Below are 144,179 nucleotides of genomic sequence, written 5' to 3' on the forward strand. Positions count from 1 at the left end.
TCTAGTATGAGCCCCCACATAGCCTCACTGTATACAGAATGAGCCCCCACATAGCCTCACTATATAGTGAGCCCCACATAGCCTCTTATACACAGCATGTGTCCCAGATAGCCTCTCTGTATCCAATATGAGCCCTGAACATAGCCTCACTATGTACAGTATGAGCCCCCCACATAGCCTCACTGTATTCAGAATGAGCCCCCACATAGCCTCACTGTATTCAGTGTGAGCTCCACATAGCCTCCATATATACAGTTTGACCTCCACATAGCCTACATATATAGTGTGAGCCCCGCAAAGCCTCCTATATACATACAAATATTCTATACACATGAAAAAAAAAACACACCACCACATACTCGCCTCGCTCCCATTCTCCGCTGTCTGCATCCTGAGGGTGCAGATAGCGGTGAGAATGGGTGGCAGCGGGTGGGCAGGGGAGAGCAGGGTGCGGCCTGTGGCCCACTGTTTCAGCTCTTCAGCTGTCTCGGTCCAGGCTGGACTAGAACATCCAGAGGGTTAGATGTGGCTCGCCGGCCACAATTCGCCCAGGTCTGAAATACAGCAATACTTTTGTATTGCAGTAACATATATACACTACAGTACAACAGTACTGCTGTATTTAGTGTAAACCATTGTACCGTGTATACCCGTGTATTCCTTGAAAAATTATTCATACTTCGTGAATGTTTCCACATTTTTTCACGTTACACCCACAAACGTGAATGTATTTTATTGGGACTTTATGTAATATATCAACACAAAATAGCAAATATTTGTAAAGTATAAGGGAATTGATACATGGTTTTCCAATTATTTTAAAAATATAGATTTAACCGTAGCCTACCTGGCTTTGCCACAATATAAATATATATAAAGTCCAATTTTCCTTTTTTTCCCCTCTTTTTTTGTGTTGATCCAATACACGCAGAGGAAATAAACATGTATATAACAAAACGTGTAATTTTCTGAGAGAAATACTCGATTTTCATTATACAGCAATGCGGACCGGGAAAAAAAAAAAAAAAAGGTTCTTGGATGAAAGAAGAAAAATTTAAAAAAAATATGAAAGCACAAAGATGGAAGAAAAAAAGTCGCCTGGCAGTGAACAAGTTAAACCCTTTGGCACTGCTCAGAAATTTATGATTCTGATACCCCCCAAACAAGCAATTCCTGGGAATCAGTGGTGATCCGGGATCACAGACTTTGCTGATGAAACATAAGTACACACCATTAGGTGCAGTGTACATAAGTGTTGCACAATTCAGTTGTAGAATAAATTATGTAGTTAATAGGTCACTTTGTGCCATGGATATTGTGCAATGAAACAAAGGCTGAGCAAACATGACTCTTTCTAGACGCAAAGGCTCAACAAACCTACTGTCCAGGTGTAGAATTGATTAGGAAAAAAAATTAACTTTGCCAGACAAATGCAGATAAAGACTGGTTCTAACTGCTGTATTTTGTCATAGAAGTCAGCAGAAAAAAAATTCTAATATTAATCTGTATTTTACAATGTATATGTTAGGGATCTCTTTATCTGTAATTTTGGAGCAATACTAAAATGTTCCCTGACAATCTCTGCTGGATCCTTGATACGTATGAAAATATCTGGTGGTCTTGATGAAGTGGTAAACTTAAGAGTAATGTCACTTATTTTGTTTCTAAGGGGTAACGTTTCTCCTTACGGAGAGTGACATGTCAAGCATGCCAAGGTGAGGAGACTTTTAAACCGCAATGCTCCTCTGGGAAATATGCAAATTGCCTCTTCAGAGAGGAAGAGGACTAGAACTTTAGTGCTGGGGGGGGGGGGGGCAGTGCCCTGAAACAGTGTCTGTAAATTGAGATTCTGCCTTTTATCCTAAGTCACGTGACAAGGCTCATTACAGAGTCGATATTGACATTTATGATTGGTACTTCCTATAGGTGGCACTAGAGTTCTAGTCCTCTTCCTCTCTGAAGAGACAATTTGCATATTTCCCAGAAGAGTATTGCGGCTTAAAAGTCTCCTCACCTTGGCATGCTTGACATGTCACTCTCCATAAGGAGAAACTATACCACTTGGATCCTGGTCAGACGCCTCTCACCCAGCCAAACCAGATCTGCACTGACGAGGGGCCGTACCCTTAAACACAGTGGCTGCAAATTGAGATTCTGGTTTTGGCTTTTATCCTAAGTCATGTGACAAGGCTCGTTAGAGAGTCGATATTGACTTTTAGGATTGCTACTTCCTATAAGTGGCACTAGAGTTCTAGTCCTCTTCCTCTCTGAAGAGACAATTTTCTTTTCTTTTGTTTACATTTTTCACTTAGAGATATTCATTTTATCTGTATGGTGGTCAGAGCTCTCTAGAAATCCCTTTTCCCTACAAATAACCAGAGTTAAAGGCTATGTACATCTTTGCAACAAGTTGCATCCAAAGTGAAAAATTGCTGTAACATTCTTACATAAATCCTGAAGTGAAAGACGACTTCTGATCCTCCCACACTGTGACGTAAAATGACAACGGATTAAAAAAAAATGGATGTTCTTCATGCACAGGCTCAGAGCTGTCAGCTGTATCAGCCTTGTTCTTCCATGAGCCATAACTTTATTTTTCCGTCAATATGGCCGCATGAGGGCTTTTTCTTGGCAGAACGAGTTGTAATTTTGAACACCACCATTCATTTTATCATGTGTTGCACTGAAAAGCGGGGAAAAAAATTGCAAATGCGTTGAAATTGCAAAAGTGCAATTTCACAATTATTTGTTTTTTTTTATTTACCATGTTCACTGTATGTTAAAACTGACTTGGTAATATGATTTTCTAGATCAGGATGATTACGCCACCATTATTACGATAAAAAAAAACTATGAATGTTTGGTAAGTGGTGAAAAAAAGATTGGAAATTTGTAAAAAAAAAAAAAAAAAAAAAATTTTGTTTGTGTCGCCATTTTCTGAGATTCGTAAAGCTTTCCTTTTTTGGGATATGGGGCTGGGTGAGGGCTTATTTTTTGTGCATCAAGCTGAGTTTACTGAAACCATTTTGGGGTAGATAAAATGTTTTGATTGCCCGTTATTGCATTTTATTGCAATGTTGCTGCGACCATAAAAAACGGAATTCTGGCATTTTAATTTTTTTCTCGTTACGCCGTTTACCGATTAGATTAATTTATTTAATACTTTGATAGATCGGAATTTTACGAATGTGGCAATACCAAATGTGTATTTTTTTTTTAATGGGGCAAAAGGGGTGATTTTTTAAAATAATTTTTTCTCACTTTTTACTGTATTTAATAGTCTCCTTGGGAGAATTGAAGATGTGATTGTGTGATCACTTGTACTATACATAGCAGTGCATCAGCCCTGTTATGTATAGAGAATAGAACGATCTCCTATGATCGCCAGCCATGGGTCGGGCTTTCACAGAAGGATCGTAATGACAGGCACGGGCGTCATGAGCAGAACCCCGGCTGTCATGGCAACCCATTGGCGCCCTGCGATCATGTTATGGGGCGACGATCGACGGGGGGAAATACCGCTCAGTCTGACGTCACGCGTTAAATGCTGCTGTCAGAGATTGACAGTCTTAAACATGTGAAATGTAATCTGTCTGTAAGCGTGTGTTCACATGCAGTGGATTTTTTGCCACAGAATTGTGCGCAGCAAACCTGCTGTGTCTTACAATACCAGCAAAGTGGATAAGATTTTGAAAATCCCAGCAATGATGTTCACCAGAAGTTTCACCCCCTTTGTGAATCAAACTTGCCAATGGCCCCGTGACAGAAAAAGATAGTACATGGACGTCATCCTTGTGCTGCCTGTATTTTACTGTTTAATGGCAGCACAAGGGTTCTCTTTTCATGAGAAGAATGGATGCAATAAGGATTGTAACATCGGACTCTCAGACTAAAAAAAAAAGTTTTTCATGTAAAAAAACCCCAAAAAACTGATGAGTGAAACAGACCTAGGGCTATGTTCACAAATCCGTTGTACACATCCATGTGCTGATTGGCGCCAGTGCCAATCAGCGCTGGGGTCACTGGCCCTGCCTCCTGTCGAATTGAACATGAAGAGGAAGTCCGGGCTGCAGCTGATCTCTGACTTCCTCTTCATGTTCAATTTGTACGAATGTGGAGACAGTGATGCCAGCGCTGATTGGGCACCGGGGTCATGTGTCACAACATCGCACGAGAGCCCTGGGACCGCAAGTGCAGACACTGCGCGAACAGCGCCGGCACAGGAGGGGAGTAGAAACCTTATTTTATTGGGGCCAAGTGTGGGGGATGAGAAATGGTTGTCCTAGTAGTGGACAACCCCTTTAAAAGAGGCAATTTTATGTTACATCTCAAAGTCTGCAGGCTAAAATCTAGAATCTTATCTCCAAATCCCGCTTCAAAGAATATATTTACAAACTCTAATTTTATTTAACTGCATAATTATAGCAGTATTTTTCTTATAACCAACATGGGCAGTTCTGTGCCACTCAGATGTGCCCTGAGATCTGCTGGTCTGTGAATATCTGCAGCAGCATCCCCCTCCTCCCCCTCACCGCCTTTATTCACGGTTACATACTAAATATATTTATCCATTTCAAAGCTAAATATTACATTTATTACATAAACCTTTTATCCTCTCCTTTTAACTTTGCACATACTATAAAGAACACCGCTCGTAATGGCAGCTAGCATTTACAATATGATAAAAAAAAAAAGAATGTATATGTAAAAGCATTTTATTGTAATAAATATTTCTATTTGGAACACAGAATTTTCATAAATTATTCACAACCTCAGGTCAGCAAAAAATACATTTTCTTTCACGTGAAAAAAACCCAAAACAATCCTCCATACAACTTGCAAAATTTGCACTTTTTTTGAGTAGTGCAAAGCTTTTTTCATTTCTCTCCATCTACTATAAGCATAGTATGTCCAAGTCAATTAATAGCCCTCAATACATTTCTTAGGAGACTTCTGTAACAGTTTTAATGCATCACATATACGCCTGGACTTCAGTAAATCTTTATAAATCATAGAAAACGATATTCCTGAGCTATACAGCAGCAAAGCTTATATTCTCCACTGATCAATAGCTGCAGTGTCCTCAAAGGAAAGTGATTTTAATGGATAAAGGATTTTGCTGTGATCAAGATTTTCTATCACATATAAATATTATGAATAATAGTGAAATTGACCAAAAAACAAACTGGAACATTAGCCCATAGGAAGCAGTCGCAATAACATTTTCATAGCTATAATCTGGTTACTGGGGACAGCGGTCTAAGTTTTCCATTGCAAAAGTCAGTATTTACTGTAAAAAAAGGTCTCAAGTCTGGATAGAACTAGAAATGGGAATGTCAAGGATTTAGGCTGCGTGCCCACTATGCGTTTTTCAAGCGTTTTTGCCGTGGAATTTCCGCAGCGAAAACGCTTAAAAAACGCTCGGTAATACGTGCCCCATGCTCCCCAATGATAATCCGCATGTGCTGTGCACATGCTGCAGAAATTTCCTCTGCGGATCATCATTGCGGAAAAATACGCAGCATGTTCATTTATTTTGCGGACACGCAGCGTAATCGCCGCCAATGACTTGCATTGAAACGCTTCATATCCGCATCACTACATGTGCACACGCGGATATGAAGCGTTTCAATGTGCGGATGGTACCCAGGCCTGGAGAAGAGGAGACTCTCATCCAGACCCGGGTACCATAGAAACTGTAAAAAAAAAGAATTTAAAATAAAAAATAAAGATTATACTTACCTTCCGATGGCCCCCGGCCTCCTCAGCGATGCGTGCGGTGTGTTGGGCGGCTCGCGGTGGTGAGGACCTGACATGACGTCATTGAGTCATGTGACCGGTCACGCGACCGCTGACGTCGGAGGTCGCGTGACCTGTCACATGACTCAATGACGTCATCGCAGGTCCTTCACACCACCGCGAGACACCGGGGAGACCGGACGGAGCAGAGAAGGAGACCGCGGGCCATCAGAAGGTAAGTATAATCTTTATTTTTTATTTTTCACCATTCTTATTCTTTTTTTTAACTATTACTTGGTCACACTATATAAATCCATGCCGGTTGCATGGATTTATATAGTGTGACCAAGTTGTCAAGCACTTTCCAAGTGATGCTAAAATCGCTTGGAAAAGCGCTTGATAACCCGCATGCAGAAATGCATGCAAAAACGCTTGACAAACGCTTCTACCTGGCGGGAAAAACGCATGTACAATCCGCATGAGTTTTTCCTGCCAGGGAGAAGCGGAAAAAATATGCAGCATTTCTGCATCGTGGGCACATAGCCTTAGAGAAAAAAATCAATTAAACTTAAAGGCTCTCTATTTGTTAGTGTCTGAATACAAATCAGTTTCCATTCACTGATGGCAATCTGTACAGAGCCATCGCTGCTTACCAATAAATCTAGAATCTAGGCAATGACTGAGATGCATGCATCATATGTACCAATCTCCCGCTTATGCTCATGTTATGCTGCATTATTTCTTAGAATATACTGCTTCTCATTGTGAAGAATCCAGCAAGTAATGATAAAATTTAGGGAAAATGCTTAACTGGCACTAAACTAGACTATAATGTATATTCTGAAAGGGAGCAATATTGCATAATTAGCATAGCTAAATTGTATCCAGCTGGTGTGCTAGAGCTAGAGCAGTGGTTCCCAACCTTTCTTACCCCGAGAGCCACATTCAACCCAGAGACGGTAGTGAGCCACATCCAGCAACCCTCCCCCATCCCATCCTACTCTCCACAGTAGTACCACATCCAGCGACCCTCCCCCATCCCCTCCTACTCTCCACAGTAGTACCACATCCAGCGACCCTCCCACATCCCCTCCTACTCTCCACAGTAGTACCACATCCAGCGACCCTCCCACATCCCCTCCTACTCTCCACAGTAGTACCACATCCAATGACCATCCCCTCCTACTCTCCATAGTGGTACCACTTCCAGCGACCATCTCCCATCCCCTTCTACTCTCCACAGTAGTACCACATCCAGCCCCCCCCCCCCCCATCAACTCCCTCCCTACTCTCCACAGTAGTACCACTCAGAGCCCGCTATTACCGGTATCTTGCCAGTAAAAGGCTCCCCACAGAATGCACAATGAGACCCTTTAGCCACCTCCTATACAGGCAATATACTTACATCCAGGGGTTCCCACTTTACCCCAATTAGGTATAACCGTATCAAGCATTCGCACTTATTGTGTAGAGCTTCAAGCACCCCTCTAACAGTATCATCCGCTCTCTAGCTCACAGTATTTATACTCTCCTCCCTTCCCAGCCAAATATATGCACACCCATATCTGCTCTTCTGTGCGTGGTTCAGTCACCATCTGGAGACCTCTTCATAGCGGTTTCTAGATGCATCAAGCTTGTAGAGAGCTGCAAGCCACATAACTTGGGCCCATGAGTGACATGTGGCTCCTGAGCCACAGATTGGGACCCCTGAGCTAGAGTATAAAAATACAGCACTCTGGAAAGAAGGCCCTGGTGCTCCAGTAGGGACACAATAACGGGGTACCCTATACAGTAGAAAGATCTGCAATCAATATAGCATCGAGTTCCTGCAATCTATTTAGCTCACAGTTGACTTTCCAAACCAAACCCAATCATAATTGTAGCAATGAGCACCATTTTTTTCCTTTTAAGATGCAGACTTATTAAAATTCCTTTAAAACACTCATGTTTTTTTAAGCATTTACAAAAGCTGAAATAATTGATGAAGACCTTAACAGCATATCTCACTTGGTGGTTGAGGATCAGTAGTCACAGTATCTGTCAAATTTATATTGCTCATCTTCAGCAAAGCTAAAGGAAAGACTGAAATATATAAATACACATTTTTTTTTATTCTCCTAGTTGGACTTTGCACACATCCAGCGAGTCATCTAACACTGCTTTAAACTATTGCAGGCGAAGCCGAGTCCTCTGCTGATCCTTCTAGGCTTGCAAACCCCAATTTTCATGAAGTAGCTCATCCAAAAAGACTTGTTACAAAAGCTCGAATCCATAGGGCAAGATCACAGGTCTGGTTTGTATGTCAGTTCTTATTAAAAATCCACATCATCTGAGTCTGTGGACGCGCTGGAGCTTTTAGAATCATCATTATTCTGGTTCCAGACGAAACGGTAATTGTCCTCAAGCTGCTGTTGTCGCTTCTCTTCTTTGTGCGCATCTTCTGACCCCTGTATCTAGAACAACCAAACAAACACAGAGTAGATTTTATTGATAGAAAAGAAAACACATCAACTTGGAAATAATTAATGAAGGAATGTACTGAAAATTATTACCGCAGAGGCCACATTTACATATGTTGCGTCATTGTGGAAATTGCGTGTTTCACCAGTCCACGACCGGGCCATTGACCCAATACTGACCAACCACATTTTCGTGTATTTTCATACATCAGATTTAAAAAAAGAGTTATACATTTTTTTCTCGTTCGGATAGTCAAATGGTTCTTGCGTCTTTCATGATACATGGGGCTGAATTTTTTATGTCGCTATCATATTCGCTTTTTTTTTTTATTACTCATATCAGCAATATTGGTGGAAAAATAAGAGAAGTGTCTGTTTTTCCCATTTTATTAATTTATATTTTATGACTACACGGGCCCACTAAAATACATTTAAAAATGTGTTCTCCATTTTGTAACAATTATTCTTATATGTTGGACACTTTTTATGGGAGCGAGGGTACCAACTGCGATTAGATTGACAGTGGCTTTTTTTTTTTTATTTATTTTACACATTGTGCCCCCAATAAGGTCATAAAAGATATTTTGGGGCATTTAAATATGGAAATATTTTTTATTTTTATCTCATTTCCCCTGTAACTGGGGCCGATATATTAGCCCCAGTTACAGGGGAAATGCAGCCCCCTGACTGCATTGCAGAGCTGTCCTTGTCTATGATCTACCAGCTCCTGCTCCCTTCTTATAACCTTATATCATTATACCCATAAACAGTCCGTGCCTTTTCTGTGGTGACCGCACTTCCGCAGCTTCATGATCGCTTTTTAGAACAGCACTAGAGAGTAAGAGCGAGACCGCCTGGAAATTTAAAGTCTAAATCAGTCAGAATCAGTTAAAAATCACTTTATCATGTTTCAATCACATATTTGTGAATCCATCACGGGTTCCATACAAATTCCCAAAAACCCAAGTCAGATGCGCCACTGACTTGATTTCAAACGAAGTATAAAAAAAAGTAACCTCGAATTCCGTTGAAGTTTTTTCATTTGGTATCAATATCTGAAGTCAAAAACAATAGCGAACTCTGCAGTGCTATTGCTCACGGCTTCAAAGAAGAATGCAAAAAGCGTGTACCCTTGGTAGACTGACAGTTTGTCAGCCCACGGTAAAACGCGCGTCGAGGTGTTTTTCTGGGGTCCGGTTTCACCATGACAAAAGGTGATTATCGAGTAGTCCTGTTCATGTCCACTGTATAGCTGTTATTTTTTATATGTAATTATAGTTAAACTCAGAATGTCACGTGGCCTTTTGGGAGTTTACCAGTTATAACCCCAAGTGTATACAAACCATATAACTGTAATCGCAGGTTCTAATTGGGCCATGTGATCTGCCACATTTATTCATACACAGCAAGCAGTGGCAGTCAGTGCAGTACATCAGAAATAATCTCATGTACTACATTCGTGTACTATATACTTAAGATTATACGAGTCCCTGTGTGCAGACTTTATATATAGTTCATTTATACCTCAAAGTCCATAATATCTGGGGCACGAATTTTGCATAGATGCACAGGACCTTAATTATTTTGCATCAACTGCCAGTGTTTTGAGCAGATCCCCATAGATCTATTGCTGAGCGTGTACCCTGTGAAGACTGTCACATTTTAATGATTTTCTCTCCATGCATAATCTCTATGTTATATTCATTTTTTTGCATTATGGATTGTATGTTTTGAATTGAATAAACGTTGATACATTTGCACTTTTTGTCTATGCCTCGTATGGTTGCTGTAGGTTGTATTCTATTAATGAGGGATGTTTATAATCTCTGAGGAAGTATTTTTTTCATATTGTAAGGTTTGTCTGGGTTTACACAATAAGCAATGTTCACACGTTGCATTTTTGCTGTGTTTTTTTCTGCAGGCAAAACCTGCTCTCTTGGCAGTAAAGGAGCTGCTTACAAAAAGCAGTTTTTGCTGCTCTTTTCAGGTACAGTTGTCTCTTGTGCATGCCGATACAGCTTACTGCTTGTTGTTCCTGAGTTTTCTGCAACAAAAAAAGCAGCAAAGCCAGATACCTGCATTTTTGCACTTACTCATTTCTTTTTATGGGTGAAAAAACACTGCAAGAAGTGACATGCTGCAATTTTCAAAAAAACAGCAGTTTTCCAATTCAGTCAGAAAAAAACCCCAAAAGGTGTGTGCTTGAAATTTCTGAAATCACATAGCTTTTGCTGGTACTGTAAAACACAGCTTTTAATTTGCTTTAAAAAATGCAGCAAAAAAAAAATGCAATGTGTGAACGTAGCCCAACAGAAATTAACATGCAAGTGACATTAGAACAGAAGATCATAGGCTGCTACTTAGCATGATGAAGGGGTTAAAACACAGATTTCAATGATGTGTCACTTATTAGCCTGTGTGCTGTTTATTTATACTGAAGATTTTATCTCTAGGGCATCACTGCTGTGACTAGCTGGTGCCTGAACACAGGTCCTTCCCGTCCCCTGTGATGAGCAGCTCACTATCAATAGACTATCTACATACAGAGCCTGGTGTGGGCAGGAATAGCTTTCTCAGCTCTGCTTCATGTTACATCTAAGAACTCTGATAGTTTACTGGGTGCAGCAGTTGTGACACAAAATGATACATCACTGGAATCAGGGTCTCTTTTCCAACATCATGGTGCTCTCAGATGAGTTAGCAAAAACCTGCTGAAATACTCCCTTTAAGAGGGCTTGTGAGGAGTCATTTTATTCGTATTAAATAGTGTGAATGTGAGTAGTTGTATATCTAATCATGCGCTGCAAAAAACTTAAAACATTTGTCCAATTAGTGACAGATTCTAGCAATTTGTTAATGGAGAATTTCCTGCTATTCATTTATGGTGAATAATTGATAGACAATATTTCCTAAGAATAAAATTGTCCAATCTCAAGCTCGGCTTGGGTTAGCCTTTTAACCATAAACAATTAAAATTTTTTAATTTTTTTAAAGTATTTTTACAAAAGGTTATGCTTTGATACTAAATTGCAGTTTAATGGAGTCGATTACTGTAAAATGCAGGGTGGCATTTTCACAATGTGCCAAGTGCCTACATTCAGCTTAAATGGGTATGGAAGGGGTTAATAGGATATGATTTTAGAATTCGGGTGCTCATGTTTATCAAAATTGTAAACATTACCCTGACAGTGAATTAGTAAAATAAGTGAAAGGAAAACCACATTGCACTCAAGTCCAGAGGCAAAGACTTTTCACATGTAGGAACCCCTTTAACAATAAGTCGGAAGAAATTCTTTAGTAAAAGACTATCACCAAAAATTACCTTTTTTTAATTTGAATCTATTACTAGTAAAAATATAAACTAATTTCTAAATATAAGTGAGGGCGAGCAGCTCCTGGGAACAAACTGCTGCTTTATTAAAACATTTTGGGTGCAGCTTCACTATCATTGTCACACTAGTCTGTGCTGTGAGTGGAGTTAAAACGCTCCAATAAGAGCAAAGACCAGTGTAATAGTGATGGACAGAGAAGCTGCAGACAGCCAGGGACCACTGTAATAAACTTATCACTGCAGCAATGACCCCGGGAGCTGCGCGTATAAAACTTCTTGGTCTCTTTTCTCACTAAGCAATGAGATCTCACCATAACTTGAGATCTCAGTCTTTAGTGGGAAGAGAGATCAGAAAGTGTAATCATACAAGCGGCTCCTGGAGACATCGCTGCTCTTCTGAAAAAGACCGAACACCGTCGCTCCAGCAGCGATAAGTATATTATAACAGTGGTCCCTGCCTGTCAGCAGCTTCTCTGTCTGTCTATCACTATCACACTGGTGTTTGCTCTTATTGGAGCGTTTTCACTCTGATCACAGCACAGACCAGTGTGACAATGGTAGATCGTGAAGCTGCAGACAGGCAGGGAAAAGTCTTCTAATAAAGCAGAACTATGCCCCGGGAGCAGCGTTCTTCCGGTCTCTCTGCCTGAGTGGGGCAGAGAGATTATTGAAATGCAGTGCTTTTAGGTAGATAGATACGGACGACTTTTAAAGTCAATATCTATCTAAAATAAGTAAACACACATGTAATTAGATTTTTAAATACATCAAGAATTTTGGCGATAAATCCTCTTTAAAGTATCTCTTATGCTTTAAAAATATATCAATGAATCTATTTAGAGTGACATACATACCAATATATTGAAAAAAATATCTTTCAAGTTCCTAGTATCCTCTTCTGAAAGCCAATGTCCATCATCATCGTCACCAAACCCCCCGGTAAGTATCTTTATCTCTATTTTACCTGTTTGAGAAGAAAAATAGACACAATTATAGCTTTTATTTAGACACTGGGGAGGGTTGCAGGGAGAAATAATACTATTTCTGGTCTGTCTTTCTGCTTGTATTCATAGTCTGCCACTCCCAAGACAGTCAAGCTATAAAGGCAGATGCAAGAGTTTGTGCCCCCTGAAGTGTAGTGCCCAATCACATGAGCACTGTGCAAGTGTATGGTGCCCTACATTGTCCTTCAGACGTTGGCAACAAGTACAGGACAGGATACAGCAGCCAATCTCTACCACAAATTATGTTGCTAGGTGCTATCCACCTGAAGTAATGATTTTGTGCAGATGTACAGCAAAAAAAAATTGAGGTAAAAAAAAAAAAAAAAAAGTTACATTTTTTAAACAATCCAGGTTGCATTTAATGAAACTGAAAACTAAAAAGCACAGTTCTCAGGCAGTGAAACTTCAGGGTAGTTTCACAAGGTGTGGATACCCTGCAAATAATGATGAAAAAAAAAATATATATAAAATTTAAAAATGAAAAGCACAAATTAAATTTTACCACCCAAATCTCATCCACCCACTTTCTGAATAGGAAAAAAAAAAAAAAAAAAGACGACGAAGAAAGGAATCCGTGCAGAATACTGGCGGACATTTACATTCCTGGCTTGTCAATATACGCTACATATTTTGACAGATTTCCCAATTTTCCCTTGAATGGAGCCTGTGATCCACAGAATAATAAGGGATTCCATTAACGGATTTATTAGCAGGGCTGTGGAGTCAGTAAGCCAAACCTCCGACTCAGACTCCTCAATTTCCATGACACCGACTCAACGACTGCGACTCCCTCATACATGGCTCATGTTTAAGTGATAAATTTACTGTAGCCCAGATTCAGCTCAGCTAAGTCTAGACACTTCGATCAGGAATAGGACAGACATTTATAGGACATTTCATAAGTTTACCAAATTATTATGAAAAAATATTCCCCACAAACTGCATTGAACTACTGTACCCAATTTATTATATATTTTAGGTGTCGGAGTTGGTCCATTTTATACCGACTCCACCAAAACGGGCTCCGACTCAGACTCAGACTCCACAGCCCTGTTTATTAGTAGCTTTTTCATGATGGAAACCTTTAACAGATGCCATTATACTCCATGGCAATTCTGAGGCAGCCTTTTAATAAATTCAATACCCATGGGCACGACAACAGGCAGTAACAGATGCTGTACAGTGGAAGCCTTCACAATATTATATAATTTTTTTTCTCTTTTTAAACACGGATGTCTAAGTTTACCAATCTTTCTTCCTGGACCAGAAAGAGACAACTTTGTTGCTACGCCACTTTTTTTTTTTTTCCGCCATTTGAATGTACACCAGTCCTTCGTATTTCGCATATACATCAGGAGCTTTCCTGGTGTACATACTAAAAATAAAAGGGCAAAAAAAGTGGTACAAATATTGCCCAACTTGTGGATTTTGCCAGGGTTATCTCGATTTGGTCGCAGATTTACAATGGATTCTGGATTTACGTTTTGTGTATCCTAATTGTATTTTTTTTCTTCTGTCCAATACTTTGGATTTTCAATGTTTCCAATTTTTCCTAAAATGGAATAAAAGGAGATTAAAACATCAGTTTAATAGTGGAAATGAATCTCAGCAGCTGTAGAAAATTCTAATTTGAAGTTTACATAAACCGGTATTCTTCTTAATCAGTGAGAAGAGATCACAGCGTCCACCTGATAATCACAGGATGCACAATTGTAAAATGTCACTCCTGCATTCTACGTCTCTCCACTCTCCTTACACGCTTCTCTGGTACACATCCACTTATTTGAAGGTGGATGGAGATGTTGTGTAAGAATTATTTGTGCCATATAGGCCATCATGATCATCAAGGCCAGCAATTATCTCCAGGGCATGTAACAAGCAATGCATTGAAACTAGAGTGACAGGGCATTACAGGGTTATTCTACATTTGTCTTTTGACAAGCTTAATTCTGCATTTGCTACTTCCTGGCTGGGCGGGCACTCCTTTCTGAGTGACAGTTCTGGTGAGTAGCAGAGCTGTAGTATTCGTGTAACCAGGGCTGTGGAGTTGGAGTCGGTATAAAATAGACAGACTCCTAAAATATATAATAAATTAAGTACAGTAGTACAATGCAGGATGTGCTGTAAATGTTTTTATAAGAATTTGGGAAACTTATGAAATGTCCTATGAATGTGTTCTATTCCTCATCTAAGGATGAAGGGAGATGAATCTGTGCTGCACTTTATGTATATGCTCAGTATTGAGGCAGTGCTGGGGAGCCAGAGGTTTGGCTTACTGACTCCACAGCCCTGCGTATAAATATAAGGCTGTGTGCCCACGATGCAGAAATGCTGCATAATTTTTCCACTTCTCCCTGGCAGGAAAAACGCATGCGGATTTTACATGCGTTTTTCCCGCCAGGTAGAAGCGTTTGTCAAGCATTTCTGCATGTGGGTTATCAAGCGCTTTTCCAAGCGATTTTAGCATCACTTGGAAAAGTGCTTGACAACTGGGTCACACTATATAAATCCATGCAACCGGCATGGATTTATATAGTGTGACCAAGAAATAGTTAAAGGTAAAAAACTAAAGATTATACTTGCCTTCCGATGGCCCACGGTATTTTCTCCGCTCCGTCCAGTCTCCCCGGTGTCTCGCGGTGGTGTGAAAGGACCTGCGATGACATCATTGAGTCATGTGACCGGTCACGCGACCGCCGACGTCAGCAGTCGCGTGACCTGTCACGTCACGGCAGATCCTCACACCACCGCAAGCCGAACCAGAGACCAGATGCATCGCTAAGGAGGCCAGTAGACATCAGAAGGTAAGTATAATCTTTATTTTTTATTTTAAATTCTTTTTTTTTTTTTTTTTTTTTACAGGTTCTATGGTACCCGTACCATCCGCACATTGAAACACTTAATATCCGCGTGTGCAAATGTGCTGACACGGATATTAAGCGTTTCAATGCAAGTCAATGGCGGCAATTACGCTGCGTGTCCGCAAAATTAATGGACATGCTGCGTATTTTTCCGCAATGATAATCCGCAGCATTGGGTCAGCCACAAATGCTCACTTGTGGAGTTGGCCCTCTTCTTGTAGTGGCCGCGGCAGGGCACTGTACATTGATTTGAAAAGGAGGCGGATGTGTAGTACCCCGCTGAGGCCATTATCAGAAGACGGCTAGCACCACAAGTGAGCATTTTCGGCAGGTGGTCGCTGCCGCCACCAACATCGATAACTGCTACGTCATCAATGCTAAAGTAGTGGACAACCTCTTGAAGTTCACAATCTGCAAGACACTAGTGGTCCCTGCAGACTCAGACTAAACCGTGTTAAGATAATCTTTCCAAGGTGAGAGAAAGTTTAGTTTATAACAATCAGTAATTTAGAAGGAGAATATATCCACAGGAAAAGATTACATAGAACAAGGTGAGATGCTGTCATAGCCAAGATAAGCAGTAATATCACTATACGAAACATTCACACCAAATGCTACCTGGAAGCATAAAAAGCCACTACACCAGGATATTCTACTAAATGCCGGCTCAGCACTCAGAGGAGCCTACCTTCTGCCTTCAGGCCTTCCTTTTCAAGCAGGTCTTTTACAACATTCTCAATGTGTCTCAGCTGGGGGTTTTCGCTGCTCATTTCCTTGCTCTCGGGATGCTCAGAGCTGCCCCGTCGTATCTTTGTGACCCTGACTTTTACACGGCCATCCAAACGGTCATCTGATGTGAAGAAGGCAATAGGAAAATGTAACCCACCATCAACGTGCTAGCATAAATAACAGCTAAATAAAGTGGGTCACGGCCGCTCAGGTGAGTCAAGGCGACGTTTAGCTGCACAATGTAAAAGACAGAAGAAACACTGCCAAGGAAACAGATGCAGCAGAAAAAAGCAGGAAAGGAAGACCTGAAAGCGTAAAGGGTCCAATATTCTAGGTACCAAGTCAAACTCCTGAACAACATAGAAGTCATCTATAGCCAATAATCTCAATTACACCACTGCTCACCAGCCTACAGCAGCGCCATAATACAGGAACCCAAATACCAGAATGTTAATCACCAGATCAACAACGCAAAAAAAAGAGACAAATCCTAGAAGGAGCAGATTTTATCTAAAATCAGAATATAAAACATGCTACACAATGAGTGACCAGTGTCCATTATTCAGACATTCATTGGGTATCCACAAAAACTAATCCAGGAGTGACGAGTACTAGACTACAATATCTTCCCCCATCTAGGAACAGGACTTTATGGGAAAACCCTCCGAGCAGATATCCCAATGGTTTTATCAAATCTAAATTGGGCACAAGAAGTGGGGCCCCTTCCCTCAGTAACTGGGGCAGAGGAGAGGGAGTGGATGCAGAGATTGCAGAATTGTGAATGCAGCTCCAGGGTAAAATACAGACTACAGCTCAGGACTGGTAGAAGAGAAATAATACAAGTTACAGCTCCTCAACATGTTTCTGCAGATTATATAAACATGAAACCCGTTTCCAGACAGAGATACACTTTACCGAAAAAACAATCTTATGAATTTTACCTAAATTTAAAGGGGACGACACAACTTTTCCATCAAACTTTCAATACTTCTATTCCCATAAATATTAGACCTGCAGCAGTTATTAATGCTCGCTGCTGTGCTGTTCCACTGGAAATGTAGGACTACATCCACAACTGGTCAATTAAAAAAAATGATGGTATATTCCCCAGGTCAATGGAGAGGGTCCCTACAGTGTGATGACATGCGGTCAGTGCCGACGGAGTAAATACCGGGCAACAGTTTATATTAAAGTATTTTAACCAAATCTGGTGGCCCACATACTGTACATTCACGTGCTGTACCACATACCGGTTGGGGCTTTGGCGGCCGGATCGCTGTAGTCATTAGTGGGGACCTCATCGCTCTCCGTGGCCGGGGTCTCTTCTTCCGTCTCCACCGCAGCACTGTCCAGTTTATCAATCAGCTTATTCAATGTTGTGGCCAGTGATTTGGACGCTTGTTTCCTGTCAAACTCGCCCTTCAGACCTTCCGTCTCCAACTCTTCCTGAGCCTGCAACAGATTCCAATAGCTTCTTCATCAGTATAGCATAATGAAAGACACATGACATGTTCCTACTCTACCAGTGTCAAGTCTAAGTGTGGGCTCCCAGTGAAAAACTCTCTGATAAACATCCACTTGGACTTAAAAAAATAAATAAATAAACAAACTCAGTAGGTGCCAAATACTTTAAATTGGTAATATCTTTGCACAACCCTCTCCCATCGGTGTCACAGGGCCCTGTGACGGGTAGTGGTGGCTCCAGAATCCCGGGCCAGCGCCCTGCAAAAGAGCGATTATACTTGAAGTTTCTGCCCTACTATGGGCATTGGCTTCTTCTTTCTTCTGCGCAGGTGAGTCGCTGTAAGTAGGGAGAGCACCTCATCACCGCACACGCCAGTGGACACTGGAGCGGAAGTAGCAGTGACTCACTGGTGCAGACGAAAGAAAAAGCCAATGCCCATAGTAGGGCAGAAACGTCAAGTGTAACTGCACTATTGCAGGCGCGGGATTCCAGGGTCATCACTACACGTCACTGTGACGCTGATGGGAGAGGGCTGGTGCGCTAATGAAGACCAGAGGCAGCGTTTTCTTCCAGACACCCCATGCCCCAGAGGATGAAAAAACCTCATTAACAAAGGAATAAAAGAGGATTTCTCCACATCCAGACTGCAGATATGGGCATACAGGTAGAACTATTTTAACCCATCACCTGTATGACCATATTAATAGGTTACATACGTCCAAAGGGGTGACAGATTCTCTTTATAAAGTTCAGCAGGATAGCAGTCACTACAACCTTCCCACCTGGTTTTATCTGGGGCAAAAAGGTCACTTTCTCGCCAGTTTTGTCACATGTGACAAAGTCCTGCTCCAAAATAATGAGAAACAGCGCCACCTAGTGTATATCTGGCACTACAAAGTTTTTAAAGTAAGCCTCCAAGTATATAGCTAACGCCTCGAAGACCAATTCTAAAACTCTGAAATGGGAATATTCTTTCCCGAAATATTCTAATTACTGATCTTTCCATACAGACCTTTATGGCATATCAGATATTTTTAAAATGGGAGTCCACAGCCCTCTTATTGGGGCAGCATCCAGCTAAATATATGGCACTTTCTATTCTGTAACATGGGAGCACAGACACATCCAGATAAGCACTAGCTGCCCGCTTATTCTCCGCCTACAAGTGGCTGGCAGCGCTCAATTTACAGTGTAGGGGTGGGACCCTCAGTCAAAAACATCGGAGACGGAAATTCTCCTTTAACAATTGAAAAGTGAAGTGAAAAAAAGAAACAGCTCACAACAATATAAAGGGGATGAGAGCTGGAGGGGAACACACAATGAAGAATGATAATATAAGTAGGAAACTACAGAAATCTTATATTCCCATTAATATAAGTTGCCGTTAAAAAGATTGGGGGGTGCACAAAAGTTTCTTCAGCGGGGCCAATGTCAGATCTTACTATTAAAAGTACCAGCTACAAAAAGTTGACATTACAGTTTGGTCAAATCGATTTGCATGACTTAGTAACAGCAGCCACGTCAGTAATCTATGGGTCGGACGGGAGCCCCTAGAAAGGCTGACAGCAGCTCCAGCATTTGTGAATTCATGCCACGCCGGATGTCAGAGGCGGTTCTCAGGACTTTCAACCAGTGGTCACACATTACCGACGTGGCCGAGGGACCAGGTCCAGCACCAACTCTAAGTGACAATATACATTACATGCTGTGTGCACCATTTTTTGATCAGCTTTGCAACAACTTTTGATACTGGAGCTCTGAGCAAGTCTGGAGGAGTCAGACAAGTGATATGAGCTCATCATGTCCCAACCTCACTGCCGGTTATAGCATCGTGTGGCATCTGAGTGGGATGCAATCATTTTTTCTGTGCAGGGATCTGCATCTGGCAATGTTCACATGAATGAGGCCATGCGGAAAAAGAAAAAGTGAAGAACATGCAGAACCACTGTTCGCTTCATGCTCAGGCTCGGTGGGGGGGAGCATTTCCTAGCAATATGCCATCACTTTAGGCATACCCCTTACAGGTCACTTGTGGCACTTGGCAATGTATTCCTGCTGTAATGGTATATGCACACGTCTTTAAGATGCCGGTGGACAATATGCTGCACATAATGTCTTTTTTAGTGCCGGTTTTCGACACATTTTACAGACTGATTCGGCCTGAAAAAGACGTTGTGTGCACATAGCCCAAGGATTCTAGTTGGAAGAAGCATAGTACGGGGCTCACCTCATCAATAATGTTATCAAATTCTTTTTTCATTTCCGCTCTCACGTTTTCCTTTATCTGGGAGGCCTCAGACTTGGGAAGCAGAATATTTTCCAACTCCTTCTCAAATTCTTGCATAAGGGCCTGCTCATCTTCATCCTTGGGGTCCCGTGTATCAGACGCAGGGCTCGAGTCTTCTTCGCTGTGCAATTCTTTATCCTCAGCATCATTTTTATCATCCTGTAAAAATAAGAAATCTGCTAGTAGAACCCATATACTACTAACCGCCAAATCCAAGCGCCACTACTCTGTCCTCCTCCTTCTGGACTTGTCACCTGCCTTCGACACAGTAGACTATTCCCTCTTACTACAGATTCTCTCATCTCTCGGCATCACAGACTTGGCCCCATCTTGGATCTCCTCATGCTTAACAGACAGGACCTACTGTGTTTCCCACTTACACACCACCTCCTCATCTCGCCCCCTATCTGTCGGTGTCCCCCAAGGCTCAGTTCTAGGACCCCTGCTCTTCACCATCTACAGCTTCGGCATCAGACAGCTCAGTTTCATGGCTTTGATTATCACCTCTATGCTGATGACACACAGATCTACCTCTCTGGACCTGATATCTCCTCCCTACTAACCAAAATCCCGAAATGTCTGTCCGCTATTTCATCTTTCTTCTCTGCTAGATTTTTAAAGCTTAATATGGATAAAACTGAATTCATCATCTTTCCCCATCTTACTCAACCCCCCCCATCTGACCTATCTATCAACGTCAATGGCTGTTCACTCTCCCCAGTCCCACATGCTCACAGCCTCGGGGTAACTCTTGACTCTGAGGTCTCCTTCAAACCACATATCCAAGCCCTTTCCACTTACTGCCAACTCCAAAATATCTCCCGTATCTGCACATCCCACAGCAAAGACTCTGCAAAAACACTAGTGCATGCCCTCATCATATCCCGCCTCGACTACTGCAACCTCCTGCTCTGTGGCCTCCCTTCTAACACTCTCACACCCCTCCAATCTATACTAAACTCTGCTGCCCGACTAATCCACCGTCCACCTGCTATTCCCCGGCCTCTCCTCTCTGTCAATCCCTTCACTGGCTCCCCATTGCCCAGAGACTCAAGTTCAAGACCCTAACCATGGCATACAAAGCCATCCACAACCTGTCTCCTCCATACATCTGTGACCTAGTCTCCCGGTACTTACCTACACGCAACCTCCAATCCTCACAAGATCTCCTTCTCTACTCCCCTCAAACGTATACAAGATTTCTCCCGTGCAGCCCCCCTACTCTGGAACTCTCTACCCCAACACATCAGACTCTCGCCTACCGTGGAAACCTTCAAAAGGAACCTGAAGACCGACCTCTTCTGACAAGCCTACAACCTGCAGTAACCATCGCTCCACCATTTGCTGCACAACCAGCTCTACCCCCACCTGTATCCTCGCCCATCCCTTGTAGATTGTGAGCCCTCGCAGACAGAGTCCACTCTCCTGTACCAGTCGCTGACTCGTTTTGGTCAAGATTATTCTAAGAGTTTCTGCTATGTATACCCCTTTTTCACATGTAAAGCGCCATGGAATTAATGTAAATAATAATAATAATAATTATTATACAATGCCCATAATGATGAGTACCGTATAGTGTGAAACCAGCGCAAGACCATTTAGCTGAAGAAAAAAAAAATGTATGTTTAAATCAAGACCTATAAAGGTAGGATCTACAACAATTCTCTCATCTACCATCATGTTTTACACAGCCCTATCTAGCCCTCAGTGCCGCTGCTTGTCTAGGGAAAATCTTACGGAGAGGTTCCTTTTAAAGAGTCTGTCTCAGGGTCTTATCTTCAGGAGCATACTGCTCCCTGCATCCCAGCGTCTGGCGGCGGTGAGCCCCAAAGATTGTCATTTTTAGCCGGCTGCATTGCACAACAGCTGACCCAAACTAAGCACTTTCTGCAGCATTGGAGGAACACACAGCCTCAGAGCGGCGTGCTAGCATACTGCCTGGAAAACAGCTTGAAAGCATGAGCTACTTGCCTCAAAAACTGCCCACTTCTGACAGGATTTCAGAAGTGGCTGGTAACCTTGGCAACAATTGGTATACAAAATAAAAACACTGTTGTGGGAGCTTTTTATTAAAGAGGTAAACTGCAAAGTTGCTTGCTTTTACAAATGTAATAAAATGAGACAGGCCCTTTAAAAATTAAGCAGACGTGACCCACGAGCTCTGCCCTGTGTCTTTATCTAGTAAAGGGATGTCAAACTCAAACACACAGAGCCAAAATTAAAAACTTGGATAAAGCCGCTGGCAAACCAGTATACAGTATAATGGGGCCCCCCCACAGTATAATGGGGGCCCCCCCACAGTATAATGGGGGCCCCCCCACACAGTATAATGGGGGCCCCCAGCACAGTATAATGGGGGCCCCCCGCACAGTATAATGGGGGCCCCCCGCACAGTATAATGGGGGCCCCCCCGCACAGTATAATGGGGGCCCCCCCGCACAGTATAATGGGGGCCCCCCACACAGTATAATGGGGGCCCCCCACACAGTATAATGGGGGCCCCCCACACAGTATAATGGGGGCCCCCACACAGTATAATGGGGGCCCCCACACAGTATAATGGGGGCCCCCACACAGTATAATGGGGGCCCCCACACAGTATAATGGGGGCCCCCACACAGTATTATGGGGGCCCCACACAGTATAATGGGGGCCCACACAGGGGTGGTGGTTCTGGTGTCGAGGGCCACATAAACCACCCTGAGGGCCAGAGTTTGACATGTATGAGCTAGTATATTGCCAGTCTCATCATGCTAACCATGCCAGACTGGTGGAACAGTCCTGCATCTTCTTGTACCCAATCGGTCCCTCTTGCCCAGCTGCCATACTGCTATAGTTGGCCACTGGGACACCGAAATCTAACTTAGCGGACCATCGCTGCTCTCTGCCCACACCCTTCTATCATGGGACACGTGGGCTTCTTTACAGCATGAGAGGAAAAGCAGAATGTAGAATAAAGAGCTAACACACAACACTTAAAACCTTTACAAGCACCTGTGACCCCCTTGACACTATAAACTTTACTAAAAAGATGTTGGTGTGCCTACATGTAAGGATACCTCACACGCTGCATATTTTTCTGCAGTAGATAAGCTGCAAAATTTGCCCGTTTGTGCAGATTGTTGCCGACTTGGTGCAGAAGTCAATGTCTGTGCAGAATTTTTTAGCAAAGTGTAGATTTGTTGAAATCTCATCTTCTTAGTCGGTGCTGTAACTTGCACGCAAATCTACACCAGATATGCAAGGAGTGGACCAACCCTAAAGCTCTGTCTCCAGATAGCATATTCACTGCGGACCTCCACCGGAGGAATCCACAGATGAGTTTAGCATTGAAAATATTCTAGAGAAGGAGAGGTGGGAGCCGCACATTTCGCCATTTGCAATGCAAAGGTGAAATTTGTAGCTACATGTAAAGCATAAATGGACATGCTGCCGATCTCAGCCCACCACTCGTCAATTTATGCTGCAGATATATTTCACAGCATGTGCACAAGATTACTTAAAGGGAATCTGTCAGCAGGTGTAAGCTACCTCATCTGTGAGCAGCATAAGGTAGGAAAAGAGACCCTGATTACAACGATGTATCACTTAGATTACTGGGTGCAGCCATTCTGACACAATCAGTTTTTAGATTTAGCAATGCAGCAAAGCTGAGAAAGCTAACCCCGCCCCCACACGCTATGTATATACATAGTCTATAGACAGTGAGCTGATTATCACAGGAGGGGCGGAGCCAGACTACCAGACACTTGCTGAAGTCCCAGCAATGATAAGCTCCAGGTCCCAAAACATTTATTGCAAATGAAAAGCATGGAGAGGCATCGCTGAAATCTGTGTTTTAACCCCTACAGCATGCTGTCTGCAGATTACACAGCAAAAACCAGCTGACAGATTTGATTTAAAATGTGCTGTACTGGCACTGTAAAATGCAAAGGATTTTCCGCTGTGTAGGAACATACAATAAAAGTTAACACTGGAAGATAATTAAGGATCATCATAAAAACACACGGCCTTCTGCATCACCAGGGCTCAAGGATGTATGCTTGCTAGATATGCTTGGCCATTGGTACAGGTTCCTCTACAATAGAAGATTTGTTCTGTGCAACCTAAACCTATGAAGGGATTTCTAGAAAGTGATATGTAGGTATACAACAAGCAGTTCGCCCCAAATTTAAAAAAAAAAAAAAAAAAAAAAAAAAAGGTTAATTTTGCATAGAACGAAAAAAAAAAAAAAAAAAAGGTTAATTTTGCATAGAACGAAAAAAAAAAAAAAAAACGTGGTCTTGGTGAACGCTGCCAGTGAAGAGGATATCCGGGATGCCGTAGAGAAGCAGGTATTTATTCAAACAACACATTTCGGACCGGATCCAGCTCTTAACCAGGTACATCATGAGGTACCTGATGAAGGAGCCAGAACCGCTCCGAAACGTTGTTTGAATATACAGTGGGTACGAAAAGTATTCAGACCCCTTTAAATTTTTCACACTTTGTTTCATTGCAGCCATTTGGTAAATTCTAAAATGTTAATTATTTCTCATTAAAGTGCACTCTGCACCCCATCTTGACTGAAAAAAACAGAAATGTAGAAATTTTTGCAAATTTATTAAAAAAGAAAAATGGAAATATCACATGGTCATAAGTATTCAGACCCTTTGCTCAGTATTGAGTAGAAGCCCCTTTTGAGCTAGTACAGCCATAAGTCTTCTTGGGAATGATGCAACAAGTTTTTCACACCTGGATTTGGGGATCCTCTGCCATTCTTCCTTGCAGATCCTCTCCAGTTCCGTCAGGTTGGATGGTGAACGTTGGTGGACAGCCATTTTCAGGTCTCTCCAGAGATGCTCAATTGGGTTTAGGTCAGGGCTCTGGCTGGGCCAGTCAAGAATGGTCACAGAGTTGTTCTGAAGCCACTTCTTTGTTATTTTAGCTGTGTGCTTAGGGTCATTGTCTTGTTGGAAGGTGAACCTTCGGCCAAGTCTGAGGTCCAGAGCACTCTGGAAGAGGTTTTCATCCAGGATATCTCTGTACTTGGCCGCATTCATGTTTCCTTCAATTGCAACCAGTCGTCCTGTCCCTGCAGCTGAAAGGCAGCGTGCCCACTACGCGTTTTTCAAGCGTTTTTGCCGCGGAATTTCCTCAGCGAAAACGCTTAAAAAAACGCTTGGTTATACGTGCCCCATGGTCCCCAATGATAATCCGCATGTGCTGTGCACATGCTGCAGAAATTTCCGCTGCGGATTATCATTGCGGAAAAATACACAGCATGTCCATTAATTTTGCGGACACGCAGCGTAATTGCAGTCATCGACTTGCATGGAATCGCATAATATCCGCAAGAGCACATGTGGATATTATGCAATTCTACAACCCCTGGCAAAAATTATGGAATCACTGGGCTCGGAGGATGTTCATTCAGTTTAATGTTGTTGAAAGAAAGCAGATCACAGACATGGCACAAAACTAAAGTCAGATTTTAGACACAGCTGACTGAACAACCAACATCTTTAGCAACATTGCGTGATGATTTACCTTCTTTTAAGAGTTTGATAAACCTCTCCTTTGTTTCAATTGACATCTCTCGTGTTGGAGCCATGTCAGTCCACTTGGTACAACAGCTCTCCAAGGTGTGATCACTCCTTTTTAGATGCAGATCTAATTTGATGCAGGTGTTAGTTTTGGAAATGAAAATTTACAGGGTGATTCCATAATTTTTTCCCTCTGCTTGGTCTGAGAAAAATTACCCTTACCGAGTACCACATTTTTAATCTTGATTTCTTTTAGTGTTTCTTAAAGCCCTAAAGTTGCCATTTGAAATAACTTTAGTTTTGTGCCATATGTGTGATCTGCTTTTTTTTCAACAACATTAAACAACTTAATGAACATCCTCCGAGCCCGGTGATTCCATAATTTTTGCCAGGGGTTGTATGTGCAGATGGTACCCGGGTCTGGAGAAGAGGAGACTCTCCTCCAGACTCTGGTACCAAAAGAACCTGTTAAAAAAAATAAATTTTAAATAAAAAAATAAAAGATTATACTCCCTTTCCGATGTCCCCCGGTGTTTTCTCCGCTACGTCTGGTCTCTTGTACTGCTCGCGATGGTCTAAAAGGACCTGCGGTGACGTCATTTAGTCATGTGACAGGTCACGTGACCGCTGACGCCGGCGGTCGCGTGACCAGTCACATGACGTCACCGTAGGTCCTTTTAGATCACCGCGAGATGCGGCGGAGAAAACACCGGGGGCCATCGGAAGGTAAGTATAATGTTTATTTTTTTTTACCTTTTTTATTATTTTTTTTACCTATTACTTGGTCACACTATATAAATCCATGCCAGTTGCATGGATTTATATAGTGTGACCAAGTTGTCAAGCACTTTTCCAAGTGATGCTAAAATCGCTTGGAAAAGCGCTTGATAACCCGCATGCAGAAAAGCATGCAAAAATGCTTGACAAATGCTTCTACCTGGCAGGTAAAACGCATTTAAAATCCACATGCGTTTTTCCTGCCAGGGAGAAGCAGAAAAAATATGCAGCATTTCTGCATTGTGGGCACTTAGCCAAAAACACACCCATAGCATGATGCTGCCACCACCATGTTTCACTGTTGGGATTGTATTGGGCAGGTGATGAGCAGTGCCTGGTTTTCTCCACACATCCTGCTTAGAATTATCACCAAAAAGTTCTATCTTCATCTCATCAGACCAGAGAATCTTATTTCTCATAGTCTAGGATGCCTTCATGTGTTTTTGAGCAAACTATGTGGGTTTTCATATGTCTTTCACTGAGAAGAGGCTTCCGTCGGGCCACTTTGGCATAAAGGCCCGAATCGTGGAGGGCTGCAGTGATAGTTGACTTTGTGGAACTTTCTCCGTTCTTCCTACTGCATCTCTGGAGCTGAGCCACAGTGATCTTGGGGTTCTTCTTTACCTCTCTCACCAAGGCTCTTTTCCCACAATTGCTCAGTTTGGCTGGACAGCCAGGTCTAGGAAGACTTCTAGTGGTCCCAAACTTCTTCCATTTAAGGATTATGGAGGCCACCGTGCTCTTAGGAACCTTGAGTAATGCAGAAATTCTTTTGTAACCTTGGCCAGATCTGTGCCTTGCCACGATTCTGTCTCTGAGCTCCTTGGGCAGTTCCTTTGAGCTCATGATTCTCATTTGGTCTGACATGTACTGTGAGCTGTGAGGTCTTATATAGACAGGTGTGTGCCTTTCCAAATCAAGTCCCATCAGTTTAATTAAACACAGCTGGACTCCAATGAAGGAGTAGAACCATCTCAAGGAGGATCACAAGGAAATGGACAGCATGTGACTTAAATATGAGTGTCTGAGCCAGGGCTGTGGAGTCGGTAAGCCAAACCTTCGACTCAGACTCCTCAATTTCCCTGACACCGACTCCCTCATACATGGCTCATGTTTAAGTGATGAATTTACGGTAGGACACATTTTTCTCAGCTAAAAGTCTAAACCCTTACATCAGGAATAGGACATTTCATAACTTTCCCAAATTCTTATGAAAAAATATTACCCACAAACTGCATTGAACTACTACTGTATGTTTTATACCGACTCCAACTCAGACTCCACCAAAATGGGCACCGACTCCGACTCCACAGCCCTGGTGTGCAAAGGGTCTGAATACTTAAGACCATGTGATATTTCAGTTTCTGTGTTAATAAATTTGCAAAAATTTCTACATTTCTGTTTTTTTTCAGTCAAGATGGGGTGTTGAGTGTACATTAATGAGAAAAAAGTGAACTTTTTAGAATTTACAAAATGGCTGCAATGAAACAAAGCGTGAAAAATTTAAAGGGGTCTGAATACTTTCTGTACCCACTGTATACCTGCTTATGACGCGCCCCCTGGGCCAGTGTTGTTGGGGATACCCGGAGCCGGATCAGATGGGGGTTGTAGTCTCCGAGTGGCTGTGACCCGGTCCGTGCCCAGGGTGTCAAGCTCAGTGTGTGGCAGTCCTTATGATGTTTCTAGATGTTCTTTTGTGTCGACTACGCCACCCGTTGAATTGCGGTCACTACGGCCGCCGCTGCAGCAGGGTCCACTGAGGCTGATGGTGTTTGTGCAGCTTAGGTAGTATAACCCCCAACGGGAGGGGTATAGCCTCAGGGGGTCAGGTGCAGAGGATGGTGGTTGTGGAAGTGCAGGGATGATGGTAATGAGAGTCAGAGTCGGGTTGTGCAGTTCAGGGTTCTTTACTTACTGCAGATGTTCCGGTCACTCCGGCCTTGAGTGACCACCCGAACCGTGCTGCGTCCACCAGGTCCTGGACTCGGCCAACCCCCAAGTAGTTCTGGAGCGTGGTTCTGAGCTCCCTTTCTGTCCTGTCCTCGTCTCTGGCCTTCCCCACCAGGGATCCACCTATGTCCGGCTCCCTCGGGCCTTCTGTTGGTAACCCTTGACTCTGGGTTCCCTGACCCTACGCGTGGTCTGCCTTCCGGGTGGATATGGTGGGTGGCCGTGGCAGATGCTGCCCACGGCCTCCGGTCTCTGGCTGAGGTATGCTGTAGCCCCCACCAGTTTGGGATCCGGTACCCTGTTGCCAACTCTTCACCCTGTGATTGTATTTGGGCTCTCAGAGTTCCTTCTTTCTCCCCCTCTGGGTCTTTCTTTCTCCTCTCTCTCTCTGGGCCTTGGAGCTGCTCTTCTCCTCTGCTCTCTTCCACTGCTCTGCAAAAGACCTACTGACTGACCCTGATCTAAGATGGTGCCCACCTTATATACTCCCTCTATGTGTGAGCTCAGGTGACCAGCACCCAATGAGCTCCTAGCTTTACCCAGGCTGCTCCCCCTATCTGCCCCTACACTACTGGGATGTACCACCCCCCTCCCACTCCAGCCAAGGACAGACTCGGTCGTACCTGCACATTATTAAGTGGGAGTACCATTGGTCTGTCCTCCGGAAATGGGATGTGTGTAGTGCATGCAGCCTTCTGAGCTCAGTTCCACACCCCATCCTTACCCGGGAGTGGAATATCACACCTCTGGGTTGAGGTGCAATACCCCTGTAGCAGCCGAATCCTCAGGGTGCTACATTTATCTACGGCATCCCGGATCTCCGCTTCACTGGCAGCACTAATAGAGATAGCGTTTTTTTTCATTTTATGCTAAATTATCCTGAGACCTGATGGTGCCCGCCAGAACTGCGTGGAAGTAGCTACAGCCTTTGGGAGTTTGGGGTATATCACACCTCTTAGTGTTGTACCGGCTGCACGACACCTTCAGGTGGGATAGCTTGTAGGAGAGCTCTGCATCTCTTTCTGCACTAAAAAAAATTGTTCAGGCTGTGAACTTAAACTGATAATGTTAGGAAGAAGAAAATGTGCAATGTGAAACTAAGCTTTAAAGGCTACTGGAGAAATTCGTACACTATACAAAGAGCAAACGTTTGGAGAAGAATAAGGCTCTTGGATACAAAAGGCAATATAGGACGCTGCCATTCTGGCCCATGAGACAGCATATAAAATTGTAAAATGGTAAAAAGTACAGCAAGAAGCTCAGAAAGTGATACACCGCTGGAGTTGGGGTCCTGGTCCCTATTTTAGACTGTGCTGCCCATATACATCAGATTATTGTTGGCAAGTCATGTAAGTAGTGTACGCCGGCCTCCAGATCTAGGACACCAAGAAATCCATCATGTCCGACCCTTTGTTACACATCAACCAAGTCCGGTTTATCTACAGGAATGCGGCAGAAGTATTGCCCCACTACCAACACGTGCACAGGCCCTAAACCACCCAGCATATGCCAAAATATTCAAAGCATATGGACCACATATCCAACTATAGCGGGATACAATGGCAGCTGCCATTGGAGGTGTACAACTGGAGAACTTTCCGACATACAGCTTACCACTAATCTGTTCCCATCTCATTACGTGAACACAGCCTATGGCATTGCTAGATACTCTCAACAGTTTCTGGTTTCCTCTCCCCTACTCCTGCTCAGACATTAGCCATCATGTGCAGCTACAGAAAACATACAGTCTTATCACATTACAATTGCCGATACAACCACAATCTAATGTAAACCAAACCTGTATCCAGTATGGCGTCCAATACCTTTTTATGAGTTTTCTTTAAATCTGCAATAAACTTTACGAGGTCTTCTGGGTTCCTGATTATTCTATAGCGGGGAGTCTTCGATGAACCTAAGGCACAAAACTGATCAGTGAATTATTGTAGATCACACACTAGGTTTTTTGCCTTGAAGACCAGCAATAAGGACTTTAGACATCAGCAGAAAGCAACCTGTAAGAATCATCACTCAAACTGGTAGGGCTAGAATTAATCAATAGGGAACTTAAAAAAAATAATGAGAGTGAATGCATATGGCTGGATTACAGATACTAATTATTATGCCAACGCCAATATACAAACATATACATACATAGTGTGATATGTGTGCACTGCAGAGTGTATATAAGGTGCGTGCTGTAAAGCTATATGTGTACACTACAGAGTGTATATAATGTGTGTGCTGTAAAGCTAACAGGCAATCAGTAGGAAATATGTTTTTCCTATTTTCTACTGTATAAACACCTAGGGTGTGTTCTATAGTCTATACCTACTGGATAATTTCTTTCATGTTTTCCTGTCCCCAGTTCCTCCGTAATGGTCTCTCTGCTCAGTGTGAAGTTGCCACTCCTTTAGTGCTGCCCATGTGACCACTACACTACATTTCCCACAACCCCCTGCTCTATGATCTGCTTGTGGCCACCTGGGCAGAGCTGCGGTGGATACATGGTGCGATGTATAGTTTCTAATATTATAGCAAAGGTAATTCTTGGCTGTCCCCACCACGCTGTGTAAAGGTTTCTAATCTTCCATCCTCCAGCTCTCTTTGTGTTTCGGACATATCCCCCAGCGATGTGTCCTTTCCTAGCACTAAAACCTGGCTTTGTTGCCCATAGCAACCGATCAAAATGCAGCTTTCCTTTTACCTGAGCTGCGGGAAAAATAAAGGCTGAGCTTTTATTAGTTGCCTTTTGGAGCAAAGACCAACTCGATACGAGTGCCCAGTTGTAACCATAGGTAGTAGACGTCCGTTATAACAAATATAGACAAAAGACGTAGTTACTTACCGGTAACGGGATTTCTCAGAGCCCATGACGGCACCACGGAGAGAGGGGATACGCCCTTCAAGGGCAGGAAACCTACAGATAAAAGGGCGGTGCCTCTCTCCCGCATCAGTTGTTTACAGAGCATGAGAGGACCACCAGGTTAGTAACATGAAATTTTACAATTTAAGGACTCGTCAGAGTCACCACGTGGCTACAACAGGTAACTAATAAGTGTGCGCACCCACACGTGAAGGGAGGGAATGTACGGGTGCCGTCATGGGCTCTGAGAAATCTCTTTACCGGTAAGTAACTACGTCTTTCTCCTTCCCCATGACAGCACCACGGAGAGAATTACAGAGAAGTGACTAGTTAAGGGGGGGGGCCACAGCTTCCAGAACCCTTCTCCCGAAAGTAAGGTCCGAAGAAGAGGTTAAGTCTAGCCGGCAGTGATTAAAGAAGGTAGAGGGGGAAGACCAGGTTGCAGCTCTACATATCTGCTCTATCGTAGCACCGGCTTTCTCCGCCCAGGAGGCTGCCACCGCTCTTGTTGAGTGGGCCTTCAGTTTCTCCGGGGCAGCTTCTCCACGTGAGGAGTACGATAGTGTGATGGCCTCCCTTATCCATCTGGCCAGAGTGCCCTTAGAGGCTTTTAACCCTTTACGAGGGCCCTGAAAGCAAACAAAGAACTATCCTGCCTACACTCGTGTCGCCTCTAGATATCGGATTAGGCACCTTCTGACGTCTAGTGTATGCAAGACCTTCTCTTTCGTGTTCCTAGGGTTAGGGCAGAAAGAAGGAAGGGTGATTTGAGGTGTCGGGATAGTCCAAGGTATACCCCGGCCTAGATTGTCTATGTTCCCCCACCACTCTAGGGAGAGTGTGGTTTCTGCAGATAGCGCTAGCTGCCCTTCTAAATGCCCTTTTAGGGATTTTTCTGACTCTAGAATTTCCCACTGTAGGGTCCTGGTATGTATTTGAGCCCACTGGACGGCCGGGAAACAAGCCGTCAGGGAACCTAAAAGGGACATGGCTTTCCGTAGGGACATTGATGGGTGGGACTTTGCCCGTGACATCTGGCCTATGATTTTGCGAATTTTCTCTGCGGGGAGACGACACTCCTGTCTTTTTGAATCCAGCACGATGCCAATATATTCCTGTATCTGGCATGGTACTATTTTGGATTTCTCCAGATTCAAAAGCCATCCTAAGCGAGTCAAAGAATCCATGACATTTCCCAGATGGGATTTGCAGTCTAGGAAGGAGCTGCCTATTACCAGGAAGTAGTCTAGGTATGGGACAACCAGGGGATTCTGTTCCCTTAGATGAGCCATTACCTCTGCAACAACCTTGGTGAAAACCTTTGGGGCTATGGCGATGCCGAATGGGAGGGCCGTATATTGATAGTGTCTGACCACTCCACCCATAGGAACTGCTACTCTGAGGAACTTCCGGTAGTCCTTGTGTAGCGGGACGTGATAATAAGAGTCTTTTAAATCCAGGACAGCCATAAAACAAATCGGGAAACAGCATTTTTACTGATGATTTGTTTCCATTTTGAAGGCTTCCACCTTTAAAAGTCTGTTTAGCTTTTTTAGATTTACAATCGTCCTGTACGTCCCATCTGGCTTTCTCCTCAGGAACAATGGAGAATAGAATCCCTTGCCTTCCTCCTCCCCTGGGACTTCCTGAAGGACTGCCTTCCCTACCAATCTCTGGATTTCCTGCTCCAAGGCCAGCTGCTCCTCGCTGGAGGACCTTTCGGGGGTCACGACAAAGTTTTGTTGAGGGAATGTGAGGAACTGGAGCTTCAGGCCCGATTGTATTAGGCTCAGAATCCATGAGCTGTTGGATATTAACTCCCAGGCCGGGAGAAAGCCTGAAAGCCCCCCTCCCCCACCCGGGGCAAATCTTCAAATAGGAACCCTTTGATCTTCCTTCTCCTGTCTTCCCACCTATCCTGCTCTTTAGGGGGTTTTCTACGGATAAACCTTACTCCGAAAAGGTTTTCTGTAAGCATTGTTAGACAGGATAGGGAAATGCTTCTTATTGTCCCCTGCTTTTTCTAAGATGTCATCAAGAGCAGACCCAAATAGAAACTCTCCTTCACAGGGGATGGAGCACAATCTTGATTTGGTCTGTAGATCCCCGGCCCAACATTTGAGCCAGAGGGCTCATCTGGCCGCGTTAGCAAGTCCTGTCGCCCTAGCACCTAATCTGACGGAATTCGCCGAGGCGTCAGCTAGGAAGGCCGCAGCCCCTTTCATCACCGGGATAGATTCAAAAATTGTGTCTCTAGAAGTTTTCTGCCTTAGTTGCGTTTCAAGCTGATCCAGCCAGACCAATAATGACCTGACCGTGAATATTTCCTGCTACCGCAGGTTTTAGCCCCCCAGCGGCTTCCCAGGAACCCTTTAGAAAGGAGTCAGCTTTCTTATCCATGGGGCTTTTTAAGACGCCCATGTCCTCAAAAGGAAGGGAGTATTTCCTTGAGGCTTTGGAGACGTCCAACTTTGGAGCTTTCTCCCAAAAGGAACATGCAGGGTCCTCGAACGGGTACTTTCGTTTAGGCGAAAGGAAACCCTTCCTCTCGGGTTTACTCCACTCCTTCTTAATTAAAGAGAGGACATGCTCATTTAGTGGAAAGGACCTCCTCTTTTTTTGATCTAGACCGCTGAACATTATATCTTGGATAGATTTTTTGGGCCGGGGATCTGCTAACCCCATGGTAGACCGGACTGCTTTAATGAGGCTGTTTCCTCGATAGGAAAGCAGCTCCATCCTCCTCTATCTGTAGACGAGGAAGAGGAAGATTAAGAGATGGATGTGTCCGAATCTTCGCCATTTTCAGAACTGCTAGATCGGGACTCGGGGGGATATGTTTTGGGCTTTTTTTTAACCTTTTACCCCCCTGGAAGGATTTAATGGTATTTTCGACTTGTGACTTAATTAGGTCTCTGAGATCAGAGGCAAATTTCGGGGTTTCCTGGCATATAGTTTGCTCAATGCAGGAGCTGTAGACTCTTATCCCAATAAAGTGGGTAGGGCTTCTGTGCAAAGTGCACAGGTCCTATTCTTTAATTTCCCTGTACTCTTTCTTCCCGGTTCAGGAGGTGGAGCCATCTTTGTAGGCGGAGTCCTCCTGGAAGACGCTGAGGTGGAGTCTTTGCTGCGCTGCGACGATCGGCCGGAGAGCCCGCTTCCACAGCTACGGCCCTGGTGCCCCGTTTCCTCCGGCTTCTTCTTTCGCTGGGATGGCGGTGGTGGTGGCAACGGAGGATGCAACTCTTGCTCCTCCAGCAATTCCTGGTCACTTTTTTTTTCCCAATACAGCGAAAAGTTTATATTGGACATTTATTTATTTATTTTTTCCCTATTCCTGACAGCGTGCCAGAGCTTTAAGAAGCATCTTCTGGCGTCCTCCGCTGTCTTAAGGCACTGGGAGATCCTCCCATAGTGCCTGTGGTGACCCAGCGCTCCCTCCTCCCCTGCACCTGCGGGAGGACGCCTGCGCAGACTGGCTACCCAGTCATGCATTGCGACACCGTGTCATTCGGAGGCGCCCAGCGCACTCGCGCATGCGCGTCAAAACCCGGAAGTACAAAAGAACACTGCCGGGCCGCGCTCCGACCTGCCACAACCAGGGGGGTCCAGCACAGCACCTCGGCGGGCCCCGACAGGCTCTGTCCTCTTCGTCTGGACCCCCCCACCCCCTAGAGGCCCAGCAGTGGCGCATCAGGGAACCGCACAAACAAGGCAGGGAACCCCCGCTGCCTGGATCGGACTGGCCGGGCCTGGTATCCCACAACGTTCATCTTCTGGCACCCCACAGGTATGCCTCCTCAGGAACCGTAGGATCCCGTCAAGGACAGGAAACCAACTGATGCGGGAGAGAGGTACCGCCCTTTTATCTGTAGGTTTCCTGTCCTTGAAGGGCGAATCCCCTCTCTCCGTGGTGCCGTCATGGGGGAAGGAGAAATTATTCACAATCTTAAATAAGAAAAACCATTGGCGGTTTAGTGGCTCGTAACTTTACGCTTGTGTTGCTTGGTCTATCCAGCAGCAGAGTGGCACAGACAAAAGGGGAACCCTGGTTTCTTCTCTGACAGAAGCGGCACAGTGCACATGCCGGCCTTGTGCAGTGAGGATGGTGCAATCACTGCAAAGAAAGAGGATGCCCACTACAGAAGAATGGCCGGTATCTACTGAGCATACGTGTTCAGTCATCAAAAAACTGCAGGACATATTCATGGGCAGCCACGTAGGAAAAAGCCTTGGAGCATGGGATTTTTAGGGGCCATATATAGAGCAGCGAGCACTTTTGGACACATATTGAAGTTTGCTTTTTTTTTTTTTTTTTTCCATTGAAGAGTTTAAGCACCCAAGCTATGATTGATATGGTGTGAACAACCATTTAAAGGGGTGCTCCAACAATGAGATAAAATGGAGTCCCTGATGTAATTCAAACTGCAGCCCGTCCTAGTCACGTGTCAATACGGGCTGCAGACTGAAGACATACGGCTCCTGAGGTCTGTGTCTCAACTGACAAGTTATAGCACACATACTTCAGCCAGCGTAAGTGAGTACGGCTGTCATATGTTAAGAAATAGGTCTCTTCCTCACTGAGCACAAAAGAGTTTATCTCCAGCTTCATCCTCCTCAATGTTTGTTTTCCAGTTGGGTGCAGGCAGTCTCTGTGCACTGATATAAAGTTGTCTGACTGACAGAGGAGGAGGATGAAGCTGGAGATCTCCTTACCAAGCACAATATGGGTTAAAACATATTTCTTCACATATGACAGCCGTGCTCCTGGCCGCTGACTGAGGCATGTGTGATACACCTTGTCAGTTGACACACAGATCTTGGGAGTTGTATGTCTTCAGTCTGCAGTCTGTACTAACACGTGACTGGTGCTGCAGCTTGATTTATATCAGGGGTGCCATTTTATCTTATTATTGAAGAGCCTCATTAATGATATATATGCTGCATACATTTCCACATGAAGAATCTACAGATCTCCAAGGCTAAGTAGACACTGTCCACTAAGCTGAAAGTATACGCCATAGCTTTTCCCGACATATACTTTGACAATACCATTAGGATTGTATTCAGACAAAGGCCATCAGTCTGCCTCTTTAGCCTCCATCTGGCCAGTATGAATGGGCATATTTTAATTAACTGTACAGGAAAGCTCAGAAGACAGCACCAACCCATATAGAGGGTGACATGTTAAAGAAAAACCTTACACCATGCACCACATTTTTTGTACCAGACTGTGGCCACTGTTGGGTGTATACCTGCTGAGCATAAACCCAACAGCGGCCAAAGACAAGTGCACCAGACAGCCATATGCTGGTGTGCGGGAGCAAGGACCATAGAAAAATCCAGGTTAAACTGAACTCTAATTGTAAGAGCCAGGATCAATGTATCTAAAGAGGAAATGTATCTAAAAGAAGCACAAACCTTCTGTTCTTCCATCTGGAGCACTGAGACTGGGAAATGTTCCTTCCTTTATTATATAAAAAAAAAAAAAAAAAAAAAAAAAGGAATTATATAACTACATAGTAAACCAGAAATTAGAATACAAACCCTAATTTCTCTCCAAAGTAAAGGGAGCAGAAGTTCTGCACAGGTTTTTCATAACCCTTCTTGGTTTGATCTGTAATTATAAGGCCCCCTTCCTGTGTCCGTGTTTGCAGTATGTGTGGCATCTGTTTTTCCACGGATGCCCCACATACCCATTATAGTCTATGGTGCTGCACACATGTCCGTGTTTTACCAGCAGCCTGGATGACAAGGGCCAGTACTAGTATATGGGCCCATGTAAAACACGTACAGCACACAGATGGCATCCATCTATATATATAATCGTCTTATCCCGTCTGTCTGTGTCTGTCTGTCTGTCTAGGAAATCCCGCGTCGCTCATTGGTCCGGCAGCGGCCAATCAGCGCCGCGGGATTTCTGAAAAAAGATGGCGGCCGTTAGCGGCTCATCTGCGGGACGGAGCTCAGCGGCGGTGCAGCCGGGAGGTGACCGGCGCGAGGCGCTCATCTCCCGGCCGGTAGCAGCGGAAAGACCGCCGGCGTCGCTGACCACCATGCGAAAGGGAGGACCAGGGAGCGGAGCTGCGGGTCGGGATACTTCTGCTGCGAGCGCCAGCTCATGTCCCGGGTTCTCGCTGCGGAAGTACCCGCACAGGCAGCGCCGCTCCCCGGTCCTCACCAAGACGATTCGATGATTGGTCGCGCTCTTCGGACCCGACCAATCACTGATCTTGCCGCAAAAGTTAAACACTACTGTGCTGATTGGTCGCGGACGCTGCCCGCGACCAATCACCGATTTGGGCGCCAAATTTAAATATCGGCCGCGACCAATCAGCACAGCGGTGTTTAAATGTGGAGTCAAAATCGGTGATTGGTCGCGGTCGATATTTAAATTTGGCGCCCAAATCGGTGATTGGTCGCGGGCAGCGTCCGCGACCAATCAGCACAGTCACAGTAGAGTTTAACTTTTGCGGCAAGATCAGTGATTGGTCGGGTCCGAAGAGCGCGACCAAAGTTAAACACTACTGTGCTGATTGGTCGCGGACGCTGCCCGCGACCAATCACCGATTTGGGCGCCAAATTTAAATATCGGCCGCGACCAATCAGCACAGCGGTGTTTAAATGTGGAGTCAAAATCGGTGATTGGTCGCGGTCGATATTTAAATTTGGCGCCCAAATCGGTGATTGGTCGCGGGCAGCGTCCGCGACCAATCAGCACAGTCACAGTAGAGTTTAACTTTTGCGGCAAGATCAGTGATTGTTCGCGGGCCAAGACCGCGACCAATCACAGATTTGTGCGGCACATTTAAATAGCGGCCGCGACCCATTGGATGTCAGCGCCGCTCCCCGGTCCTCCCTTCACACCCTAGCCGCTGATGTCCCCACAGTATCCGCATGGTGTTACAAAGGTCCGGACATTTGTGTTAAAAATCGCTGATTGGTCGCCGACGCTGGGCGCGACCAATCACTGATTTTGGCGCCACATTTAAATAGCGTCGGCGACCAATCAGCGATTTTTAACACAAATGTCCGGACCTTTGTAACACCATGCGGATACTGTGGTGACATCAGCGGCTAGGGTGTCAAGGGAGGACCGGGGAGCGGCGCTGCGTGTCCGGATACTTCTGCTGCGAGCGCCCGCTCATGTCCCGGGTTCTCGCAGCGGAAGTATCTGCACAGGCAGCGCCGCTGACATCCATGCGGCTAGGGTGTGAAGGGAGGACCGGGGAGCGGCGCTGACATCCAATTGGTCGCGGCCGCTATTTAAATGTGCCGCACAAATCTGTGATTGGTTGCGGTCTTGGCCCGAGACCAATCACTGATCTTGCCGCAAAAGTTAAACACTACTGTGACTGTGCTGATTGGTTGCGGACGCTGCCCGCGACCAATCACCGATTTGGGCGCCAAATTTAAATATCGGCCGCAACCAATCACCGATCTTGGCTCCACATTTAAACACCGCTGTACTGATTGGTCGCGGACGCTATTTAAATGTGGCACCAAAATCGATGATTGGTCGCCGACGCTGGGCGCGACCAATCAGCACAGCGGTGTTTAAATGTGGAGCCAAGATCGGTGATTGGTCGCGGCCGATATTTAAATTTGGCGCCCAAATCGGTGATTGGTCGCAGGCAGCGCCAGCGACCAATCAGCGATTTTTAACACAAATGTCCGGACCTTAGTAACACCATGCGGATACTGTGGGGAGATCAGCGGCTAGGGTGTCAAGGAAGGACCGGGGAGCGGGAAAGGGGGTCCGGATACTTCTGCAGTCGCTCATCTCCCGGCTTCTCGCAGCGGAAGTATCCGCACAGGCAGCGGCGCTCCCCGGTCCTCACCAATACGATTCGCTGATTGGTCGCGTGCGGAGAGCGCGACCAATCAGTGATCTTGGCGCTAAAGTTAAACACCGCTCTGCTGATTGGTCGCGGCCGCAGCCCACGACCAATCACCGATTTGGGCGCCACATTTAAATAGCGGCCGCGACCAATCACCAATCTTGCCACCACATTTAAACACTACTGTGATGATTGGTCGAGGACGCCAGCCGCGACCAATCAGCGAGCTTGGCGCCAAATTTAAACCTCGCTCTGCTAATTGGTCACGGATGCCGGCCGCGACTAATCAGCATTATTGGCGCCAAATTTAAACCCCGCTCTGCTGATTGGTCGCGGTTGCCGGCTGCAACTAATCAGCATTGTTGGCGCCAAATTGCCGGCCGCGACTAATCAGCATTACTGCCGCCAAATTTAAACACCGCTCTGCTGATTAGTCGCGACCGCCGGCCGTGACCAATCAGCGATATAGTCGCCAAATTTCAACACCGCTCTGCTGCTTGCGCCCGGCCGAATACCTATTCTAGAATACCCGATGCATTAGAATCGGGCCACCATCTAGTGTATAATATGAAGCTTTGGAATTGATTTTTCTTAAGCTGTGGCGTAAAAAAAAAAAAAAATGGATGGCACTGGTACCGTTTTTTTTTACGGCACCAGTATTATACGGACAAAGAAGAGGGCCTAACCCAAATTTGCAGCCAAATGAAACACGCGGATAGTCATAATGGGCTCCGACCTTGTACTTATTTGAAAATTAAAATGTGTGTCTAAGGCTAAATTGAAGTGAGCATTTTCTGTCTGTGTGCAATAGACTAAGTCGACCAACCAGTGTGCTAGTATATATGAGCTGCTTTCACAAGGACCTCAGGGGTGCATGAAGAAAAAAATATATAACCTGAACCAAGTATGTGCCAATTTACTGACAAGACTGGTAAATGTAATTAGCAGGTATAGTGGATGGGTACAAGAGCTACAGACGTGACTGGTCCTCAGCGTTCCTCTGCGCTCAGCCTAATATGCAGATTTTTCCATGGATTACAAGCTTCGTATTGCAATGGAAGAAAGCCGTGGTAAAACCACTGGAACAAATACGCAGAGTATATTGAGGAATTCTCAGCATGCACTAGTATTAATACATATGGTCAGAAAAAAAGCTTTGTAATCCCAATATCTAGACACATAATAAGGTCTTGCATTTTATATATCAGCAGATTTAAATGCAGAATGAGAGGGAGAGAAGGATTACTGGATTTGCACAGACTTATTTGGATTTTCCTTAAAAGCATAAACTTGAATTAATGTCCCAGAAATTTGTATAGTCTTGACCCAACATCCGCAAGACCGAGCTAGGTGATATCATTAGAAGATCAGTATAGGTAATGACTGATTTGCATATTTTTGTCACAGAGCTGAAATCACGAGCTCCTGCAGAGCTGAGTATGGTGAGATTGTGTGACTAATATATTACATTTGTATATGTCAAAAGAATATCCTGAAAGAACACACAGTACAAGACATTGGAGAAGCCATCAGAGACTTACTGTAGTGTCCGCATCCTGGGCGTCTGTGCCTTGTGGGTGGACTATTTTATTCCAGAGATCATTCTCAGCTTCTTCCTGTTCTGAATTTACCGCAGTTTCATCTTCAGTGCTCTCAGTTTCTAGAGGAGATTCAGATTCTGAAAAGAACCAGAAAAAGATTAATCCTCTTTCAAATCTCAAATAACCAGAATAAGTACAGAGCACAATGTACCCTTATGCTTAGCACATTTGTTATTTTTAAAAGTAGTCCATCAACACAAAATGACTGTTAAAACCAAGCTCAGGCGCTCGGTGCACCCTTGGTGTGACCAAACCGTTCAGTGAATCTTCACACCCATTTATTTTCCATCCATCTCTGCCTTTTATGACTCCTGTAAAGTCAGAGCTGTCAAAGATGAAGGCACAGATAGATGTAAAACAAATAGGTGGGAAGATTCACTGAACTGTTTTGTCATGCCAAGGGTGCACTGAGTGCCTGTGCTTGCTTTGGTCAGTCATAGAGTAAAATACAGCATGCATCTTCTGCTGTAAAAATTCAAGGTTGTTTCTCTTACATGATCTCCACAAAGCTAAGGACCACATCAGTCAAAGGGCCTAATGCTTCTATTTTCCATGCATAATTAAAAGGAAAATAAGTAATTGTAGTACCAATGTGAGCATACCATACAGGGAAAGGTCCCAACGTTCAGGCCCCTTTAATAAAAAGATGCTCTGTAACATCTGATTTGGAGGATGCAATAGTTCTGGCAACACTCGTCACTTTAATAAACTTGATGTGTTTAATGATGTAATTTTATACAGAACATTGAGCATGTCAAGTATCAGCTGCTGAATCACCTGATCAAGAGCATCTTATTGGTGTTATGTCAGCATTAGTCACTTCATTGTTCATTGATAAACTTGATCTATGCTCTAAAATGAACGGTTTTGCCAGTTTAACCCTGATACAAAATGTTTTTTTTATACATACATACATACATACATACACAGTCACCTTCCGTCTGTACCAGTCTATCATTGTTACTTCAATTACTGTAAGTGATATCTGTATTTGGTATGTAATCCCCTTACGTACAGCACGATGGAATCAATGGCGATATATAAAATAATTATATAATAAATATTAATAATAATAATATTAGCAACACGCTGGAGCGCAGGGGGCACCCAGTACACCAGGCATGGCTCGGATACTTCCTTACTGTCACATGGGGTTTTGGGTGGCCGTGCCGATGCCTGGCGCTCTGGTGCACAGTAAAAATAAATAATGGGAATTAACGCTGCGTTTACTGTTCCCTCTTTTGTGTGGTGACAATGGTAGTGTTTCCCGTGAAGTTGGTGCGGAGGGTAACAGGAGAGTCAGGAGGCAGATGTGCTTTTAAAAACAGATGAAACTTTTACTGTAAATGTTCAGCCTTAAAAAGGATCACAGCCAGAAAGAGGAATTACAGCCATAAGATAGGACAACATAACATGTGCAGATGACAAAGTTCCTCAGACGGGCGTTTAGCGACAGATGCAGGAAATGGCAAGTGTGAACAGAGCCTATCCTGTTCTCCAAACTGACACGATAAGAGTTTCCTTCTATCCCCAGCAGACCTGTTTCCTCTGACCTTCATTATCTTGTAAGATTCCTGTTACCCATCTTCATTATGGGGACACAGCGTGGTATTCTGGTAAGCTTAAGGCCCCGTCACACAACGAGATCGCTAGCGAGATCGTTGATGCGTCACGGTTTTCGTGACGCAATAGCGATCTCGCTAGTGATCTCGTTATGTCTGACAGGTAGCAACGATCAGGCCCCTGCTGTGAGATCGCTGATCGTTACAAAGCTTCCTGGACCATTCCTGGGTCGTTGCACTCCCACTGGACAGTGTGCATCGCTATATTTGACACCTTATCAACGACCTCGTTAGCGATTCAGAACTGAGACACGTAGGCGTGCATAAATTGGACTTTTCCGCGCCCCTCGTCCCCGCTTGGTGGTCGCTACTGCGCCCTTGTTTTTCGGATCCCACCAGCGTTCTCCGGCTGTGACTCCACTTTGAAGAAATCAGACATCTTTAGTGAGGTAGGTATTGTTTGGGGTCTCAAATGAGTTTCCATTTTTAATTCATTTATAGGACAACTACCAATTATCTGCCATCATTGCTCTTCAGGGAGGGAGGGCTTGGCTTCTATCTGTATATATATATGCTTTTGTATGGGCAGATATTTTAGGGGTCTCGTGCACACACACCCACACAGCACGTTTTCTGACATGCTGTCCTGGCCAACCGCTTCAGAGTTTTTCACACGCCAATTAACATGAAGCTTAAATCAATAGACTCTGTTGTTTTGGCCTGTTGCACGCTTCACAACTTTCTTCGTCGATGTGATGCAATTACGTACTTTCCGCCTGGCTGCGTGGACTCTGTTGACCTAGCCAATGGGGAAATGGAGCTCTGTGAATGGCGTGCAAACGATCCTGCAATTGCAGGCCTTCAACCAGTGGGACATGGCAGAAATACCCATGATGCGAAGACCTGCCGCGACAACTACTGCCAGTATTTTAACGGTCCTGGTGCTGTTCCTTGGTCGCATCAGAACCTATAGTGGGCAACTACTCATGTTTCTACACTACTGACATTTCTGTACTGATGTGTCTAATAAACTATGTTCTACTATGCAAAAGCTTTGTTTCTCATTCTTTCAGTAGTAGCAGTAGTCACCGCAGTTAGCAGTCCATATATATATTATATATATATATATATATATATATATATATATATACACATATACACACATATGTATACACATGCGTATACAGATACATACATACATTCGTGTACTCGTATGTAAACAGATTCATCCATGTACTCATACATATTTTTAAGTACATGAATAAATACACACACTCATATACACATACGTATACAGATAACTATATATACACATACATACTCTCAAACACACAGATATGCATACACATAAATGGCCATTTACATCTCTATATATATATTCATATAAATATATTGACATCCATACATCTGTACAGGAACAATGCACACACCAGTGTTCCAGTCTGACCGGAGACGCAGTAGTGATTCCATCTGACCCGAGACGCAGTAGAGATGTTAAACCAAGGCCGCCCAATCAGAACGCAGTAGGGTCCACCAATCGGAGATGAGGGGGCGCGGAAAAGTGATTTTATGCACGCCTTTGTGACACAGTACAGTCCCTATCAAGGTGTGGATCTTGAAATAGCTGCTGTGTGAAAGCGTCCCAACGACCGCCGAGATCGTTAGTTAGATCGCTGGGGCGGCCAAAATCGTTGGGAAGTTCTGCATGTTTGACAGCTCCCCAGCGATCACGAAACGACTCTCCAGCGATCCCAAAACCGTGACGCACTAGCGATCTCGTTATGTGTGACGGGGCCTTTAGGGTGCTGTGCAGACCAGGGAATTCCATCTGCCTCAAGAGTGCTAGTCCTCAGGCTATCCTACAGGTTTACTCGGGTCAGTCCATCCCTATTCAGCCCACTGGGAAAAAGGGAAAATTAATCCCCTCATGTTTTCTGGCTGCTTCACTGGCTGGTCCCCAACTGTCCTCTGAGGTGCTCACTGGAGCTCTGACTGAAATAACGGTTTCAGCTATTTTTAGTAAACCCAGAGGCTCCACCCACTAAGCCATCCGCCTAGCAACTGCCTCAGTGGGGATCCTGGCTTATCACTACCTGGAATGAGTGTGGATATATAGTGTCACTGAGACCAATTCTTACATGAAATAATACTAAACTCCAATATTATGAGTAACCATACATAAAATTATAGTGATACCCATCTCTGGGGTATTACACATACATATATATTTGCATCATTACGGCAGTTTTCCCTACAATATTTACTATGTAAAATATGAAGTACAAGAGAAATCCTGGCTTTCCTAAGCAGTAAAGAGCAATGTGCCCCTTTAAACCTTTAACGCCTTAGTCAGCAGCCAAATATTTCAAATCTGACAAGTGTCACTTTATGTGGCGATAACTCGGGACCGTTACAACATATGCCAATGGTTTGGGGAAATTATTTGGGACACATTATATGTTATGATAATGGTAATTTAGGTCAAAATGTTTCATGTTTATTTACAAAAAATATCAGAAATTTGTAAAAAATGTGTTAAAAACTAGCAATTTTTAAACTTTGAATGATTATCCCCTTAATCCAGCTAGTAAGACCACACAAAATAGTTAATAACTAACATTTCCCTCATGTCTGCTTTACATCAGCACCATCTGTAAAATATGCTTTTACTTTAAGACTTTGAAAAAATGAAAAACTGCTTCTAAAGAAACTTTTACAAATACTTTTTTTTTTTATTCAGTTTGAAGTCACTTTTAGGGACCTATATTTTGGAAACCCTGGAAATCAGGGCTGTGGAGTCGGAGCCCATTTTGTTGGAGTCGGAATAAAATGGACCGACTCCGAAAATATATAATAAATTGGGTGCAGTAGTTCAATGCAGTTTGTGAATATTTTTTCATAAGAATTTGGGAAAGTTATGAAACTATAAATGTCTGTCCTATTCCTGATCTAAGGGTCTAGACTTTTAGCTGAGATGAATCTGTGTTACAGTAAATTTATCACTTAAACATGAGCCATGTATGTCGGAGTCGGGATTTGGCCCACAGACTCCGCAGCCCTGCAGGATACCCTCGAAAAAGTACTGCCATTTTAAAAACCGCACCCGTCAACATATTCAAAACTGCTGTCAGGTAGTTTATTAACTCTTCAGGCGGTTTTCGTAAATTAACGCAAAGTGTTATTTTTACCACCTAAATGTTGCTAAGGCCGTTATTTGGCAGTGAATTGTCATGGCAACCATCAGGACCACACAATCATAATTTAAGGGTCCCTATGGGGGTTAAACAGGGAGCCCCCACACTGTTAACCATCTAAATGCCATAGTTATTGACAGCAGTATCTAAAGGGTTAAACAGCCAAGGTTGATGCTAACACTGATCGTGACTGAAGCAGTAGGGTGTCAGCTGACAGCTGTTGTATTTTCACCCGTCGGGGGGGGGGGGGGCGACACTATACACATAGTCAGCTTTAAGTGGTATTCGTGGTCACCAGGGGGGTTAAAGGGGTACTCAAGTCCTGTCCACTGCAGGGGTAATAGCTTCCTGATTGCTGGGCGTTTGCCCGCTGGGACCCCGACAATGCTGAGAACCGGAACTCTGAAAAACTCCATGTGAATTTGCACTGCCGCTCCATCCATTATTAATGGGACCTCTGGAGATTGCAGAGCACTGCACTCAGGTCTCCAGAACTCCCATAAGAATGTACAGTGGCAATGCACACCATCAATCTCCTCTCTATTCACATGGGGATCTTCAGTCCAAGTTCTCAGAATTGTGGGGGGGTCTCAAAAGTCGGACTCCTGTGAATAGGGGATAACTTCCCTTTAAAGAAGTCGTCCACTACTGTGATATTGATGCCCTATCCTTTCAATTACACAGTTTATTTTAGCCTATAATGTACTGAAAAACAAGAAAAAGAAATCCAAATGGTGGGGGGAAAAAAAACAAAAACCATATTCCAAGTGAGTTTAAACCTTACAGAGTTTACTGTGCGGCAAAAATAATCCAGCAATGGATTCTTTAGGTCAGTGCAATTTATTTGTTGAGAGACATATAACTTTTAATACATGTGTGGCAAGTTGTAAACCCATTTGGGATACGCAGGGCGTTTTAATCAGTTTGTATTACATTGTTTTTAGTGGGAGAGGGGTGTGGAAAAAAGGAAAATCCCACCCCCCACTTCCCAAAAAAATAAAAATAAATAAATTATAATTGAAATAAAGGCCAAATTGATATTCATTTTTTTTCTTTACACTATGGATTATATAAGTTTATATTTTCATAGATCAGAATTATAGAGATGACAATGTAGAATGTTTGTTTTTTCATTTTTTTTAAAAAATAACTTTTGGATGGAAAAAAATGGCGGTGATTTCAAACTTTATTTTTATTTTTTTATTAATTTTCACTATTAGGTCCCTTACAGAACTGGATGGTCAGGTTGTTTATACTTTATAATGCAATACTTCAGTATGACCGTATGTTGAATGATACAAATCTATTATGAAGCACAGTCTGCCAGGGTTAGGGAAGAGGAAGTGGGGGTGGGAATGTGTAAGGTTGAGGGGTGTCAAAGGACAGCACCACTTAAAATGCCATTTTTAAGTGAATAAACAGCAGCAATCAGATTCTGCTGTTAGAGGCAAATATTGGCCCACCACACACATCCACGCCCTGCCCAGAACTTAATACTTGCTAAAAATTCCCAAACTAGCCCTATATAACTTATACGTCCAGGGGACCCCACCTCTTCTGACCCCACCATTAACATGGACAGACAGCTGAACATCTCCTGACACCTCTCCATCCCTCTCGGTAACCCCATGCAAGAGGCTACATTGTTGGGGAGATCTTCCAACATTTTTCTTATGAATACAGACAGCTGGACCAATACACAGACTATTCCACAAATTAGTGTATGGTATATAGGGGCCCCTCATCAGCAGAATTCAGGAAAAAGTAGGGCCCAGTATGGAGGAATTCAATATGTCCTTGTGCCAGAACAGTGACATGATCTTGGATGATATGAAATGCAGTAGCACACAATGTGGTAAACAAAACTGTTACATTGTGTTTTCTATGAAGTCCAAATAGTGATCTGTATCTCAAGCCCAGAGAGCTACTACCTACCGGCCTTCACTTGCTGATGCTCATCTTCGGTTTTGGTTATCTTCACAAGTTCTCCTTGATCTAAAGAGCCTGCACTTTTGGATGCTAACGTTTTAAGATCAAGGGTCTTCAATTCTTCGGAAAGCTCCTCCACTATCCGCTTTGTGTCATCTGTAAAGAGAATGCAATTTGCTTCCTGTAAGATCAAAGCTGCAACTAAACCTCTGTCTGAAAGAAATATAGGGGCAGACAAGACAATTCCCATTCTGTGTAGACATCGTAACTGTTCATTAAATCAGCAACATACACCTCTACAACCAATTGTTAGTTTACCAACAATCTAAAATAAGTAGCAAAAACACCAAGGTTACTTACCGGTAGCCGGTTTTTCCTGAGCCCATGACCGCACACCTTGAGAGAGGATCCGCCCCACCAAGGACAGGAAACCGTCTGAAATAAAAGGGCGGCACCTCTCCCTCGCTTCAGTTGTTTACAGAGCATTGAGAGGACCTCCCTAAACAGGTTAGGCACATAACCAACACCACAATATACATATACACAACACCCCAAACAGTGCACACCAGGGTGTGAGAAACATAGAAAAAATAAGGGGGGGAAACTACGGGTGCTGTCATGGGCTCAGGAAAAACCGGCTACCGGTAAGTAACCTTGGTGTTTTCCCCTCCCCCATGACAGCACACCTTGAGAGAATTTTGGAGAATTTATGAGCACCTTAGGGAGGGACCACCGCCTAAAGTACCCTTCTCCCAAAGATGAGATCAGAAGAGGACAGATCCAACCGATAGTGCTTAAAGAAGGTGGATGGTGTAGACCAAGTAGCAGCCCTACATATCTGCTCGATCGAGACGTCTGCTCTCTCTGCCCAGGAGGTTGCAACGGCTCTGGTGGAATGAGCCCTCACATTGTCCGGGGCTGGAACCCCTGTGGACGTATAGGCTAAGCAAATGGCCTCCCTGAGCCACCTAGAGATGGTACCCTTGGACACCCCGTGACCTTTCCTACACCCTTGAAAGGCCAGGAACAGAGAACAGTCTTTCCTCCACAGACTAGTCATGTGAATGTACTGTAGCAGGGACCTCCTAACATCTAGGCTATGGAACCTGACTTCCCCTGGGTTCTTGGGATTGCTGCAGAACGAGGGTAGCACAATCTCCTGACTACGGTGAAATCTAGATACCACCTTGGGAAGGTACGCTGGATCTGGCCGCAAGGTGACCCTATCCTCAAAGATTTGTGTGTAAGGAGGATTAACCGAGAGGGCCTGCAGATCACCCACCCTACGGGCTGACGTTAAGGCCACTAGGAGGATGGTCTTAAGGGTGAGAATTTTTGGAGAAACCTTGTGTAGGGGTTCGAATGGTTCACTAGTAAGAGCGTTCAAGACTAAATTTAGGTCCCAAGGAGGAACACCCATGGACCTAACCGGTCCTGCTCTGGCACAGGACTTGATAAACCTCGAGATCCACCTATTCCCAGCCAGATTACAATTGTAGAGTGCTCCCAAAGCTGAAACTTGAACCTTAAGGGTCCCTGTAGCTAGACCCGGGTCCCGCCCCTTTTGCAGAAATTCCAGGATCCCCCTGATCGGAGGTTTGCTCGATAGCGGGATATCTATAAACTCTAGGAATTTACCCCAAACTCTGCTATAAATCTTGGTTGTAATTGGTTTTCTACTCCCCAATAAAGTAGAAACTAAGCCTGGTGAAAACCCCTTGCTACTCAATAGCGACCTCTCAAATTCCATGCCGAAAGATGGAATCCCCTGGCCTGGGCATGGAATACTGGTCCCTGCATGAGAAGGTCCGGCCTCTCTGGTAGAATCCAGGGATCTGACACCGACATTAGTCGAAGCAGAGAGAACCAAGGCCTCTTGGGCCAAAAAGGGGCTATCAAAATCACCCTGGTGCCTTCCTCCCGGATCTTTCTCACCACTACTGGAATCATCACTAATGGCGGAAAGGCATAGGCCTTCCTGAACCCCCAAGGAATCTGGAGGGCATCTGATGGAAGACCTCCGGGTTCAACCCCCACTCCCCCTGTCTTAGGGCATGGCGGCTTAGAAAATCTGCTTTCACGTTTTCTACCCCCTTTATGTGAAGGGCGCTGAGGGATAGGAGGTTTCGCTCTGCTAGACCAAGGATCCTGTCTGCCACCACCATCAGAGGGCGTGACCTTGTCCCTCCCTGGTGATTCACATAGGCTACTGCTGTCCGGTTGTCGGTCCTGACCTGGACATGGTGATTTTGGATATGAGGGAGGAAGCCCCTGAGGGATCTTTCTACTGCCCAAAGCTCCTTTAAGTTTGAGGATGCTCCCCTCTCGTGGTAAGCCCAGTGACCCTGTATTGAGAGTTCTGCCAGATGACCCCCCCCATCCGGAACTGCTTGCGTCGGTCGTAATTACCTGATCTACTGGTCTGGACCATTGAACGCCTGAGGTCAGATTTCCCCTGACTGTCCACCACGAAAGGGAATCTACTACTTCTGGGGAGAGAGAGAGCCTGCCTTCTAAATGCCCGTTGCAGGACCTCTGTGCTGACAGGACCTCCCACTGAAGCCGCCTCATATGCCCCTGGGCCCACATTACTGCTGGGAGACAGGCCGTCATAGAACCCAGGAGGGACATTGCCTCTCTCAGAGACATCTCCGGAGCTTGAATGGCCTTCGAGACTAATGCAATCAACCTGCAGATTTTGTCCTCTGGGAGGAAGCAGGTTTGGCGACGAGAGTCTAGGATTAGACCCAGAAAGGTCTAAGTCCTGGAGGGGGTTAGTCTTGATTTTTGGAAATTTACTAACCACCCCAGCTGATGCAACACTTCCGTGACCACTAGGAGCTGACTGGAGCAGTGGGCTTCTGTTTTCCCTATTATCAAGAAGTCGTCTAAATATGGCACGATCACTACATTCTTGATCCGTAGGAAGGCTGTCACTTCTGCTATTAGTTTCGTAAATATTCTCGGGGCAATGGACAGGCCAAAGGGTAGGGCAGCAAACTGAAAATGACTCAGCTTCCCCTGAATAAACAGGGCTACTCTCAGATACTTCTGATACTCCGGATGGATTGGGACGTGATAATATGCGTCCTTCAAGTCTATTACAGCCATAAAGCAGTTGCGATGTAAGAGCTTCACTGCCGAGCTTACTGACTCCATCTTGAAAGTCTGGTTTTCTACTACTTGGTTCAGACTCCTGAGGTTGATGATGGTCCTTAAGGACCCGTTTGGTTTTTTTATCATGAATAGTGGGGAATAGAACCCCCTCCCTCTCTGTGTTGCTGGTACTTCGAGAAGGACCTGCTCTCCTACTAACTCTAACACTTCTGTTTCCAGGGCCAATTGTTCTTCCTGGACCTTTCGTAGGGGGGTAACCACAAAGGTCCGCCAGGGGGTCTGGCTGAACCGGATCTTCAGGCCCCCACTGATAATTTTCAGAATCCAGGAGTTTGTTGTTATCGCGTCCCAAGCTGGAAAAAAGTGGGAAAGCCTTCCACCCACTTCCAGCCTGGCGTCATTGGGAGGATCTCTTCGAACTCGAGGATGGTCCTCCAAACATGTAGCCCGATTCTTTTTTGGACTTGGCTTCCCATCTCTTTTCGTCTCCCGGAGGATGACCCCGGTTAAATTTTCTCTTCCGAAAACTAAATCTTCTTGGTTCCCCCGAAAATCCCGGGAACCCTTTGCTTTTATCGCCTGCTTTTTCTAACAGGTCTTCTAACTTTTGGCCAAACAGGAGTCTACCGTCACACGAGAGGGAGCACAGTTTCTGTTTCGAAGGTAGGTCGCCTGGGCAACCTTTGAGCCACAAGGCCCGCCTGGCTGCGTTGGATAGTCCCGCTGCCCTAGCTGACAGTCTGACCGAGTCAGCTGAAGAGTCGGCCAGGAAGGCCGATGTTGTTTGTATTAGAGGTAGCTCTGCAAGTATTGCCTGTCTGGAGACCTTTTTATCTTTAAGCTGGTCTTCCAGCTGTTGGAGCCACACCATCAAGGACCTCGCCACACAGGTGCTAGCCACCGCTGGTTTTAGGCCGCCTGCCGCCGCCTCCCATGTGTGGCGCAGGAAGGAGTCAGCTCTTTTATCCAGTGCATCCTTTAGGACGCCAGAGTCCTCCAAGGGCAGGGAAGATCTTTTCGATGACCTTGCCACAGTCCCGTCCACCTTGGGGATCTTATCCCAAGGTTCCGCATCCTTCTCTTCGAAGGGATACCTTCTTTTGGAGAAGGAGGGTAAAGCCCCTGATCTCTCAGGTCTCCTCCACTCCCGGTCAATGAGGCCCTGAATTTTACTGTTAACCGGAAATGAGCGTCGTCTTCTTCTCTCCCAAGCCCGCAAACATGATGTCCTCCTGGGATTTAGATGCTCTCTCTTCCTCCAGACCCATGGTTGATCTTACTGCCCTAACCAGTCTGTCTGTATTCTCAATGGGGAAGCAGGGTCTACCGCCCCCCGATGAGGAAGAGGACGATGAATCCCACTGCTCCTCGGACTGGGAGGAATCAGAGACGGAGGAAACCTCTCTACGGGGTCTTTTCTTCCCTCTAAGGAACCCTTTCAGGGACCCCTGAACTTCTGCATGTACTATGGACTTTAAATTTGCAGCAAAATCCCGGGAATTCTCAGCTATGGTTTTGGTCACACAGCCCTGGCAAAGTGGTTTCTGCCACTCTACTGAGAGAGAAGCTTGGCAAAGGGCACATATTCTATGCTTTTGCTTGGCACTACTCTTCTTAGGCTCCTAAAAAAAGGAAGCACATAAGAGACTTCCCGTTACTAACCAGTGACATTCACGAAGCTCACTCACCCCCGGAGGTCACAAACGGGTACTGGATTCGGAGGTTGTTGCAGAACCAATGATTCCATTCTGGATGGTCCCGAGGCACTCGAAGCCTTACTCCTGCGGCTGCCACTACGATTACTCGAGCGGCTGTCTGTATACGATGCATCCCTCCGCTTTTTCTGTTGCGGAGGTGGGGGGGTAAGCTGCTGCTCCTGGCTACCTGGATCAGCCATGTCTCAGAAGCGCACCACGCTTCCAGGATAGCTCCCCCCCCTTAAATATAGGGCCATCCAGCCTCCTCCGGTCTGTGGACCCTCCCCCTTCCTCAAGCCGGAGCTCCGTTGAAAAAAACCGGCCTGGGACGTTCCGATGGGCGCCGCCATCTTGGATCGGCGCCGCCTCCTGACATCACCCAGTGCGCCGCTCCCAGCGTGCCCTGCGCCGTGACGTCAGGCGCGTCACACCCGGAAGCGTTCCACACTGCAGGGGGAGGACGGCGCCGCGGTCTCTGGGAGGACAGAGCCTGCCTCACCGCGTGCGCCCCGCTCGGCGCAGAGACCCCAGGGGAAGTTGCGGACGGCGCTTCTGGGATACTGAATCTGATGCACAGGCCAGTGCCCGCTCTTCCACACCGGGACAGCCCCAGGTAAGTCTTCTTTCTTCCAGACAGGTTCCCTATCAAGGACAGGAAACCAACTGAAGCGAGGGAGAGGTGCCGCCCTTTTATTTCAGACGGTTTCCTGTCCTTGGTGGGGCGGATCCTCTCTCAAGGTGTGCTGTAATGGGGGAGGGGAAAAAAGCAGGATTACAAGAGGTTTTGTGAAAAAGTATTTTTTCTACAGCTTCTATACAGAATTCAATGTCTCCATAGTAACAGACCACAAACGTACCCAATGTTGTCAGATCCTGCAGCCACTCTTTCATTGTTCCCTTACTTTTTGCTACGCTATCAAATGTACACAGGGGACAATTTTATGAGGCTGACAGTTACTGTGATTACAATCACATATAGCAGCTCTCCTCTCATGACACAGTCAGAGAGGGGGGAGAGGGAATAGAGCAAAACTTACAGAACTTGGAAACGAAAGCGGCAAGAGATGTTTGTAATGGCACACCGCTCTGCTCTACTTCCCTACCAGATGGAGAAACCCATGTGGAAAGTTTTAGGAGGAACTCAAGAGGTTTCACACGTTTGCCAGTTTTGATCAAATCAGGGAGTCGATCGATCGGAAACAAGAGAAACACAACCAATTCTTGTCTGCCCTCAGATGCCTGGTTACAAGTTTTTATTACAAACCACAAAGACAAGGAAAGTGGGAATGGCTTACATTACATTAGGTTACCTAAAAAGGAAGAGAAGTTGGGAAAAACAAAGTCGCAAATTATGTATTCTGCAGCATTCCTTAGACTGGTTATATCTAGTTTTACTATACTTTCAAAAACAAAAGAAAGCTTCATACAGAGACAGCTCTGTATTAGATACAACAAAATAACACTTATAAAGCGAATATTAAAATACAAGATGATCAATTAGATATATGAATTGTCTAAATGATAAAGCATAGTATAAATATTTACCATAACATACCCAACTTGTAATCAAGAGTAGATGCCGGCAATGAGATCAGCGAGTAGAACCTGGTTGTGTGTAATTACATGTCTTAGGGCAGACGACTGTATTATAAGTCCCGGTGCAAACCGACAAAACATTAGATCGCACCTGGACCAATGTTAGACTTGTGCAAAGCCCCATAGACTGAATTTTTCCTTGGACAATACACAAGAGGAAAAAAAAAAATGTAACAAAAAAACAGAATGCCTGAGTTTGATCAGATATTCGGATCGCACTCGGCCATACAAGTCAATGAGAGCATGGAAAACATCAGACTACACTCGAATGACATCAGAGTGCAGTCCAATTTCCACGCACTGATACAATCGAGAAATTATGTTCTCCATCTCCTCCCCACAACGAGCTCAAATTCTCTCATCCGAGAGAATCGGATGACACCATGATAACACACTGATCAGCGTTTGATCAGACTGTCATTTGCATTCGGATGGGAGAATCTACAGCTGCCTGCACGAGCCCTTACACAGAGAGAAAGCCGGGTCTGACATGCTCTACGGGTACGTTCTTTTTTTCCCTTGCATGACACCGCCTGCTTATGATTGGTTAATGTCATGCAGGGGAAAAATACATACTGGTGAAAGGTTGTCTAAGTATTGAATAGAATAATCAAGGCTGTACTTACACACTTGTGCTTTTACATATTCTACATACTGTTCCGGGCTTAGAGCTGGATGGCATTTTATGGGCTGTGGTGTGCCAGTGGAAGGAGGACGAAGGAAGGGATGATTGCAGATCCGAGTGGTGTGAATGGTCAGCACATAATTACAAGACTGAGGCTCATCCACCCGAGCGATATAGTCTCCTGAACCGTCTTCACACAAGAACTGCAATGACAACAGAACAATCAATTATATTTCTGACATTCATATAACTATTCTACCAAGCCCGACAATACAGAATATATACAGTTGAAACCAGAAGTTTACATACACTATATAAAGACACATATGCATATATGTCTCAATATCTGACATGAAATCAGAATAATCCTTTCCCATTTTAGGTCAATTAGGATTACCATAATGTTTACTATTTGCCAAATGCCAGAAAAATGAGCGAGAGAGAGAGAGAATGCAGTAATACAAATGCCTTAAAACAAAGTCAAAAGTTTACATACACTAAGATTACTATGCCTTTAAACAATTCTGGACTGCCCATATGATGATGTCGAGTGTTTGGAAGCTTCTCATTTTGTTTTTTTTTGGTAACATCTGAGTTAGAGACACACCTGTGGATGTATTTTAATGCACACCTGAAATACACTGCTTCTTTGTGAAGCATCATGGAAAAATAAAGAAATCAGCCAAGATATCAAGAAGAGAATTGTGGACTTGCACAAGTCTGGCTCATCCTTGGGTACAATTTCAAGCAGGGCTGTGGAGTCTGTAAGCCAAACACCCGACTCAATTTTTATGACACAGACTCCAACTCCACGACTGCGACTCCCTCATATATGGCTCATGTTTAAGTGATAAATTTACTGTAGCACAGATTCATCTCAGCTAAAAGTCTAGACCCTTAGATCAAGAATAGGACAGACATTTATAGGACATTTCATAACTTTCCCAAATTCTTATGAAAAAAATATTCCCCACAAACTGCATTGAACTACTGTACCCAATTTATTATATATTTTTTGGAGCCTGAGTCGGTCCATTTTATGCCGACTCCGATTCCAACTCAGACTCCACAGCCCTGATTTCAAGATACCTGGAGGTGCCTCGTTCATCTGTACGCAAGTACAAACAAGATGGGAATGTCCAGCCATTACATCGCTCAGGAAGGAGACGGGTTCTGTGTCCCAGAGATGAAAGTGCTTTGACCCGACATGTACATATCAACCCAAGGACAAAAGCAAAAGACCTTGTAAAGATGATGGCGGAAGCTGGTAAGATTGTGTCAATATCCACAGTGAAACGAGTACTGTATCAACATGGGCTGAAAGGCCACTCTGCCAGGAAGAAGGCATTACTCCAAACGAAATATAAAAAGCCAGATTAATGTTTGCAAATGCACACAGTAACAAAGACTTTAATTTTTGGAGACATGTCCTGTGGTCTGAAGAAACTAAAATTGAACTTTTTGGGCATAATGACCATCGTTACGTTTGGAGGAAAAAGGGAGAAGCTTGGAAGCCTAAGAACACCATCCCAACTGTGAAACACAGGGGTGACAGCATCATATTGTGGGGTTGTTTTGCTGCAAGAGGGAAGAAGGACTGGTGCACTTCACAAAATAGATGACATCATGAGAAAAGAAGATTATGTGGCAATACTGAAGCAACAACTCAAGACATCAGTCAGGAAGTTAAAGCTTTGGAGGAAATGGGTCTTCCAAATGGACAATGACCCGAAGCATACTGCCAAAATGGTAACAAAGTGGCTTAACCCTTTTCTGACGTATGACCTAATAGTACGTCTTGGTGACCTGGGCCGATTGGACCAATGACGTACTATTAGGTCATATGGCAATAGCGCCGCACACAAGCAGTGCGGGGCGATCGCTGCCGGGATCGGTCCCGCACCGCTCCCGGCACATTAACCCCCTCAATGCTGCGATCGAAGTCGATCGCAGCATTGCGGTGGCTAAGGGGAGGTGATCGCAATACTCACCTCCTTTTCTGGCCTCCAGCGCTGTCTGCCACGGCTTCCTGGATGTTGCCATGAAGACCCGATGTCGTCATGATAACATCCGGGTCACCAGACAGCAGGAAGATTCTTTGGTCATGCACAGTGCATCTTCAAACTATCTTCTCCCTGTGCAGCACTGACAGCCTGCATAGCACAGGGATGGTGCTGCATTCCTGTGCTATACAGGCGATCAGAATAAAAAAAAGTAAAAGTCCCAGAGTGGGACATAGAATAAAAGTCCAAAAAGTGTTAAAAAATCAAAAACAAAATAATTTTTTAAAAAAATATACATATATATAAAAAAAAAATAATCCACCAAAAATAAAAATATAATGTACCCATCAATAACTATTATGAAAAAAAAACTATAAAAAGTACACATATTTGGTATCGCCGCGTCCGGAACGACCTGACCTATAAAACTGTCCCACTAGTTAGCCCCTTCAGTGAACACTGTAAAAAAATAAATAAAAAAAACTAAGCAAAAAAACAATGCTTTATCATACCGCCAAACAAAAAATGAAATAACACGCGATCAAAAAGACGAATATAAATAAAAATGGTACCGCTGAAAAAGTCATCTTGTCCCGCAAAAAACAAGCTGCCATGCAGCTCCATCAGCCGAAAAATAAAAAAGTTATAGCTCTCAGAATAAAGCGATGCAAAAAAATATTTTTTTCTATAAAATAGCTTTTATTGTGTAAAAGCACCAAAACATAGAAAAACAATATAAATGTGGTACCGCTGTAAACGTACTGACCCGAAGAATAACGCTGCCTTATCAATTTTACCACACGTGGAGCAGCAAAAAAAAAAAAAAAAACCCATAAGAAAAAATTCTGGAATTGCTGATTTTTGTTTCGTTTATTCTGCCTCCCAAAAATCGGAATAGAAAGCGATCAAAAAATGTCACGTGCCTGAAAATAGTACCAATAAAAACGTCAACTCATCCCGCAAAAAACAAGCCGTCACATGACTGTCGGCCAAAATATGGAAAAATTATAGCTCTCAAAATATGGCGATGCAAATACTAGATTTTGCAAAAAAAATGTGTCTTTTAGTGTGTGACAGCTGTCAATCATAAAAAAACGATATGATTCTGGTATCGCACCAACCCAAAGAATAAAGTCGTCTAATCACTTATACAGCACGAGGAACGGCGTAAAAAATAAACTCTAGGGTTAGGGTTGTGATGAGGTTGTGATTTTTTTCAAGAGTAAAAAAAAAAAAAAATGACGACGATATGGCGACTAGTGTTGAGCGCAAGTGCTCGCCACCTGACTTGCATCGGGTGCTCGGGTATGCATTGAGTATCGCGGGTGCTCGAGTCTCCGCCCCATATGCTTCGCGGCCAAAAAAAACTCGCAGGGATTGCCTGCCATGCACGAGCGATCCCCGCATGTTTTTTTTTTGGGTGTCTAATAACCATGAAACATGCGAGCGGGGACTCGAGCATGTCACTCGAGCACACGCGATACATGGTGCATACCCGAGTACCCGATGCAAACTCAAGTAGCGAGCACTTGCGCTCAAGACTAATGACAACTTATTCAATATGATGACCTAATGTTATCAAATTCTGTGTCGTACCTCTGGGTTCAAAATGTTCACTATACCCCTTGATAAAATCCTTGAGGTGTGTAGCTTCCAAAATGGGGTCACTTGTAGGGGGGGGGGGGTTTCCACTGTTTAGGCACATCAGGGGCTCCCCAAACGCGACATGGCGTGCGCTCTCAATTCCAGCCAATTCTGCGTTCAAAAAGTCACACAATGCTTCTTCCCTTCTGAACTCTGCCGTGCGCCCAAACACTGTATTTTCCCCACATATGGGGTATTAGCGTACTCAGGAGAAATTGCACAACAGTTTTTGGGGTCCATTTTCTCCTCTTACCCTTGTGAAAATAAAAAAATTGGGGCCAAAACATTTTTGCGGAAAAAGTTAGATTTTTTTATTTTCACGGCTCAATGTTATAAACTTCTGCAAAGCACTTGGGGGTTCAAGGTGCTCACCACACATCTAGGTAAGTTCCCTGAGGTGTCTAGTTTCCAAAATGGTGTCACTTGTGGTGGGTTTCCACTATTCAGGCACATCAGGGGCTCCCCAAATGCAACATGGCGTCCGCTAATTATTCAAGCAAATTTTACATTCAAAAAGTCAAATTGCGCTCCTTCCCTTCCGAACCCTGCCGTGTGCCCAAACAGTGGTTTGCCTCCACATATGGGGTATCTGCTTACTCAGGAGAAATTGCACAACAAACTGCATGGTGCAATTTCTCCTGTTACCCTTATGAAAATGCAAAATTGGGGGCTGAAAAACATTTTTTGTGGGAAAAATATCAAAATTGTATTTTTACGGCTCAATGTTCTAAACTTCTGTGAAGCACCTGGGGGTTCAAGATGCTCACCACACATTAGATAAGTTCCCTGAGGGGTCTAATTTCCAAAACGGTGTCACTTGTGGGGGGTTTCCACTGTTTAGGCACATCAGGGGCTCTCCAAAAGCAACATGGTGTCCGCTAATTATTCAAGCAAATTTTACATTCAAAAAGTCAAATGGCGCTCCTTCTCTTCCGAGCTCTGCCGTGCGCCCCAACAGTGTTTTTTCCCCAGGTATGGGGTATCTGCGTGTTCAGGGGAAATTGCACAACAAATTTTGGGGTCCATTTTTTCCTGTTACCCCTGCGAAAATAAAAAAAATTGGGTCTAAAGTGACATTTTTGTGAAAAAGGTTAAATGTTAATTTTTTTCTTCCACATTCCAAAAATTCCTGTGAAGCACCTGAAGGGTTAATAAACTTCTTGAATGTGGTTTGGAGCACCTTGAGGGGTGCAGTTTTTAGAATGGTGTCACTTTGAGGGGTCTTTATGACAGAAAATACCAAAAAGTGACTTCAAATGTGATGTGGTCCCTAAAAAAATGGTTTGTAAAGGTTGTTGTAAAAATGAGAAATCACTGGTCATATTTTAACCCTTATAGCTCCCTAATAAAAAAAAAATGTTGGTTCCAAAATAAAATTGTGCTGATATAAAGTAGACATGTGGGAAATGTTATTTATTAACTATTTTGTGTGACATATCTCTCTGAATTCAAATTTTGAAAATTGCAAAATTTTCACCAAATTTTCGTTTTTTTTCACAAATAAACGCAAGTGATATCGAAGAAATTTTACCACTAACATGAAGTACAATATGTCACGAAAAAAACAATCTCAGAATCACCGGGATCCGTTGAAGCGTTTTGGAGTGGCCATCACAAAGCCTGATCTCAATCCTATTGAAAATTTATGGGCAAAGCTGAAAAGGGAGGTGCGAGCAAGGAGACCTACAAACCTGGATCAGTTACACCAGTTTTGTCAGGAGGAATGGGCCCAAATTCCGACCAACTATTGTGAGAAGCTTGTGGAAGGATATCCCAAACGTTTGAACCAAGTCATTCAGTTTAAGGGCAATGGTACCAAATACTAATGAAATGTATGTGAACTTTTGACTTTGCAGCAAGTAATAAAAATACCTTAAAACATTATCTCTCTCTCTCATTATTCTGGCATTTGGCAAATATTAAAAATTATGGTAATCCTAATTGACCTAAACGCATAGTGGGCACACAGCCTTAAGCGTTTCTGCAGCGGCAATTCCGCCGCAGAAACGCTTAAAAAACGCTTGGTAGAAGGTCTGCAATGGAAAAATCCGCAGCATGTCCATTAATTTTGCGGAAAAACGGCGTAATTTCCGCCATTGACTTGCATTTAATCATATAATATCCGCATGAGTACATGTACACATGCGGATATTAAGAGATTCAATGCGCGGATGGTACCCGGGTCTGGAGAAGAGGAGACTCTCCTCCAGACCAGGTACCATAGTACCTGTAGCTAAAAAATAATTTAAAAAAAAAAAAAAAACAACATTATACTTACCTTCTGATGGCCCCCGGTCTTCTGTACGGTGCGTCCGGTGTCTTCGTCGGCTCGAGGTGGTGTAAAAGGACCTTCCATGATGTCATTTAGTCATGTGACAGGTCATATTATAAGTATATGTTCACCTACCAGCAAGAACATGACCTAAACTCCGATGGGATCCTGACTCTACAGAGTCATCTTTTCAAAAATTCCACCACTCTTGGATTTTTTTTTTCCCCCCATTCGCAGTACTTTATATGGTTAAGTGTTATGGCTCATGGAAGGAGGCAAAAAAAAAAAACCTGTCAGTGACCTTATAGGGTTAACAACCACATGAATATGGAGGCTAAACTACTTGTGCACAGACAAAAATCTCCACGACATTGTGTATTAGGGCAGGTGCAGACGACAGTTTTCTCTCCATTCAAGAAAAATTGGTCCGATTATGCTAATCAGACTGATTATAGTGAGATCGATTTTATTGGAGGTGAAGAGAAAAAAAAATTTTCACCACCTTCTCCATTAGGTCAATCCGTGACAATTGGACCCATAGATATGACTGGGCGAATGCCATCTGATTCTCGGAGGCAAATTGTGCACGTTTTTTTTTTTTTTTTCCCCTAGGACCACCTAGTCAGAGTGGGAAAAAAAAAAAAAAAACAGACATCTGCATGGTCCCATAGAATAACATGGGTAATAGTGCGATCTGTCAAAATCACGGAGAGCACTCGTCCCGATTAAAATGGTCGTCTGCGCGAGCGCTTACATCAGGTTACACATTAAGTGGAGCACTGACAAACCCACAAATCATATTCTTACCCGGACTTCGGTTTCGCGCAGCTTGCCGTTCAGATCACACTTGGAGCCGTTCACATACATCTGGCTGTGGTAACGCTTTAGTCTGTGGTGTTTTGATGCCTTAATAGAAGAGAACTGCAAGTCAGCAAAGGGATGAAAGATACTACACATGTACAGTGAAGACTCTACCACATGATGACCCTGAAAAACATTTTCCATTGTTGTGTCTGTAAATAAAGTAGCAGTCACGTTTAGTCACATCATGTGCAGAGCAGCGCTCCTCTGTGTAAAGGAAAAAAACTGGATAAAAGCGAACAAGACCGCACTAGGTGGGAACATTAAGCTCCTACAGAAGATAGGAATGGCGTCTTACAGGAATGACTGCATTATTGTAATAAAATAGAATTAACTCTTCTTCCCTGGTATTCTTATTTTTACATTTTATTTTTTTTCCCCCAAACCCGAGGGTGCTATATCTCACTGTACATGCAGAGATGGGAATTGATATAGGTGTACACTCAGATTGGCCAATCACAAATACTGACTGTTAGCTTAAAGGAATTTTCCACTTTCAACAAATTTGTGCCCAAGCGAGTGCATACTTGTAAAACAAACTCAGATACGGTCCACCGCCGAGGTCTAACATACCGGCTCTCCGCCACTGCTGTGTTTGGGCTGCAGCGTTGACGTCACGTCTACAGGACACAGCTAATCAGTGAAAGTAGCAGCTCTGCAGATGTAGACACAAGCCGCTGAGCTCAGTGATCGGCTGCAGCAGTCGTGTGCTGTAGACGTGATGTCACCACTGCAGCCAAAACAGACTGGAGCAGTGGCTGAGAGCTCACGCTGGACCTGAGAAGGGGAAATACTGTCTCCATTTGTTTTACAAGTATGCAATCAATTGGGCGCAAAGTTTTTTTTACAGTAGAAAACCCCTATAACTTTTCATCCCTGATCTCATCCCTAAATTGTTGATTTTCTCTAATATGAGGGGACGCATGTAAGGAATGAACACACCCTGGCATGTTCACATGTGAAGTTTCTGCTGAAGATTTGCGGAACTAAACAAAGGCTCATATCTCCGGAACCGTATGGCCAATTTAAGGCTACAATCCCACAATGAGTTCTTTTACGGTGAGCATTTTCAAAAAAATTTAAGTAACCTGTTTTACTTAATAGGGGCAGAAATTCTGCAGAAAATCTGGATCATCAAAAACGCAACAAAAGCTCATCATGGAAACGTAGACTAAAACTTTTTTTTTTTTTTTTACACAACTCAGCACTAAAAACTCAGAAAAATCATTAACAAAAGGCTGATTTTTAATGCATACCCTTTTAATTATTTTTTTTTTTTTTTTTGGGGGGGGGGGGGTGGAGGGGGACGCGACAACTGACCTTTGCAGTTTCATTATTCCAGTCAAATTCGGACAGATAGTGTCCCAGATACAGTATATCCCCCTTTACTTCAGACTCTAAAGAAAAAAAAAAAAAAACACCATAAAAGTCCTTGAAGTTAATGGTCCCAGAACTCTGGACTATATATCATAAGTGTCCGTGTTAAGGCAATTATTCTATACCAGACTCACACAGGAACAGCAGCAGATAAATACAAGATACATGAACTGCTTTATATTGGGGCTCTATTCATTAGGTGATTGCAGAAATTTCAGACGCCCATTAGCGGTAGGGATCATTTAAAGGACCACAGATCGCACATATGGGACTTTTGGCAGAGTCTTGTTATATACAGTGGGGAAAATGAGTATTTGATACACTGTTCACCTGTGAGAGACAGAATGTAAAAATAAAAACTAGAAAATCACATTAATTATTTAAAAATCATACAAATTGCATGAAATAAGTATTTGATCACCTACCAACCGGCAACAATTCTGGCTCTCACACTCCTGCTAGTTTTTCTTTAAGAAGCTCTCCTACTCCGCACTCATTACCTGTATTAATTGCACCTGTTTGAACTCGTTACCTGTTTAAAAGACACCTGTCCACACACTCAAATCACACTCCAACCACTCCACCATGGCCAAGACCAAACAGCTGTCTAAGGACACCAGGGACAAAATTGTAGACTTGCACAAGGCTGGGATGGGCTTCAACACAATAGTCAAGCAACTTGGTGAGAAGGCAAGAACTGTTGGAAGAAACACAAAATGACTGTCAATCTTCCTCGGTCTGGGGCTCCATGCCAGATCTTGCCTCATGGGGTAAGGATGATTCTAAGAAAGGTCAGGAATCAGCCCAGAACTACACGGGATGACCTGGTCAATGACCTGAAGAGAGCTGGGACCAGAGTCTCAAACATTACTGTTAGTAACACACTATGCCGTCATGGATTAAAATCCTGCAGGGCACACAAGGTCCCTCTGCTCACGCCAGCACATGTCCAGGCCTGTTTGACGTTCGCCAATGACCATCTCGATGATCCAGTGGAGGCATGGGAGAACGTCGTGCGGCCAGATGATACCCAAAAAAAAAAAAAAAAACGGAATTAGTCTTACCGGTAATAATGTTTCCAGGAGTCCATGCTGACGGCACTATGGAGGTCGTCCTTCCTATTCTTTACAGGGACAGGAAATGTGAGAGGTTAAAAGCCCCTCCCACCACCCTCTCCTCAGTGTTTTTTCAAGTACCACACTGGATGGATGCTAAATCTTGTTTATTTTAATTTTTATACATTTTAGGATGTACATTGCAATATACCAAGAAGGGAAGGGACTAACTGTGCCGTCAGGATGGACTGCTGGAAACATAATTACCGGTAAGACTAATTCCGGTTTTCCATTACGTCCATCCTGACGGCACTATGGAGAATACAAAAGTATGGCAACTCTAGGGAGGGACCACAGCCAGTAAAACTTTTTTGGCCGAACCCTAAATGATGACCTGAGACAACATCTAACTTATAATGTTTACAAAAAGGTGCTTATGTTAGACCATGTGGCTGCACTACAGATTTGCTCCGCCAAAGCCCCTGCTCTATCTGCCCAAGAGGTGGAAACTGCTCTGGTGGAATGGGCCTTCAATTCCATAGGGGGGAGATCTATTTTCTGAACTATAGACCCCCCGAGATAGTAGAAGTAATCCATCTGGCTATAGTCTGTTTTGAGGCTTCCCCCCCTATTCTTACCCCCATATTGGAGAAATAAATTTTGGTCCTGTCTCCAACCCTTAGTCGCCTGAAGGTAATTACTGACTGACTATCTCACATCCAAGGAATGGAGAGACTGTTCCTAGCGTTTTGACAAAATAGGGCAAAATTACTTCCCAATTAAGATTTTTGGTGGAGACAACCTTTGGTCTAAAAGCTGTGTTAAAGCTAAGCACTATACGGTCATCTAAGATACGAAGATAAGGATCCTGAATAGAGAGGTCCTGTATATCCCTATTCTCTTCGCTGAAGTTATCGCCACTAGAAAAGCCGTTTTGAGTGAGAGACTTGCAATAGAAATATCTTCCGCTGGCTCTTACGGGTGTTTACATAGAGCATTAAGGACTAAGTTTAGATCCCAGGGAGCAAGACATTTCCTAATTCTGGGACTTAGCATCTCATCCGTGGGTGGTCAGATTCCTAAAAGCCATCCAGAGGCTAAGGGATAGTCAAAAAATACCGTTAGGGCCGAAACCTGAACCTTCAGCGTACTGGGTCTCAACCCCTTATTAAATCCCGCCTCAGAAAGAAAATGTAACATCAACTGATTTTCACTGTCCTTTTAAAGGAATAGAAGAATCCAAGTTATCTGTAAACAGAAAGATTGTGAGGGAATATTTAGCTAACATAAATGAGTTCAAGTCTCCAGGTCCAGATGAATTACACCCCAGAGTACTGAAGGAGATCGTAGAAGAAATTTTAGAACCACTCTCCATAATCTTTGAAAATTCTTGGAGAACAGGAGAAGTCCCAGAAGACTGGAGAAGAGCAAATGTTGTTCCTATCTTCAAAAAGGGGAAGAAGGTGGACCCAGGGAACTATAGGCCGGTGAGTCTGACTTCTATACCAGGAAAGATCTTTGAACAAATTATTAAACATCATGTATGTAAGTACCTGGATAAGAATGAAGTGATTAACCAGAGTCAGCATGGGTTTGTAACTAACAAGTCATGTCAGACTAACTTAATTTCCTTCTATGACAGAATCACTGACTGGGTGGATCAGGGAAATGCTGTAGATATAGTATATCTTGACTTCAGCAAAGCATTTGACAAAGTATCTCACACCATCCTTATTGAAAAAATGACCAAGTATGCAATGGACCAGGCAACTGTTAGGTGGATTCATAACTGGCTTAGTGATCGGACTCAAAGGGTGGTTGTAAATGGCTTCACATCCAGCTGGATGAATGTCTCAAGTGGGATACCACAGGGCTCTGTCCTGGGACCTGTATTGTTCAACATCTTCATCAATGATTTAGATGAAGGAATTGAGGGTAAACTGATTAAATTTGCTGATGACACAAAGCTAGGAGGGATATCTAATACTAGAGAAGAGAGAGAGAGGATTCAAAAAGACCTAAATAAACTGGAGCAGTGGGCAGCAACCAACAGAATGGTTTTTAATCAGGGAAAAATGCAAAGTACTACATCTGGGCAATAAAAATGAAAAAAGCATATACAGAATGGGAGGAATAGAGCTAAGCAACAGTACATGTGAAAAAGACTTAGGTATACTAATAGATCATAGACTGAACATGAGTCAACAGTGTGATGCAGCAGCAAAAAAGGCAAATACAATTCTGGGATGTATTAACAGAAGCATACAGTCTAGATCACGTGAAGTCATTATCGGTCTTTACTCCTCTTTGGTCAGACCTCATCTGGAATACTGTGTACAGTTTTGGGCACCACATTTTAAAAAAGACATAGACAAACTGGAACAAGTTCAGAGAAGAGCGACCAGAATGGTGACTGGTCTGCAAACCATGTCCTATGAGGAACGGTTGCAGGATTTGGGAATGTTTAGCTTGCAAAAAAGAAGACTGAGAGGAGACTTAATAGCTGTCTACAAATATGTCAAGGGCTGTCACATTGTAGAAGGATCATCTTTATTCTCATTTGCACAGGGAAAGACTAGAAGCAACGGGATGAAACTAAATGGGAGGAGACACAGATTAGATATTAGAAAAAACTTTTTGACAGTTAGGGTGATTAATGAGTGGAACAGGCTGCCACGAGAGGTGGTGAGTTCCCCTTCAATGGACGTCTTCAAACAGAGGCTGGACAGACATCTGTCTGAGATGATTTAGTGAATCCTGCTTTGAGCAGGGGGTTGGACCAGATGACCCAGGAGGTCCCTTCCAACTCTACCATTCTATGAAGGAAATCTAATATTTTAGGAATCTATTTCTGCATTGCCACTCTCAGTACAGAACCTTCTCCAAATCTTCATATAGATTGCAGAGGTGACTGGTTTTCTGCTTGCCTGCATCGTGGATATTACTTGGTCCGAGAGACCACGAGCCTTTAGGATCTCCCTTTCAGGATCCAGGCTGATAGCTGGAGTCTCTTCAGATCGTGATGAAACACCGGGCCCTGGTTGAGGAGGTCCTCTCTCAAAGGCAGAAGAATGGGTTCGTCCTGTGCCATCCTCTTCAGCGGGGAAAACCAACTCCTCTTCGGCCAATAGGGTACTATTAGGAGGACTTCTGCTTGGTCCTCCTGAATCTTCCGAAGAGTCCGTGATATTAATGCTATAGGGGGAAATGCATAGGCTGGACTCAGGCTCCAGCTGTGATTCAAGGCGTCCACACCCTCTGGTCTGTCTGCTGGATTTAGGGAAAAAAACCTTCTGACCTTTGCATTTTTCCTTGTTGCAAAAAGGTCTATTTAGGGAAATCTCCAACGGACAACTGCCGATACACCTCGCTGTTTAGCTCCCATTCCGTTGGTAAGCTCTTCTGTCTGTTTAGATAGTCTGCCATTATGTTTCTGGTTCCTGCTAGATGGACCGCCGAAATGGACCAGATCGTTCTTTCCGCCCAGGAAAAAATCCTTGTGGTTAGGTCCTGGAGTGCTGGGTGCCTTGGGTCCAACTGGTGTCGTAGGAAGGAAACTGCTGTCATGTTGTCTGACAAGATCTTCACGTGCTGATTCCTTAACAGAGCTTTGGTGCGCTTCAGCGTCTCCCAGATCGCACGTAGCTCTCTGTAATTTGATGAGCATTCCTGGATTTCTGTTGGCCAAGAACCCTGAAGAAATTCTCCTTGTAGATGTGCTCCCCATCCTGACCTGCTTGTGTCGGTAGTAATGGTGACACAAGGGGATGTTATCCACGGGATCCCCTTCTTCAGATTTTCTGGTCTTAACCACCAAATTAGAGATCACCTTACTCTTGGGATAAGCAGATCTCTCTGTCTGAGGTTACCTGCCTTCTGTCCCAGGCGGATAAGACTGCTCTCTGGAGATCCCTTGAGTGGAATTGGCTCCAGCAGACACATCGGATGCAAGATGTTAGGATGCCCAGTACCCTCATAGCCATCCTGATGGATTTCCGTCCTTTTAGAAATCCCCATACTCTGTCCCTTACCGCCCTCTGCTTCTCTTCTGGCAAGACAGATATTCTTGCTTCGGAGTCCAGAAGTACCCCCAAAAATATCTTCCTGGTTCCCGGCATCAAATTCGATTTTTTGCAAGTTGATAATCCAGCCTAAGTCCTGAAGAGTCGTGGCGGTTATGTTCAGGTGACTCCGAAGTTCTTCTTCTGAGCTGGCTATCAGAAGAAAGTCGTCCAGATAGGGTACTATGGTGATGTCCTTTTTCCTCAGGAAGGCAACAACCTCCGAAATCAGCTTTGTGAAGACTCTCGGCGCTGACGCTAGGCCAAAAGGAAGGAACTGAAACTGAAAAGTTCTTCCCTGAACCCTTACTGCAAAACGGAGGAATTTTTGACAAAGAGGGTGAATGCGAACATGGTAATACGCATTCTTTAAGTCTATTATACACGAATGCATCTTTGTCTATTAACGCGATAGTTGTCTTTATCGACTCCATTCTGAAACGCTTGTACCTTATCCAGTGGTTCAGGGGTTTTAAATTTATTATCGTGCGTGACTTTCCCGAGAGTTTCCTTATTGTAAACAATGTTGAATAATGCCCTCGACCTATCTCCTGTAGGGGAACCGGCACTATGACTCCCAAATCCAGGAGGTCCTGAACCTCTTCTGTCTGCAAGGGACCATTTAAAGAATGGGAGAGGGGGTCTGTTAAACTGAACCTTTCAGGTGGTGGTTGAATAAATTCTAGGGAATAACCCTGGGAAATTATTTTTAGAACCCATGGGTCCCGAGTTATCCCTGCCCAACTTCTGGCAAAGTAACTGAGACGCCACCCCAGGTTCATGGCGTCATTGCCTTTTGGACTAAGAACTGGAACCAAAGAGAGGGGCTCTACCTCTACCCCCTTTAGAGTAGCTCCATCTACCAGTTTTTCCCTTCCCTCGATACTCCTGTCTCTGGGGCGGGCGGGATTTCTGAAAGGGCTGAAATCTTTTAGGTTTTTCTTCAGGGAATCCCTTTTTCTTATCAGAAGCCTTTTCCAAGATATCATCTAGGATTGGCCCGAATACCATTAAACCTGAAAATGGGATGGCACAATTTATTTAGATTGAACATCCCCCGACCACGCCTTCATCCAGATAGTCCTCCGGGCTGCATTAGACAAAGTTGTTGCACGCCGTGAACCTGACTGACTCGGCGGAAGCATCTGCCATAAACCCCGTGGCCAATTTTAACAATGGTAGAGAATCTATTATGTCCTCTCTAGGAGTCTTATTTCTGATATGATCCTCCAGTTGGTCGATCCACAGATACATGGATCTTGCTACTGAAGTGGCAGATATGTTTGACTTCATTGTTGCCGCCGACGCTTCCCAGGCTCTTTTAAGTAGTCCATTCGCATTCCGATCTATCGGGTCTTTTAGACTTGATGAATCCTCAAAGGGAATGGATGTCTTCTTGGCTACCTTAGCCACAGGAACATTAATGTTTGGAACCTCATCCCAGGTCCTGATGTCCTCTGGTTCAAAGGGGAGTCGGAGCCTGAAATCGCGGGGCACCACCAGCCTTTTTTCTGCTTCTTCCCATTCCTCCAGGATCATCTCTCGGATATGGTGGTTTACAGGAAAGACTGTCTCTGAACCCGCAATCCGAGAAACATCTAATACTGTACAGACTGATTCTTCTGGGTTTCTTCAACCTGCATGGTACTTCTTACAGCCTTCAGGAGTTTATCCGTATATTCTGATAAAAATAAGTATCTTTTCCCTATCTCTGGAGTATCTGACACCACCTCCCCTTCTTCCTCTGGATCCGAGGAAGGGGGGAGAACATCTTCAGAACTTGCTTCCATCTCCCACCTGGGTCGTTTGGCACGGGGACCCGGCTGAGTTGTAGGAGCGGGAATTAGGCTGGAAACTGAAGCCTGCACCTCCTCTCTAATCATGGATCTCATTTTGGTTAGAAGGGTAGATCTTTCTTCCCTAACGATCTTTGAGGTGCAGGTTGTACATAAAGGCTTGCCGGAGCCACCAAGCTTCTTATTACATATGGCACATCTCCTAGGCTTCCCTGATCCTTTCTCCTTGGATGGGGTAAGTGTTGCCATGTCCTAATATCAATATAGGTGTACTAGTCTCTATACTAATACTCCCCCTCCCCCAGCCCCCTCATACGCTGTGTTTTACTCACAGACACCAGGGACTGCTCCTTTGGGGCCTCAGACCTAGCTGTATCCGCCATGGTGTAGCTTAATTCTGGGATTCCCCCCCCCCCCCCACCCCTTAACAGACCCCAGGTAGCTTTTATCCTACCTTGGTCCTTATGTCTCCAAACCGCCTTGCATTCCACCCTGGAACGCACGCCGGGACCGGAAGAGGATGGTCCGCGCACCCAGGTGATGTCACCGGAAGTGCGCCTAACTTCCGCCGGCCGCTATCTGCATATGAGCGGCGTCCCCGGCCGGCGCGAGCCGAGAGCCCCCACTCTGGGGGAAGCGGCTCGAGACCCCAGGAGCTCCTCCGCTTGACTGGGACATGGCAGAGTTACCCCCCTTGGGGGGGGGGGGGGTATCTGCCAACAGGCTTCTTGACAGGGGAAGGAGAGGCAGGAACCCCCGCCGATTCTCCTGGGCCCAAGTAAGTCTTTTCTTCCTGCGCTCTCCTCTCACACACCTGTCCTTTACAGGGACAGGAAAAACACTGAGGAGAGGGTGGTGGGAGGGGCTTTTAACCTCTCACATTTCCTGTCCCTGTAAAAAATAGGAAGGACGACCTCCATAGTGCCGTCCGGATGGACGTAATGGAACGTTCTGCTTTGGTCTCAACTCAACATGTTTGGAGGAAGAAAAGAGGAAGAAGGAGGAGTACAACCCCAAGAACACAGTCCCAACCATGAAGCATGGTGGGGGAAAGATCATACTTTGGGGTTGCTTTTCTGTAAAGGAGACAGGATGACTGCACCATATTGGAGGATGGAAGGGGGCATGTATCGTGCGATTTTGGCCAACAACCTCCTTTCCTCAGTAAGAGCATTGAAGATGGGTAGTGGCTGGGTCTTCCAGCATGACAATGACCCGAAATACACAGCCAGGGCAACTAAGGAGTGGCTCTGTAAGAAGCATTTCAAGGTCCTGGAGTGGCCTAGTCTGTTTTCGATTGTATCAAATACTTATTTCATGCAATAAAATGCAAATTAATTATGTAAAAAAATCATACAATGTGATTTTCTGTTTTTTTATTTTTAGATTCTGTCTGACAGAAAATTACATACCTCTCCATCCTTTGTAGGTGGGAAACGTTGTAAAATCGGCAGTGTATCAAATACTTAATATCCTATCACCCATGACAGCACCTACAATATGAGAGGGGATCCGCCCTTCCAGGACAGGAAACCTACAGAATAAAAGGGCGGCGCCTCTCCACCACCTCAGTTGGTTTCCTGTCCTTGAGGGGGAACCTTGTTAAAACGGCGGCAGAAGAAAGAAGAGAAGATTATTCCCAATGGGAGAACCTTAGACAGGCTTACCTGTTGAAGATCCGGATATGACTGAGCGGAAAAGCTGCTGTGGAACTGCGCCCCTATCTGGGGCGGCAAATCCAGCTCTGCACGTCAGTGAGAGAGCAGCCGTGGACCTGCGCCCCTGTCTGGGGTCGGCAGCTCCAGTTCCGTGCATCAGTGGAGAAGCTGCTGTGGAACTGCGCCCCTGTCTGGGATCAGCAGCTCCAGCTCTGCACATCAATGGGAGCACCTGTTGAGCTGCTCCCCTGCCTGGGGGTAGCAGCTCCAGCTTTGATCGGTGCACTATTGGAGGCGCCCCTGCCTGGGATTGACCACCCCAGTATTGCTCAGGCATGAACGGGTGGAGAGGAACAGGCCTGTGACTCGTTCCAGCCTCCGAATCCGTACAGCTGGTGGTGAGTGATCTTCGTGAATGTTTACCTTGTTTATGGGGCCCTTTCCTTGTTATGGTTACTAGGAAAGGCTGAAGGATGTTAGCGCAAAACTCAAAAATGGGTGTGTGTGCGCTCTGTAGGACCCCATCTGGGCCAAGGGCATCGTGCTTTAAATTTGGCTTCAGGACAGAAGCTGGACCTTAGACCTCTAGGCTAAAGTTAGCCACATGTCTGGGCCGCACAGAGCCTCATGATTGGCCTTCAGAATTTATCACAAAAATGAGCCTCAATCTGCTCAGTAAATGTTAAACTAACACTGAGGTTTTTACTGTTGTCCTCCAGTCTGTTTACTCCATCAATAGGACGGCACATGGTGTTAATACAGCACATGGTCTCTGTGAAGGTCTGCTGTCCAGCTGCGTCTCATCAGTTGGCTCCTTCAGGTGGGGCTAGTCTGACAATTGAGATTTACCACCCAAAGGAAAGGTTTATCCTTCATTCAGAGGGATTGCTCTTTTAAATAAAAATCTGAGCGCAGTGCCTCACAGAGCATCTTTGCGCTTCACAAAAAGCACATCATAGCGCTTTATATCACATCATAGTGCCTCACAGCACCTCTGGGCACATCATAGTGCCTCATGCCACATCTTAATGCCTCATAGCACATCTTAGTGCCTCAGAGCATAGCGCTTCATAGCACATCATAGTGCCTCATGGCACATCATAGCATAGTGCCTCATAGCATAGCGCTTCATAGCACATCATAGTGCCTCATGGCACATCATAGCATAGTGCCTCATAGCACATCATAGTGCCTCATGGCACATCATAGCATAGTGCCTCATAGCATAGCACGTTATAGCACATCATAGTGCCTCACAGCACCTCATGGCACATCATCGCGCGTCATAGCATAGCGCTTCATAGTACATCTTAGTACACCATAGCATGGTGCCTCATGGCACATCATAGCGTGGTGCCTCATGGCACATAGCATAATTACTCATAGCACATCACAGTGCCTCATAGCATAATGCCTCATAGCGCATCACAGTGCCTCATAGCACATTATAGTGTCTCAAAGCACATCGTAGTGCCGTATAGCGTCTCAGTGCTTTATAGTGCCTCATAGCACTTCATAGCGCCTTATGGCTCTTCATAGCATAACATATCATAGGGACTCATAGCATATCATAGTGCCTTATGGTGCATTCATAGTGCCGTATAGCGCCCGTTAGTACCTCATAGCGCTTCACAGTGCCTTTTAGTACCTAATGGGGCCTCATCGTGTCTCTCAGTGCTTCAGGGTGCCCCTGTGCCTTGTAGTGCTTTTATAGGGTGTCTGTGCCTCAGTCCCTCTTTGTAAAGGTACTGGTTCCACAACTAAGTTTATGTCTGACAAAACAAAGTTCAGCGACTGTAAACTGTGCATGGCAAGTTTACCGAATTCAGGGGGAAAAATATCCTAGCCTCTATTTTGAGACAGAGGGTAGCAGTATTCCTGGCTGGTGCTCAGCTGGCTCGGTGGAATGCCGATTGGAGGCAGGTGACAATAAGAGCGCTTCCTTAGTTTTGCAGGTTAATAATAAACCTTGTAGGTTTTCACTCTTAAAAAGGTAGGAAGCATCATGTAGTGCTCATACAGCCATTGTGGGTTTGGTCCAATCGAGTGCAGTTTTCTTGCTTTTTACAGGTTGCACAGAAGTCGTAAACATTAATATTTCTGGTCTTGTCCAAGCTCTGACTAAATAGGACAGACCCTGACTACTCAAACAGCTCAGCTAACACAGCTTGATCAAACAAAACAATATTTATCCAGGGTAACCACTGATACTTGTGGAGTCTGGCCAGTGTCTCTGATTAGCTCCAAGACACATACCATCTGCTCTGCTCTCCAGCAGTCTGACTAAGGTGAATGCCTAGTCTGCTCTGGTGCTTAGCTCTCCAGGGGCCCTAATCAAGACCTGTAAAGCTATTATTTAACCCAGTCCTACCTGGGTTTGCTACAACCCGAAGGGGCTGTTGAGATTCCTGCGAGTTAGATCATTGGAAATGGACTCTAGAAGAACTGCTAGTAAATCTGCAGTTCCAGATTGCAATATAGTAGTATAGGCGTTTAAGGAGGTATACAATCAGGCTCCAATTCACATGAAACATCAAATTTCCTGAGAATAGTTCTTGGCATAAAATGAGGATTTAGGCTTTCAGTTTGTGTCCTTCCATTCAGATGTTAATGAGCCTTAAGGCTTTATGGAGGATTATAGTAGTTAGGACAACTCTCATATCGAAGGAAGAGGCATTGACAATAGTTTACCTCAACCATTTCGGGATTATGGGCAGATCCGTTGAGTGCTGCAGAACTCACTGGGCAGTGAGTAAGAGTTGTTGTCTCCCAAGGTAGAATAAGGAGTCCTGCTATATGTCAAAATTAATAAGCAGTCTGGCCACAACTCTGGACAAGGCAATATTGCTGTTAATAACTAATCTCCTACATTCCAGTAGTAGCATGGTCACAGGTACACACCCGTGGGCTGCCTCTAAAGACCCGGTTCCTCTAACCTAAAGAAGCTTTAGGCAGTATATAAGAAAGCTCCATTCATCTATACATGGTCACCATGCAAAGGTCTTGTCATACAATAGAGTAGCTTTATCTCACATAAACCATTATGGAGGAACTCTGCCAAGATCCCTAATGGCACTTATGTCTAATCAGTTCAAATGGTGAAGTCTTTCCTTTTATCTTTAACAGCACCTCATATAAAGAGGAAGAGAATTGCAAGTGGACCTTTTTAGCCGTAGACTACTGGAACAGTGTCCAACCTTCATTGAATAAGCAAGGAATGTGAAAGTGAGCTTTGGATCTAGGCCCATTTTCAATCCAAAGATGGCACCCTGGGATGTGAATCCAGTGCTTAAGGCTGTAACAAGCCTTCGCTTGAACCCATGGATTCAGAGTCTTCACAATAAAGACTATTATCCTGGTGGCCCTGACTTCAGCATGGTAAGTTAGTGACATTCAAGCTTTTTCGGTTAATCCTTTGTTTATACAGATCCTAGAAGATGGGTCGGTTCCGGAGCTACTTTATCTTCCAAAGATAGCTTCCAATTTCCATAGAAGTCAGGAAATTGTGCACCCTACTTTCTGTGCTAATCCGGGAAATCCATGGCAGAACAATAAGAAAGCGGATGTCCCCATCAAGCATTATGTAAGGTTGCGATTCAGTCTTCACCTTGCACCTTCTATAGACACTATAGTCTTGATCTGGGATCTTCTGCTGTCCTTTCCTTTAGGAAAACTGTTCTACAGGATGTGGTCCCACCCTAACTTTAACGTTTTTTCTCTGTAAATCTCTCGTAGGTGCTGTCATGGGTGATAGGATAAGACTAAATTACTTACCGGTAATGTGTTTTTCCTGAACCCATGACAGCATCCTTATATTCCCTCCCATCACTGGTAGAAGTTGATCACTTCATTTCCTTCATGGTGTTTGATTCACGCGGTGTGTAGAAGGAAAAATCATGGGATATATAACTATTAAGTAGTGTCCTCTCATGCTCTGTAAACAACTGAGGTGGTAGAGAGGCGCCGCCCTTTTATTCTCTAGGTTTCCTGTCCTGGAAGGGCGGATCCCCTCTCTCGTTGTAGGTGCTGTCATGGGTTCAGGAAAAACACATTACCGGTAAGTAATTTTGTGTTTTCCCCACCACTGTAGATGTGTGGGTCCAGTTTCAGACATAGTTCCAGTGAGTCAATACACTGCAATCCAAAGAACGGCAGAGGTCCCAATCCTTTTAGAGCTACATGATGACCGTCATCAAATATAACGATTTTTCTTAAGGTGTCAAAATTGCCACATGTGGATTACTACGACTGCAAAATGGAGTCACAAAGGTTTAAAAATGCATTTGATTTCCTGCTGTTAGTGTCATGTCACAAGTACCTCACTTGCCATAGACTACCATGCAAGTTGCAGGTGAATGACTTGCTAAAACTTTAGGTTGGGGCTTCAAGCCAACTTTGACTTCAACACAGGCCTTGCAGTCGAAGATCGCCCTATGCCTCTGCTAGATCGTAGCGTAATGCAGATCAACAGGATCGCAACGTAACTCGCAGGATACCATGACAAGCAAGTCGTAAAAAGTCAGGATTTTTCAACGCTTTTGGAATTCGCTTTCCAGTACAATATATGAAAGAATTAACGGTGTCATTTAAAAGCATAACTCGTCCCTTACACGGCCATATTGACGGAAAATTAAAAATAAAAAAAAAGCTATGGCTCTTGGAAAAAGGGGGAAAAAAAAACGAAAACACAGAAAATGGCCATGGCGTGAAAGGGTTAAATAGTCACAACATGACAGCAAGTTACAGAAATGGCTTTGGCCACACTATTTGTCAGAGAATTGCTCTCTGTGACACGTGGTCGTCCAGGCATTTCACACACCCGGATTCACTATACACAAGTCCTTGAAGACGAGCTGTTTGTCGAAACGTCGGACGATATCAGTTTTCCTTATCTCTTGATGCCGGATCAGAATAAAATTCTTTAAAGAGATTCACTGTTCTTGTTGTCTTTTTCGATGCTACGGTGCTCACTACTAATACATAAGACTAATGACCTTTCCTCAAGCACAACCTCCTACAAAGCAGAGCTGACAGGTTATCTATACATGTGCTCCTATGGAGGGCCACCGGGCAGGGGGAGGCTTGTGAGCCATACGGTTCCTGAGTCACTGACCACAAAGAATAAAATCATACCATACACTGCATCCACCAACACACCTTCTATATGGTACTGCTGGATGTGCTTTCCATAGCAGAACTCGTACGTCCACCAGTCTTTGGTCTGAAAAACAAAGTGATTTACCAGCAGACCATCAGCGGTTAATGATCATAAAGACTCCTAGCAGGAGTGACTATATAGAAGGATGGTATAACAGCGCTTTCTGTGCAGTCATCTCTACCTTTGTTAGACACGGTGCTGCCTCCATGGGCTTCAAAAGATCCGATATCCCAAGCCCCGAGTACCCAAGAGGGTCGTCGTCCTTCTCCTGCTGGAATTGCACAGCGACCGCGGGAAGCTTACACTCATAATTCTGCTTGTACTTGGAGGCGATGGAGACTATGTTGTCAGCTTTACTCTGCAAGACATAAAATGAGACCACATATATAGATAAATATTAAAAAAAAAAAAAAAAGATTACACAGTGTAAGTGTAGTGACAGCGGGAACGTGTGCCCATCGCTGCACTCACGCTGCTTACGGCAGTTGTGCAGGAGTTGGAACATGGCCCACAGATCTCATTCTAGTCATTACTGGGGTCCACACAGCGCTGTCAGACATTGTCTATGCTGGGTGATATATGCTAATTATGGCACAGCTCTATCATTGAGGACTGCATTTATTAGTTTACAACTGGTTTCAGAGATTCCTTCAGGAAAGCCAGCAGCACTTTATTTAGCAATGTTATAACTGACTGGTGCCCGACTGGATCCGCGCCAGAAGGAGGCTGGCAGCTGCGGTGAGGCTATAAAAAGAAATGATCAGAAAGAATGAAAAAAAATGATAATTAATGAAAAGGTATTATAGGTTTGTTGTCAGATGAGCACTGAACCTTGGAATTTAAGAAAAGTATAGTGGAATGAATACTTATCCCATATAAACAAGTGCTTATTGTATCTCCTGTGCTTCATGAACACATATCCAATAAAATATACACTGGTCAATAAATTATGATTTTTAAACTATTAGTGGATCACAGCACTAATGGTAGGAGAAAATCGACCTTGAATCTGTTTGCACACTGCTTTCCTGACATCAGGTGCTGCAGAACGCTGCTGTATACCAGACAGGACTGCGAGGCAACAGTCTGATGCAATCAATTAATAAGGCACGTGCTGACATCTGTCAGATCAGGGGTGGCTGCTTCACAGTTTCTCTGCACCAGATGTCAGAAAACGTTTACGCTTTACAGGGGTTGTCCAGGTCGGGGTGCATGTATGATTGGCAGGTATTGTACACATGTCCTATAGCAGAACAGGACCCATCCCTGCCCATTAGTCCTTCGATCCACGAATATACAAGAGATCCTAATAACTCTCCAGTGTTAGTATCTGGAAGAAGTGTCATTCCGCTGTCATTTGCACATATCCCCTGTTCTTTCCCCGTCTCAGACTGTAACCTTGTGATTGGGGCCCTCACTGCTCCTGGTAATTATAGAATGTTACTCTAATGTCTGACTTCCCCAGTACACGTTCCCTCTAATGTAAGGTGCTGCAGAATATGTCGGTGCTATAGAAATTAATTATTACGATGCCCAGGAAACCTATTATACCTCACAAGTGTTGCACCACAGCCGGTCTCTGAAAAAGTGCGCTACAAAAACATTTGTGAGACTTGCTGTGATGTAACTATTTTACTGAACCGTCACAACCGCATTGAAGTTTATGCCAAGTGAGTCGTGTGCGACCGGTCAGCCATGGCATTTGTGAGTCTGTGTTGCAAAATGACGCAGGTCGCAGTACAACACCATCGGAAGACATTACATCAACAGTAACAACGTGTCGCTACAATTTCAGAGTCGCACCGCACAGCCCCAGCTTAAATGTTTATGTACATTATTTGTATTATGTTTTGTCGCATAAGGGGAGTCATGAAGGCGCACCGCAGGTGCGCAGAGGGGGAAAGACGCCGGACCAGCTGGCCCACCGCAGGGGGAGAAAGGGAAAGGGGGGGTTAGGGGGAAGCAGGGACACTGGATCAGCTGGCCCACCGCAAGGGGAAAGGGGAGGGGGGCCGGACCAGCTGGCCCACCGCAAGGAGAAAGGGGAGGGGGGCCGGACCAGCTGGCCCACCGCAAGGAGAAAGGGGAGGGGGGAGAAGGGACGCCGGGCCAGCTGGCCCACCGCGCGGGAGGAGGGAAACGGACGCCGGGCCAGCTGGCCCACCGCGCGGGAGGAGGGAAACGGACGCCGGACCAGCTGGCCCACCGCGCGGGAGGAGGGAAACGGACGCCGGACCAGCTGGCCCACCGCGCGGGAGGAGGGAAACGGACGCCGGACCAGCTGGCCCACCGCGCGGGAGGAGGGAAACGGACGCCGGACCAGCTGGCCCACCGCGCGGGAGGAGGGAAACGGACGCCGGACCAGCTGGCCCACCGCGCGGGAGGAGGGAAACGGACGCCGGACCAGCTGGCCCACCGCGCGGGAGGAGGGAAACGGACGCCGGACCAGCTGGCCCACCGCGCGGGAGGAGGGAAACGGACGCCGGACCAGCTGGCCCACCGCGCGGGAGGAGGGAAACGGACGCCGGACCAGCTGGCCCACCGCGCGGGAGGAGGGAAACGGACGCCGGACCAGCTGGCCCACCGCGCGGGAGGAGGGAAACGGACGCCGGACCAGCTGGCCCACCGCGCGGGAGGAGGGAAACGGACGCCGGACCAGCTGGCCCACCGCGCGGGAGGAGGTAAAGGGACGCCGGACCAGCTGGCCCACCGCGCGGGAGGAGGTAAAGGGACGCCGGACCAGCTGGCCCACCGCGCGGGAGGAGGTAAAGGGACGCCGGACCAGCTGGCCCACCGCGCGGGAGGAGGTAAAGGGACGCCGGACCAGCTGGCCCACCGCGCGGGAGGAGGTAAAGGGACGCCGGACCAGCTGGCCCACCGCGCGGGAGGAGGTAAAGGGACGCCGGACCAGCTGGCCCACCGCGCGGGAGGAGGTAAAGGGACGCCGGACCAGCTGGCCCACCGCGCGGGAGGAGGTAAAGGGACGCCGGACCAGCTGGCCCACCGCGCGGGAGGAGGTAAAGGGACGCCGGACCAGCTGGCCCACCGCGCGGGAGGAGGTAAAGGGACGCCGGACCAGCTGGCCCACCGCGCGGGAGGAGGTAAAGGGACGCCGGACCAGCTGGCCCACCGCGCGGGAGGAGGTAAAGGGACGCCGGACCAGCTGGCCCACCGCGCGGGAGGAGGTAAAGGGACGCCGGACCAGCTGGCCCACCGCGCGGGAGGAGGTAAAGGGACGCCGGACCAGCTGGCCCACCGCGCGGGAGGAGGTAAAGGGACGCCGGACCAGCTGGCCCACCGCGCGGGAGGAGGTAAAGGGACGCCGGACCAGCTGGCCCACCGCGCGGGAGGAGGTAAAGGGACGCCGGACCAGCTGGCCCACCGCGCGGGAGGTGGTAAAGGGACGCCGGACCAGCTGGCCCACCGCGCGGGAGGTAAAGGGACGCCGGACCAGCTGGCCCACCGCGCGGGAGGTAAAGGGACGCCGGACCAGCTGGCCCACCGCGCGGGAGGTAAAGGGACGCCGGACCAGCTGGCCCACCGCGGGGGGGTAAAGGATCGCCGGGGGGGTACCGGATACGCGGTCCCCCGGAGCTGCACTCTCCCCTGAACACATAACATCTGCCCGCAGACACCAGTACAAGGGCACAATCCTCCCACACTACGCACGGACACGTGCAGCAGACCCCGCCGCCCGGCTGTGACAGCTGCTCCCTCCGGCATTACCTGGCCTCTGATCACCGGTTCGGATAAGATCTCTATGCCGTATTTCATCTCCGTCAGCTCCTCTAGGTTCAGGAAGCCTATGGAGGCCGACGTCACCGCGACCAACAACCACAGAGCTCCGAGCAGCACAGCACAAGCCCCGGGTACCGCCATCTTCTCAGCCGCTTCAGCACAACAACATGCACCTTCCTCTAAACTCCCATGCCCCGGCCACCGCCATCTGCCCTGTGCTGATTGGTCAGAGCTGTGACAGAGGCGGCACCTATTGGCCCTTACAGGTGTCTTTCACAGTGAGCCTCTCACAGAACATTTCCTTATCTATGTCCCGCCCATAAAGAGAACAAGCGCATGACTCTGTGCGCGCACTGGTCAGACGGCCTGTCAATCACTACACTCTGTCACTCCTGATAGGCTGAAGCAGAGCCGGCGTGGGCTTGTTTTGGCTCACCAAGACTGAGACGTTGATAGGCAAGGACACACGGCGACGTGAACCAATAGGAAGCGGCTGACAGGGGGAAGCGTAACATTCGCGCTAGGAGAATTTCGAATCTTGCAGTGGACAAATCAGTGACCGGAAACGTTTCCTTCTGTTTGTCAGTTACTATAGCGACAGACGCCAGAGGTAGCAGCAGTCAGTCTGTGGCCGGCACCAATCGGTGACACCTTGTACGCGATGATAATGCATCGTCACTAGGGGGCGCTCTGTACACCGAGCTGCAGGGAGCAGTATATATTCCCCAGACAGTAAAGTGAGCTGACATTTCAGCCGGAAGTTGCAGGATGCAGCGCCGCTCCTGGACTGGGGCTGTGATGGCAGAATGTAGCACTGGGGACACAGCAGCTTACATAACTGCCCCTGGGCTTGTTTCTTACGGCAGGATGGGGCAGAGTTGGCAGCATTTTATACTGAAAACCGAAACAATCTTTGTATCATCACAGTGACATCGTGTTTGCTTCGGGGGGCGGACACTGACAGCTTGGGACCCCTGTGCAACAAATGTGTCTGTGCCCCCCCTCCTTTTATTGCGACAAAGCTACAGATAATATATATATACATAGTCACACATAGGTATATCTTACATAGCCTCCTTTATTATGTATATTGCCGTCCCGTGTTACACAGTGTCCTCTCTTGTTATGTACAGCACCATCCCTTACATATCGGATAATATAGCGCTCTGTTCTTTATTACATACCGTCCTTTCTTGTTAGATATATAATGCAATGATGGCTGATGGAGCATGGGAAAGCTTCTTTTCTGATGGAGGAGCTGATGAACTGGTCTTCTGGTCACCGGATGCTCCATCAGCAGTCATTGTATATCTAACAAGAGACGACTATGTAATAAAAGAGGGCGCTGTGACTGACAAAAATAACAAGAATATGCTATGTAAGGGACAGTACTGTACATAACAGCAGAGGAAGCTATATAATAAGAGACAGCATCATATATAACTAGAGAGGATGGTAGGTAATAAGGGAGGGTGTTATACATAATAAAAGAGGAAACAACAAGTATGTAACTAAGGACAGCGTTATACATAATAAGTGAGTACACTATATACTAAGGGACTGTGCTATACATAATACGGCTACATTCCTGCTTTTGTGTGCAGTGTCGGTGTGCTGCCCACTTTTACAGACGCATTGAGCATGTCTTATGCTGATCCTCAAAATCGGATCAGAACAGGACATTCTTTGACCCTCACAGATCTCATTCTCAGATCCGTGATTTTCATGGATGTGTGAATGGATCTATAAAACTCTACGAGTCCGTAGACCATCCTATAAAAAAATCTGGCAGCACACGGACATTTCACACAAATGTGAGAATGCAGCCTAAGAGATTTTACAGATAACATTATCACTCCAAGTCACACAGTGCAGATACAGAATAATATTTACATCCAGGCACTTACCGCTGACGTCTCATCTGATCAGAGCCGGTTTCTGCTGCTTCGTCTCCATCTGGTCAGACGTTCATGTCAACATCTCCCAGCCATGACTCGTCTTGTCACGATGATCTCCAGCCTAGAAAATAACAAGGTCACATATATTGTATATACACGTGTCTCCCCCACACTGCGCCCCTGAATACAGATATGTACCCCACCATTAATATACTATTAGCCTCACATCAATCAAAATATAAAGTGATAAGCAGCACTGTGCCCCCCATTAACTATAATCTCCACCTCCCAATAATATAAATTATTCAGTCTCTGTGACTCTCCTCAATTAACTGTAAGGCTATGTGCGCACGGAAAATATACAAGGTTTTACAGTACAAGCAAAATGAATGAGATTCCTGAAGTCTCATGCACACATTGCTTAATTTTTACTTGCAGATTTGCAGCAGATTAAAATCTGCATAATATTAATTCTTGCAGCGTATTTCACCCGTGCTAATGAGTGGAGGAAAATACTAAACAAAAACGTGACAAAAACTGTATTTTACGAAGCGTTCTTCCTGTCAACACATTAGGGTATGCAGCAGAGTTTTATCCTGCAAATCCTGAATGTGTGCACATAGCCTTAACCCCCCATCCATTATAAGTCCTTGATGGCATCATAATGAATTTGGGGGTGGTAGATGACATTATCAGGTACTGAGCATCCTCAGCTACCTCCCAATTCATTACACGTCCCTGGCAGCATCTTCTCCCACTTTTCAATTCATTATAAAGTGTCCTATGCACCTTACCCCCATCATTGTTCTCCCCCATTTTTGTTCTCCCACACCACACCTCAATGTCCTCTCCCCCACCACCTTCATCATTGTTCTCCCACTCGACACCTCAGTGTCCTCTACCCCACCCTCATCATTGTTCTCCCACTCGACACCTCAGTGTCCTCTACCCCACCCTCATCATTGTTCTCCCCCACCACCCCCATCATTGCTCTCCCCCACCCCCCCATCATTTCTATCCCCCACCACCCCCATCATTTCTCTCCCCCACCACATCCATCACCGTCATCATTGCTCTCCCCCATCACCCTCATCATTGCTCTCTCACACCACCTCTATCACTGTCATCATTGCTCTCCCCCACCAGCCCTATATCACCCTCATCATTGATTTCCCGCACCAGCCCCATCACTCTCATCATTGCTCTCCCCCACCAGCCCCATCACCTTCATCATTGCGCTGTCATACCACCTCCATCACCCTCAGCATTGCTCTCCCCCATCAGCCCCATTACCCTCATCATTGCTCTCCTCCATCACCGTCATCATTGCTCTCCCCCATCACCCTCATCATTGCTCTCTCACACCACCTCTATCACTGTCATCATTGTTCTCCCCCACCAGCCCTATATCACCCTCATCATTGCTCTCCCCCACCAGCCCCATCACCCTCATCATTGCTCTCTCATACCACCTCCATCACCCTCATCATTGCTCTCCCCCACTAGAAAAACCAAGACAAAACAAGCCAAACCAGGTTGGCAAGAAAAAGAGGGTATATATATTATTATGTAAACAGAAGAAAATACCCAGTAAAATGTAACTTTTAATAATTACCATTAAAAGTGTACTAAATAGTCCAAATGGGACAAAACATAACTACACATATCAATAAAAACATATATGGGGAAGGGTAGTTAGGGTAGAAAAAATATGTATACAATCAGACTTACCCTAAATAGCCCTTATGGGACGGAATACCCTACCTAACAGCGGAGTATTTTCACCGTAACGATACGAATTGGTGTCCCCGCTCCACGGAGGCTGTCCCTAACCTGTCATAGTTAAATAGTTACATCGTTTATAAGGCCGAAAAAAGACAAGCGTCCATCCAGTTCAGCCTATTTATTGTGCACTGCAGCTATTCCGCAGCGTTGATCCAGGGGAAGGCAAAAAAAAAACATGCGGTATAGGCCAATTTACATCATTGAGGAAAAATTCACTTCCCAACTCCAATCTGGCAGTCAGATTAAATCCCTGGATTAATTAACTATCACTAAGCATAAGATGTAATTTTATTGTTCTCAAGAAAGGCGTCCAGGCCCCTCTTGAACTCATTAAGTGAGTTGGACATCACCACTTCCTCTCCCAGAGAGTTCCAGAGTCTCACGGCTCTGACCGTAAAGAATCCCCTTCTATGCTGGTGCAGGAACCTCCTTTCCTCCAGACGCATAGTGTGCCCCCTCGTCTTTGTCACCATCCTTGGTATAAACAGGTCATGGGAGAGATCTCTGTACTGCCCCCTGATGTATTTATACATGTTTATGAGGTCTCCCCTAAGCCTTCTCTTTTCCAACGTAAATAGGCCTAATTTTGACAACCTCTGGGTATTCTAGTCCCTCCATTCCCTTTATTACCTTAGTCGCCGTCCTTTGTACCCTCTCTAGCTCCAATATGTCTTTCCTGAGCACCGGAGCCCAGAACTGTGCACAATATTCTAAGTGCGGCCTTACCAGCGCTTTATACAGAGGAAGAACAATGTTCTCATCATATGCCCCTATTCCTCTTCTGATGCATGCCATGACTCTATTTGCCTTCGCAGCTGCTGCCTGACACTGGGCACTCCAATTTAATTTGCTGTTTACCAAGACGCCCAGGTCCTTCTCCATGTCAGATTTCCCCAACGGTTTCCCATTTAATATGTATGGGTGACTGCTGTTTTTCTTTCCCATGTGCATGACCTTACATTTATCGGCATTGAACCCCATTTGCCATTTTTTGGCCCAACTCCCCAATTTATCTAAATCCTCCTGTAGCTGTGCCCTATCCTCATCTGTATTAACTACTTTACAAAGTTTACTATCATCTGCAAATATTGCTATTTTACTATGCAACCCTTCCACTAGATCATTAATAAATATATTAAATAATATAGGGCCCAAGACCGACCCTTGAGGTACCCCGCTAGTAACCCTGACACACCCTGAGCTTACTCCATTGATAACCACCCTCTGCTTTCTATCACTCAGCCAGCTATTTACCCACTTGCACACATTATCCCCCAGACCAAGCATTCTCATTTTATATACCAACCTTTTGTGTGGCACGGTATCAAACGCTTTGGAGAAGTCAAGGTATACAACATCCACTGACTCTCCCCGGTCCAGCTGTGAGCTCACCTCCTCGTAGAAGGCGATCAGGTTTGTTTGGCAGGAGCGATCCCTCATGAATCCATGTTGATATGGAGTTAGACAGTTATTATCATTAAGATATTCTACAATAGCATCTCTAAGAAATCCTTCAAACAATTTACCCACAACAGACGTTAAGCTTACTGGTCTATAGTTCCCAGGGTCACTTTTAGACCCCTTTTTGAATATTGGTACCACATTTGCTTGGCGCCAGTCTAGTGGGACAGTCCCTGTCCATAAAGAGTGCTTGAATATAAGATACAGCGGTCTGTCTATCACATTACTTAATTCTTTTAGTACCCGGGGGTGTATGCCATCTGGGCCTCGTGACTTGTCTATTTTGATATTATTTAGGCGTTTCTGAACTTCCTCCTGGGTTAGGTGGGTGATATTTAGCGGAGGGTTTACTTTATCACTCTGCATTTCCTCCGATAAATAGTTTTCTTTTGTGAAAACAGTGGAAAAGAAGCTATTGAGTAGGTTTGCTTTACCCTCATCGCCCTCTATGATTTTACCCAGGTTATTTTTCAATGGGCCAACTCCATCAGTTTTAATCCTTTTACTGTTTATATAGTTAAAGAACAGTTTGGGATTCGTTTTACTTTCCTTGGCAATTAGTCTCTCGGTCTCCTCTTTTGCTATTCTTATTTGTTTCTTACAGATTTTGTTTTTTTCCCTATAAGATATTAGCGCTTCCTCGCTGCCTTCTTGTTTAAGTTTACCGAAAGCCCTTTTTTTGTTTTTCATTGCCCTCTTGACTTCCTTATTTAGCCACATTGGCTTCCTCCTATTCCTAGCCCTTTTATTCCCATAAGGTATGTACCTTCTACAGTGTCTATGTAGGACTGTTTTGAAAATTTCCCATTTTCTATCCGTGCTCCTATTACTGAAGATACTATCCCAGTCTATAAGGTGAAGGGCATCTCTTAGCTGATCAAACTTTGCCCTCCTGAAGTTCAGTGTTTTTGTGACTCCCTTGCTGGGCACCCTACGGAAGCACATGTGGAATTGTATAATGTTGTGGTCACTATTTCCCAGGTGCCCCCCGACCTGCACCTCAGTTATTCTGTCTGGCCTGTTAGTTAATATTAAGTCTAAAAGGGCCGTCCCTCTATTTGGTTCCTGCACAAGTTGTGACAAATAATTGTCTTTAATAATTGACAGAAACCTGTTTCCTTTCTGAGATCTACAGCTTTCGGTTTCCCAGTCTATATCGGGGTAGTTGAAGTCCCCCATAATAATCACCTCGTTATTTTTTGCTACTTCGTCTATTTGTCTCATTAACCCCTTAACAACATCTGACGTACTAATACGCGTCTGTGCCCTGGGACTTAAGAGCCAGACCCGTATTAGTACGTCATGGCGATCGCGCGCGCACACAGGCTGTGCGGGCGCGATCGCCGCCGGGTGTCAGCTGATTGTCACAGCTGACACCCGATACTATGTGCAGGGAGCGGTCCTACACCGCTCCCAGCACATTAACCCCGCGATGCTGCGATCGAAGTCGATCGAAGTCGATCGCAGCATTGCGGGGGCAAAGGGAGGTGATCGCAGATACTCACCTCCTCTTCCGGCTTCCAGCGCTGTCTGCAAAGGCTTCCCGGGTGTTGCCATGACGACCCGATGTCGTCATGACAACATCCGGGTCACCAGACATCAGGAAGATTGTTTGGACATGCGCAGTGCATCTCCAAACAATCTTCTCCCTGTCCAGCGCTGACACCCTGCATGGCACAGGGATTGTGCTGCATTCCTGTGCCATGCAGGCGATCAGAGAAAAAAAAGTGAAAGTCCCAGAGTGGGACAAAGTAATAAACTATATAAGCTTCCAGAAAGTGAAAAAAAAAAAAAAAAATTGCAAAAATATAAAAAAAAAATAAAAAAAATAATCAACCAAAAATAAAAATATAATGTACCCATCAATAAATTTATTATAAAAAAAAAAAAAAAACAATAAAAGTACACATATTTGGTATCGCCGCATCCGGAACAACCTGACCTATAAAACTGTCCCACTAGTTAACCCCTTCAGTGAACACGGTAAAAAAAAAAAAAAACGAAGCAAAAAACAATGCTTTATCACCATGCCGCCAAACAAAAAATGGAATAACACGCGATCAAAAAGACAAATATAAATAAAAATGGTACAGCTGAAAACGTCATCTCGTCCTGCAAAAAACAAGCCGACATACAGCTCCATCAGCCGAAAAATAAAAAAGTTATAGCTCTCAGAATAAAGCGATGCTAAAAAATATTTTTTCTATAAAATTGCTTTTATTATGTAAAAGCGCCAAAACCATAGAAAAACAATATAAATGTGGTACCGCTGTAAACGTACTGACCCGAAGAATAAAGCTGCCTTATCAATTTTACCACACGTGGAACAGAATAAAAAAAAACAATTCCTGAATTGTTGGTTTTTGTTTATTCTGCCTCCCAAAAATCGGAATAGAAAGCGATCAAAAAATGTCACGTGCCTGAAAATGGCACCAATAACAACGTCAAGTCATCCCGCAAAACACGAGCCGTCACATGACTGTCTGCCAAAATCTGGAAAAATTATAGCTCTCAAAATATGGCGATGCAAAAACTAGATTTTACAAAAAATGCGTCTTTTAGTGTGTGACAGCTGTCAGTCATAAAAATCCCATATGATTCTGGTATTGCTGTAATCACACCGACCCGAAGAATAAAGTCGTCTAATCACTTATACCGCACAAGGAACGGCGTCAAAAATAAACTCTTGGGTTAGGATTGGGCTAGGGTTAGGGCTGCGTTTGGGGTTAGGGTTGTGCTAGGGTTAGGGTTGTGCTAGGGCTAGGGTTGTGCTAGGGTTGTGCTAGGGTTAGGGTTGTGCTACTGTTAGGGTTGTGCTAGGGTTAGGGCTGGGGTTGGGGTTGGGGTTAGGGTTGTGATGGGGTTGGGATTTTTTTCAAAAGTAAGAAAAAAAGATGACGATATGGCGACTAGTGTTGAGCGCAAGTGCTCGCTACTTGAGTTTGCATCGGGTGCTCTGGTATGCATTGAGTATCGTGGGTATTTGAGTGACATGCTCGAGTCTCTGCCCCATATGCTTCGCGGCCAAAAAAACTTTACGGGGATTGCCTGCCATGCACGAGCGATCCCCGCATGGTTTTTTTGGGGCGTCTAATAACCGTGAAACATGCGGAGCAGGGACTCGAGCATGTCACTCGAGCACACGCTGTACATGGTGCATACCTGAGTACCCGATGCAAACTCAAGTAGCGAGCACTTGCGCTCAAGACTAATGACAACTTATTCAATATGATGACCTAATGTAAACAAATTCTGTGTCGTACCTCTGGGTTCAAAATGTTCACTATACACCTTAATAAAATCCTTGAGGGGTATAGTTTCCAAAATGGGGTCACTTGTGGGGGAGCTCCACTGTTTAGGCACATCACGGGCTCTCCAAACGCGACATGGTGTCCGCTAACAAATTGAATGGAAAATCGTCTCAAATTGTTAGCGGACGCCATGTTGCGTTTGGAGAGCCCTTGCGTGCCCAAACATTGGAGCTTCCCCACAAGTGACCCCATTTTGGAAACTAGACCCCCCAAGGCACCTATCTAGATGCATAGTGAGCACTTGGAACCCCCAGGTGCTTCACAAATTGATTCATAAAAATGAAAAAGTGAAAAAAAAAACACTTTTTCATTTTTATGAATCAATTTGTGAAGCACCTGGGGGTTCCAAGTGCTCACTATGCATCTAGATAGGTGCCTTGGGGGGTCTAGTTTCCAAAATGGGGTCACTTGTGGGGGAGCTCCAAAGTTTGGGCACACAAGGGCTCTCCAAACGCAACATGGTGTCCGCTAACAATTTGAGCCGATTTTCCATTCAATTTATTAGCGGATACCATGTTGCATTTGGAGAGTCCCTGTGTGCCCAAACATTGGAGCTCCCCCACAAGTGACCCCATTTTGGAAACTAGACCCCCCAAGGCACCTATCTAGATGCATAGTGAGCACTTGGAACCCCAGGTGCTTCACAAATTGATTCGTAAAAATGAAAAAAAAAACACTTTTTCATTTTTACGAATCAATTTGTGAAGCACCTAGGGGGTTCCAAGTGCTCACTATGCATCTAGATAGGTGCCTTGGGGGGTCTAGTTTAAAAAATGGGGTCACTTGTGGGGGAGCTCCAATGTTTGGGCACACAGGGGCTTTCCAAACGCAACATGGTGTCCGCTAACAATTTGAGCCGACAATTTGTTAGCGGATATCATGTTGCATTTGGAGAGTCCCTGTGTGCCCAAACATTGGAGCTCCCCCACAAGTGACCCCATTTTGGAAACTAGACCCCCCAAGGCACCTATCTAGATGCATAGTGAGCACTTGGAACCCCAGGTGCTTCACAAATTGATTCATAAAAATGAAAAAGTGGGGTTCATTTTGTTATGTATAGCACCATCCCTTACATATCGGATAATATAGCGCTCTGTTCTTTATTACATACCGTCCTTTCTTGTTAGATATATAATGCAATGATGGCTGATGGAGCATGGGAAAGCTTCTTTTCTGATAGATGAGCTGATGAACTGGTCTTCTGGTCACCGGATGCTCCATCAGCAGTCATTGTATATCTAACAAGAGACGACTATGTAATAAAAGAGGGCGCTGTGACTGACAAAAATAACAAGAATACGCTATGTAAGGGACAGCACTTTACATAACAGCAGAGGAAGCTATATAATAAGAGACAGCATCATATATAACTAGAGTGGATGGTAGGTAATAAGGGAGGGTGTTATACATAATAAAAGAGGAAACAACAAGTATGTAACTAAGGACAGCGTTATACATAAGTGAGTACACTATATACTAAGGGACTGTGCTATACATAATACGGCTACATTCCTGCTTTTGTGTGCAGTGTCGGTGTGCTGCCCACTTTTACAGACGCATTGAGCATGTGTTATGCTGATCCTCAAAATCGGATCAGAACAGGACATTCTTTGACCCTCACAGATCTCATTCTCAGATCCGTGATTTTCATGGATGTGTGAATGGATCTATAAAACTCTACGAGTCCGTGCGGCATCCAATAAAAAAATCTGGCAGCACACGGACATTTCACACAAATGTGAGAATGCAGCCTAAGGGATTTTTCAGATAACATTATCACTCCAAGTCACACAGTGCAGATATAGAATAATATTTACATCCAGGCACTTACCGCTGACGTCTCATCTGATCAGAGCCGGTTTCTGCTGCTTCGTCTCCATCTGGTCAGACGTTCATGTCAACATCTCCCAGCCATGACTCGTCTTGTCACGATGATCTCCAGCCTAGAAAATAACAAGGTCACATATATTGTATATACACTGTCTCCCCCACACTGCGCCCCTGAATACAGATATGTACCCCACCATTAATATACTATTAGCCTCACATCAATCAAAATATAAAGTGATAAGCAGCACTGTGCCCCCCATTAACTATAATATCCACCTCCCAATAATATAAATTATTCAGTCTCTGTGACTCTCCTCAATTAACTGTAAGGCTATGCGCGCACGGAAAATATACAAGGTTTTACAGTACAAGCAAAATGAATGAGATTCCTGAAGTCTCATGCACACATTGCTTAATTTTTACTTGCAGATTTGCAGCAGATTAAAATCTGCATAATATTAATTCTTGCAGCGTATTTCACCCGTGCTAATGAGTGGAGGAAAATACGAAACAAAAACGTGACAAAAACTGTATTTTACGAAGCGTTCTTCCTGTCAACACATTAGGGTATGCAGCAGAGTTTTATCCTGCAAATCCTGAATGTGTGCACATAGCCTTAACCCCCCATCCATTATAAGTCCTTGATGGCATCATAATGAATTTGGGGGTGGTAGATGACATTATCAGGTACTGAGCATCCTCAGCTACCTCCCAATTCATTACACGTCCCTGGCAGCATCTTCTCCCACTTTTCAATTCATTATAAAGTGTCCTATGCACCTTACCCCCATCATTGTTCTCCCCCATTTTTGTTCTCCCACACCACACCTCAATGTCCTCTCCCCCACCACCTTCATCATTGTTCTCCCACTCGAGACCTCAGTGTCCTCTACCCCACCCTCATCATTGTTCTCCCCCACCACCCCATCATTGCTCTCCCCCACCCCCCCATCATTTCTATCCCCCACCACCCCCATCATTTCTCTCCCCCACCACATCCATCACCGTCATCATTGCTCTCCCCCATCACCCTCATCATTGCTCTCTCACACCACCTCTATCACTGTCATCATTGCTCTCCCCCACCAGCCCTATATCACCCTCATCATTGCTCTCCCCCACCAGCCCCATCACCCTCATCATTGCTCTCTCATACCACCTCCATCACCCTCATCATTGCTCTCCCCCACTAGAAAAACCAAGACAAAACAAGCCAAACCAGGTTGGCAAGAAAAAGAGGGTATATATATTATTATGTAAACCAGACAGAAGAAAATACCCAGTAAAATGTAACTTTTAATAATTACCATTAAAAGTGTACTAAATAGTCCAAATGGGACAAAACATAACTACACATATCAATAAAAACATATATGGGGAAGGGTAGTTAGGGTAGAAAAAATATGTATACAATCAGACTTACCCTAAATAGCCCTTATGGGACGGAATACCCTACCTAACAGCGGAGTATTTTCACCGTAACGATACGAATTGGTGTCCCCGCTCCACGGAGGCTGTCCCTAACCTGTCATAGTTAAATAGTTACATCGTTTATAAGGCCGAAAAAAGACAAGCGTCCATCCAGTTCAGCCTATTTATTGTGCACTGCAGCTATTCCGCAGCGTTGATCCAGGGGAAGGCAAAAAAAACATGCGGTATAGGCCAATTTACATCATTGAGGAAAAATTCACTTCCCAACTCCAATCTGGCAGTCAGATTAAATCCCTGGATTAATTAACTATCACTAAGCATAAGATGTAATTTTATTGTTCTCAAGAAAGGCGTCCAGGCCCCTCTTGAACTCATTAAGTGAGTTGGACATCACCACTTCCTCTCCCAGAGAGTTCCAGAGTCTCACGGCTCTGACCGTAAAGAATCCCCTTCTATGCTGGTGCAGGAACCTCCTTTCCTCCAGACGCATAGTGTGCCCCCTCGTCTTTGTCACCATCCTTGGTATAAACAGGTCATGGGAGAGATCTCTGTACTGCCCCCTGATGTATTTATACATGTTTATGAGGTCTCCCCTAAGCCTTCTCTTTTCCAACGTAAATAGGCCTAATTTTGACAACCTCTCTGGGTATTCTAGTCCCTCCATTCCCTTTATTACCTTAGTCGCCGTCCTTTGTACCCTCTCTAGCTCCAATATGTCTTTCCTGAGCACCGGAGCCCAGAACTGTGCACAATATTCTAAGTGCGGCCTTACCAGCGCTTTATACAGAGGAAGAACAATGTTCTCATCATATGCCCCTATTCCTCTTCTGATGCATGCCATGACTCTATTTGCCTTCGCAGCTGCTGCCTGACACTGGGCACTCCAATTTAATTTGCTGTTAACCAAGACGCCCAGGTCCTTCTCCATGTCAGATTTCCCCAACGGTTTCCCATTTAATATGTATGGGTGACTACTGTTTTTCTTTCCCATGTGCATGACCTTACATTTATCGGCATTGAACCCCATTTGCCATTTTTTGGCCCAACTCCCCAATTTATCTAAATCCTCCTGTAGCTGTGCCCTATCCTCATCTGTATTAACTACTTTACAAAGTTTACTATCATCTGCAAATATTGCTATTTTACTATGCAACCCTTCCACTAGATCATTAATAAATATATTAAATAATATAGGGCCCAAGACCGACCCTTGAGGTACCCCGCTAGTAACCCTGACACACCCTGAGCTTACTCCATTGATAACCACCCTCTGCTTTCTATCACTCAGCCAGCTATTTACCCACTTGCACACATTATCCCCCAGACCAAGCATTCTCATTTTATATACCAACCTTTTGTGTGGCACGGTATCAAACGCTTTGGAGAAGTCAAGGTATACAACATCCACTGACTCTCCCCGGTCCAGCTGTGAGCTCACCTCCTCGTAGAAGGCGATCAGGTTTGTTTGGCAGGAGCGATCCCTCATGAATCCATGTTGATATGGAGTTAGACAGTTATTATCATTAAGATATTCTACAATAGCATCTCTAAGAAATCCTTCAAACAATTTACCCACAACAGACGTTAAGCTTACTGGTCTATAGTTCCCAGGGTCACTTTTAGACCCCTTTTTGAATATTGGTACCACATTTGCTTGGCGCCAGTCTAGTGGGACAGTCCCTGTCCATAAAGAGTGCTTGAATATAAGATACAGCGGTCTGTCTATCACATTACTTAATTCTTTTAGTACCCGGGGGTGTATGCCATCTGGGCCTCGTGACTTGTCTATTTTGATATTATTTAGGCGTTTCTGAACTTCCTCCTGGGTTAGGTGGGTGATATTTAGCGGAGGGTTTACTTTATCACTCTGCATTTCCTCCGATAAATAGTTTTCTTTTGTGAAAACAGTGGAAAAGAAGCTATTGAGTAGGTTTGCTTTACCCTCATCGCCCTCTATGATTTTACCCAGGTTATTTTTCAATGGGCCAACTCCATCAGTTTTAATCCTTTTACTGTTTATATAGTTAAAGAACAGTTTGGGATTCGTTTTACTTTCCTTGGCAATTAGTCTCTCGGTCTCCTCTTTTGCTATTCTTATTTGTTTCTTACAGATTTTGTTTTTTTCCCTATAAGATATTAGCGCTTCCTCGCTGCCTTCTTGTTTAAGTTTACCGAAAGCCCTTTTTTTGTTTTTCATTGCCCTCTTGACTTCCTTATTTAGCCACATTGGCTTCCTCCTATTCCTAGCCCTTTTATTCCCATAAGGTATGTACCTTCTACAGTGTCTATGTAGGACTGTTTTGAAAATTTCCCATTTTCTATCCGTGCTCCTATTACTGAAGATACTATCCCAGTCTATAAGGTGAAGGGCATCTCTTAGCTGATCAAACTTTGCCCTCCTGAAGTTCAGTGTTTTTGTGACTCCCTTGCTGGGCACCCTACGGAAGCACATGTGGAATTGTATAATGTTGTGGTCACTATTTCCCAGGTGCCCCCCGACCTGCACCTCAGTTATTCTGTCTGGCCTGATAGTTAATATTAAGTCTAAAAGGGCCGTCCCTCTATTTGGTTCCTGCACAAGTTGTGACAAATAATTGTCTTTAATAATTGACAGAAACCTGTTTCCTTTCTGAGATCTACAGCTTTCGGTTTCCCAGTCTATATCGGGGTAGTTGAAGTCCCCCATAATAATCACCTCGTTATTTTTTGCTACTTCGTCTATTTGTCTCATTAACCCCTTAACAACATCTGACGTACTAATACGCGTCTGTGCCCTGGGACTTAAGAGCCAGACCCGTATTAGTACGTCATGGCGATCGCGCGCGCACACAGGCTGTGCGGGCGCGATCGCCGCCGGGTGTCAGCTGATTGTCACAGCTGACACCCGATACTATGTGCAGGGAGCGGTCCTACACCGCTCCCAGCACATTAACCCCGCGATGCTGCGATCGAAGTCGATCGCAGCATTGCGGGGGCAAGGGGAGGTGATCGCAGATACTCACCTCCTCTTCCGGCTTCCAACGCTGTCTGCAAAGGCTTCCCAGGTGTTGCCATGATGACCCGATGTCGTCATGACAACATCCGGGTCACCAGACAGCAGGAAGATTGTTTGGACATGCGCAGTGCATCTCCAAACAATCTTCTCCCTGTCCAGCGCTGACACCCTGCATGGCACAGGGATTGTGCTGCATTCCTGTGCCATGCAGGCGATCAGAGAAAAAAAAGTGAAAGTCCCAGAGTGGGACAAAGTAATAAACTATATAAGCTTCCAGAAAGTGAAAAAAAAAAAATAAAAATTGCAAAAATATTAAGAAAAAATAAAAAAAATAATCCACCAAAAATAAAAATATAATGTACCCATCAATAAATTTATTATAAAAAAAAACAATAAAAGTACACATATTTGGTATCGCCGCATCCGGAACAACCTGACCTATAAAACTGTCCCACTAGTTAACCCCTTCAGTGAACACGGTAAAAAAAAACAAAAAAACGAAGCAAAAAACAATGCTTTATCACCATGCCGCCAAACAAAAAATGGAATAACACGCGATCAAAAAGACAAATATAAATAAAAATGGTACAGCTGAAAACGTCATCTCGTCCTGCAAAAAACAAGCCGACATACAGCTCCATCAGCCGAAAAATAAAAAAGTTATAGCTCTCAGAATAAAGCGATGCTAAAAAATATTTTTTTCTATAAAATTGCTTTTATTATGTAAAAGCGCCAAAACCATAGAAAAACAATATAAATGTGGTACCGCTGTAAACGTACTGACCCGAAGAATAAAGCTGCCTTATCAATTTTACCACACGTGGAACAGAATAAAAAAAAAACAAATCCTGAATTGTTGGTTTTTGTTTATTCTGCCTCCCAAAAATCGGAATAGAAAGCGATCAAAAAATGTCACGTGCCTGAAAATGGTACCAATAACAACGTCAAGTCATCCCGCAAAAAACGAGCCGTCACATGACTGTCTGCCAAAATCTGGAAAAATTATAGCTCTCAAAATATGGCGATGCAAAAACTAGATTTTACAAAAAATGCGTCTTTTAGTGTGTGACAGCTGTCAGTCATAAAAATCCCATATGATTCTGGTATTGCTGTAATCACACCGACCCGAAGAATAAAGTCGTCTAATCACTTATACCGCACAAGGAACGGCGTCAAAAATAAACTCTTGGGTTAGGATTGGGCTAGGGTTAGGGCTGCGTTTGGGGTTAGGGTTGTGCTAGGGTTAGGGTTGTGCTAGGGCTAGGGTTGTGCTAGGGTTAGGGTTGTGCTACGGTTAGGGTTGTGCTAGGGTTAGGGCTGGGGTTGGGGTTGGGGTTAGGGTTGTGATGGGGTTGGGATTTTTTTCAAAAGTAAGAAAAAAAGATGACGATATGGCGACTAGTGTTGAGCGCAAGTGCTCGCTACTTGAGTTTGCATCGGGTGCTCTGGTATGCATTGAGTATCGTGGGTATTTGAGTGACATGCTCGAGTCTCTGCCCCATATGCTTCGCGGCCAAAAAAACTTTACGGGGATTGCCTGCCATGCACGAGCGATCCCCGCATGGTTTTTTTTGGGCGTCTAATAACCGTGAAACATGCGGAGCAGGGACTCGAGCATGTCACTCGAGCACACGCTGTACATGGTGCATACCTGAGTACCCGATGCAAACTCAAGTAGCGAGCACTTGCGCTCAAGACTAATGACAACTTATTCAATATGATGACCTAATGTAAACAAATTCTGTGTCGTACCTCTGGGTTCAAAATGTTCACTATACACCTTAATAAAATCCTTGAGGGGTATAGTTTCCAAAATGGGGTCACTTGTGGGGGAGCTCCACTGTTTAGGCACATCACGGGCTCTCCAAACGCGACATGGTGTCCGCTAACAAATTGGAAAATCGTCTCAAATTGTTAGCGGACACCATGTTGCGTTTGGAGAGCCCCTGCGTGCCCAAACATTGGAGCTTCTCCACAAGTGACCCCATTTTGGAAACTAGACCCCCCAAGGCACCTATCTAGATGCATAGTGAGCACTTGGAACCCCCAGGTGCTTCACAAATTGATTCATAAAAATGAAAAAGTGAAAAAAAAAAACACTTTTTCATTTTTATGAATCAATTTGTGAAGCACCTGGGGGTTCCAAGTGCTCACTATGCATCTAGATAGGTGCCTTGGGGGGTCTAGTTTCCAAAATGGGGTCACTTGTGGGGGAGCTCCAAAGTTTGCGCACACAAGGGCTCTCCAAACGCAACATGGTGTCCGCTAACAATTTGAGCCGATTTTCCATTCAATTTATTAGCGGATACCATGTTGCATTTGGAGAGTCCCTGTGTGCCCAAACATTGGAGCTCCCCCACAAGTGACCCCATTTTGGAAACTAGACCCCCCAAGGCACCTATCTAGATGCATAGTGAGCACTTGGAACCCCAGGTGCTTCACAAATTGATTCGTAAAAATGAAAAAAAAAACACTTTTTCACTTTTACGAATCAATTTGTGAAGCACCTAGGGGGTTCCAAGTGCTCACTATGCATCTAGATAGGTGCCTTGGGGGGGTCTAGTTTCAAAAATGGGGTCACTTGTGGGGGAGCTCCAATGTTTGGGCACACAGGGGCTTTCCAAACGCAACATGGTGTCCGCTAACAATTTGAGCCGACAATTTGTTAGCGGATATCATGTTGCATTTGGAGAGTCCCTGTGTGCCCAAACATTGGAGCTCCCCCACAAGTGACCCCATTTTGGAAACTAGACCCCCAAGACACCTATCTAGATGCATAGTGAGCACTTGAAACCCCCAGGTGCTTCACAAATTGATTCGTAAAAATGAAAAAGTGTTTTTTTTTTCACTTTTTCATTTTTACGAATCAATTTGTGAAGCACCTGGGAGTTCCAAGTGCTCACTATGCATCTAGATAGGTGCCTTGGGGGTCTAGTTTCCAAAATGGGGTCACTTGTGGGGGAGCTCCAATGTTTGGGCACACAGGGGCTCTCCAAACGCAACATGGTGTCCGCTAACAATTTGAGCCGATTTTCCATTCAATTTGTTAGCGGATACCATGTTGCATTTGGAGAGTCCCTGTGTGCCCAAACATTGGAGCTCCCCCACAAGTGACCCCATTTTGGAAACTAGACCCCCCAAGGCACCTATCTAGATGCATAGTGAGCACTTTGAACCCCTAGGTGCTTCACAAATTGATTCGTAAATATGAAAAAAAAAACACTTTTTCATTTTTACGAATCAATTTGTGAAGCACCTAGGGGGTTCCAAGTGCTCACTATGCATCTAGATAGGTGCCTTGGGGGGTCTAGTTTAAAAAATGGGGTCACTTGTGGGGTAGCTCCAATGTTTGGGCACACAGGGGCTTTCCAAACGCAACATGGTGTCCGCTAACAATTTGAGCCGACAATTTGTTAGCGGATATCATGTTGCATTTGGAGAGTCCCTGTGTGCCCAAACATTGGAGCTCCCCCACAAGTGACCCAATTTTGGAAACTAGACCCCCCAAGGCACCTATCTAGATGCATAGTGAGCACTTGGAACCCCCAGGTGCTTCACAAATTGATTCGTAAAAATGAAAAAGTGTTTTTTTTTCACTTTTTCATTTTTACGAATCAATTTGTGAAGCACCTGGGGGTTCCAAGTGCTCACTATGCATCTAGATAGGTGCCTTGGGGGGTCTAGTTTCCAAAATGGGGTCACTTGTGGGGAGCTCCAATGTTTGGGCACACAGGGGCTCTCCAAACGCAACATGGTGTCCGCTAACAATTTGAGCCGATTTTCCATTCAATTTGTTAGCGGATACCATGTTGCATTTGGAGAGTCCCTGTGTGCCCAAACATTGGAGCTCCCCCACAAGTGACCCATTTTGGAAACTAGACCCCCCAAGGCACCTATCTAGATGCATAGTGAGCACTTGGAACCCCTAGGTGCTTCACAAATTGATTCGTAAAAATGAAAAAGTGAAAAAAAAAACACTTTTTCATTTTTACGAATCAATTTGTGAAGCACCTGGGGGTTCCAAGTGCTCACTATGCATCTAGATAGGTGCCCTGGGGGGTCTAGTTTCCAAAATGGGGTCACTTGTGGGGGAGCTCCAATGTTTGGGCACACAGGGGCTCTCCAAACACAACATGGCGTCCGCTAATTATTCAAGCAAATTTTGCAATCAAAAAGTCAAATGGCGCTCCTTCCCTTCCGAGCCCTGCCGTGCGCCCAAACAGTGTTTTTTCCCCAAATATTGGGTATCTGCGTGCCCAGGGAAAATTGCACAACAAATTTTGGGGTCCATTTTTTCTTGTTACCCCTGTGAAAATAAAAAAAATGGGTCTAAAGTAACATTTTTGTGAAAAAAGTTAAATGTTCATTTTTTTCTTCCACATTCAAAAAATTCCTGTGAAGCACCTGAAGGGTTAATACAGTTCTTGAATGTGGTTTTGAGCACCTTGAGGGGTGCAGTTTTTAGAATGGTGTCACTTTTGGGTATTTTCTGTCATAAAGACCTCTCAAAGTGACTTCAAATGTGATGTGGTCCCTAAAAAAATGGTTTTGTAAATTTTGTTGGAAAAATGAGAAATCGCTGGTCAACTTTTAACCCTTATAGCTCCCTAACAAAAAAAAATTTTGGTTCCAAAATTGTGCTGATGTAAAGTAGACATGTGGGAAATGTTATTTATTAACTCTTTTGTGTGACATATCTCTCTGATTTAAGGGCATAAAAATTCAAAATTGCAAAATTTTCAAAATTTTCGCCAAATTTCCGTTTTTTTCACAAATAAACGCAAGTGATATCGAAGAAATTTTACCACAATCATGAAGTACAATATGTCACGAAAAAACAGTCTCAGAATCAGGGGGATCCGTTGAAGCGTTCCAGAGTAATTGCCTCATAAAGTGACAGTGGTCAGAATTGTAAAAATTGGCCTGGTCATTAACGTGCAAACCACCCTCGGGGCTTAAGGGGTTAATAGACTTTCCGTGGCTTCTGCTATATTTGGTGGTTTATAACAGACTCCTATAATAATTTTATTATTGTTTTTTGCCCCATGTATCTCCACCTATAAGGACTCGACCTCCTCATTTCCCTCCCATACATCCTCCTGTATTGTAGGCTGTAGACACGTCTTTACATATAGACAGACTCCACCCCCTTTCCGATTTCTTCGATCCCTTCTAAACAGACTGTAACCCTGTAAGTTAACTGCGCAGTCATAGCTTTCATCTAACCATGTCTCGGTTATTCCCACTATGTCATAGTTACCTGTAGATATTTATGCTTCCAGTTCATCCATCTTGTTTGTCAGGCTTCTGGCATTTGCTAGCACGCAGTTTACACCATTTTGTTTTGTTCCAATCTTCTCCCTGTGGATTGTATTAGAAATTGTCTTACCTCCCTTCCAAGTATCTTGTCTTGGACCTTCTTTGTCGCACTTCATATCTTTCATTAGTATGTTCTCTGGTTTCATGTTCGTGTCCGGCGTTTTTCTTCCCATCCCCTCTTCTTCTAGTTTAACGCCCTCCTGATGAGTGTTGCGAGTCTCCTGGCAAATGTGTGTTTCCTGGGTTTGTTGAGGTGTAGTCCGTCTCTGGCAAGGAGTCCGTCATAGGGGTTATTCACACCGTGGTCCAGGAATCCAAATCCTTGTTGTCTGCACCATCGTCTCAGCCAGTTGTTCACATCAAGGATCCTGTTCCATCTCCTGACGCCATGCCCGTCTACTGGAAGGATAGAAGAAAAAACTACCTGCGCATCCAGTTCTTTTACTTTCTTCCCCAATGCTTCAAAGTCCTTGCAGATTGTCGGTAGGTCCTTCCTTGCCGTGTCATTGGTGCCAACATGTATCAGAAAAAATGGGTGGACATCCTTGGAACTGATGAGCTTCGGTATCCTATCGGTAACATCCTTGATCTTCGCACCTGGGAGGCAGCATACTTCTCTTGCGGTTATGTCCGGTCTGCAGATAGCTGCTTCTGTTCCTCTCAGTAGTGAGTCTCCCACCACCACCAGTCTTCTTCCCTTCTTGGCTGTCCTTTTTCTTGTCGCTTCTGGGTGTTTCTGGGTGCTCTTTTCTTCTTTGCTTGCTGGTAGTGCCTCATCCTTAGGTGTGCCATCTTCATCCTCCACAAGTCCTTGGAATCTGTTTCTCAGTTGTGTGGTTGGTGGTGTCTCCATGGTCTTCTTGCTTCTTTTGGTCACTTGCCTCCACTTGTCTGCCTCTGGAGGTTCTCTGACGCTTCCTTCACTTTCCGTGACCAGTAGTGACGCTTCTGTTCTATCCAGGAAGTCTTCATTTTCCTTGATGAGTTTTAATGTCGCAATTCTTTCTTCCAGTCCCCGCACCTTTTCTTCTAAAAGAGCCAGTAGTATACACTTCTGACAGGTGAAGTTGGTTTCATCTTCTTGTCGATCTGTGAACATGTAGCACATTTTGCAGCTCTCCATGTAGGTTGTCACATCTGCCATGCTGCTCCTTGTCCCTTCTGACTTGATGTCTGTCTTCTTTCTTGTGATACCCTAGGATAAACAAATTCCCAGAAGGCACCTGGAATATGCAAATTGTCCTCTTCAAGCTTCAATCCCTGGTTTGGCGATGCTTTCCAAGCAGCTGGTCCCGGCTGTACCCAACGATCTTCTAGCTGAGGGAGACTCTTCGCTTTTCCCAGAAGGCACCTGGAATATGCAAATTGTCCTCTTCAAGCTTCAATCCCTGGTTTGGCGATGCTTTCCAAGCAGCTGGTCCCGGCTGTACCCAACGATCTTCTAGCTGAGGGAGACTCTTCGCTTTTCCCAGAAGGCACCTGGAATATGCAAATTGTCCTCTTCAAGCTTCAATCCCTGGTTTGGCGATGCTTTCCAAGCAGCTGGTCCCGGCTGTACCCAACGATCTTCTAGCTGAGTGAGACTCTTCGCTTTTCCCAGAAGGCACCTGGAATATGCAAATTGTCCTCTTCAAGTTTCAATCCCTGGTTTGGCGATGCTTTCCAAGCAGCTGGTCCCGGCTGTACCAAACGATCTTCTAGATGAGGGAGACTCTTCACTTTTCCCAGAAGGCACCTGGAATATGCAAATTGTCCTCTTCAAGCTTCAATCCCTGGTTTGGCGATGCTTTCCAAGCAGCTGGTCCTGGCTGTACCCAACGATCTTCTAGCTGAGGGAGACTCTTCGCTTTTCCCAGAAAGCACCTGGAATATGCAAATTGTCCTCTTCAAGCTTCAATCCCTGGTTTGGCGATGCTTTCCAAGCAGCTGGTCCCGGCTGTACCCAACGATCTTCTAGCTGAGGGAGACTCTTCGCTTTTCCCAGAAGGCACCTGGAATATGCAAATTGTCCTCTTCAAGCTTCAATCCCTGGTTTGGCGATGCTTTCCAAGCAGCTGGTCCCGGCTGTACCCAACGATCTTCTAGCTGAGGGAGACTCTTCGCTTTTCCCAGAAGGCACCTGGAATATGCAAATTGTCCTCTTCAAGCTTCAATCCCTGGTTTGGCGATGCTTTCCAAGCAGCTGGTCCCGGCTGTACCCAACGATCTTCTAGCTGAGGGAGACTCTTCGCTTTTCTCAGTAGGCACCTGGAATATGCAAATTGTCCTCTTCAAGCTTCAATCCCTGTCCCTAGATCTCCCTAAACAAACACACAGATGACATAGTTTGACCAGCATCGAATACAATCATGTCATAATTGACATGCTGAATATCACACAACATGTATGTTAATTGGGGAAAGAAAAAAAAATGCAAAGACAGAAGAAAATGTATCCCCTAAATATTACAAGGAACAGGAACTAGCCTCCCAACACTAGTATATATAAGTGGGAGCCCCACAATAGCCACTCATAGGATCCCACACAATAAGACAAAAATACATTGGTCAAAGACAAGTGAATGGACTTATCTGGTCTCTAGTCCATCTGGAGGTCCCGACAGATGTCTTGAAAGATAATTCTTTAGGCCCTTTGATAAGTGGCTATATAGTCCCAATCACAAGATAGATTCACACTTGTGGACTTCACACAGAATTTTCAGTCAAACCGGGCATCCACTTTCTTGGTCACTCAGGGTGATATAGACCCAGCAGCAAAAAATGTCCCTTTTAAAGTAGTCCCAATGCTTTTCGCCCCCTCCTCAGTCCGGGACTCATCAGGGGACAAACAAAATATTAGAGGAGAAAGACCATAGTTGGTGCACTGATAATAAGTGCTTCCATGCCGGCTATATCCTGGAATGGAAGCACTTATTATCAGTGCACCAACTATGGTCTTTCTCCTCTAATATTTTGTTTGTCCCCTGATGAGCCCCAGACTGAGGAGGGGGCGAAACGCATTGGGACTACTTTAAAAGGGACATTTTTTGCTGCTGGGTCTATATCACCCTGAGTGACCAAGAAAGTGGATGCCCGGTTTGACTGAAAATTCTGTGTGAAGTCCACAAGTGTGAATCTATCTTGTGATTGGGACTATATAGCCACTTATCAAAGGGCCTAAAGAATTATCTTTCAAGACATCTGTCAGGACCTCCAGATGGACTAGAGACCAGATAAGTCCATTCACTTGTCTTTGACCAATGTATTTTTGTCTTATTGTGTGGGATCCTATGAGTGGCTATTGTGGGGCTTCCACTTATATATACTAGTGTTGGGAGGCTAGTTCCTGTTCCTTGTAATATTTAGGGGATACATTTTCTTCTGTCTTTGCATTTTTTTTCTTTCCCCTATTAACATACATGTGTGATATTCAGCATGTCAATTATGACATGATTGTATTCGATGCTGGTCAAACTATGTCATCTGTGTGTTTGTTTAGGGAGATCTAGGGACAGTTTAGGGACAGCCTCCGTGGAGTGGGGACACCAATTCGTATCGTTAGGGTAAAAATACTCCGCTGTTAGGTAGGGTATTCCATCCCATAAGGGCTATTTAGGGTAAGTCTGATTGTAAACATATTTTTTCTACCCTAACTACCCTTCCCCATATATGTTTTTATTGATATGTGTAGTTATGTTTTGTCCCATTTGGACTATTTAGTACACTTTTAATGGTAATTATTAAAAGTTAAATTTTACTGGGTATTTTCTCCCCCACTAGACCCATCACCCCCATCATTGTTCTCCCCCACCAGCCCCATCACCCTTACTTATCAATGCTCTCTCCCACCCCACACCTCAGTGTACTCTCCCAGTTCCTAGTGTATTGGCTAAAACTAAAAAAAAAAACCACCTCTCAGCACGCTCCCCTGCAGCATCGTCACCGGCAACTTTCTCCCTGACACAGGCTCGCGCTGCTTGCTGACGTCATCAAGCTGTGCGCGCCTGTGTCAGACAGAAAGCGCCGGACAGGAAGCAGAGGACGGATCCCTGCAGCACCGCTGCCTATTTTCTCCTGTAGGCAGCGGAGGGATCGCTCCCTGCCCACCCTGTATGATGAGGGCAATCTGGCCACTTCCCCCCCGGAACCTCAGGCTCCGATAAACTGGCCAGATTGCCCTCAGTATTAGCCAGCCAGCAAGGACCGCCGGGCCCTGGTGCAGTTGCACCGGTGGTATGTCCGCCCTTGGTTGGCTTCAGTGTAATGTTTAAAGGGGTATTCCCATCTCCAAGATCCTATCCCAATATGTAGTAGGTGTAATAATAATAATATTAGCAAATACCTCCAATTAGAAATGTTGTATAGTATTTTTGATTTGCTATGTCACCTCATGTGCAGGCAATACAGGACCTTAGGTATCCACGGTTACGACCACTAGCAGCTAGCTAACTAACTGTCACTTTATCATTGGATGTAACCATGGATACCTAAGGTCCTGCAATGCCTACACGTGAGGAAAGAGACATAGCGAATCAAAAATACTATACTACATTTCTAATTGGAGGTATTTGCTAATATTATTACACCTACTACATATTGGGATAGCATCTTGTTGGAGATGGGAATACCCCTTTAAGGCACATGCAAGTTGTCTCTTCAGAGAGGAAGAGGACTTGAACTCTAGTGCCACCTATTGGAAGCAGCAATTCTACAAGTCAATATCGAGCTGTTCCACATGACTTAGGATAGAAGCCTAATCAGAAACCCAATTTGCAGACACACTAAAGGGTTGATATTGATTGGAGCATGTAAGGTGTTTAAGTCTCCTCACTCTGACATGCCAGACCAAGCTTGTCACTCTCAACAAGGAGAAACCTTACCCCTTAGATCCCACTCTTAGCCTCACACCCAGCCAAATCTGATCTCATGCTTTGCACTGACGAGGGGCATCACCCCAAAACATGTGTACTCGTACAGACCTGCACATTACACTTAAAGCGCACCTGTTAGCAGGATTGTGCTCAGTAATCTACATACACTGTCAGGTGGGCGACATTACACTGATTAAAATGATACCTTGGTTGATAAAATCTGTCCTGTGATTCTTGTGTAATCTTTACTTTCAGTTTGGAGATAATGATATGCCCGTGCTTCGGGGCTTCCTGTGGGGGGCGCTCTATCTGCTGCTCTGCTTACATATTCATCTGTATGCTCTTATGACAGCCCACTGTGCCTTCACTGACCTGCCTCCTATTTTACATAATGTATCTAGTAGTGCGGGGCTAGGTAAAATAGGAGGCCGGTCAGTGAAGGCACAGTTATCTGTAATAAGAGCATACAGATGAATACATAAGCAGAGCATGAATTCTGAAGTGTGCAGGGCGATACTTTCTGCATAGATTCAATCAAATGCAGCAATGCTGATTGGACTGCACACTGGATGCAAATTAACAGTTTATTGAAAACTGTGCATAGCAATGATAGATTCAATAGTGCTCATTGGATGCAAACATCGTGACGTTTAGGTTTTAAAAAAACCTTTTTCAAACGGCCGCTATGGAAATCAAGAGAAGAGCAAGTCAAAATAGCTATAAAATAACTGGCTTGAAAAAGTTCCTCACTAGGAACAAAACGTTGCCACTGCTATGACTATATGTCAATAAACGACTATTTTTCACTGAAGATTGGAGTGCTGCCTGTGTCATATCATAGAATCATAGAATCATAGAATGGTAGAGTTGGAAGGGACCTCCTGGGTCATCTGGTCCAACCCCCTGCTCAAAGCAGGATTCACTAGATCATCTCAGACAGATGTCTGTCCAGCCTCTGTTTGAAGACGTCCATTGAAGGGGAACTCACCACCTCTCGTGGCAGCCTGTTCCACTCATTAATCACCCTAACTGTCAAAAAGTTTTTTCTAATATCTAATCTGTGTCTCCTCCCATTTAGTTTCATCCCATTGCTTCTAGTCTTTCCTTGTGCAAATGAGAATAAAGATGATCCTTCTACAATGTGACAGCCCTTGACATATTTGTAGACAGCTATTAAGTCTCCTCTCAGTCTTCTTTTTTGCAAGCTAAACATTCCCAAATCCTGCAACCGTTCCTCATAGGACATGGTTTGCAGGCCAGTCACCATTCTGGTCGCTCTTCTCTGAACTTGCTCCAGTTTGTCTATGTCTTTTTTAAAATGTGGTGCCCAAAACTGTACACAGTATTCCAGATGAGGTCTGACCAAAGAGGAGTAAAGACCGATAATGACTTCACGTGATCTAGACTGTATGCTTCTGTTAATACATCCCAGAATTGTATTTGCCTTTTTTGCTGCTGCATCACACTGTTGACTCATGTTCAGTCTATGATCTATTAGTATACCTAAGTCTTTTTCACATGTACTGTTGCTTAGCTCTATTCCTCCCATTCTGTATATGCTTTTTTCATTTTTATTGCCCAGATGTAGTACTTTGCATTTTTCCCTGTTAAAAACCATTCTGTTGGTTGCTGCCCACTGCTCCAGTTTATTTAGGTCTTTTTGAATCCTCTCTCTGCATTATAATCTTCTTTAGATATGCCTCCCTCTTTCCATTTAATAAACATTTCTTTCTTTCTTTTTAGCATGTGTTTAAGTTCTGTGTTCATCCATCCTGGTTTCCTTAAATGCTTCCCATTCTTCCTACTTTTCGGGATTGTTAACGATTGTGCTTTGAGAATCTCATTTTTAAAAATTTCCCATCCTTCCTGGACATTTTTGTCCTTAAGGACATCCAGCCATTGGATCCCTCCTATTCTCTTTCTGAGTCTCTTAAAATCTGCCTTTCTAAAATCTAACCTTGAAGTCTGAGTCTTCACATGTCTTCCTCCTCTAGTTATCCAAAATTCTATAATAGCATGATCGCTGCCTCCTAGGGTCCCAGCCACCTTTACCTCCTCAACCATTTCCTCCCTGTTTATAAGGATTAGATCCAAAGTAGCAGATCCCCTTGTTTTCTCCCCTACCTTTTGGAAGATAAAGTTGTCAGCAAGAGAGGATAAGAATTTGCTTGACCTGTTAGTTTTACTTGAGAGAGATTCCCAACAAATGTCTGGATAGTTGAAATCTCCCATGACCACTACGTCATATTTTTTGGAGAACTTGGTCATTTGATACATAAAGAGTTCATCCATATCTTCAGCTTGCCCAGGTGGCCTGTAGTAAATGCCTACAATGGTGTCCTTTCCGTTGTTCTCTCCTTGTATTCTTACCCAAACAGTTTCCACAGAACTCCCAGTCTCTGAAGCTTCAATCTCTGTGCAGATATACGCTTTTCTAACATACAATGCAACACCTCCTCCTCGTTTATCAAGTCTGTTTCTTGCAAATAAGTTGTATCCTTTTAGCCTTTTATTCCAATCATGTGTATCGTCCCACCAAGTTTCAGTGATTCCAATGACATCATATTCCTTTTCCTGCATTAGTAGTTCCAATTCTCCTTGTTTGTTGCCCATGCTTTGTGCATTTGTATAAAAACATTTTAGTTTGTGATTGGTTTCTCTTCCTCCCATATTTTTATTATTTAAATTGTTTTGTCTTTGTTCTTCCTTTCCACTTCCAGTAGCAGAGATCTCAATAGTATTTGTCAGCTGTATGGCTTTTTCTGGCCTTTTGCTTCCCTTCCCACATTGTTCTAGTTTAAAGCTCTTCTGATGAGTGTAGCAAGGCGACTTCCAAATACATGTTTTCCAGTCTTCGTAAGGTGCACCCCATCTCTAGCAAGTAGTCCATCGTATAGGTAATTCATTCCGTGATCCAGAAATCCAAATCCTTGTTGATGGCACCATCGACGTAGCCAGTTGTTCACCTGTAGAATCTTATTCCACCTCATTGTTCCATGGCCATCCACTGGGAGGATGGATGAGAAGACCACCTGCGCTCCCAATTCTTTCACTTTCTTGCCTAAGTCTTCAAAGTCACTGCAGATGGTTTCCAGGGCCTTTCTTGCGGTGTCATTTGTCCCCACATGTATTAGCAGGAATGGGTAGTGATCTGTAGGTCTGAAGAGTCTTGATATCCTGTCAGACACATCTTTAATTTTTGCTCCTGGAAGACAGCACATTTCTCTTGAGGTTATGTCTGGTCTGCAGATAGCGGCCTCTGTTCCTCTTAACAGGGAATCCCCCATGACCACCACTCTCCGTTTTTTCTTCACAACATTCTTCTTTCTCCATCCAGGAGGATTCTGAGGGCTTACAAGGTTATTCATTGCTGGCAAAGTCTTATTTTGCTGTATTTCTTCATGGTTCTCCAGCGTGAGAGCCTGGTACTGGTTCCTGAGCAGTATGGGTGCTGACTGCCTCTCGATCCTCCTGCTTCTGTGGGTCACATGCTTCCATTCCTCTGTTTCGTCAGGTGCAGTTCGAATTTCTTCTCTTTCTGAATCATGAAGAGATAATTCTGCTCTGTCTAAGAACTCTTCACCTTCCTTAATGATTTTCAAGGTAGTTAACCTCTCTTCTAGATTTCGCAACTTTTCCTCCAACAGGGACACAAGCTTGCATTTCTGGCATGTGAAGTTTGGCTTTTCCACTGGCAAGTCTGTGAACATGTAGCAGGATATGCAGCTCACCAAATGGCTCCTGGACTCTTCCATGTTCTTATTGTTAATGTTCTGAAAGCAGTGAAAAAAGCTTAAAAAAAAAGCTTCAAAATGCGCCCGCCAATAGGCGCGCGGTTTACCGATGTCCTCTTTTCAGCTCCAACAGCCAAAATCCAGTGTTCTTTGAGCTCGCGGAGACTCTTCACTTACCCCAAAATGCAGTGGGAATATGCAAATTATCTCCTCAGGACTCCTCCCCTGGTTTACCGATGTCCTCTTTTCAGCTCCAACAGCCAAAATCCAGTGTTCTTTGAGCTCGCGGAGACTCTTCACTTACCCCAAAATGCAGTGGGAATATGCAAATTATCTCCTCAGGACTCCTCCCCTGGTTTACCGATGTCCTCTTTTCAGCTCCAACAGCCAAAATCCAGTGTTCTTTGAGCTCGCGGAGACTCTTCACTTACCCCAAAATGCAGTGGGAATATGCAAATTATCTCCTCAGGACTCCTCCCCTGGTTTACCGATGTCCTCTTTTCAGCTCCAACAGCCAAAATCCAGTGTTCTTTGAGCTCGCGGAGACTCTTCACTTACCCCAAAATGCAGTGGGAATATGCAAATTATCTCCTCAGGACTCCTCCCCTGGTTTACCGATGTCCTCTTTTCAGCTCCAACAGCCAAAATCCAGTGTTCTTTGAGCTCGCGGAGACTCTTCACTTACCCCAAAATGCAGTGGGAATATGCAAATTATCTCCTCAGGACTCCTCCCCTGGTTTACCGATGTCCTCTTTTCAGCTCCAACAGCCAAAATCCAGTGTTCTTTGAGCTCGCGGAGACTCTTCACTTACCCCAAAATGCAGTGGGAATATGCAAATTATCTCCTCAGGACTCCTCCCCTGGTTTTATAGTCTTCATGGACTATAAAATAACAGGTCAATAGAGAGACATATCAAGCTAATGCAGTCACATATATACAAACACAACATAAAAGTGCACTTAATTACAGCTACATATACATATAATAGGCACTGGCAAACAATAATTTACGTATATACAAAGAAAGTTAAAAGTACCCAAGTCAACGTGTGTGGTAGATAAAACCTAAAGAAATTAACTGGAATATAAATTGGTGTGCACGCAGCATGTAAGAGCATGTTCACACATGGCCGCTAAAGAGAAAAAAACAAAGACAGAAACATAATACGCAAATACGCTGCAATAAATAAATAAACAGCAATAGTGCATGAAAATAATATAGGGTACTTAGTTAACATAATTTTGATCAAAATAATGCAAAAGCCATCCCACCTCATCACGGTGACCCTATTTGGGACAGTCCTAACTCTAGTATTTAAAACCTTACCGTTTGTCAAGTGACACGCATGTGGATAAGGGCTGAGAGACTGAACCCAGCTAGTGGACACACAGACATGGGGAGCAAGATGAATGGCCACTAAACATAAAAATACAAAAACAGAAACATAATGTCACGCCAGGTGTGGGAAAGACTTAGTGCAACATAGAGGGAAAGGGAGCCCAGACACTAGGAAAAGGGGGAATTGAAGACCTAGTCTGGTCTAGTGTCACCCTGTCTCAACTACCGTCCCTATATTGCCTCTTCAGGAATCGCCGCCCGTGTGCCTCGCCCTGTCTTTCCCTGGCGTATGGCTAAGGCTAGGGATGGGAGGAGATGAGCACTAGTCAATCTCCACTAAACTCTATAAGGGTAGACAAACGGGGAGAATGCTTAGCTTTAGATGACTCCAGACAAATGTGAACTCAGCCTCAAGCTCCAGAGAGAACAAAGTACTGCTCTTGCTAAGCCGTCACAAGTAGAAATGAATATAGCCGGCACCTCCCTCTCAGACACACCAGGTATATATACACTCAGGCCAGGGAGCTAATTACCAGAGGGAGGTAGCTGCTAGGTCATAGAGACAGCCTTTCATCTAAGAAGATGTCTGTAATGCCAAACGTAGAGATCTCCTGCAAACAACTGCTAGGCGTCTGTCTGTCACCTCTGATACACCTGTGACAGTACCCTCCCCTCTACGAATGGCCTCCGGACCCTCAGGAATAGGTTTCTCAGGAAAAGAGGTGTGGAATGAACGACCCAATCTGGGAGTGCTCATCACTGAAGCTGAAACCCACATCTTTTCCTAGGGACCATAGCCTTTCCAGTGCAACGAGTATTGTAGAGAACGACGTTGGAGACGAGAATAAACAATCCTCAAAATCTGGAACTCCAGATTACCATCAACCATTACTGGAGGCGGTGGTAGTGGTGAGGGCTCAAGAGGTTCCACATACGTTTTGAGTAAGGAACTGTGGAACACATTGTGGACCTTAAGGGCCTGAAGAAGTTCAAGACGAAACGCTGCTGGGTGTAATGCACACGCCCGGACTGACTGGCGTGTGCGTGTATATGTAGTGATTCCACTGGACCGTACCGGAGAGTGAATGCCTGGAGGGGCGTAACTAAGTATCCACCCGATCCGACCAAGGTCGCACGACGGCATACAACGCCAGTGCACCAAGGAGGGACCGAGCAGAGGGACCAGGTGCTACTCCAGGTCAGACCCCGGACACGGCTGTTGACCCACACCGGGGAACACTGGAACAGGCAGGTTAGGCTGGCACACAGACTGGTGGGTACAGGCAGACACGGCAGGTATGCAGACGGGTGGATGCTGGCAAGCACGACTGGTATGAAAACAGGGAGGTACTGGCAGGTACAACAGGTTGGAGCACAGAGTGGATAGGACCCAGTACAGACTGGGACTCAGGAACAGAACCGCAGATGCGGTGGACAAACAGCAGAGTGAGGCCGCCCGGAGCGGCGAGCAAGAGCAGAGCAAGACGAGACTGCCTGGAGCAGTGAGCGAGAGTAGAGCAGGACGAGGCCGCCTGGAGCAGTGAGCAAAGGGTCAGAGCAGAGCGAGACTGCCGGAGCAGCGAGCAAAGGGTCAGAGCAGAGCGAGACTGCCGGAGCAGCGAGCATAGGGTCAGAGCAGAGCGAGACTGCCAGAGCAGCAAGCAAAGGGTCAGAGCAGAGCGAGACTGCTGGAGCAGCGAGCAAAGGGTCAGAGCAGAGCGAGACTGCCAGAGCAGCGAGCAAAGGGTCAGAGCAGAGCGAGACTTCCGGAGCAGCGAGCAAAGGGTCAGAGCAGAGCGAGACTGCCGGAGCAGCGAGCAAAGGTTCAGAGCAGAGCGAGACTGCTGGAGCAGCGAGCAAAGGGTCAGAGCAGAGCGAGACTGCCGGAGCAGGGAGCAAAGGGTCAGAGCAGAGCGAGACTGCCGGAGCTGCAAGCAAAGGGTCAGAGCAGAGCGAGACTGCCGGAGCAGCGAGCAAAGGGTCAGAGCAGAGTGAGACTGCCGGAGCAGCGAGCAAAGGGTCAGAGCAGAGCGAGACCTCCTGGAGCGGTGAGCAAAGGCAGAGCAGAGCGAGACCGTCTGGAGCGGTGAGCAAAGGCAGAGCAGGCAAGAACCGCCGGAGCGGTGAGCAAGGCAGAGCAGGCAAGAACCGCCGGAGCGGCGAGCAAGGCAGAGCAGAGGGGACAGGGCTCTTCACACGGAACAGACAGGAAGGGAAAGGCAGAACCAGATACCCACAGGGTACTTGCAGTGAAGTAGCGAGTGGACCACAAATTCACAAACGGAAGTACAGAGACAACGAGCAGGAGTTAGGTACGAGTTCAGACTCTGCAGAAAAAGGGAAGATATGGGCGTAGAGAGAAACGGGAAACAGGCTGGAAGATAGATAGGGCAGGAACAGACACTGGGAAAAGACACAGACAACCGATCTAGGTATACGGTCCCTAGAGGGCAGAAGGAATAGGCTAAGAGCGAGTTCACACGGGCCTGGAAATACAGCCTCCAGGAAAGGCAGCTGGCTAGAGTACAAAGACAGGACTCAGTTCAGACACGGGAACTGATACCGCAAGGCAGGAAACATAGACAGGACCTGGCACATCAGTGACAAGACGCCAACTGACAGAACAAGATGCTCAGGCAAGGATTCCAGGGAGGAGCTGGGTTAAATACCAGGTGACAGACAGCAATAGGCTGAGGATGCATTAGGGGTGTGTCTGCAGCAGCTACAAAAAACAGGAAGTTCAGCGGGCGTTGCCCTAAGTAGACAGAGGAGAGCAAAGCAGACCATATGGAAAGAAGCCAAAGTGATAGTCTGGACTGGAAATCAAGTGCGCGCTCTTGCACAGTGGGAGATGGACCACTATGCAAGGATGCCACCAGGTATGTTACAGTACCCCCCCCCTTACGCCCCCTCTTCTTCAGGCCTGCCAGAATCTTCCGCAGGGAATTCGAGGGCCAATCCTTCACTTCAAGGAGATTACTTCTGCTGTCCACAAAAAAAACTGGTCTCATCTGGGTAGCTAGGATGCTACCTCCTATCCAGCCATCCTCAGCAACAGACGAAATGGGTGGAGTACCAGGAACAGCATACAAGGAAGTCTCTCTCCAAATATTTTCAGGTGGCACCCCAGAGGGTACAGGAGACAACTGGAAGTCCTCCGCCGGGTTGGAGGGGGGCAGAGACTCGGGGGTAACCTCTGCTACGGAGTACACTAGGTTGGACTCACTGGACGAAGCGGGCGAGGTATCAGGTACCGAGTATAGGAAAGTCTCTGTCCATTCACTACCAGGTAGCACCCCGAAGGGTTCAGGAGACAACTGGAGGTCCTCCGCCTGGTCGGAGGGATGTAGAGACTCGGGGGTAACCTCTGCTTCGAAGAACACTAGGTCGGACTCACTGGACGAAGCGGGCGAGGTATCAGGTGCAGAGTATAGGAAAGTCTCTGTCCATTCGCTACCAGGTAGCACCCCGAAGGGTTCAAGAGACAACTGGAGGTACTCCGCCTGGTTGGAGGGGTGTAGAGACTCGGGGATAACCTCTGCTTCGGAGTACACTAGGTCGGACTCACTGGACGAAGCGGGCGAGGTATCAGGTACCGGGTGTAGGGAAGTCTCTCTCCATTTGTCATCAAGTGGTATCCCGGAGGATTCAGGAGGCAACAGGGGGTCCTCCGCCAGGTTGTAGAGGTGCACGGACTCGGAGGTAATCACTGCTTTGGAGTACCCTTGGACAGGCTCACCGGTTAAAGTGGGTGAAGTATCAGATGCCGGGTGCAGGAAGTCCTCCTGTGTGGATTCTGGGTGGGCAGCAGTCTCTTCGTGCAGGAGAACTGGTGCGCTACCCAGGCACATTACCCGTCGGGGCTGCTCCGGGATACTGGGAAGTGAAGCTTCAGCAGGGACTTCAAGGTTGGGGTCAGGAGGTCTTTGGGAGGACAGACCCTGGCGTGACGGCTTGCCTCTGCCTAGCACGTCTGGACTGCCTCTTGAGGTTGGGAGAAGTATTCCGGAGAGCGTAGTCATCCTGTGTGCATTCTGGGTGGGCAGTAGTCTCCTCAGGCAGGAGGACTAGTGCGCTACCCACACACATTACCCATCGGGGCTGCTCCGGGATATTGGGAAGTGAAGCTTCAGCAGGGGCTTCCGGGTTAGGGTCATCGAAGACTATTAGAAAGGCCACCAGGAAGGCCTGCAGGTCCAGGACGATAGGATCCTGTGCGTCCCATAGGGGGGGTGATCCATTTCAAGGCATCACCCGCTAGGTAAGACATCATGAATCCCACCTTAACCCGATCGGTGGAAAAGTAAAGAGGGTAGAACTTGAAGTGTAGCATGCATTGCTCCACAAATGCACGACTCTGTCTTGGATCCCCATAGTAACGTGGCGGATCCGCAGGAACGGTTGCAGAAAGCTCCATCTGGACAGGTGCGTAATTCGCCTGGAACTCAGCTAGTAGCAAAAAAAATAAATTTCTTCTAGATGCACGTATTCGCTGGCAAACGTCTCAGAGAGCGAAGGCCGTGGGGCTCAACGGGAACCATGGCCTGAGCATGCTGTAATGCACATGCCCGGACTGACTGGCGTGTGCGTGTATATGTAGTGATTCCACTGGACCGTACCGGAGAGTGAATGCCTGGAGGGGCGTAACTAAGTATCCACCCGATCCGACCAAGGTCGCACGACGGCATACGACGCCAGTGCACCAAGGAGGGACCGAGCAGAGGGACCAGGTGCTACTCCAGGTCAGACCCCAGACACGGCTGTTGACCCACACCGGGGAATACTGGAACAGGCAGGTTAGGCTGGCACACAGACTGGTGGGTACAGGCAGACACGGCAGGTATGCAGACGGGTGGATGCTGGCAAGCACGACTGGTATGCAAACAGGGAGGTACTGGCAGGTACGACAGGTTGGAGCACAGAGTGGATAGGACCCAGTACAGACTGGGATTCAGGAACAGAACCGCAGATGCGGTGGACAAACACAGCAGAGTGAGGCCGCCCGGAGCGGCGAGCAAGAGCAGAGCAAGACGAGACCGCCTGGAGCGGTGAGCGAGAGTAGAGCAGGACGAGGCCGCCTGGAGCAGTGAGCAAAGGGTCAGAGCAGAGCGAGACTGCCGAAGCAGCGAGCAAAGGGTCAGAGCAGAGCGAGACTGCCGGAGCAGCGAGCAAAGGGTGAGAGCAGAGCGAGACTGCCGGAGCAGCGAGCAAAGGGTCAGAGCAGAGCGAGACTGCCGGAGCAGCGAGCAAAGGGTCAAAGCAGAGCGAGACTGCCGGAGCAGCGAGCAAAGGGTCAGAGCAGAGCGAGACTGCCAGAGCAGCAAGCAAAGGGTCAGAGCAGAGCGAGACTGCCGGAGCAGCGAGCAAAGGGTCAGAGCAGAGAGAGACTGCCAGAGCAGCGACCAAAGGGTCAGAGCAGAGCGAGACCGCTTGGAGCGGTGAGCAAAGGCAGAGCAGAGCGAGACCGTCTGGAGCGGTGAGCAAAGGCAGAGCAGGCAAGAACCGCCGGAGCGGTGAGCAAGGCAGAGCAAGCAAGAACCGCCGGAGCAGCGAGCAAGGCAGAGCAGAGGGGACAGGGTTCTGTTCACACGGAACAGACAGGAAGGGAAAGGCAGAACCAGATACCCACAGGGTACTTGCAGTGAAGTAGCGAGTGGACCACAAACTCACAAACGGAAGTACAGAGACAACGAGCAGGAGTTAGGTACGAGTTCAGACTCTGCAGAAAAAGGGAAGATATGGGCGTAGAGAGAAACGGGAAACAGGCTGGAAGATAGATAGGGCAGGAACAGACACTGGGAAAAGACACAGACAACAGATCTAGGTATGCGGCCCCTAGAGGGCAGAAGGAACAGGCTAAGAGCGAGTTCACACGGGCCTGGAAATACAGCCTCCAGGAAAGGCAGCTGGCTAGAGTACAAAGACAGGACTCAATTCAGACACGGGAACTGATACCGCAAGGCAGGAAACATAGACAGGACCTGGCACATCAGTGAAAAGACGCCAACTGACAGAACAAGATGCTCAGGCAAGGATTCCAGGGAGGAGCTGGGTTAAATACCAGGTGACAGACAACAATAGGCTGAGGACGCATTAGGGGTGTGTCTGCAGCAGCTACAAAAAACAGAAAGTTCAGCGGGCGTTGCCCTAAGCAGACAGAGGAGAGCAAAGCAGACCATATGGAAAGAAGCCAAAGTGATAGTCTGGACTGGAAATCAAGTGCGCGCTCTTGCACAGTGGGAGATGGACCACTATGCAAGGACGCCGCCAGGTATGTTACACTGGGTTAATGACGGCGGTTATTTTTTAGGGACCAATAAACCTAGGTCCCAGCTTCCAAGAAGGAACTTTCAATCTTATATTCCTGGTAGACAACCACACAAAGTCATTCACATTCAGGTCCGGACCTGGCAAGCATTTTCTGTCAGCCATACATTTATACCTGTCTCCCATGATCTTTAAATTACTCAGAACACCCTGCCATACCGAGGAGAGTGACGAAGCAAACCGTTCCTCTTCAGGAACTCTTGAAGCCCCCCCCCATTAAAGGTATAAAACTGTGGGTGATAACCGTATGCACCAGAAGAACGGTGACCTGCCAGTGGATTCTTGCCTATGATTATTAATGGCAAATTCTGCCAGCGGTAAGTAGGATTCCCAATCCTCCTGATTTTCGGAGATGAAACACCTGAGGTAGGTCTCCAAGTTCTGATTGACACTCTCGGTCTGACCATTCGACTGAGGGTGGAAGGCAGAGGAAAAGGACAGCTGCACCCCCAGTCGAGAACAGGGTTGAGACGTTTAGCTGACTGGAGATATGACAGGTTCTTATGGTCAGTAATAACAGCAATAGGATGGACAGCCCCCTCCAACAAATGTTGCCATTCTTCGAATGGCAATTTGATTGCCATAAGTTCCCTATTACCCACATCATAGTTTCTCTCAGCCGAGGACAATTTTTTTAGAAAAGAAAGCGCATGGATGCCATTTACCAGGGGACGGACCCTGAGACAACACAGCCCCAACCCCGACGTCCGACGTATCAACCTCCACATTAAAGGGTTGACTGAGTATAGGTGCAGTGGCAAAATGATTCTTTAAGGAAGAAAAAGCCTGGAGGGAGGCATCCGACCATTTGGAAAAAGACTCCTTCTTAGTCATGTCAGTAAGGGGTTTCACAATTACAGAGTAATTTTGGATGAATTTTCGGTAAAAATTAGTAAAGCCCAGAAAGAGTTGTAGAGCCTACAGGTTCTCGGGACGTTCCCAATCAAGGACTGCACGGATCTTTTCCAGATCCATCCGAAAACCCGAAGACGACAACAAGTAGCCTACAACTGCACCTCATGAACAGCAAAAACACATTTTTCCAATTTAGCATAAAGTTTGTTATCCCTTAATATCTGGAGCACCTGCTTAACATGCCCCCGATGTGTCTCAAAATCAGGTGAGTAAATCAAAATATTGTCCAGATAGACCACCACAAACCTCCCCACCAAATGATGAAAAATATCATTTATGAAATGCTGGAATACCGCAGGTGCACTGGTCAAACCAAAAGGCATAACCAAACTCTCGAAATGTCCTTCCGGGGTATTGAACGCTGTTTTCCATTCATTCCCTTCTCTGATTCTAACCAGATTGTAGGCTCCCCTTAAATAAAACTTGGAGAATACCTTAGCTCCCACAACCTGGCTGAGCAAATCAGGAATCAGAGGAAGAGGGTATGGATCACGGATGGTAATTTGATTTAATTCCCGGAAAGCTAAACAGGAACATAGACCGCCATCTTTTTTCTTCACAAAGGAGAACCCTGCCACCACGGGCAAAGATGAGGGTCTAATATGTCCCTTCTCCAGACTTTCCGCAGTGAAATCCTTCATGGCTTGTCTTTCAGGGTCAGAAAGATTCTACAGTCTGGACTTCTGTAGTTTAGCTCGTGGGGTCAGGTTAATAGGACAGTCATAAGCACGATGAGGCGGCAAATCCTGACATCCCTTCTCAGAAAAAATGTCCTCAAAACCAGACAGAAAAGCAGTTAAAATTTGGGTAGAGACAATAGCATGGGAAATTTCTAAACAGTTCTCATGGCAGTAATCTCCCCATTCAATAATCTCCCCGGTTTGCCAATCCACCAGCGGATTATGTTTAACAAGCCAAGGTATACCCAAGACAATCGGTGTGGGAAGATTGTCCAGAACATAGAAAGGAATTATTTCACAATGAACTGACCCCACCCTCAGTTTTACATTATGTACAATCTGAGTAAATGCTTTCTGTGAAAGTGGAGCCGAGTCGATGGCAAAGATGGAAATAGGTTCAGCTAAAGTACCGCAAGCAAGACCATGAGTTTTCACAAACTCAGCATCAACCATGCTGACTGCGGCTCCACTGTCAACAAACACAGAAATTTTCTCGGTTTTGCTCTCTAGCACCACCTCAGCTGTCAGGACAAAGCTGGAACTGCAGTTTGGCCACAAATGCACCCCTTGTTTATCCAACTCCAGACTACCAAGAGTTAATCGAGTTTCCTTTTGTTTAGTAATTGATGGACAGGTCCCAAAAAATGTCCCTTTTTCCCACAAAAAAAGCATACGCCTTTTTTCTTGCGAATCTCTGGGGAGATGTATGATGTGGAGACACCCCCTAACTGCATGGGTTCCTCCACCTCCCCCACTATTGGTTCACCTCAAGACCGCTCCCCTGGCAGAGGTACACAACCCCGACAAGAAGGCCCTGGAGAAGGTGGTCTCACCCGTCTGTCTCGATTACGTCTATCAAGACTATGGCCAAAGACATGGCAGCCTCCAAGGACTGAGGGGTTTCATATACTGCCAAGGCATCTTTCAACCTTTCAGTAAGCCCCTCACAAAACTGACTTCTAAGGACTGAGTCATTCCATTTGGAATCCGTCGCCCATCTACGGAATTCCGAACTGTATGTTTCCACTGACCGATTCACCTGCAGAAGACGACGTAGCCTAGACTCAGTTAAGGCAACTCAGTCAGGGTCATCACAGATGAGGGCCAGAGCTCCGAAAAACCCCTCCACAGACTGGAGACAAACCAAGTCCTGTGGTAAGGAAAACGCCCATGACTGAGTATCTCCCTGCAATAGAGAGATCACAATACCAACCCATTGCTCCTCATTACTGGAGGAGTAAGGACAAAGTTTGAAATACAATATGCATGCCTCCTTAAATACAAAAAACTTATCAATACCTCCTGAAAACCTGTCTGGGAGGGCCACCTTGGGCTACAGGCCTACTTGCTGAGACCCCCACATTGGGACCTGTAACCGCTGATGCTGCTGCTGTACCTCACCGCGGAGGTCATTCATCTCCAGAGACAGCCTCTGCAGCCACTCTGCAAGCTCTGCAACTGAACCCATACCAAGGGAGAAAGGAAAAAAAAAAAGGTGCACACAAAAAAACACAGAAAAAAAAGTCCTTTTTTTTTTTCCTTTTCAAAACGTGCTTAGCAGGCTATAATGTCATGCCAGGTGTGGGAAAGACTTAGTGCAACACAGAGAGAAGAGGGAAAGGTAGCCCAGACACTAGGGAAAGGGGGAAGTGGAGACCTCCTAGTCTGGTCTAGTGTCACCCTGTCTCAACTACCGTTCCTATATTGCCTCTTCAGCAATCACTGCACGTGTGCCTCGCCCTGTCTTTCCCTGGCGTATGGCTAAGGCTAGGGATGGGAGGAGATGAGCACTAGTCAATCTCCACTAAACTCTATAGACAACAAGGGTAGACAAACAGGGGGAGAATGCTTAGCTTTAGATGACTCCAGACAAATGCAAACTCGGCCTCAAGCTCCAGAGAGGACGAAGTACTGCTCTTGCTAAGCCTTCACAAGTAGAAATGAATATAGCCGGCACGTCCCTCTCAGACACACCAGGTATATATACACCCAAGCCAGAGAGCTAATTACCAGACGGAGGTAGCTGCTAGGCCCTAGAGACAGCCTCTCATCTAAGAAGACATCTGTTATGCCAAACGTAGAGGTCTCCTGCAACCAACTGCAGGGCGACTGTCTGTCACCTCTGGTACACCCGTGACACATAATACTCAAATACACTGCAATAAATAAAGTTTTTTTCAGTTAAGTGTGCACAAGTGCATATAAAGGGTCACCATGATGAGGTGGGATGGCTTTTGCATTATTTTGATCAAAATTATGTTAACTAAGTACCTAATTTTCATGCACTATTACTGTTTATTCACTTATTGCAGGGTATTTGCGTATTATGTTTCTGTCTTTATTTTTTTTGTGTGGTAGATAATTTTGATGTAAGTTGACATACTAGGGTTTACAGTAAAGGATAATAGCCGACGGTCTTCACATTGTTGTCAGGATGCAAAATAACATTTGGTCAATATTATTATGCGTGGGAAGCTAGACAGAGCAAGTAACGTATAAAAGTTGGAGCTTACCTGGATGATGGGCACTGCAGGCATGAATGTATCTTATAGAGCTCTATACAGCGCCTGGCGTATCAGATAGATGGCACCAAAATGGGTTTAAATGGGCCAGGTCATGTGACCCAAGTCTCATCATGTGACGTACATGGGCGGGACAAGATGACTGGCAGAAGAATATGGCATCTGTAGTGAGTAATGTGACATTGTTGGGCGGGCCTCATCACATGACGCCGGACACGTTAGTGGCAGGGTAAAGATAGCACGTCATTAATGATGCCCATGGTGGGACGTATCATCGGCACATTTCTAGGTGCAGAGGAAGCGTCCTGAGAGACGCGATGTGTAGAGAAGGGGAGGGGCGTTATCCAGGACGTTGTTTGAGTATATAGAGATGGAGACAATGTGAAGTGTTGGCAGAGTTAAATAGATAATCTGCAGTGTGAGGGTAATGTTGATATGGGGTAGGAATATAATGTTCAAAAGGTGGTGTCTAATTATACATAAACATGTATTAAGCATAATAGAGGAAGATATATGTTATGCAGGTATGATGACTATGAAATTAAATAAATGTAAAAAGGTTGGATCTATGAGTATGATGCACATATGGATGGGAGAGATGAAAAGGAGGTGTCAAGATTATCACAAATATCACAGCCTAGGAAGGTCACGCAGAACCACCCGCTGTGATTTCTTGAGCGAACAGCTCTCTGCTGCCTTCTATCATCTAGACAATTACACGATTGGCCGTCGATCAACGGAGGAGGCTGAAGGCTGACCATTTATCGGAAAACTAACAGTGAGCATATGGTATATACACCTCCAGATTCCAACGCATGGAATATATGTATATACCCCCATACGATCACTGCTAACTCCACGATAACCCCAGACTACTCGCCGCCACCAGCAGTCGTTTTTACAGGCTGACTGAAGACCTGGTAGGTAGCGTATGGCTTCGATGCGCGGTTACAAAACAAAAGGAACAGAACTCTTACATTTTCTATTTAATCCAAAAGGGAGAGGTGTTTATAAAAAATATACAATAGATTTTACAAAGGGGACATACAGAAAATAAAAGGGATAAAACAGAAGAAACTTACTACGCCGCTTACAAAGACGAGTCAGCTAGCGGACTGAGGCAATTCGTTTGAAAGTGTCTGGTTAGTGAGATCAAGCCTACACTGACACGTACCTTCCTCAGCATTGAACACAGATCATAATTTTCCTGGATCTTTTATCAGCCCCTGAGTTCCACCAACACACCCTCCCCATGATGACTTCACGTGGGCTGGGTTGTGGGATGTCTTCAGCCGTTTAGGCTTTTATGAAATCAACCACTTATGTGATAACTTTTCTCCTGATGGTCACAGGAGTTCGAGATTTCCGCCATATTTTCCATCGGGATTTTATCTTTCCATAGAAAATAAATAAATAAATAGTAAATATGGCATAGCTGTTGTCAGTTATCTGGTTACTGTGGATTTGTGGCTCATAGGCAGGGGTTACAGTTATGAAAAATTATGCGTCTTCCCCTATTAGCCCCGGTGCTGAAAATGTATGTCCCCTCACTATCGGATTTATACAAACTCCAATATTCCATATTTTCTTTCGGAGATATCACGTCTGCTGAAGCTGTTCTGATGACAGGAATGTGTATACTGAGTGACAATGGCTATGTCTTAAGGGTGTGAGGTGCTTTAATCCTCTCAAAAGTTAAAAAGCCTTTTCCTGTCTTAACTATTTGTCCAATCTGTACTCTTTGTCTATGCACAATATACATCCTTGTTCAGTCACCTGGGCCCCTTGTCTTCAAAAGGAGCTTTGCATGCTAATTAGGATGGTTCACTTCTCTTTGTCTCCAATCTATACATCGCAGTCTTACTCATTTCCCGTATGTTAAATTGTGTAATTCACATCTAAGAGACTTAAGCCTGTCAGCTCTTGTGTGGTGCTGTAACTCTGTGTGACAGGACAAAGGAGGGAGGTGAGGAGAAAGGGCTCTCAAAGATTTTCATATTTCTATGACACATATTTTCTATGACAGGAGGATATATTTGAAAGATGTGGGTGTGAGATGTGGTCCGATTTGATAATGTGAGAACAACTTAATCAGTGAAGACATGGGAATGTACCATTAGTCTTACTGGTTAGGAACTGTTGTTGCGGCTTTTTCCTAAAGCTGCCAATATCAGCCCTGACTAGGTGGATCGATGTTCTGTGGTTCTTCAGGCACATCATGGGAGGATTTTGAAACTCAGTGATGTGAGGGTATGTTGTATGAAGAAGTGACCAATGCTTCCTGATGATATGATGAATAGTTTGAGCGACAGGATGATATGTGTGTAGGAAAGGTAGCATTTTAGTGTCATTATTAGTCTTTGTGTAACCTCAGCTTCCTTATAGAGTAATCCCATGGGGTACCCTCTTTTGTTGACATTTTATCCTCATATCAGATAGACGTTCCTCACGGCAGGTAGGGTCTGAGACTATCCTCCAGAGTATGGAATTGGGAGGGAGCGAGGTAGAGAATTCTTAGTGGCTCTGGGGTGGCAACTGGTGTAATGGGGCAAACTGTTCCTGTCGGTTGGTTTCGTGTACAAATCAGATGATAGCCAACCTTGAGTGTCTTGCATGATAAGTGTTTCTAGAAAATGTATTTGATTTTGGTGAAAATGTAATGTGAACTGTAGAGATGGTAAAACAATGTTCAGTGAAGAGACAAAGGTGGTAAGGGAATCAATGGAGCCATTCCATATGCAGAAGATGTCGTCTATGTAACGATGCCAACATCTGCCATACTGTTTGAACAATGCTGAGCAATACCGTTGAGCTTCTGCACCTCCACTCCATTAAGACGACTCTGCAATGTCATATGTTTGGGAACACGGGTTCCCTAATATCGGTTTTTGAGCAATCAGAAAGTTATCCCCCATCTTATGGATAAGGGTTAACTTTCAATTATAGGAATGCACAATTAATAAAAAAATATATTAGGTACCAACCAAGTGAAGCCCAGAAACCCCCTGGTGGTCAGTGTAAGTACCCTAATTTGCACATTAGATAGCTTTTCCACAAAAAGGGACTGCTTTTCATAAATTCTCAAAATGTTCAAGGTACTGATCATAATAAAACTATATGCATTATCTCAATAAACAGCAAACTTTAGACGCAATCCTTCAGATTCTAATGGTAAACACCCATCGTTCATGGTAATTGTGTAATGTGAATGGGTTGACTGACAAAGTGCTGTAGCGTCGGCGTCCCTGCCTCCTGCTAGGCAGGGACGCCGTTCCCCTCACCTCTCCGCTCCGTGCCCGGCGGCTTCCTCCCGCTCTGCTGGCAGCGCGCACTGCTTCCCGGCCTCTGTGCTTAGGGCGCGCGCTCCCTCTCTCTTAAAGGGGCCGCGCGCGCCGTCCTAAGGAGTCCCCGGCCAATGGCCGGAGGACCTCACCATATATAAGGCACCTCCTCCAAAATGGAGGTGCCCGAGCAATGTTGTTGCAAAGCCTGTCAACTCTGCTTCAGCCCTCAGGTCCCGTTACCAGATACCTGCCAGTTACCTGCCAGATCTCTGCTTGATACCTACCTGATTCCTGTCTATCTGCTTGCATTCCTGCGGTCCGACAGTCTACCTTCCAACTCCTGTCAGTCTGTCTATGGATCTGTCCGCCCGCTCACCTGGGAGCGCTCACCTGCTACCTGCCTGCTAGCCTATCTAGAGACTCTTTCCCTGCTGTCACTTGCCGTGATCACCTGCCTGTCTAGAGACTCTTATCCTGCTGTCACTTGCCGTGACCACCTGCCTGTCTAGAGACTCTTACCCTGCTGTCACTTGCCGTGACCATCCGCCTGTCAAGAGACTGTCCCCGTCACTTGCTGTGACCTCCTGCCCTTCTACCCAGAGTCTGTCCCTGTCACTTGCCGTGACTACCTGCCCGCCTTCCCTGGGAGGTAGTCACTTCCTTACAAGGACTGCCCCTTTGTATAGTTGCTCTAAGGTTCCACCTCCCAGACCCATTACAGTTTGCTCGGGCCATGGAACCCGGTGGCACCCAAGCTCCCTCGCTCTCGGACCTATGTCATGAACTTTCCCGTCAGAGGTCCCAACAGGAGTCCATCCTGAACCACCTGCGTAGTGTTAACTCCCGCCTGGACACACTGACTACCTCTTCGGGACCTGCTTCCAGTCGCACGACTCCTACCCCGGCAGCGTCGCTGCCCATCAATTCCATGGCATCTCTTCCCGGTCCCCGCCTCACCGCCCTGCCTCGTTTTGGCGGAGATCCCGGTCAGGCGCGGGGCTTCATTAACCTGTGCACTCTGCAACTGTTGGCGCACCAGTTTTCCACCGACCGAGCCAAAGTAGCCTTCATCATGTCCCATCTCACGGGGGAGGCGCTGGCTTGGCTAAACCCTCTATGGGAGAGAGGAGACCCCCTGGTGTCCAACCTGCCAGCCTTTCTCACGGCTTTCCGGAAGGTCTTCGACGAACCAGGACGGAAGACCTCATCCGCCTCATCTCTGCTACGCCTCCGCCAAGGAAGTCTCATCATGGGCCAATATGCCATACGGTTCCGTACCCTTGCTTCGGGAGGGTCTGTCCGGCCGTATTAAAGATGAACTCGCCGGTCGGGACATTCCTACCACTCTCGACGACTTAATTACACTTGCCACCCGGATTGACATCCGGTTCCAGGAGCGCACCAAAGAGGCCACCCGTGAGAGCAGGTTTCCACGCCTTGCCCCTACCTTCCAGAGACCCGTCACTTCCTCCGTTACTCCCCCAGCGCACTCACCCGAGCCTATGCAGGTCGACCAGACCAAGATGGTCAAGACCCGTCAAGAATTACGCCGTGCCGAGGGGAGCTGCTTCTACTGTGGCAGTAAGGAGCACCGGATCCGTTCCTGCCCGGAGAGGTCGGGAAACGCCTGTGTCTAGGATCGCTCAGAGAGGTCGCCCTAGACAGAAATAAACCCTCTCCATCTCTAATGCTGTCGGTCTCTATCATCTGCGGGGAGAACCGTTATTTTGAACTGGCTCAACTTGACTCTGGAGCTGCCGGAAATCTCATTTCTCAGTCCCTGGTAGAGAAATACCGCATTCCCACCAAACCTCTGGCTGTACCCTTATCTGTCGCCGCCGTGGATGGGGGCCTCTTACCACATCCCATCCAACTCATCACCGAATCCATAACTCTGCAGGTGGGAATGCTGCACTCTGAGAGCATCTTCTTCCATGTTCTGCCTGGACTCTCTCACGCCCTCTTGCTAGGCCTACCTTGGCACCAGAGACATGCACCCGTGCTTGATTGGCAGACCGGAGAAGTTCTTCGCTGGGGACAGGACTGCCATAAGACTTGTTTAGTTCCCGTTCATCCTGCTCGTCCTTCTCCTACCCCAGCCAATCTACCCGGCCTACCGGTTCCCTATTGGTCTTTTGCGGATGTCTTTAATAAAAGAGAAGCAGAGACATTAACCCCTCATAGACCATACGACTGCCCAATCGATCTGATGCCCGGCGCTACTCCTCCCCGTGGGCATATTTACCCTTTGTCCGCTGCTGAGACCCGGTCCATGTCTGAATATATTGAGGAGAATCTGGGGATTTATCCGGAAATCTACCTCCCCGGCGGGAGCAGGCTTCTTCTTCGTCAAAAAGAAGGACGGCTCACTCCGTCCCCGTATAGACTATAGAGGCCTTAACCAGATCACAGTGAAAAATAAATACCCCCTTCCGCTCATTCCTGAATTATTTGACCGTCTGAGGGGGGCTAGAATCTTCACCAAGCTGGACCTCCGTGGGGCGTATAATCTGGTCCGTATCCGTCAGGGGGATGAATGGAAGACGGCATTCAACACCCGGGACGGCCACTATGAATACCTTGTAATGCCCTTCGGTCTCTGTAACGCTCCCGCCGTCTTTCACGAGTTGGTCAATGACACCTTCCGTGACCTTCTCTACTCCTGCGTGGTGGTGTACCTGGACGACATCTTGGTCTTCTCTCCGGATCTTCTCACTCACCGGAGGGACGTTTGTCAGGTCCTGCTCAGGCTCAGGCAGAACCACCTCTATGCTAAATATGAGAAGTGCCTCTTTGAGCAGACCTCGCTTCCGTTTCTGGGCTACATAATCTCTCAGACCGGCCTACGAATGGATCCTGAGAAACTGTCTGCCATCCAGAAGTGGCCCCGACCAGAGGGGTTGAAGGCTATTCAGCAGTTCCTGGGCTTCGCCAACTACTACCGCCTTTTCTTTCCGCACTTCTCTTCCCGGACTGCCCCTATCTCGGTGCTCACCCGTAAGGGCGCTAATCCCAGAGAATGGCCGCCCGAAGCAGAGGAGGCCTTCCTTTCCTTAAAACAAGCTTTTTCCTCCGCCCCTGTGCTGTATCGTCCGGACGGCAACAAACAATTCTTCCTAGAAGTTGATGCTTCCTCCTCCGGAGCCGGAGCGGTACTTACCCAAAAGTCGTCTTCCGGAAGAATGGTAACCTGCGGCTTCTTCTCCAAACTCTTCTCCTCTTCTGAGCGCAATTATTCTATAGGAGACCGAGAATTGTTGGCCATTAAGCTGGCACTGGAGGAGTGGCGTTACCTGCTCGAGGGGGCTCTTCACCCGGTAATAATTTACACGGACCACAAGAACTTGGCTTACCTCCAGAGTGCCCAGAGACTTAACCCGCGCCAAGCCCGGTGGTCCTTGTTCTTCGCCCGCTTTGATTTCATTCTTCATTTTCGCCCGGCAGACAAAAACATCAAAGCTGATGCCTTGTCCCGATCCTTTTTGGTCTCTGATCTTGAGGAGGAGCCTAAACACATCATCGACCCCGCCAAAGTAATGCAGGTGGCCCCCGTGAATCTAAATCGTCTTCCACCCGGTAAGACGTTCGTAACTGTACCTGATCGTGAGAAGGTTCTACACTGGGGACACTCGTCCAAGCTAGCTGGCCACGCTGGTCAGAAAAAGACCCTCCAGCTTATTACCCGGCATTACTGGTGGCCTACCCTGCACAAGGACGTAATAGACTTTGTTTCAGCCTGTGTGTCCTGCGCCCGCAACAAGGTTCCGAGACATCTGCCAGCCGGCCGTCTCCTTCCTCTTCCTGTACCTGCTGCCCCGTGGCAGCATATAGCTATGGACTTTATAACGGACCTTCCTGTCTCTGCCGGTTGTACGGTCATTTGGGTGGTCGCTGACCGCTTTTCCAAAATGGCTCACTTTATGCCCCTGCCGGGTCTTCCGTCTGCATCAGAGTTAGCTAAAGACTTTATCCATCATGTCTTCCGTCTTCATGGTCTTCCTCTCCACATCGTATCTGACCGAGGGGTTCAGTTCACCTCTCGCTTTTGGCGAGCCATGTGTAAACTGCTGGGGGTCACCTTGGACTTTTCTTCTGCTTATCACCCACAGTCCAATGGCCAAGTAGAACGGATCAACCAAATTTTAACCAGTTTCCTCCGGCACTTTGTTAATGCTCACCATTCCGACTGGGTGGATCTTTTACCGTGGGCCGAATTTCCCTACAATAATCACGAGAGGGAATCTTCCTCCAAATCCCCGTTTTTTGTAGTCTTCGGTCAGCATCCTCGGATCCCGTTTCCCGTCTCCACCTCGGTGGACAATCCGGCTGCGGAATCTCTCGTTAACGAATTTTCCTCCATTTGGGAGAGTACCAGATCCGCACTTCTTCAGTCATCCGAGCGGATGAAAAAACAGGCTGACAAAAGACGTCTGGATCCACCACAATTCCATCCTGGAGATAAGGTCTGGCTCTCGTTCAAATATGTCCGGCTCAAGATTCCTTCCTACAAGTTAGAGCCTCGGTTCATCGGCCCACTGGAAGTTATCAAACAAATCAACCCGGTGGCCTATAAATTGAAACTCCCGGCCAATTTGCGGATTCCTAACTCCTTCCATGTATCTCTACTCAAACCCGCGGTACTTAACTCTGTTTCCAAGTCTACAGGTACGCCTCCTGCTCCGGTTTCCGCTGAAAACGAGTTTGAGGTAGAGAACATTCTGGCCACCAAAAGGGTAAGAGGAAAGTCCTTTTTTCTAGTGGATTGGAAGGGGTTTGGTCCTGAGGAGAGAACATGGGAGCCCCGGGAGAACATCCACGCCCCTCTCATCCTTGATAAATTTCTCTCTGGCCTAAAAAAGGGGGGGCCTAAAGGGGGGGGTACTGTAGCGTCGGCGTCCCTGCCTCCTGCTAGGCAGGGACGCCGTTCCCCTCACCTCTCCGCTCCGTGCCCGGCGGCTTCCTCCCGCTCTGCTGGCAGCGCGCGCTGCTTCCCGGCCTCTGTGCTTAGGGCGCGCGCGCGCTCCCCCTCTCTTAAAGGGGCCGCGCGCGCCGTCCTAAGGAGTCCCCGGCCAATGGCTGGAGGACCTCACCATATATAAGGCACCTCCTCCAAAATGGAGGTGCCCGAGCAATGTTGTTGCAAAGCCTGTCAACTCTGCTTCAGCCCTCAGGTCCCGTTACCAGATACCTGCCAGTTACCTGCCAGATCTCTGCTTGATACCTACCTGATTCCCGTCTATCTGCTTGCATTCCTGCGGTCCGACAGTCTGCCTTCCAACTCCTGTCAGTCTGTCTATGGATCTGCCCGCCCGCTCACCTGGGAGCGCTCACCTGCTACCTGCCTGCTAGCCTATCTAGAGACTCTTTCCCTGCTGTCACTTGCCGTGACCACCTGCCTGTCTAGAGACTCTTATCCTGCTGTCGCTTGCCGTGACCACCTGCCTGTCTAGTGACTCTTACCCTGCTGTCACTTGCCGTGACCATCCGCCTGTCAAGAGACTGTCCCCGTCACTTGCCGTGACCTCCTGCCCTTCTACCCAGAGTCTGTCCCTGTCACTTGCCATGACTACCTGCCCGCCTTCCCTGGGAGCCACCCGCTTCCTTACAAGGACTGCCCCTTTGTATAGTTGCTCTGAGGTTCCACCTCCCAGACCCGTTACAGTGCCCAAACACACTCGTTCTTCATTCCTTAAATTGTTTATGTGAGCGAAAAAAATTTCACTCATCTTTCGAAAATTGTGTAATGTAAATGTAGATTATTTGCTTGTTCAACGATTAGACCGTAAAAAGGAGGAGTGGAAATTCAAGCCCTATATAGTCATGTCTTTCATTGATTGTTGATCCTGGCATTTGTTCAGTAGCAATTCAGTAGCAATTGGAGCATTGGAACGAGAACATATTTGTGTCGTATTGTTCATTGTGTTTTTTAGTATACATTCTTTATTTTTCGAGAAGTAATAACATGTTAACATTGAGTTATAAAAGACATTAAATAATAATAACAATTGTGAAGATAGTACCAATTTTGTAAACATTAAACATAATAGGAGTTAGAAGAGGAGGAGAGTGAGGATAAGGGGCGTTAGGGGGTGTATGGAGATTATAGAGGTGGAAGGTTAGAAAATCATGCTTTAGAAGTGGCGGTATTTGTAGTTTGAGGATACAGTATGTTCTTCATCTGTTTCAACCTTCCAGCATTTTCAAAGGCATCTTTTATAAGCTGTTTGAGATGTCCTTTTTCCAAAAATCTCCCTCTTAGAATCCTGGATTTATTGTCAAAGTCAACTTCAGACGTACAGTTTTTACAAATCCACCGGTACAGGCCGTAAGGTATATTTTTCACCCAACGGGGTAGATGTCCACTTGAAAAATCAAGATAGCTATTGACATCTTCCTATTTAAAATGGGTGCAGGTCTGAATAGTCCCCTCATTATTTATAGACATAACCAAATCCAGAAATTCAACAGAGGTAGTGGAAAAGGTAGATGTAAATTTCAGAACCCATTTATTATTGTTTAACTCTTGAACAAAGTTGTTCACCTCTTCTAATGTGCCTGTCCAATTAAAAAACAAGTCGTCTATAAATCGTTTATGAAATAATGTTCGACCCATCAGCAGGAAGAACTGGGCAATGTGTACTGATTCGAACAAGCCCATAACCAAGTTTGCATAACTTGGTGCATATCTGGTGCCCATTGCATAGCCCCTCAACTGCCGATAGGTCGCACCCTCTAATGTAAATATATTGTGAGTGAGTTTGAAGTCAATACCATCCAGAATAAATTTCTTTTAATGGTTTGCAATCAAAATATCTCTACTAAAATAATAATCAATAGCAATTAGTCCCATTTTATGATCTATATTACAGTAAAGCGAGCTTACATCTAAAGTAAAGTGTAGGGATTCAGTTGGAATGTGAAGTTCACGAAGTTCCATAATCAGGTGGGATGAATCCCTAATGAAAGATGGCAACTAGTGAGATAAATTGGCTGTAATAGTCCCCAATATAATGGGATGTCCTGGGAGGTTCAACAAGTTCTTATGAATTTTTGGATTATGATAAAAATAGGGAACTATTAACACAAGTAACACTAGTAACACAACACCTCCCAACTTATCTGCACTACGAAATACCAAATCTGAGTTCTGTTGAAGAGATTTAATCGCCGCTTTTTGTCGGACCGTAAGATTGTTCTTTCCCTTGATATTAGATAATGCCCTCATTTATTTTAAAACTAATTGATAAAAGTTTCCAGATGGCTCCCTCTATGATGGATAGGGTGAAAGGTGGATACCCCTTTACCATCTAAGTGTTTATAATTAATTTCAACTAATTGTTCATCTTTCCTATCTTTCTATTATTATTATTAGCATTATTTCTTGGGATTTTCCTTAATTTTTCCATTCCTTTTATCAATGAGAAGAAAGTGCCTTTTAATAGACAATTTTCTTATAAAAGCATTAGTATTAAGAAATAGTTGGAAGTTGTCAACAGAGGCGGAATGATAACCCCTTATTAAGTACTGCTAGTTCATCATCTGAAAGGGTTTATTTGGATAAATGAAATATCCTTAGGTTTTGTTCCTTTTGGGACAATTGGACATTGTCCCCAATGGGGACTCTCTCTCTATCTCTATGCTTCCTACTTCTTCTTCCCCTTGAACCCCTGAATCTATTTTTCTTTTTTGGCATTTGCTGTTTTTTGGGGGAGGTACTAGTGGAAAAAAAACATGTGATTTTGTTCTTTTGTACATTTTCCTTAGCATAGGATGACATTGGCCCCATTACCAATTTGTTGGAATCCCCTTGGTTACCACTACCGCCTATCACAGACCCAGACTTATTGTCCTGTAAAGTGACCTTATTTACTCCACTGGTTATTTCCCCAGAGGAAAAATATTCTTTATTATTCAGACCATACTCAGACATATGGACTATAGTGTCCCGACTTGTATTGGAATTGTCTGAGTGTACCGTAAAGAACAACAACTGATCAATATCCACCTCAGAGATTTGAGAAAAATTACCATGTATTTTCTGTACATAGTGATTATCCATATTATTGTTATTATTAGTATTTTTAAAGCATAAGAACCTGGGAGTTCCTTCCCCCAAAATGGGGTCCTCTAATACCGTATTGTTGTTATTAAATGGCAATATACGTTTATTTTTATTTTTCCATATACAATTGGTTATTAAACCTCCTTGCATCTCACCATCATCTTGCATCTTAAAACCAATCTCTTTTGGCCGGGCACCCAATTTAGCATAAGACTTTATTAAATGGTTCTTTCATTTGCTTAGAACGCCAAACAGACATGACAAAATCTCTAACCTTGTTAGGCGTTCTAAGCAAATTAAAGAACCATTTAATAAAGTCAGGGATAATATGTCTAGTCGTCCATCAATGGTTTTCTTTAATTCCCGTTCACAACATCACCCTTCAGGTTTATTGAGTGTGGCATCTGAACACCGAGGGACAGAGAATAAAAATACCAATAAAGAATCTGAACTTGAGGGTGGAGTGGATGAGCCTCATAAGCTGTCTTATGCTAACTGGTGCCTGACCTAAAGAGATTGGTTCTGAGATGTGAGATGATGGTGAGTCATACTAACAGATATCAAAGATTGGTGAATAGGGAAAGTTTTTGGATTTTTAAATTGTCCACATTAGTCCCTGTATAGACCATACAGGCTAAATAGAGATATATTGATGTTTGGTATTGTTAATCGCTCTGTTTAATATTTGGGGGTGTAGGTTTGTATTGGTATACGATTGTATGGTAAGGGTTAAATGGTTAATGAATCTAAATACCTACACCTGGTCTATGTGCTTATAAGAATGGAATTCGCTCTGTATGTATGTTTTTATTTTTACCTGATGAAGAGAGCTGTCTGCTCTAGAAACGCATTGTTTTATTAATAAATACAGTTTTTATACTAAATCCGGTGAGACAGCCCCTTTAGATCGTCATTTTTTCTTTCTTGGATTTTGCGTCCTATGTAGTGATGAGCAAGCATACTCGCAAGTACTCGGTACTCACCTGAGCATCTCAGTACTCGAGATGCTTGGAGCTCATCGAGTACTTGCGAGATGCACGGGCGGATGCTCGGGTGCCCTCCCTGCATGTTTGGCACTCTTTAGAGCGCCAATCAACATTCAGGGATTGCCTGCCACTCATTGTAATGCCGCAGCCATGTTGGTTGTGACATTACAGTGATTGGCTGGCCACACAGCATAATCAGGTCTATATCAGACCTGGCGCCGCTGTGCTTGTCACAGTCACTCCGGAATCAGGTAGTGTAGAGAGAGGTGCTGCTGAGCTAGGGAGAGATTTGCTTGTGTATTAGGTAGTGTTGTTATGATCTGCTACAAGCACTAAGGAAAGACAGGAGATCTGTCCCTACAATAGAACTAAACTGGATCCCTACGATGTAACGGGGAACCTGATCCTGCGATCAGACCCGCTAAAGTCCTCGGCTAGTCTGTACGAAGACCTATAGATGCAAGGGAGGGATCCCTACAAGAACTAGGGACTGGGATAAAGTTGGACACCTCCTAGCAGAAATTGTAGCAGTCAAAGACAAACACACAACAAAGAACATAGAGGTCCGAAGACCTAGCAAAACTAACAGAGAACGGTAACAGAGCACCAAGCTAGCTCAAGAGTAGTAAATACAATGAAGTCCAGCAAGGCCAGGAGGGCGGAGCCGGATTAAATGGGCAAAAATGGTCATGTGACCAGCAAACTAGAAAAAACCTAACAGGAGAGTTCTAACAGTACCCCCTCTTCTAAGAGGATCCTCCGGATCCCCTAGGACTGGGCTTATCAGGAAACCTCCTGTGAAATGCTCTGACAAGTCTGGAAGCAGAAACATCATCCGCCCTCACCCATGAGTTATCCTCGGGTCCGAAACCCTTCCAAGCGACGAGATACTGCAAACTCCCTCTATACCGTCTAGAATTTAGGATGCGGGAAACTTCATATTCCCCGTCCTCCACCACCGGAGGAACAGTGGCAGAGGCGTCACCAACCGACACATCAGCTTTTTTCAACAGAGAAACATGAAACACCGGATTAATCTTCCAGGAGGTAGGAACCTCCAACCTAACAGCAGATTGGTTAACTATCTGAAGCACCTTAAAGGGCCCTACAAACTTGGGACCCAATTTTTTCGAAGGAATCCTCAATCGCAGATTCTTAGAGGACAACCAAACCATGTCACCAATAGCAAACGAAACCTCTTGCTGTTTCCTATCAAAGTACCTCTTAGATTTTTTGTTAGCCTCCTGAAGATTATCACGCACATCCGTCCAAACTCTCTCCAAATCACCGGAAAAACTCTCCTCCTCCGGCACAGCCGATACCAATTTGGAGAATGACCCAAAAGACGGATGTCTCCCAGTACAACAAAAAAAAGGCGAACACCCAGCAGAAGAGGATGTATGGTTGTTAAGAGCAAATTCAGCAAGTGGCAGAAACTCAGACCACCCCTCTTGAATGTCTGCCACGAAGCAACGCAAGAACTGCTCAACATCCTGGTTCTTTCTTTCTGTCTGGCCATTAGACTCAGGATGATATCCGGATGAAAACGACAAATGAACTCCCAACCTGTCACAAAAGGCATGCCAAAAACGAGCCACGAACTGAGGTCCCCTATCAGAAACAATGTCAGTAGGAACGCCATGTAGTCTGACAATTTCCTTGACAAAGGCCTTAGCGAGTGTCTTAGCGCAGGGCAGTTTGATGAAGGGAACCAAGTGACACATCTTGCTAAAACGGTCCACGACCACCCAGATGACCGTGAAACCTTCAGAGGGGGGAAGGTCAGTAATAAAGTCCATAGCCAGATGTGTCCAAGGTGCACTAGGAACCTCCAGAGGGCAAAGCAACCCCGCAGCAGGAGCATGCGAAGACTTAGATCTAGCACACACAGTACATTGACGCACCCACTTAATGACTTCCTTCTGCCATCCAGGCCACCAAAAACTGCGACCCACAAGTCTCTTGGTCTCAGAAATTCCTGGATGACCTGCCAACCGAGACTCATGACACTCAACAAACAAATCTCTCCTAAAGGTCCTAGGCACAAATAACCTCCCATGGGGAGTGTTAGATGGGGCATTCTCCTGAGCTTTAAGAATCTCATCCTCCAAAACGGAGTCCAAAGCAGCAATCACAACACCTTCTTGTAAAATGCTCTCCTCCTCCTCCTCAGCACTGACCATGGGAGAAAAGCTGCGAGACAAAGCATCCGCTTTAACATTCTTGGTACCCGGGATGTAAGTAACGGAAAAATTAAACCGCGAGAAAAAAAGTGCCCACCTAGCCTGACGGGCATTCAAGCGCTTGGCAGCATCAAGATAGATCAGATTTTTATGATCAGTGAAAACCTGAATGGGAAATTCAGCACCTTCCAAGAGATGACGCCAGTGTTCAAATGCGAGTTTAATAGCCAGCAATTCCCGATTACCAATATCGTAATTAAGTTCAGTCTCAGAAATTTTTTTTGAAAAAAAGGCACAGCGATGTACTCCATCCTTGCTTTCCTGAGACAACACCGCACCAACCCCCACAGAAGAAGCATCAACCTCAACCAAAATCAGCTTAGTCACATCAGGCTGCATAAGGATGGGAGCAGAGGTGAACCTCTCCTTTAGAAACACAAAAGCTTCAATGGCCTCAGAAGTCCACTGAACCGCATTAGCACCTTTCCTGGTGAGATCGGTCAGTGGTTTGACAATAATAGAATTTTTTTTTATGAATTTTCTGTAATAATTGGCGAAACCCAAAAACCTCTGTATCGATTTCAAACCAATAGGCCTAGGCCATTCCTGCACAGCTTGAACTTTCACCGGGTCCATCTCAAAACCTTCACTGGAGATAATGTAACCCAAAAAACTAATTCTCTGTACAGCGAACTCACATTTCTCTAGCTTAGCAAAAAGCGAATTGTCCATTAATAACTGTAAAACCTCACGTACGCTCCGCCAATGAGACTCCAGATCAGGCGAATAAATCAGAATGTCATCCAAATACACAACCACATTTTTGCCGATCAAAGGTCTAAGGATGTCATTAATAAGATTCTGAAAAAATGCTGGAGCATTGGTAAGACCAAAAGGCATAACCAGATTCTCAAAATGACCCACAGGAGTGTTAAAAGCAGTCTTCCATTCATCACCCTCCTTCATGCGCAACAAATTGTATGCCCCCCGGAGATCAATTTTAGAGAACCACTTGGCTCCCACTAACTGGTTAAACAAATCAGGAATCAATGGCAGTGGGTAAGGATTGCGTACAGTAATTTTATTAATCTCACGAAAGTCCAGACAGGGACGTAAACCGCCATCTTTTTTTTTAACAAAAAAAAAAATCCAACAGCCACAGGAGACTTGGAAGGCCTAATGTGACCGGCGGCCAAGCTTGTCTGTATGTATTCCTCCAAAGCCTTTCTCTCAGGAATAGTAAGATTAAATAAACGACTTTTAGGAAGAGTCGCTCCAGGGACAAATTCAATGGCACAATCATAGTCTCTATGGGGAGGCAAAATTTGTGACTCCTCCTCAGAAAAAACTCTCCAAAAATCCTGAATAGGTACAGGTAATTCCCCTTTTTCCACCGTAGCAATACGTTCGTTACAACACTTGTCATAACATTTAGGGCTCCAGGACTTAATTTCATTGGTAGACCAATCCAGTACAGGATTATGCAATTTTAACCAGGGCAACCCCAATATTACTGGAGAAGGAAAATTATTCAATACTACCAAATCCAAATTGATGAACACCATTAGTAGTGAGGGGAAACTCACAGACCTTGTGAGTAACACTCTTCAAGGGAGAGCCATCAACAGAAACCACAGCAATAGGGGATAACAAAGGTTTAGGTTTTAATGTAAGTTTTTCCAAGAATCCCCCATCAATCACATTCAGAGTAGAACCACAATCCACAAATACCCGAAATTCAACTAATTCTTCCTGAGCAGCGGTAGTAGCAGATAGGAATACTCCCTTTGTATTTAAACAGGCAATACGGGCGTAACTGACCTTTTTTTTTTCTTTGTTCATACGAAGCACACAGTTCTTAATGAAATGACCAGAATTTCCGCAATAGAAGCACAAACCTTCAGAAAGCCTGCGGTCTTTTTCCTGAGAGCGGGGTGTCATCGCCCCAATCTCCATCGGCTCTCCTTTGTCAGCACAGACCCTCTCAAGACTCGGAGCTGACATAGCAGAGGATTTGCTCTCATTAACCCTTGCACGCAGTCTCCTATCCACCCGTATAGCTAATTGCATAGCCTCCTGCAAGTTTCCAGGTGTGGGATAAGCAATCAGCAAATCTTTAACCCTTTCACCTAGACCCGCAAGAAACAAACTTTTCAAAGCTGAATCGTTCCACCTCACCTGGGCAGACCACCGACGGAAGTGAGAACAATACTTTTCCACATTACCTGATCCCTGCCTCAAACGTCTCAATTCAGACTCAGCAGATGAGACACGATCAGGATCATCGTACAACAAACCTAAAGCAGAAAAAAAACTATCCACTGATCTAAAGCACGGATCACTAGGTTGGAGAGAAAAAGCCCATCCCTGAGGATCCTTGCGCAAAAGTGACATTATGAACCCTATGCGCTGTGATTCATCACCAGAGGATCCGGGTCTTAAACGAAAATACAATAAACAAGCATTTTTAAAAGAAAAAAAATCTTGTTGTTCACCAAAAAATAGATCAGGCAGACGTACCTTTGGCTCTACCAAATGTGCTCCAGAACAGCTACTCACGTGTTGTTGGAGCTCGGCCACCTCCAGAGAGAGTCCCTGCAAGCGTTGAGCCAAATCTTGAACCGAGACCATGATGGAAACTGGAGGTCTTTCCTTAGAGAAATTTTTTTTTTGGCTGGACTTACTGTTATGATCTGCTACAAGCACTAAGGAAAGACAGGAGATCTGTCCCTACAATAGAACTAAACTGGATCCCTACGATGTAACGGGGAACCTGATCCTGCGATCAGACCCGCTAAAGTCCTCGGCTAGTCTGTACGAAGACCTATAGATGCAAGGGAGGGATCCCTACAAGAACTAGGGACTGGGATAAAGTTGGACACCTCCTAGCAGAAATTGTAGCAGTCAAAGACAAACACACAACAAAGAACATAGAGGTCCGAAGACCTAGCAAAACTAACAGAGAACGGTAACAGAGCACCAAGCTAGCTCAAGAGTAGTAAATACAATGAAGTCCAGCAAGGCCAGGAGGGCGGAGCCGGATTAAATGGGCAAAAATGGTCATGTGACCAGCAAACTAGAAAAAACCTAACAGGAGAGTTCTAACAAGTTTAGGGAGAAAAACCGTACATTACACATATCCATCTTAACAAACAGTCCTTCCGAGGACTAATCTATCTGCAGAGATATCAGGCAGGCAGGGTATATAGGCAGGCAGTGTATATAGCAGACAGCAGTGCATATAGCACAAGAGGTTCCATTCCAATGCTGCCTTCTGCTGCTGTTAGATATTTCTATACAAAGGCCCAGGTCTCAGGGGCCAGGAATACTTTTCTTTGGATCTTAATCCTCATTATTTGCTTAAAAAGCAATCCAGAGAACACCGTTTTTCTGCGCCATTTGCTTGTTGGCACTGCAGAATACAGCCAGGTCCTTTCCATATTACAGCGCTAGAAATCCAGCTATTTAAAACTGTGTTTTCTCCGTGACACGGATCACATATACGTTGTCAGAAAATACTGCCATTTCTGGCCTCCATTAAAAATTTCTTTCAGTGTGTCAGTGAAGCAATTCACACCAGTTTGCTGTTCAAACTAGCTACCTACAGGCCAGGTATTTAAAACTCTGTTTTCTCCATCAAACGGATAACATATAAGTTTGCTCCAAACTCAGTCATTTGTAGTGAGCGTGGAAGATACTCTCCTCCATTTAAAATGGGCAAGGCACGTGGCAAGGGACGGGGAACTGGACGTGATGGTGATGGTGCATGCAGAGGCCAAGGACAAGGACGTGGGCAAGCTGAAATTGTGCCACAACAAACACCCACATCTTCTCGCCTGACCTTCCTATCCCAATTCCTAGGGGATCGCAGCACACCACTATTGAACCCAGAATTGTGTCAAAAGGTTGTTGGTTGGATAGCGGATAATGCTTCCAGTCACTTAGCCACCACCACCACCCTGTCTTCCACACAGTCAAGTCTCAGTAGCCGTGAGTCTGGACCACATATTCCTCACCCTGATCCTCCTTCCTCCCGCCATGCCGAGTCCCCGGAGACAACTGATCCCACAATTGGACACTCTGAAGAGCTGTTCACTTTTCCATTTATAGATTCGGGCCTCTTGCCCGGTGCACTTGAAGCGGGGCAAGAGGTGATCGCATGTAGCGATGCCCAAATATTTGAGCAGCCACGGTCACACGAAGGCGACGGTGGGAAAGTGTCACAAGAGGTGGACGATGATGAGACACAATTGCCAGAAAGTCAGGAGGAGGACCAAGATGCGTAAGTGGAAGACGAGGTGGTGGATGATATAGTGACTGACCCAACCTGGCAGGAGGACATGCAGTGCGAGGACAGCAGCACACAGGGGGAGGGAGGCAGAGCACCCTAACAGGCAGGAAGAAGCAGTGTGGTGGCCACAGACATAAGGAAGGCAACCATTCCCCGTAGCACCAACACGAAGGAAGTTGCCAGTACAACTATTAGGTCTTCCTGAGTCTGGTTGTTTTTTAAAGACTCTGCCGATAACCCCAAAAAGGCCATTTGCACCACCTGCCAGGCCAGCATCAGCAGGGGTGGCAAACGAACAGCCTTGCCACCACCAACATGATCAGGCACATGGCAGCAAAGCACCTCACTTTGTGGGCCGAACCCCAGGGTCCAGGAACAGTGTCTGCGGGTGGCACCAATGCTTCTTGCACTGTCGTGCTTGCAAGCCAATCCCCTGTCCATGGTGCATGCGAAGATGCCTCCTGCCCTGCACCTGTCGTTGCACACTCTCAAGTAGCAGCATGAGGAAGCACGTCCACGTCCTTGTCCCAGCGCAGCGTTCAGTTGTCCATACCCCAGTCCTTGGAACGCAAGCGCAAATACGCAGCCAACACCCCACAGGCCACACTACTAAATTCTCACATTTCACGACTGCTTGTGCTCGAAATGTTACCTTTTAGGCTCGTGGAGACGGAAGCATTCCGCAACCTGATGGCGGCGGCCGTCCCTCGGTACTTGGTCCCCAGCCACCACTATTTCTCCCGGTGTGCCGTCCCCGCATTACACAAGCACGTGTCCCAAAACATTAGCCGTGCCCTTAACAACGCAGTTACCGGGAAAGTCCACCTAACCACAGACACGTGGACAAGTGCTTGTGGGCAGGGCCGGTACATCTCGCTGACGGCACACTGCGTTAACATAGTGGAAGCCGGGACCTTGGGACGGAACATGTCCTGCCGATGCCAAGGATTGCGGCCCTAGGACAATCAGGGTTGCCCTCACGGTCTACAGCTCCTGCACCTCATCCTCCTCAGCTTCCTTCTCGTCTTCAGCCTCCATCTCCGAAATGACCACATCAGTCACAAGCTGGAAGCACTGCAGCACTGCCTCGGCCAAGCTGCAGAGTCCCCACACGTTGGAACTCCACACTGCAGATGTTGGGAAGGATTTGTGAGCAGAAGAGGACAGTTGTTGAGTACCAGCATCAACAAGGCCGTCGGTATTCAGTTCAGACTCCACCATAAGACCTCAGGAGTGGACATGGATGTCAGACATATGTACCATCCTCCAACATTTTGAGGACTCCACCAAGATGGTGAGCGGCGAAGACGCCATAATTAGCGTCACCATCCCGCTTCTCTGTCTTCTGAAACGCTCTCTGTTCACAATCAAAGAGGATGCATTGCAGGCGGAGCACAATGAGATGGAGCAAGGAACCATACAGGGTGATTACACACAGCCCAGCCTCATCTCATCCCAACGTGGATTGGGTGACAATGAGGAAGAGGAGGAGGAGGAGGAAGGATAGGAGCTAGTTTCATGCGCTATAGACGGTACTACCTGCATAGCTGTCATACCGTCTGTTCAGCGTGGATGGCCAGAGGACAGAGAGGAGGAGGAGGAGAGCATGGTCAGTCAACCTCTTGGTGAGGACACGGAAGTCTTGCCTGTTAGTAGTCTGGCACGCATGGCTAAGTTTATGTTACGCTGCCTTTCCTATGACCCTCACGTTCTAAAAATTTTGGGTGACAGTCATTACTGGTTGGTGACACTTCTAGACCCACGCTACAAGGAGAACTTTATATCTCTTATTCCTGAGGCGGACAGGTCTACAAAAATGGGGCTGTACCAGAAGGCCCTTGTTGCGGAACTATTAAAAAAATTATCATCTGAAAATGCTGGCGGCATAGGGCACACTTCGTTGGACAACCAAGGAGTACAGGCGAGAGAGACACAACTTCAACAGAGGCAGGGGAACACTGTCAAAGTTCTGGGAGCGTTTTCTCAGCCCCTCCCATCGCACAGGCCCCGAGGCGTGGGGTACTATCACAAGGAGTGCAAAGTTTGGGAAGAAGCTGAGGGAGTACCTTGCCGACCATACCAACGTCCTCCATGATTCCTCTGTGCCTTATAATTATTGGGTATCCAAGCTGGATACGTGGAATGAACTGGCTCTCTATGCCTTGGAGGTCCTGGCCTGCCCTTCTGCCAGCATTTTATCAGAGCGGGTTTTTAGTGCCGCTGGTGGAATTATGACTGATAAGCGCATCCGCCTGTCAACTGAAAATGCTGACAGGCTGACTCTTATAAAAATGAACAAGGGCTGGATTGGGCCAGACTTCTCAACACCACCGAATGATAGCAGCGTAACATAAATTCAAATCCAGCGTCTTTTCTTGGGAGGTGTATTCCCATGCACCTTTTCACACCCAGACATGGGTATATACTTCCTGATTTTGGCTATTTGCTCTTGTCCTCCTCCTTCTCCTCATCCTCCACCTCCATATCACCAGGGTGACCGTGGTCCGTGATGCAACACCCACATAATTTTTTTAAAGGGTGTTTATGATTCTCTTAGAAATTTTTTTTATACAGTATGTTCATGTATACCCCCCAGGGGTAAATGTTTGTCAGCCCATACACTTAGTGCATGGGCATTACAACTATAGGAGGCTCGCTCCTTTCTAATGGGCCCTCCTCCACGTCTCTTCCAAGGGGCATTGGAGTGCCTCCCAATTTTTGACAGCCCTTGCATTCACTGCTTAGGCCAACACTATGGGAGACCCACTTCCTAATAATGGGAACATTGTTTTCAGGAGGCCCTCTGACCTCCACGTCTCTTCCAAGGGGCATTGGAGTGAGTCCAAATCTTTGGCTACCCTTGCATTCACTGCATAGGCAAACGCAATGGGAGACCTATTTCCTAATAATGGGAATATTGTTTTCAGGAGGCCCTCCTCTAAGTCTCTTCAAAGGGGTATTGGGGTGCATCCAAATTTTCAAAGTGGTATTGGAGTGCCTCCCAATTTTTGACAACCCTTGCATTCACTGCATAGGCAAACAAAATGGGAAACCCACTTCCTAATAATGGGAACATTGTTTTCAGGAGGCCCTCTGACCTCCACGTCTCTTCCAAGGGGCATTGGAGTGCCTCCAAATTTTTGGCAACCCTTGCATTCACTGCATAGGCAAACGCAATGGGAGACCTACTTCCTAATAATGGGAATATTGTTTTCAGGAGGCCCTCCTCTAAGTCTCTTCAAAGGGGTATTGGGGTGCATCCAAATTTTCAAAGTGGTATTGGGGTGCATCCAAATTTTGGGCAGCCCTGGCACTCACTGCATACGCAATAATAGTATAGAAGACCCACTCTTTAGTAATGGGAACAATAAAACATAGCCGGCTGATGGCTCTCTAAGAATAGTGAGGGCCTACTGCTGGCCCTTTAACAATAGTAAAGGCCGCCTGATGGCCCTATAAAAATAGGCTTTGTGACTCTCTGAGTCCCTCCTTCATAAATTAAACACAATGTGTCTGATGATATCTCACACACCACATGGCCAGATAAGGTTGTAAAATGTTAAAATGACATTTCCTGGTGAATGCATTTGTCACGGTTGAAAGCAATGCAAAAGTGAAAAAATCAATCAAAAACGCTACATGTGAACATAGCCCAAGGTGTGGAGGAGCATTTTTGTTTTTGGTTATTTATTTTGCTCTATATACAAGTCATTACCCTGGAAAGGATGTTCCTTAACATATTTCCCAGGAAATTCCATTTTGGCTTAGTTTTGGTATGTTTTATTGTGAGTCCGTAAAAGTTGGGTAATACCTCTGACAACTTTGTTGACAGAAGTGACCTGGGAGTCATAAATGCTTCCAGGGGTCTTCCCCATGCTGTTCCCATGTCATTTGAGCACTGTTCCCATCGATTTGGGCAATTTTTAGGCCCTCTGCAGTCCACCAGGGGGAGCCGCCTGAAAAATGCTCAAGTTTCCCATAGACTTACATTGGGCTCGTTGCTCGGGTCGAACACCCGAGTATTCCAATGTGCTCGACCTGAGCATCGAGCACCCGAGCATTTTAGTGCTCGCTTATCACTAGTCCTATGTCATCCACACAGTGCCCCTAATCTCACTCCTGTGCAGGCGTACTTCGCAAAGCCCTGCTGAGGGCAGAGCAAAGTCCTGTAATTGGCATGCACCAGGAGAGGCCAAAGAGCGACAATGACTCAGAAGTAAAGCCTGATGCAGCTCTCACCTCCTCCGGATGTCTGATTTGTCCAAAGGAGGGGACTGTGAAGTGGTGGCTGATTGTCCTCAAGGATCACTTGACATAACAATGTCATGCTAGTCCTGGCAGAGCCAGTGTCAAAACCGCTGGAATGGCACTGGAGGTGAGCATAGCTGTTTATTATTTTTCTTGAAGGAAACGTAGTGATTGAGAAGGGATTGTCGAAAGTATTCCTTAATATATTGCTCTAGATCAGGGATACACAACCTTTGCTGGTACAAGAGCCCATTGTGAGATTGAATCCATTCTAAGGGCCTAATAAAACTTTAAGCGGTATTATAATCTGTGACATTTGTAAAATATTGTAGTCAAATGTCATATATACGCAAGTTCTAGGACTCCCACCTATCATGAAAATGAAAAAACACAAAAATTGAGCTTGGCTTAAGTTGGTATACATGCAGCACATAAATGCATGTTCACAATGGTCATAAATCAGACAAAATCTACAAGAAACAAAATAAATATAAACCCTACTGTAAGTAAATAAGTATGAAGCAAAAGTGCATTTAAATAACATAGGGTTCTTAGTAACACTGCTTTTTGATCAAAAATAGCATAAAAGCCATTCCACCATGGCACAGTGACCCTATTCGGGACGGTCCTACACTGCACTGTCTAATATTAAAAACCTTACCATGTGTCAAAGTTGACTTCATTGTAGTAATAGGACAAGAAAAGAATACACTAACAATGTGCACACCTAAATTAATAAGTTCATAAATTGTGTTTATAGTTGACTTCACTGTGTGACTAAGGGCAGGGAAAGGACCAGGTCCTGAACTGTGGACACCAGCCTTGGAAAGCTATTTAAATGTAATTTCCAGCTCAAGGAAGGGAGGCCACACCCGGGTTTGCATAAAATGCAAAAATACAATGAAAAAACACCAAAAATTGAGCTTGGTTTAAGTTGGTATACATGCAGTACAT

At 45.5% G+C, this 144,179-nt stretch overlaps 1 protein-coding gene across 2 annotated transcripts; it reads right to left on the bottom strand.

Moving 5' to 3' along the window:
• Nucleotides 1-7,622: 7,622 nt before the first annotated feature.
• Nucleotides 7,623-80,023, bottom strand: OS9 (OS9 endoplasmic reticulum lectin). 2 transcript variants are annotated; one of them, XM_073663282.1, is made up of 15 exons: nt 79,764-80,023; nt 76,219-76,395; nt 76,037-76,100; nt 62,253-62,329; nt 60,879-60,977; nt 54,154-54,355; nt 47,124-47,273; nt 40,373-40,509; nt 36,412-36,457; nt 29,951-30,039; nt 19,816-20,034; nt 17,374-17,575; nt 16,083-16,244; nt 12,384-12,493; nt 7,623-8,192 (listed from the first exon to the last, which is right to left on the bottom strand). In XM_073663282.1, exons 1-15 carry the CDS (start codon nt 79,914-79,916, stop codon nt 8,052-8,054), a joined length of 2,028 nt encoding a protein of 675 aa, XP_073519383.1. In that variant the 5' UTR covers nt 79,917-80,023; the 3' UTR covers nt 7,623-8,051. The 2 variants fall into 2 exon arrangements, with proteins under 2 accessions (XP_073519383.1, XP_073519385.1); XM_073663284.1 differs by lacking the exon at nt 16,083-16,244.
• Nucleotides 80,024-144,179: the final 64,156 nt, after the last annotated feature.

This window comes from Phyllobates terribilis, unplaced genomic scaffold, assembly GCF_046119375.1.
Source record: "Phyllobates terribilis strain yellow unplaced genomic scaffold, ASM4611937v1 Scaffold_2__4_contigs__length_985480577, whole genome shotgun sequence".
Classification (NCBI taxonomy): Eukaryota; Metazoa; Chordata; class Amphibia; order Anura; family Dendrobatidae; genus Phyllobates; species Phyllobates terribilis.

What these genes read in the sequence shown, in the direction of transcription:
- OS9 (XM_073663282.1), bottom strand. Translation starts at nt 79,916, where the DNA reads ATGGCGGTACCCGGGGCTTGTGCTGTGCTGCTCGGAGCTCTGTGGTTG. An exon ending in AACCGGTGATCAGAGGCCAG is followed by an intron (nt 76,396 to 79,763) that starts GTAATGCCGGAG and finishes TATGTCTTGCAG; the next exon opens with AGTAAAGCTGACAACATAGT. An exon ending in ATATGTAAAAGCACAAGTGT is followed by an intron (nt 47,274 to 54,153) that starts GTAAGTACAGCC and finishes TTCTCTTTACAG; the next exon opens with ATGACACAAAGCGGATAGTG.